The following is a 144,179-nucleotide window of genomic DNA, read 5'->3' as shown; positions in this document are numbered from 1 at the left end:
TGATGAAAATCATTTGTAAATTATTTTTGTCTGTTAAAGACTCATTAAAGTTTACCTAGTTTCACCAACAGACATCAGGCATTTATAATTATATACTGATATGAGAAGCAATGATACAATAAGTAATAAAAACAGATCACACATCTTCTACATGAAGCTTTCTTTCATCTCATCCAGAAACTGATGGTTTACGAAGACACCGAAGACACCGAAGACACACACACACACACACACACACACACACACACACACACACACACACACACACACACACACACACACACACGTGAGGTTGCATCATTATAAACACATCCTTTAAAGTTCAGCCTGCTGAGGCTTCGACACCAAACATGCAGGCATGGTGAGCACGCTGGAGGAGATAACTCCAGGTAGTGTGGGAGCTTGTTCTGTGAGAACATCTCCACCTCCATCAAGGTCACAAACACCAGAACAGCAGCGTACTGCACCGGTGTCCAGAGCTCCCACGGAAATTTAAGTCAGCACATCCTGGCTCCACAGACGTGCTAAGGGCGGTGCTAGCCTGTTTGGCGCTCTGGGCGAACACTCCCTCCGGTGCTTGGATTTACAACATTATGAATGAAATGCCCCTTTGCCCATTTGCTGGGAGTAAGGGCGCCCTCCGTTCGCGAGGTGCACCTGCTGCTTGCAGCACAGGGAGGAGAGGGCGGGGTGGCGGGGGATTCTCTGACCGGCTGGAGCAGCATCTAATAACCAACTCGCAAAATAAAAATAAATAAAATCAAACCAACAAACACGAAAACACCAGACATCATGATACAGACTTATAATCTGCACTGATGTTTTTTAGAAATTCTATAAAGTGAGCGCGAGAGCCCTCAGTGCGCCTGCGCGCTGCTGAAGTCAAAGTAAACTTTATTGTCATCTCCGCTACATACAGTCCAGTATATAGAGAGACGAGACGACGAGGCTCCAGTTACAGCAGTGCAAGTAAACAAATAATAAATATAAGAAGAGTAAGAAAGTAAATCTACACTTTAGGACTCGGAGTAAAGGATCAATAACAATTTAAAATTTACAGTTTGATGATTTAAAGTCTCACACAAGCCGTCAAAAAGACATTTCATTCATAATGTTGTAAATCCAAGCCCATCATGTATTCATGATTTGAATCCTGGGTTGTGTGAAATCCCAGAAATCAACCTTAGACAAAGTGAATCTGTGAACTAAGGTGTAGGTGTGTTAGGTTATGTTGTGCTGATCCTTGTGTTGGGGGATGGGTGTTCATACTGGAGTGAAAAATTAAAACCAATGGAAGATGGACACAAAAAGTTCAAAGCCATCAGGTGCTCAGTTTAGAAAAAATAGAAAAGAAGAGGAAGAGAAACGTGAGTGTGTTTGTGTGTTTCTCTGGTGAAATTCAGTGTGGTTCCGACAACAGTTCTATGTTCATGTACAATCCTTAATGTTTTATGTGTGTGTGTGTGTGTGTGTGGGGGGGGGGGGGGGGGTGCAGAGAGAGTGTTCGCCCGGGGCGCCAAACAGGCTAGGACCGCTACTGGGTGCCTAAGCCATTCCCAATATGCGCTGGCGTGACGTCGGCAGCATGAGGGCGGGCACCATTTTTTTCCCCCGATGCCCGTGATGCCGCCCTGTATGGACCGCCAGGACTGCCATAATGAATTAATTAAATACACCATTAAATAATTAATTAAATGTGGCAATAATTAATTAAAATTGGAATTAATTAATTAAATAAATAGTTATGATATATGTAATTAATTAATTATTGACACATTTAATTAATTATTTATGTATTTCACGTTTTAATTAATTATTGACACATTTAATTAATTAATTATTGACACATTTAATTAATTATTTATGTATTTCACGTTTTAATTAATTATTGACACATTTAATTAATTAATTATTGACACATTTAATTAATTATTTATGTATTTCACGTTTTAATTAATTATTGACACATTTAATTAATTATTTATGTATTTCACATTTTAATTAATTATTGACACATTTAATTAATTATTGACACATTTAATTAATTATTTAATGATATATTTATTTATTTCATTTTGGCAGTCTTGACGCCTGGCTCTCATCATGAAATAATTTTATCTGTCAGCCTCACCCATCAAACTCAGGGGGCGGGGTTAACGCTGATCGAGTCAAAACCATTGCTTTGGCCTGGTGGCCATTGTTTCTAGCACACAACAACCGGCATGTGGAAGCTAACAGAACTGAGCTTTGAAAAACCCTGTTTGTGTGTTACCAAATACCGTTTTAATATTTTTTTAGCCGAGAATGTAGTGGTTTAATCTTCATGTGTCTGGTCGGTTTGTCAAGATACAGCCTCTTTGCAAAAGTGCTTCGATGATTTCGGAGATGTCTGCCCAGTCTCACGGCAAAGCGTGGGATAGACCCGCTCGCCTCGCAAGCAATCCCACCGACAAAGCGCAGGCCCCGGTACACAGCTGTAGTAACCCCCGCTGACTTCTTTTACTGAGGTTATATTTATCGATGTTTTATTTCCTGATGTTCTTATGTGTCCTACGTGTTTCAGTCGCCAATTCTGAATTATAACTAACATTAAAAACATGTTTAAGGAGGAGAGAGAGCAAATAAATCTGTTTAACATCTGATCTTTGGGTTTTTGTTCAGTAATCAGCGTGACCTGTGTATAAACACATAAAAGAGATAACGTTGGTGTTTCCGTCATGTAGTAACTGCTGGCTTTAACTGTACAAAGGTTGTTCGACACTATGAAACACATACAGACTTCATGATGTTCGGCTAATATTTTTATTGTGAATATTAATCATGCTGACCTCGCTCTGTACACCACGCAGCGAGGTCAGCATATCCACGATATCCTCAGCTCCATGAGTTAACACAAAGTTTCCCAGCTGACTATCTAACTGCCAACTATTCCAGAGACGTGAAAATATACAGCATAAAGAAAAGTGTAAGAGACTCAGCAGCAGATTAGAATAACAGTTATACATTTAATAAATCACCAAATGAATCCAAGAAACGAGCAAACCTGAGTTTGTGTTCCCTCAGCTGCAGACTCGCTGCTGTTTAAATGTTTGAAAAGGAAGATTAGATATAAAAAACGTCAAACATAGACTCAGTCTGCCTTCACATTTGATATGAGGCCAGCACGTATAGTGGCCTCAGCAGGCTATTACTGAAATACACATGCTATATCATAAACTATGATATAAACAGGGAGGTCCTATTAACATGTTTAGTTTTAAAGGACACCTTCCTGCCTTTAGTCTCATTCATGAGCAGTATTAGTTTTCTTCTAACATCCAGAAGTCTGCACGATGCGTTTCATAGTTTGTAACAAGCCTTTGACAGGTAAACATAACATGACCGAAAAAGCAAAAAAAAAAAAAAAAAAAAAAAAGAGAGAGAGAGAGAGAGAGAGAGAGTGTTGACATAAGAAGAGAAAATTCTCTCAATTATGGAGACAGACAAATGGTTCATTTATGTTTGATGTGTGTTTATTCCTCCCTAAATATCGTCGGTGAAGTTCGCCATGCATGTCAGATTTTCCTGCGCATTTTTATACCTCTGCCAACAGAGAGAGAAAAAAAATCACATTCTAACAGACAGCTGGTGCTTAGAATACAGTTGAATAACTATTAAAAAACAGATGATATTTAGATGATAGTTCAGTCTAACACATGTGCCAGTGAACCATTAAACGTCTGTGAAACTATGCAGTTATGAAACGTAACTTTAACCTCAGCCAAACCGATTTGCTCAGTTGTAAATAAAACAGCGAAGTAAACGTGACCCGACAGACAGAACCTGAGTGAATGAAGTCCAGCGTTTAACCACTGAGAGCTAAAACTCAGCTGAGGTTTGAAAGCTGTGTGCCGGTGATTGGACATCAGCCGCTGATAAAGCTGTTCGCCTATAAAGTGCTCTGTAAGGAAACAAGCTCCAGCAGCTCTGCGCTCGGGGAAAATACTATATTTACTTATCTTGTGCAGAAAAATGCGCTGACATTGCTTTATATCGAGCACCGGCTGCCCAGTTAAACTGTGACTATCACCAGGTAACTAGGCGTGTTTCTTGAATTAGCAGCAGGTGTTAAACAGCTGACAGATGAGGAGGAGGATGCATGCAGGTAAACTGAGGGTCTGTTGAGCTGATCGCTGGTTTCGTGAGAAAAATGTCAGCTCGTTCTTTATGTTACAGAAGCACAGAGACACAAGACCAGGCGGAAAGAGACGATCGTTCGGTGAAAATGAGAATCTGCGAATGCAACATGTGGAACACGGAGAGTGGAATATGTAAACAAACCGGTTAACGTAACCCCCTCGGTGCACTCTGCATGCTAACTGTTAGCAGAGCTAGTGAAATCTCTGAAAACATCTGAGCACTTTTGCAAACATGTTCTATGTTGACAACCTGACCAGACATACGTCGCGACATTCGCGGCTAAAACACTGTTAAAAGTGTAGCTGGTGACAGAAAAACGGGGTATTTTAAAACTACACCACCACCATTGCTGCTTGTGATTTGATCTGCATTCTGGGATAACTGGCTGCCCCAAGTCTACACAAGCAATCGATTTTCTAGGATCGACCTGTTTTGACTTACTTTGCACGGCAACCAATCAAATGTTAGAGAAGCTGCATGGGCAGCGTTAACCCCGCCCCCTGAGTTTGATGGGTGAGGCTGACAGATAAAATTATTTCATGACGAGAGCCAGGCGCCAGGACTGCCAAAATGAAATAAATAAATATATCATTAAATAATTAATTAAATGTGTCAATAATTAATTAAATGTGTCAATAATTAATTAAAATGTGAAATACATAAATAATTAATTAAATGTGTCAATAATTAATTAATTAAATGTGTCAATAATTAATTAAAATGTGAAATACATAAATAATTAATTAAATGTGTCAATAATTAATTAATTACATGTGTCATAACTATTTATTTAATTAATTAATTCCAATTTTAATTAATTATTGACACATTTAATTAATTATTTAATGGTGTATTTAATTAATTCATTATGGCAGTCCTGGCGTTCCATAGCCCTGGGCAACATGTCGCCCGTATCAAAAACCGCTACTGCTAAGGGCAGGCAGAGAGAAGGACTCAGAACACCGAAGCCCAAGCAGGGTACCGGGCGGCACGACCCAGCCCCAAACGAGCGAGACAGCAGACCCCAAACGGCACCCACCCGATCCCCACACTCCCTGACCCTCACCAGTTTTTCAAGTATCTTTATAACTGTGATATTGTACCTACATTTTTACCAATCCGGTTCTTTTTGGCCTCTTAAAATATGGGTACAGAACTACTGTAACATTCCTCTGGGCCAAATCTGTCTTAGAGAGACATTTATAATGTCAGCGACAATTTTAACTGGAGTTTTAACTAAACAAAGTCAAAAGCTGATCGCGCCTTCAACCTGCTGACTGGCAGTGTTGCCAACTCCTCAGTAAGAAAAATCACTATTGCTGTCCTAAAAGTAATTGTAACCTACGTTGTTGGAGAGAGAAATAACATCGTGGAAAATACAAAGTGAGTAGAAAAACGTCCTAAATGCATTTAGAATTTATTTAGAACTACAAATTAAGTTTCTTTTAGCAATTATTGTTTTTTAATGTCACAATTCCAACCCTGCTCCTTTAGCCGGGCTTGGACCGGCAAAAGTGACCCGAACAGCATAACAGTAAAATAATATGTGACTCCGTTACAGTCAGTGCGGAGCAGCGGCTTCACTCGTGCGCGATTCATTTGCCGTTTGGACGCACAGGTGTGAACGTCTCCTGCCCTGACAGCAGCTGGGGAGGACTGTCCTCCACCAACCCGCGTGAGCGCTTTGGCACGGGTGGAGGTGCACCGTGCCAAAGCACCGCTGCTTGTTGAGAGTAAGAGCGATCCGCGCTTTCACGTCAAAAAGTCGACATAAGTCTCCAATAACACCAGAAAAAGTCGCCTGATTTGTCGCTAGTCGCTTTTTAGAAAAAAAAAGTCGCTAAGAGGGTCTGAAAACTGGCTAAATATAGCGACAAAGTCGCTAAGTTGGCAACACTGCTGACTGGATCTCATTCACCGGTCACCGGCACTGCCGTCCCTCCAGGAGCGACACACACCTTGCTGTCATCTGCACTAATATCCAAAATGTAATAACCTCTAACGTCACCTGTTTGCTGTGCGAAAGTTTGACAAACACAGATTTGTATTCAAAAAGGCAAACGATGATGAAAAAGGAGAATTACTCACACAGAGGGACAAACACGAGGAAGAAGAAGCGGTGCATTGGAGAGCAGCTCATTCCTCAGCAGCAGCAGCAGAATGAGAGTGTGTGAGACCTGCAGGCTATTTATAAACAAGACCCGCCCTCCAATGTGACCGCCACTGTCTCTTAACCGCGGTAAAGTGAGCCATCATTTGTGAGCCGCGGTCAAGCCAGCCGCCTCCTATCCGCCGCATAAATTTCCTTGCGCTTTTACACCAGTCTTTACGGTAGCGCCTTTTCGCTTTATATAAAAATTCATTAAAAATCACCCAGAATAGTTGAGGTCCAACTTTCAACACATACCTCCTCTAGGACACCTACTGTACCTGTGTGCCAAGTTTCATCCAGATTTACTGTAGAATTCCTCAGAAATTAAAGGAAACTTATATTCAATTCAATACAGCCAATACACTACAAATATGGAAATTTCAAAAATTCATTAAAAATCATCCAGAATAGTTGATGTCCAACTTTCAACAGATTCCTTCTCTGGGACACCTACTGTACCTGTGTGCCAAGTTTCATCCAGATTTACTGTAGAATTCCTCAGAAATTAAAGGAAACTTATATTCAATTCAATACAGCCAATACACTACAAATATGGAAATTTCAAAAATTCATTAAAAATCATCCAGAATAGTTGATGTCCAACTTTCAACAGATTCCTTCTCTGGGACACCTACTGTACCTCTGGGCCAGGTTTCATCTCAATCTGCTGCATCAATAATTGTTTAATATTGATGGATCAAAAGTGCTGCGGAGAGAGTCATGACAGTGACTATAAAGAGACAGCATATTTGCTTTTCTTCACTGACTCGCTCTGAAATCCAGATTTTAATTTTGGAATATTAGGTGTACTTGTGGTTCCTATAGAATTTTAAGGTTGAACGGTAATCAGAGTCTTCATCTCTTAGACCTCTCTTCTGTGGATGCAGCTCACATCATTCTGTACAATACGATCATTTTTAATTCTACAACTGTTTATAACCTGCATAGTTCACGTTTCTGTATAGCTGTATATCTCATATTCTGTATAGTTTTTTATACTTATATCCTGTTCATAGCCTGTACATAGCTTGTACTCACTACAGCCTGTAACTATACTTATAGTTATAGCATATTCATAACATACCTTCATACCGTGTACATTGTAACATACCATAATAGACCCATTTCTGTAATATACTTACATACCTATATTATTGCTAATATATATTCTAATATATCTATATCATGGCTAAAGCACTTCTGGATGGATGCAAACTGCATTTTCTTGCCTTGTACCTGTGACATGTGCAATGACAATAAAGTTGAATTCTATTCTATTCTAAATTAATTCAGAAGACAAACACCTGTCTCTGCTTTTGAGATTAGCATTAAAACCCTCAGTTTTGACAAATAATACAGTTATAGTGGATCAGGTGCCCCTGAATCTTCCCTTATTTGTGCTGCAATAAGCCTAGGCTCTTGCGGGCTTCCCATCATGTATGAATTTTTTCCTTCTTTGCTCGTTCTGTGTTTATACACCTCTCTGCATTTAATCATTAGTTAGTATGTATCTCTTGCACAGTGTATATGTTTTCCTGTCTCCTTTTCATCAACCTCAGCCAGTCACAGTAGATGGCTGTCTCTCCATGAGCCTGTTTCTGCCAGATGTTTCTACCTATGTTTCTACAGATGGATGGGCCCGTGGCTGGATTGGTAAAGGGCAGAGAGCTCCAGTCCGACTCAGACGCCAGCAAGGTGGAGGTGGAGTACTGGTTTGGGCTGGTATCATCAAAGATGAGCTTGTGGGGCCTTTTCGGGTTGAGGATGGAGTCAAGCTCAACTCCCAGTCCTACTGCCAGTTTCTGGAAGACACCTTCTTCAAGCAGTGGTACAGGAAGAAGTCTGCATCCTTCAAGAAAAACATGATTTCCATGCAGGACAATGCTCCATCACACGCGTCCAAGTACTCCACAGCGTGGCTGGCAAGAAAGGGTATAAAAGAAGAAAAACTAATGACATGGCCTCCTTGTTCACCTGATCTGAACCCCATTGAGAACCTGTGGTCCATCATCAAATGTGAGATTTACAAGGAGGGAAAACAGTACACCTCTCTGAACAGTGTCTGGGAGGCTGTGGTTGCTGCTGCACGCAATGTTGATGGTGAACAGATCAAAACACTGACAGAATCCATGGATGGCAGGCTTTTGAGTGTCCTTGCAAAGAAAGGTGGCTATATTGGTCGCTGATTTGTTTTTGTTTTGTTTTTGAATGTCAGAAATGTATATTTGTGAATGTGGAGATGTTATATTGGTGTCACTGGTAAAAATAAATAATTGAAATGGGTATATATTTGTTTTTTATTAAGTTGCCTAATAATTATGCACAGTAATAGTCACCTGCACACACAGATATCCCCCTAAAATAGCTAAAACTAAAAACAAACTAAAAACTACTTCCACAAACATTCAGCTTTGATATTAATGAGTTTTTTGGGTTCATTGAGAACATGATTGTTGTTCAATAATAAAATTATTCCTCAAAAATACAACTTGCCTAATAATTCTGCACTCCCTGTATAAATAGAATAGAATCGAGTACTTCAGACCGGGAGATTGGCAAAATGTATAAATAGGATGGCGATTAGGGGAATTGGAGACAGCTGTGTAACACAGCAGGGATACATTGGGAATAAGAAGACAGTGGACGTAAGACTCAACACAAGAGACAAGAGGCCACCAAACTAAAACACAGACCTAAGATACACGAGCTTGACACAGACAAAACCATGAACAGACATGAAGACAAGACTGGCTTTAACACTAGAGTGTTTTCACAAGTCTTCCATCCACTTGTGGAATGCTGAAAAATAACTACACTTAAAAGCAATATGGAACTGAAAACAAAAGAATACATAATGTAAACATATCATCAAATAATCCAGGACTCACAAACAATGATATGATGAACAGAACTATAAAGAACAAAACTGAGAAATGCTTGGTAAACTGACCTAGGACTATGTCATCATGTCATTTTTTAAATATCATAGTTAATGTGTCCTGATTTGTAGATAGTGCCATCATACAAATACCAGGAAATCTAACTGGGTGACAAGCCAGAGTTGTCTGCCCACACACCCACTGACTAGAAAAAGGGTTGAAACCTCAACTACTCAGGATGATTTTTAATGAATTTCTGACATTTCCATAATTGTATTGACTGTATCGGGCTGTTTCATTGTAATTTGTGTGCGCGCATGCGTGTGCGACTGTTCGCGCGCGTGCACGTGTGCGCGGGTATAGGCTTTCAATCGGCACATAAAGCGAAAAGGCGCTGCCGTAAAGACTGGTGTAAAAGCGCAAGGAAATTTATGCGGCGGATAGGAGGCGGCTGGCTTGACCGCGGCTCACAAATGACGGCTCACTTTACCGCGGTTCTCTCTTACATCTGTGTTACTGCTTCCCGCTGACTCTGAGGTTACTATTCAGACCCGTTCACAGAAGTACCGCTCGCTGTTGATTCAACCACGACTTCAAGACATGTGAGGACCAGAGGAAAAGTTTCCACACTTTCAGTTAACAAGTGGTTGAATCTGAATGCAGTTTAATGATAATAATGCCGGTGACACGTTTGTTCACCACATTGTGGGACTATCAGGACTATCTGTGAAGGTCAACCATACTGCACAGCACTACAGAGGAAAATAAAAGAGAAACTCTCAGCCAGCAGACAGTGCTCAGGCAGCACTGTTACAGCACTGTCATTGACATCAATGCCCAAACTCTCCCCTTTCATTTGATTCATTTGATTTATGTACTTTATGTATACTTTATTGAGCCTCGTCAGTAAATTCCCTCAGTGAAGCAGTGGGCAGCCATTGGGGGGGAGCAGTGTGTAGGGACGGTACCTTGCTCAGGGGTACCTCAGGGTAGCCGTTCAGTGCATTCGTACCCCCAACCTTCCGATCATGGGGCCACCACTCTACGCACTGAGCTATCCCTGCAGCGACAGTGTAAAAAGTCCAAAATCTAAGCACGCACTCAAAGTATCAGTCACACAGTTATTTGTTTTTTTAACTTGAATATGAAACATTATTTTATTACAGATTAACGTTGCTGCTTTAACTGCACTCTGCCTGGTGTAAAAATCCCCTGAGTGGAGGCACCGTCTCAGTGACTCATCCTCCGAGCAGCAGCAGCTCTGGGACCAGTTTGCAGATGTAATATTAGACTTGCATGTTTGCACTGTAATATAACAGCGAGCACAAAGTCCTGCTGCAGTTAATTCAAACTTCCTAGAAAATACAAATGAGACAAATCCTGATCTGATTTCCAAACATGGTTAAAAGTTTGAATAAGATAAACTAAAAAAAGCAGTAATTACTGAAATAAAATGTTAATGTAAGTAGTAAATACATCCCAGTACTGCAGTTTATGATTTCAGTGGTTTCAATAAACGGTGAAAATTTCAAAATAAAAGTGAGAAAGGAAACAAAACGCAGAAGCACGTTTCAGAAATTCTGTGGACGAAGTTAAAGGTGTCCTCAGACCGCACCATAATCATGTGACACAATGACATGCTTGGTCTGTCCAGTATCACCCAGGCGTGTACGTGAACTGAAACCAGAGCTGACTGAAGATGAAAGTTTCTTGTTTCATAATGTTGTTCGTCGACTTGAATTCCACAGTCTGTGGTTTTCTTTCGTGCCGGCACGCTCTCTGTTTGACAGATGAGTAAACAGTTTTATTTCAATATGTTCACTTTCTATCAGGAAACGATGTCTGTGCTTCCATTAGCCCAGCTCCAGGCCTCGAGGTCCAGTGTCCTGCAGGTTTTTCTCACCCTGGGTCAACAGTGCACATGCAAAGGAGAGGAATATTCTTGATGCAGAGTCACCTGATCGTATCACAGTTGAGGCCTGGGTCAACAGGCCTCTGGAGAACTTCAAGACATGCTGAGGAGGTCATTTATCCATTTAAATCAGCTGTGTTGGATCAAGGACACATCTAAACCTGCAGGACACCGGCCCTCGAGGCCTGGAGCTCCCCACACCTGCTTCAGGCTGTGTGGCTCTGACCTTGCAGTAACAGCAGCTCGTGGTCCTTTTTTAACAGAAAACATGAAGTTGCTGTCTGTCATATAGAATAGAATAGAATAGAATAGAATAGAATAGAATAGAATAGAATAGCTCTTTATAGTCACTGTTACAAGAACAATGAAAGGCAGTTTGGCATCTCTCCATGTTGGATGTTGGTTGCATTAAAATATAAATACAAATACGTTTTATAAATAAGGTGTAATGTCCATGAGTTTTGGCAGCGCACTTATCCTCCAATCAGGGTGGAGGAAGGGCATGTTTGACAGCCTGTGGGTAAAAACTTCTATTGAGTCTGTTTGTCTTCGACCTGATGGACCTGCAGGTTTTATAATGGTGTTACTGGTGTGGATTAAGGAACAGTCATGGGTGAAAAGTGAGTATAAGAGGACTGAGCTGTTCAAAACATTTGGTAATTATGGGTATTATGGACGATAGTCATTCAAGCAGCTCACTTTGGCACTGGAACGATGGTGGCTGACTTAAAGAAGGATGGTTCTACAGACTGTAGCAGTGAAAACCTCTGCTGGTTGGTCTGCACATGCTTTAAGCACTCTGCCGGCTACACCGCCAGGTCCAGCTGCTTTCCTCGCGTTGACTCTGCACAGTGTGGCTCCAACCTGATGCTGCTCCAGCTGGATGGGGGCATCGTCCCTCTTTGTAACGGCAGGATGGGTGTCCCTGTTTTCTTGGTCAAAGCAGGTAAAGAAATGGTTTAGGGTGTCAGATGATGTCTGGGAGGTTTGTGTGCGACTGTCTTTGTAGCCAGTGAGTGTGTTGATCGCCTGCCACATGTTTCTGGAGTTGTTTGTGTTAAAGTGTTCCTCGATACGCTGTTTATATTTGCACTTGGCTTCTTTTATGCCTTTAAGCAGAGATTGGTGTGCCTCTTTGCAGACTTGTTGGTCTCCTGATTTCAAGGCGCTGTCACGTGCTCTTAGTAGGTCTCTCACCTCACTGTTGAGCCATGGCTTCTGGTTTGGGATATAAAAACCAAATAGAAAACACAGCCAGCAGCCACAAACCTGACTCCAAACTCCTGGAGATTTTCTCTCCACTCACTCACCTACTGCTAAACTGAGCCACTGAGAGAATCTAGCTGCTGCTTATCAACCTGAGACGGATTAAAAGGCCAAAACACTGAGAGGTCCAAATTCACGACTGACCTGATTATCCCGTCTGCACTGTGACAGGAACTGTGGAAGTCTGCGGCGTGCATTTAAAGTGCCGTGCAGACAACCAGCTCTCACTGTGAGGTCGGCCACAATCCTCAACTCATTCAACAAGCCACTGTGGAAATATGCACAGTGGGTCACTGAGGCAGGAAACACTCGGGTATCATGGTTTCCTCGGACGAGTGATGCAACAAAAAAAAGGAAAAACTGTTTCATTACGCAGATGTTAAAGTGCACAAAGTGGTGTTTGATGTTTCTGATGAACAGCCCTTAGTCCCTCTGAGCCTGGAAGAGCTTTTTCAGGGTAAACCAGATTAATACCACCTCATGTGTTTTAACACAACCTAGACCAAACTGTAAAACTCACCATGACGCCATGACATGTGACACCAAAGGGAAAGTGAACCCTAAAGACAAACTCTGTTTCCCAAGAAAATGATCTGGTTTGTCATCACAAAGGGAAAATTCACATGTGTGCATTGCTTTAACATGTGATGGGGGGTCAACAGTCACTCACATATATCAGCTAGCTAGTTTTAGCTAGCTGATATATGTGGCCTTTCTGTTTAGTTAGCATGTGCACTGGTTGCAGGTCACCATCCAGACCACAGCTGCACCAAGCTGGGATAGCATTTATGAACAATTTTGACAGACATGCAGATTGAATATATATGAATGAAATTTGGTCCATGGGCCTTGATTTTGAGGAAGTCCAGTCTGAATCAAAACGCCTAAAGAGGAAGTACTGTCAGTGAGGACATATTTTGCTCTTTCTCTCGCAGGGAGTCCATGCTTTACATGTTTGAGCACGTTCAGCAGTGCGAGAACAGGTTGAAAGGCTGGAGCCGAGGTTCAGGTGAGGCTTCGGGTCACCTGTCAGACAGACGTGCAACTGAAACCTCAGACTACATAATCCAAATTGCAAAGAATCAGAAATACAGATGATAAACTTAGCTCATCAAAACAGGACAAACCAAACGTTAAACCACTTCAAACCTGGGCTGTTACATCTTTGTAAAGTTCATGCTACACACAGATCAGACGAGGGCTGGTTTAAGGTCTAAAGAAAGAAAAACTGCAACATTAAAACCCCAAAGTAAACATCATATATAAAGAATGCAGTCAGAAGTGCGCTCTGAAACAAACCACCCGATGCTCCCACGCCCTTTTATCACATTGTTTTTTGTTTGGAACTCAAAAGGCCGTGACCAGTCACATCCCCGTGTTTCTTAAACCACTCTGTAACTAAGTGTGTGTTTAAACACACCTGGTGACCCTCAGTGACATCAGTCCCTCCTCTTACCCCACCCACCCGTGATAGAAGGCTGCCCCTCATTTTAGAGACAAGAGAAACAAGGTACAGTCTTTCTGCAACGGTGCTGTCATGAACTTTAACCTTTAACGTGTTAACTGTGGCCTGTACACTCTAAGATGCAGTACTTGATCTTTTTTTCCTTTATGTGTTTTACAAAGCAGAGTCGCCTGGAAACTCCTCATTTCCCCCTCTGCCTGCTCAGCCCTGATCCTCTGGGAGTCTGGTGAGCAATTACCCTCCACGCAGTCACATCACACTGTGTCCATTTCTCCCTTTGTGAACTTTCTTCTTCCTCTCTGGTATGAAGTGTGTGTGTGTGTGTGTGTGTGTGTGTGTGTGTGTGTGTGTGTGTGTGTGTGTGTGTGTGTGTGTGTGTGTGTGTGTGTGTGTGAATGTGTGGGTGGATGACTGGATGTGTAAAGTGCTTTTGGGTCCTTAAGGACTAGTAAAAGTGCTGTACAAATACAGGCCATTTACCATATATATTTGGACACTCACACACATTTTTACCCGTTTACTGAAACATAGTCTGATTATAGTTATATAATGGACATGGACATAACGTGTAGACTCAGCTTTCATTTCAGGGTGTCCACACTAACTGCAGGCTTTAGGAGTGCCAGTGGTGCTGGGACACTAGTGTTTATTGATGATGTGAGACAGGACAGAAGCAGCAGGAGGAGCTCTGAGGTGTTCAGAGACAGACTGTCTGCTCACATCCAGATAATCAGTTTCATAACACGGATGGACATTGACTCAAAACATACGGCCAAAGCGACCCAGCCTCAGGGACAGGTTTGTCAAACTGAAACACAAAGCTGTCTTAAACAACAGAGGAAGAGCACAGTGGAGCAGGACTTATGTATGACTTCACTTTTTGAAGGAGGAAGCACTTTCTCTCTGCACTGACTGTTGTGTGTCTGTGAGCAGCGGCAGGATCAAGGACGATGGAGCCAGTTTGAAGTCTGACTGTAGGGTTAGGGTTTGCTCCAGTCGACTGAAATATTATACTTCATACTTTATGTATACTTTATTGAGCCTCGTCAGTAAATTCACTCAGTGAAGCAGTGGGCAGCCATTGGGGGGGAGCAGTGTGTAGGGACGGTACCTTGCTCAGGGGTACCTCAGGGTAGCCGTTCAGTGCATTCGTACCCCCAACCTTCCGATCATGGGGCCACCACTCTACGCACTGAGCTATCCCTGCAGCGACAGTGTAAAAAGTCCAAAATCTAAGCACGCACTCAAAGTATCAGTCACACAGTTATTTGTTTTTTTAACTTGAATATGAAACATTATTTTATTACAGATTAACGTTGCTGCTTTAACTGCACTCTGCCTGGTGTAAAAATCCCCTGAGTGGAGGCACCGTCTCAGTGACTCATCCTCCGAGCAGCAGCAGCTTTGGGAGCTGCTGCTGCAGCATTCACAGAGGCAGTGTAAAAAGTCACGCAGATGTTAAAGTGCACAAACCGGTATTTCCTGATTTTGATTTACACTCCTTACTTCATCTTAACCTGGAAGGTTTTTTTCAGGCTGAAGCTCAACAGGTCTTAAAATCAGGTTAAAACCACCAAGAAAATGTTCTGGTTTGTCATCATAAAGGGAAAATTCACATGTGTGCATTGCTTTAACATGTGACGGGTGGTCAACAGTCACTCACAGATATCAGCTAGCTAGTTTTAGCTAGCTGATCAGCTAGCTAGTTTTAGTGATCAGCTAGCTGATATGTGTGCTCTTGTGGTGGCCTCTCTGTTTATTTAGCATGTGCACTGGTTGCAGGTCACCATCCAGACCACAGCAACAGTATTCACAGTTTCTGTGGTTTTAAGAAAGAAACTACAAACCCACACATGTACTCAGTTAGTGGCAGGTATCACTCTGACTGAAACAGATGAACCAGTGACGATGAGCCATCAGTCAGATATTCTTTATTCCTCGCCGACTTCTAGAAACCACAAACAAATTTGAGGTTCAAATCATTATGTGATATGTCAGCATTTAGTTAAAGAGAGAGGAAAGAATCACTACCCACATAAAAAACTGCTGTGGAAAGTCGACAGGAGACATAATGAGGCCATTGTTGAGGTTCCTGCTGCAGTAATCACATTACTCCTGTGCAAATATCCTTTTATTAGACGTGATGCCAGTGTTCATTTTTCCTCTGTGTAAACACAGGCGATTAAATCTGAGATAGTAAATATTTATTTCTATCTGGCTGTAACATGATGCAACTGTTGTAGCACTGCTGTAACCTGATCTGACTGTTCACACTGCAGCCATGCAGAGCAGAGTTTAGAGGAAAGCTGGTCCCTCACAATCAAAGCAGATATGATGAGCAGAGGCAGGCAGGACTGAACTTTACTGCTTTATTGCTCGAAAATACAAAAAACTAAATGCAAGGAACACAAAAGATGGTAACTGAATATTGCCTAACCAAATGAGGAACACTGGACACAAAGGAAACCGACATAAACAAGAAACTATGAGGCAGAAATAGAGACAATGAAACTCTCAAAGATACCAAAGAAGAATGAATAACCACCAACAAACTCAAAACCGGTGAGGGGGCAGGAAGTTTATGTAATCACAGTATGACACAGTCCAGCCCTTGGCCATCAGACTGCACGTGGAAACCACTGCAGCTTTGGCACAAACTGGAAAACATACCTAAGTTAACCTGTTAGCAGTCGCTTCCTTTGTTACTGTGAAGTGAAGACTGAATAATGAAAGGAACAATATTAAATGTGCAGACATGCTGGCAGAGGTTCAGCTTTGACTGCTTTACTTATTTTGGTTAAACTGACTAAGAAAGTTTCAGCAGCTGCACACGAGAGAAACAGGCTGCTGTGATGCTGAGTGCTGCAGATGTGGGAACTTTAACCTGTGTCCAAAACAACATAAAACCCACAGAATCTAAATCCTCAGAGATAAACACGACTAACAAACGGATCTGTGTTCTGCTCTCTTGTTACTAGAGCGTGTGGTCTGTTAGCACTCTGTGGCTGTGACTTTACTGCACATCTTCCTGTGTTACTGTGACTCAGTGAAAATGTTCAGCTGTGGAACAGGATGTGGTCAGCATGCGTTACCATGGTTACCAACATTGAGAACTCTGATTTCAGACCCCTCACACCTCACATTGACATCTCTTTATACTGCACCGCTCGTGTTGGTTGGGCTATCTGGCTGAGAGCTGTTTCCCGTCATCAGCTGCTCTTTGTTATAAACCATAAATCTTACAAATCAGCGTCTCCTCCCCTCGTCTGCCAAAACCACCAGTCTTGTAAAGCACCCACCCTCCAACCACAGACAAGCCGCTGTTTCCATTGCTGAGTGTGTGTGTGTGTGTGTGTGTGTGTGTGCGCGCAGTGGGGGAGTGCGGTCTCTCACAAACAGGGAGTGCTTTAACCTTCGACCCTTCAGGCCTGTGGATTTATGACTCCTAACTGTTCTGTCAGATTCACAGTGACAAAGTGTAACGAACGAAAATCAACTTTTCTTCTGCAGAATAAATCAATAAAAAGATGACAAACACAAAGCAAACTAAGGCAGTGTTAAGGATATTAAAATAGAAACAATCAAACAGGTCTCAGCCATGTGATCACTGCTTATACAGGAAACAGTAACCAGTCATTGACCCACTTCCTGTCGGTCCTTTTGGCTTGAACAGGGGGGACTGAAGCTCGCTGTGTTTGGTTTTGTGCTGTGTCATCATGACTGAGCAGCTCCTCCCAGCTCCCAAAGAATCTGCACCAACAGGATTCTTGGATCTTTCTCTGACTGTAGACCAGGATCAGTTTATTACAAAACAGGAAAGAACTGATCCAGCAGAGCCTCGGCTCACCTGATCCAGAATTTAAAGGAGAAAAAGCCAAACTGATCAAACATGCCACACATGGCTGTTCAATATGTGGTACGACATCTGCACACAGGGCAAGAGCCGAGGCAGCAGAAGCTGGAGGGAAGTCAGCCTTTAACCACACACACACACACACACACACACACACACACACACACACACACACACACACACACACACACACACACACACACACACACACACACACACACACACAGCTGCTAACACCAGGCCCCTTAAAGAGGTGAAACTCACATTACTGGAAACACAACAAAGTGCCATCAATAAGAACCAGAAGACACAGAGGGAGCTGCAGCACTGGCTCATCATAGAACAAATACTAACCACGATTTTTAACAACAAACAAAATTAATAGTTACACATTTACAACTTTTTGCCTTAATGTCATGTGTATGAAAACAAACATAACTTCAGAAACGTTGTATAAAGCTGTGGGCGGAGTTTGAGAAATGGGTGATTAATAGAAACTGTCTTCATATTTCTCGCTCACACTGGCACATCCTGTTTAGTTTGTTTAACAAAAGCAATCTTCATAAGCTTGAAACATCTGTTTAAGTACATGCATCAAAGCTAACAAAAAGGATAATCCTCAGGCTCCACAGCAGCAGGAACAGTAAGTAATCCACCTTGAGCCACTATAAACCAGTATAATCAGCTGATTTCAGTCAGTGTGTCTTACTGTAGAGAAACCAGTGTTGGGGAGTAACGGAATCCATGTACCGCCGTTACGTATTTAAAATACAAAATATGAGTAACTGTATTCCGTTACAGTTACCGTTTAAAAAGGTGGTATTCAGAATACAGTTACTTTGTTGAAATAAATGGATTACACTGCGGTACTTCCCTGTTTCATATTGTGGCGGGTCAGGACTGTTTGGGTTTTGTTTGACAGCTACGTTCTGTTGTTCCAGGCGGCAGCGTTACGGTTGCCATGGTTACAGGGCGACGCTCTCTCTCTCTCTGCGACTGTGTGTTTCCTGGGTGAGAGAGCGCCTTTTCGTTGTTGTTGTTGTTGTGCTAAGCTAACAGGCAGAATGCTACAAGCATAGCTCTAAAGAATGTAGCATCATGGGCAGTGTAGTCCGTGCTGCAGGGAGAATGCACTGCCATACACGTTATGTGTCTGTGAGCGCGAGGAGGGAGAAAAAGGGGAGTGGAAAGGTACGAGTTGTCATCGAGGAAAAACGGGAGCTGGAAGCATGTAAATATAATAATAACCACTTCAGCCAAGAAGAGTGCCTGACGAGCCCAGTTGTAAGTAAGCTATTAAGACTCGACTGTACACCGTGTTCGTGTTTTCCTCTGAAACAATAAGTTCTGTTAGAGCAGCCTTTCAACGCCTCTCTCTGTCTCTCGCAAGAAAAGTTGACCCACACAACAAAGTAAAGCTATTTTTCGGCTACGAGCCGACAGGGACCCCGCCGTATTAGTCAGAGGTCCCTTTACTACAGTTCAGAGTCGCGGACCTTCAGTAATAGTAATAAATCACACAGCAATAGTACATTCATGTTGTTGTAAAAAGCATGATAATATATTAAGTAATCCAAAGTATTCAGAATACGTTACTGTCATTGAGTAACGTAACGGAATACGTTACAGAATACATTTTGGGGCATGTATTCTGTATTCTGTAATGGAATACATTTTAAAAGTAACCTTCCCAACACTGAGAGAAACAAACACTTTAAATATACACTTTGCTCTTTGTGCATCATCATTGTCAGCTTTCTGCAATTAAATACTCGACTACAGCTCAAAGAGGAAGAGTACAGGAGAGTAGCAGCTGAAATCAGCTGCTCTGCTACGATGATCATCAGTCCAGCTTCAGAGCCTGTTTTAAAGTGTCAGTGCTCATCTTTAAGGAACCTCGCCGTCGCTGACAGGCTCACGAGCTCGTTCCAAATCAAATATTCTTCTATTATAAGTAAACTGATAACATAAGTTAAGTTTCAGGTCTTTAACCTGTTGGACCAAGAATACATTTATGGTTCTCTCTACACCTCACTGCAGACCTTCAGCTTTAATTCAAGCAGCTTCACACCAATTTTAAATGAGCGGATTATGAATTACAGACACTGTCAGAACACAGATACAGTGTTGTGCAGTTACACTGTACGGTCCAGCTCATTCATCCACTTTCTTTACTGGTTCTCCAACCACAGCCACAGGAAGCTGTCACAGGGCGAGAGGGGCGGTGCATCTCAGAGAGGTTACCAGTCTAACCCACAGAGACAGGAAATACACTCTCACATCCACACCGACAACTACGATCCCTACTTAACCTGACACACACACGTGGAGCACCAGGGACAGGAAGAACATGGAAACTCCCTCAGAAAGACCTGAGCTGACCAGGAACCTCCTGCTCGCTAACAAACATCCAAACACTGAAACTTCATTAGGATTGTTCAGCAAACACTCAGCAGCTTTGTGTTTGAATCAGGAAGCCTGTAAAAAGGGAGCTTAGAGTTCATAAGAACAGGAGACAGAACCACAGATGACCAAAAGCAGTTGTTTTTTAAAGCGAACACGTGCAGTTTGTCTCTGAATGCAGTGTGTAGATGAATGTCTGAGGCCTGGTGTGCGTTTGTGCGGGAAAGGAAGTCTGAGGTCATGCAGGAGTCAGTCCACCGTGAAACGGGAACGAAGCTGTGACTTTAAAGATGTCTCTGCAGCTGCGTCAAACTCACGGGTTGGGAACTTGGGGAATATGGAGGCTTGCTTCAGACTGGGTTCATCTGTCAATCGTTGAATTATAAACTGGTCACATGATCCATATGGTCACATACACTGTGGTGAAGCAGTCACACTTTCTGCAAACTTTGAGCATGAGCAGTGTCAGTGTAACCTTCATCTCAGTTCACATAGCTCTGCTGTACAACAAGCTGAACCACTGCAGTTTCATATTCCTCTATGAACTATAATCCTAACAGCACGAAGGGCTGACAATGCTCAGCATAAGCAGCTCCTTCATTCAACATTTTAGCTGCATTCAGCTCCTCGCTGTTGCTCACCGGACACTTTGTAAAGAACTCAAAGGGAAATAAATGAAAATACAGCAATTTAAAAACAACTGAAATACATTTTACACACAAACATAACTTTGTCAAAGCAACATCTTCACACACTAATGCTGCCAGCACAGTCCTCTCTCTACTGTAGCCGTTAGCTTAGCGGCTAGCTGATGCTTTTCTGCTAACAAGATGTCCGACTGTCCTGACTCTCAGCTGAGCAGGATGAATTCTGTGCATGCAGATTAAGGTCACATGATCAAGGTCAACAGCAAGTGTCTCTGTAAGTCCACTGCTGATTGGCCAGGTTTTGTGATAACAGCCCGCCTAATTCATTCACATTTTTTTAAACCAGAAAACACATGAATAAATGATTTCCGTCACAAAACATCCAAAAATTCTTTCTCCCCTTTGCGGGTGGGACTACCTTTAGCTTTAAACAGCTCCGGCCGAGCGGTTTGTGCAAAGAAAAAGAAAAATCCAGCTGTGAAACATTTCATTGTTATAATGTTTGTTTATCTGTTGTAGCAGACAAAGATTCAAACACATGATGTTTACTGGATTATCTGCTGAGTTTTTTCCAGGCTGAACTAGAACTTTAGTTTAAGCTTTAACAATCCCGCCCTCTAGTGGCGCAACTGGGAAATCATGGGTAGTTCAGTTTGACTTTAAATAGGTCTAATAAGTATAACTGTATCCATATACACGAAACTACATGCTTTCAGAGTTAGGATAAAAATTATTATTATTATTTAAAAATTGGTTTCTTGTGATCCTGATGAGTTAAAGATCTCGACGTGCGTGATGTCATCCTGTGCAGTTATGCTGCACCAGATTTAACACCAACGGTAACTTTTGGTTACTGTTTGTGTTACCAAAAATCCACCTGTGGTGGCTGACAACAGATCATACTGATACGGTGTACGTCATAAAGAGAAACGTGGACTGCGGTGGTATTTGTGTCCTTAGATTCGAAGTTTCGGTGAGCAGGTCTGCACAGCTGAGAGAGGACACAGTAACTGGGATCTGATTGGCTCCAGCCTGAGGACCACACTCTATAAGCACTACACTGGAGTTGGTTTGCAGGCACACAGAAGGTCTGATGTGGTGTGCACACTTAGACCAAAGGGTTCATTTCTGATGATGAATTTAAATTTAATGAACTTAAGAGATGGAGGCTGGATGAATAAATTATTTCTATACATCCAAATAAGAACAAAAATATTTCAATTAAAGATCGAATCACAGAACCATCGAGTGACTAGAAGGATTCAGTAAATTATAATAACATCAACTCAAATCACAAACCCATCCTAGTATTTCCATTTTCTCTTAAAGTTAACAAAACACAAATGTCGTGTATCCAAAGTACAGTAAGTAAGTAAGTAAGGAAATATTGATTTCCATTGTGTTGTAATCATTAATTTAAAGGTAAGCAGAGCCTTTGTAAGTAACAAAGTTCATTGTTTTCAGTCTGGTTTTGAGGTCAAATGTGCACTAGGCCAAAGGGGCGGGGTTATATAAATTCCTGGGCGTGTCCAAAAGTTGGTGTAATTTTAACATAAACAGTTATTTTGGCTTAGCTCCCCTTGTATTGTGTTATACTCCTGCTCGGCCCCTCACAGCTCTTCTTTATGATGATGCATGCACACAGTCACTGGAGACAACTATGTTTGGAGTTTTCTTCATTTTCTTTACAGGTTTTATAAATTGCTCAAAAATAAAGGGAACACAAAAGACATCCCAGATCTGAATGAATGAAATATTCTTATTAAATATTTTGTTCTTTACATAGTTGAATGTGCTGACAACAACATCACACAAAAATTACATCGGGCCCTCAAGCCACCCTCCTGGAGTCTGACTCTGACTGTTTGAGCAGACACAAGCACATGTGTGGCCTGCTGGAGGTCGTTTTGCAGAGCTCTGGCAGTGCTCCTCCTGTTCCTCCTTGCACAAAGGTGGAGGTAGCGGTCCTGCTGTTGGGTTGTTGCCCTCCAACAGCCTCCTCCACATCTCCTGATGTACTGGCTTTACTCCTGGTAGCGCCTCCATGCCCTGGGCACCACGCTGACAGACACAGTAAACCTTCTTGCCATAGCTCACATTGATGCACCATCCTGGATGAGCTGCACTACCTGAGTCACTTGTGTGGGTTATAGACTCCGTCTCATGCTACCACGGGAGTGAAATCACTGCCAGCATTCAAAAGTGACCAAAACGTCAGTCGGAAAGCACAAGTACTGAGAAGTGGTCTGTGGTCACCACCTGCAGAACCGCTCCTTTATTGGGGATTTCTTGCTACTCGCCTGTAATTTCCACCTGTTGTCGATTCCATTTGCACAACAGCATGTGAAACTGGTTGTCAATCAGTGTTGCTTGCTAAGGGGAAAGTTCGATTTCACAGAAGTGTGACTGAATTGGAGTTACATTGTGTTGTTTAAGTGTTCCCTTTATTTTTTGGAGCAGCATGGCCTGAAACAACTGCGCCATCTAGTGTCACAAACATCACAACACAACACGTCTCATAACTGTTGGAAAACTAAATCTAATGCTTTAAAACATTAGCTGCGCAAAAGCCGGGAAACATGCATTTTCCAGTTTAACCTCTTGTTGTGTTTGGGAGAATAAACCTAGTATTAACAAAAACAGCTAAATGTGAACTAGTGCAAAAAAATGAATTCAAGATTAAATAAATTTTGTCTCACAGTCACGTTACCAGCATTGTTTGTTTCTGTGACCCTCGGTCATGTGCTCTGACAGCAGCTTTGAGGACCTCAGTGTTAAATCTATTTAAACAAATCAAAGCAATAAGTAATAAAGTACACAAGGACACAAACTCAGACTGAAATGAACTAAAACTAAAGCTCTGCTATAGAGTCCAGATCTGAGAATGAAACGCTTCACTGTCTGTATCAGGCATCCAGGTGTGTTTATGGACTTAACTGGACAACCAATCAGAACATCTGAACACGCAACCCTGAGCAAAGTAAGACTGCAGTCACAATCAGGCCTTCTGCCTCTGCATGAACTCGCTGAGTGTGTTTCTGCTGATGTGGCACTGAGAGCTGTTCCAATCCAAACCTCTGGAAACCACCTGGCAGCACGGCTGACGTTAGAAATCTCATTTGCAGCATTTGGGCTGAGTGGCTTATAAATCTGCAACCCACTCTGTATCTATGAAGGTGAACCACCTGTTGTGTGTCTGATATGAAGGCATGATCTACACATTATCAGGTACAGTGAGTTATACAAACTTTTGAAAGATTTTCAAAAATGCTTATAAAAAAGAAAAAGTTTAGACAAAACAGCATTTTGACTGAAACTGGAAGAAAACAGAGGTTAAAGTAAAACCTTAAAACAGCCGACAGCAGCAGTAAAAGTGCCGCATGTGCAGGTTCGAGGTTCCCCAAAAATCAGTCACATGCAGTGATTCACATAATACACACACACACACACACACCCTGCATTTCGTTATTCTGACAGCCCTTCAGTTCAGCCTCTGTTTGTAAATGTGTTTAGCTGAGATGACCATATTAGGAATAGCCCCTCCCTGTCACATCACACAGTCGTTAAATAGCCTTTTATTACAAACACAGCGCTGAAACAGGATGTGTCAGAAAGAGGAAAAGTGGAAGAGGTCTGCTGCATGAACACTCAGCAGTGCATTCCTGCTGTAATCTGCTGTAATCTGTGGTTATGAATAAAAAATGCAGATGTGCCCGGTTCAGCAAAAATAACACAGTCAGTAAATCTCACTGAATCCAAGTCAGACTTTCACTCCTCACTTCACAGGAACAGGAACGCAGACATAACCCAAAGCAGTCTCAAAACAACAGCCGCAGTTTAATAATGTCACAACAACAACAACAGAGAAAAACTTTCACTTTTCTTATGAGAATAAACAGCGACAGAGAGAGAGGGGGGGAGAGTGAGAGGGGGAGAGAGGGGGAGAGAGAGAGGGAGAGGGAGAGAGGGAGAGAGAGAAATTCCCTCTAAAGCTTTGCTCAGTCCCTGATTGTCTTTTCTATCAAACATTTTAACGAGTTATTCAGCTTTTCTTACCAGCTGTGATCTGGAGTCGAGCCGGAACATTTGTGAAAGAGAAAGTTGGAATCTGCTTAAAGGGAGGGGCAGCAGGAAAGGGCGTTTCACTTTCACTTTATTATAATGTCTTGGTTACAGTGGATTTATTGTCTCATTTTCTCTTCTCTGTTTTCATAAACTGGGCCGATCGTGGCTCAAGAGTTGGGAGTTCGTCTTGTAATCGGAAGGTTGCCGGTTCGAGCCCCGGCTTGGACGGTCTCGGTTGTTGTGTCCTTGGGCAAGACGCTTCACCCGTTGCCTACTGGTGGTGGTCAGAGGGCCCGGTGGCGCCAGTGTCCGGCAGCCTCGCCTCTGTCAGTGCGCCCCAGGGTGGCTGTGGCTACAATGTAGCTGCCATCACCAGTGTGTGAATGTGTGTGTGAATGTGTGTGTGAAGCGCTGTACATTTACCATAAATGAGATTAAAGGTCCACTTATGCAAGTTTACTGACACAGCGCACAAACATATTCCCTCCACCAGGTGGCGCTGTTGTACAGTACTTGCTTCACCTCATCACATTTCCGCCTCTGGCTACATCTTGTGTTCACCTTATTAAACTGTAAAGTTATTAAAAGTTGGTTTTTTAATGCGGAGCTTCTCAGAATAAGAACAGTCACATGGTGCTGCTCTAACATGCAGACAGCATTGTGCTCTTACAAAAATATTTAGATAATTATATGAGAACAATGTGCAGCTTTTTCCCCGTTAGTCCGCCTTCACACCTAGAACATCCGGGAGCCTGCACTCTTTGCTTCTTGTGTTTATTAACGTCCTACAGTGATCTTCACAGTCCGCAGCAAAAATACAAATGAAAGCTCAGTTTTCTTTGCGCTTGTGCGGTCGTGTCAAACACATGAATCCTGATGTGTTCCAGGAATCCTGGCCCCTCCTTTTGACTCGTGTCACGTGATATTCGTGCGTTAGATTTGTGTCTTTTCTTCGTAACAGCGGTAAACGTCACTGACTCTCACAAAACATGATTTTCACGGTGCTTTTGCTTTTCGTGGCAGGTAGGTCTCAATGCTCATCTTTCAGTTCTCAGTCTGCAGGTTTTGTTTCGACTTTTAAACGACTGAACGTTTATTACAGTGTTCAGATGATCAGGTTACACACTCGTTATCCCACTCACGAGTTTTTATGTATTTTTGTCTTCATAGACTTTCTCGGACTTCCCGTTCGCAGGCTTCAGATTAGTTCTCACTGCAGATGTTCGTCTGTAGTTCTGCAGTGTTTCATCCTTTGAGCATATTTCCCAGCAGCCAGCAGAGTTCTAATCCATGCTTCTGGCTCTTAGTTGATGTTACTTCCTTTTTGTAATCCCTCATTGTTTATGTCCTCAGGTCTTAGTTTGTCATCTAGTCTTTAGGTTTGTGTTATCATGCATGTGTCCCACCTCCTGGCTTGTGTAGTCATTGTTGCCTCAGTGTTTGTTTCCCTCTGTGTCTGTGTGTCAGGGTTATGTACCTGTAGTTTTCCCTCGTGTATATATTCCTCACTCCACTGTTACTTGATTTTGTATTTTGTCTTTGGATGAATCTCCAGCATTAAAACGGTTCCTGAGTTCACGTCTGGCCTCCCACAACCTGTTCAGTCATCATAAACATTAAATTATAGTGTATATAATGTGAGTGAAAGGTAAATCCTCTCACATTTGTAGATGTGGGTTACTGGGAATGACCAAAATAATTGAACTTTAATAAAAGAAATGAATATTGTAAAAGAGAATATAAACAATGATCAGTATGGTGTAATGAAGTAAAACCATAATATAAGAGTAAACAATGAGCTCAGAGTGGGTGTGGATGCTTTAACGTGTCTGAGGAGAGTTACTGTTTCATATCATCGCACTCCTGGCACACACAAAACTCATCCTAGATGAAATAAAGGAAGAATATGGCCTGGCCTGCATTTGTATAGTACTTTACTTAGTTCCAATGGACCCAAAGCGCTTTACACTACATCCAGTCATCCACACATTCACACACTGGTGATGGCAGCTACATCGTAGTCACAGCTGCCCTGGGGCAGAATAACAAATAAAAGACACTCCTGCTGGTGTCACGCAGCACAGTCACCTGGATCGTTCTTCAGCTGTGCATTGTGGGAAAGTCCCCAGGTAAACCCATGTGACTGCCACTCTCGTACTAAAACAACTGTTTTGAAGGGAGGAAGGTTCAGGGCTGAAGCAATCAGCTTCATGGGCTCATCCGGTTAGAATAAGAAAAGCAGCCATCTAATGCAGAATTATTTTCAGGGTACTCCTTTTATTCTCAAATAAATAAGGCAAAAAAGGAAGGAAACAAAGACACACATGGACTGCCAATGCTGAAAGAAAACAGAGATTTAAGTTACTCAGTACCTTAAACAATACATAAAATAAAAACCCAAACAGAACCTCACCTCAGCTGCCGCCCCATGTGGAAGTGCGGAAAGAGTGAGCCAAAAGTGAATGCAGTCCTTATATACTGTGTGACATATAATGTGTGACAGGTGAGTGCAATCAAGGACAAGCACCACACCCAATCAAAGGTGAGAGAACTAAACAAGGTGCATCTGGTGAAGTGAGTGGGTGTGCTGGGATATGCTAAAAGGTGGGTCTCTACAACAGCCGCCCCCATATTTCTAGTGAGAAATATGTTGATATGATCAGGATCAGTCTTCGTCAGGAAGCGAGGGCAGGGGGATCAGACAGGAGACAGGGCGGATATAGGTTTTATCCTGTACTAAGACCTCCACAGTTCTGATGTGGTCATCTGGGCTTTTCAGCAAGCGCGTCACTCTTCCTACAGGCCAAAGGGCACGTGGAAGGTGTGAATCCATAATCATGACGACAGAGTTCAATGTGAGATCTGGTTTTTCCTTCTGCCATTTGGGTCTTCTTTGGAGGGATGGTAGATAGTCTCTTATGAAGTGTCGCCAGAAGTGATCTGCCAATATTTGTGCATGTCGCCATCGTCGTCGGCCTAGGAGGTCAGAATCAGAATAGGATACCAGGGGGAGTGATGAATCATGTCGGCCCATAAGGAGAAGGTTTGGGGTTACGGGGTCAATGTCCGCAATGTCTGAGGATACATAGCCTAGGGGTTTTGAGTTAAGAATGCCTTCAATCTCAATTAGGACTGTTCTTAAGACCTCTTCAGTGACCATCTGGGCACCAATGGTTCTCTTCAGAGCATTCTTCACAGAACGTATCTCCCTCTCCCAGGCTCCGCCGAAATGGGGTGCATGTGGGGGATTGAATTTGAAATGGATTCTTTTAGTCATTAGGACCGGCTGCAGAGTCAGAGCAAGGTTGTTAAAAGCTGCCCGTAGTTCCTTATCTCCTCCTTTGAAGTTAGTTCCTTGATCACATATAATTTCCAGGGGTGTTCCTCGTCGAGAAATGAATCGTTGGAGGGCCATGAGGAAGGAGTCTGTATCCATACTGTTTAGGAGGTCAAGATGTATACACCGAGTGGTGAGACATTTGAATATTATTCCCCACCTTTTCTCCGATCTGCGGCCTGTCTTGACCTTGTATGGTCCAAAGCAGTCTATTCCTGTGGAGTAGAAAGGTGGTTTGAATAACCTAAGACGAGCAGCAGGCAAGTCTGACATTTTTGGAATGATGGGCTGTGCTCTCCATTTCTGACATGCGACGCAGCTATACCGATGCCTGCGTACGGCTTCCCTTCCTCTGAGAATCCAGAATTTCCGACGTAGTTCAGCAAAAAGTCTTTCTGAACCAGCATGATGCAGTTTGTCATCATAATTTTGTATGATCAGTTTGGTCACTGGATGAGCAGGATCAAGTACTATTGGGTGAATGACATTCAATTCCAAGTCTGGGCTTTGCCGTAATCGGCTTCCTACATGGATAAGTCCAGAATTCCTGCACAACACTGGTGACAAACACAATAGACGGCTGTCTGATGAGAGGGGTTTGTCTGACTGTAAACGGGCTAAATCTTCACCGAAACTGTCCAGTTGTGCCTGACGAAGGATTTCTTGTTCTGCTGTTTGATAATCAGCTGCAGAAGGAATGTTACCCTTTTGGTTGGAGAGTGAATGAGCCGTGAAATCCAATAGCTCTTGATACGTTCTGAAGCTGGGTGTGTATGTATGGGAGGGTATACTGACAATACCAAAAAAGTAGGATTTCTTTAACTCAGTCTGATCATCATCAGGATGGAGATCTGTAACTGTGGGCCAGTTATTTGGAGGTTCATGCAGAAACGAGGGACCCTCAGTCCACCTGTTTGGGCTAAGGAACTCTTTCAGGGATTTACCTCTCGTAACATCATCAGCAGGATTTGTGGCTGAATTGATGTATCTCCAGTCTTGACTGTTTGTGAGGTTTTGAATTTCTGAGACTCTGGCTCCTACGAATACCTTGAAACGGCAGGAATCTGACTGAAGCCAGTGAAGTACAGTTGTCGAGTCAGACCAAAGGGTGGTAGTCCTGACTGGTAAGGTGAGTTCTGTTTGTATGAGCTCACAGAGGCGTGCGCCTAGTAGGGCTGCGCATAGCTCCAGTCTGGGTATTGTTAAATGCCGTTTAGGAGCAACACGTGAGCGAGCTAACAAGAAACTCAGTTCTACATGGCCTTCAAGATCATCTGATCTCAAATATGCGACAGCACCACATGCTCGCTCTGAAGCGTCACAGAAGATATGAATGTCTCGAACTGTGGTAGAAACATCCATTTCCTTAGAAGTATAGCAACGTGGGATGGCAATTTGTGGGAGATAACAAAGTTCTTCTTCCCAGGACTTCCATGCCTCTAAGAGGTCGTGTGGAAGGGAAGGGTCGTCCCAATCTCTCTCTTTTCTCCATAGCTCTTGCACCAAGGTTTTGGCGCGTGTTGTGCATGGGAGTAAGTAGCCTAATGGGTCATACAGACGAGCAAGTACTGCATAGATACGACGCATTGTGGTGGGGTGTGAGGCTAGAGTTCTGTATTTATAGGCAAACAAATCAGTCTCACAATTCCACAATAATCCTAATGTGCGTTCATGTGGGCCAGATGGCTTGTCTTCAGTCAGGCAAAGTTCATTACTTGCCGTTCTTACCTCAGATGGTAGATGGCTAATCACAACAGGATTATTGCTGGCCCACTGGCGAAGGTCGAAGCCTCCTTCTGATAGGTGGTTTCTTAATTTGTCTAGGAGTGTTCGAGCTAACTCTGCTGATGGAAAACTCTGCAAGCAGTTATCAACATAGAAACACTGCATTACTGAAGACTGCACATCTTTGTCAGATTGATATTCCTTCACATGTTTCTGCAGTGCATAGATTGCACAACAAGGGCTGCAGGTCGTACCAAAGGGGAGTACCTGCCACTCATACACTGAAGGGGGAGCTGCTTTGTTCATGTCACGCCACAGGAATCGGAGGAGTGGTTTATCAGGAGGCAGAAGACGGACTTGGTGAAACATGCCTTTGATGTCGCCACTTATTGCTACTGAATGTTGCCTAAAACGCAACAAAACACCAAGAAGTGTTGGGCCTAGGATTGGTCCTGGCAATAGGTACTTATTGAGACACTGACCTTGAAATGTGAAAGAGCAGTCAAAGACTATGTGATCTTTATTGTTGTGACTTGTCATATGATGAGGGATATACCAGGTTTCTTTGCCATTGTGCATCTCCTCTGGGCTAAGTTTGACTATATAGCCTGCTTGCTCCAATTTCAAAATCTGATCCTTGTAAGACATGGCTTTGCCAGGATCTTTAGCTAACCGAGCCTCAGTGTTGCGGAGTCTAGACATGACTACATTTGGAGGGACATTCAAAGGAGGAAAGTTTGCCATCCGAAGAAGAGGAGTGGCGTAGCGATTAACACCATTGATCTCAACCCTTTTTGTGGCCTGTTCAAGGAGTTCCAGTGCCAGTTGATCTTGCTTTGATCGGATCACAGATTTCTCACTGTATTCAGGTAAAGTGTCTAGTTGCCATAGCTTCTCAACATGATAACGCAGTACATCTGCAGATGAACTGAGAGATGTGAACAAACACTGCACGTGCTCTGTACTGCTCTGGGGATGAAAATCTGTGATCGGGCCTTGAAGTGTCCATCCTAATTGGGTTTTAACTCCTGCAGGAGACCCATATGGTCCCTGTCTCAATGGAGCAGTAGGCGTGATGAGGTGAGTATGATCTGAGCCTATGAGCAGGAGTGGCGCTGCTTTATTAATAATGGGTAATGGGATACCTTGAAGATGCTTGTATCTCCATTGGAGAGATGATACAGGGTAGGTGTGGTCTGAAAGTGCTAGGTGATTTGCAGTGAAGGCATTAGTAATTGTGTAGGTTTTCTCTGGGTGTGCGATGGGTGAGATTTTGAAACTTACGGAAGAACCATGAATAGTTTCAACTTCTTGACGGACCGTTCTAAGTGATAATCTCTCTGCTTCCCCAGTTAGGTTGAGATGCTGTGCAGCTGATGTCAGAAGAATGGTACGCTGGGAGCCATCGTCAAGTACTGCATATGTTTCAAGGGTTCTTTTGCCATTTCGCAGGAGCACTTTCACGACCTTTAAAAGGACACTAGGACAATCACTAGGTCTATCAAAGTATAGCGTCCTCACTACAGGATGAGTGTCAGTTTTAGATCTCTTATTTACATCGCATAGGATCTGGAGATGTAGTCCCATACAGGTGGCACATGCTTTCTTCAGGTCACACTTTGCGGCCTGATGATTCCTAGCACAACGCCAACACCGTTTGTTTACTTTTATCCAGTTTGTTTTCTCATCCTTTGTCTTCTGAATAAACCCAGGACACTTACTAATGTGATGTTCTGGTGAGCAGCAATATGCACATGTAGCCTTAGTTGTCATGATCGGCTGTGTTGCATGTACAGAATCATCAGATGTATTTGCTTCATGTAATATTGTTGTAAGTGGAGAAGCGTACTTACGGGCAGGTCGTGTCTGGTTGAAGGATGGAACAGGACTGGCCTTCTTTGGTTGACACCTGCATTCCATTTGCAACCAGGATGAGAACAAAGGCAAGGTATACGTCATTTCTCCCTGTTCCCTGTAAACATGCCGTTTGAAGCGACTGAAATGCTCTGCAGGCAACTTCACTAACAAGCGATCGACATGGGAGCCACAGTCTAGTTCTGCACGTCCTTGTTCTCCCATAGTGCTAAGCAACCCAACTAAAGCCTGTACTCGAAGAGCAAAATTATCAAGGCTCTGACCATCACCTGCTCTGATAGGAGGCAGTTCCAGTATATTCTTTAGCTCTTTCAATGCCAGCTGTCTTGGTTGCCCATAACGCTCATCAAGGGCTTTGATGGCTTGAGTGTATGGGTCAGGAGCGTAGGAAAAGGCAAGAGCTAATCGTTTAGCTTGGTCTACTTTGAGGTGATCAAGAAGGACATGATATTTGAAGTGCTCTGTCTCATGAGGATCAAGAAGGTTTGTAAGGGCCATCCGTAACATCCTGTATTGCATTTCGTCTTCTCTACTAAGGTCTGGAAATGAAGGACCTTCAAGTTTATATACATGTGTTCTCGTGCTAGAGGAGTGACCCGAGCTAGCAGTACCAGATATCAAAGGTTTCTGTTCATATGAGGTATTGGATGTAGCTGGTTGCTGCTCTAGAGGAGGGCAACGCTTGTGGTCAGATATGCGAATGAGAGGTTGAACAGGGTCTTCAGCTAAAGGAACAGCAGGTTGAACACATGAGATCTGGTCGGGATCCTGCCGTGATAAGGCCAGGAAATCAAAGGGAGTCTCATCTTCTGTAGCAAGGACTGGTCTAGGCAAACCAGTTGAAGGGATAGCAGCATCTAGTATTGTTGAATTAGGTAAAGGAGGGCTGGCAGCTGTAACTAAGCCAGACTGACGGCTAATCTGCGGGGGATGGAAGGGTGATTGACAGGTTACTGTATCAATCACTGGGAGCTGCTCATGTTGTTGATGTGTTTGAGGACTGGCTCGTAAACTGCATGAAGAAGCTTTGATTCCATCAGATGAGACTGTGCGAATTGAAGATCTGGAGCTACGAGAATGGGAAGGAGATGATTGAACCATAAATTGCTTAATCTCCCTCATGGTCGTTAGGAGTTCCCTCATGACCTCATCTTGGGTGGTGGGTAAAGGAACAAGGGTTGTCTCTGGTGGTCTTTCTGACTCTCCGACAGGATCCTGCAGCCCATGTGTGTCTTTATCACTGTGCTGGCATTCAGTTTGGCTCTCTGTCTCACATGTAGCTCTTCTAGCTCCAGGGTACTGAACTTCATACTGTTGCAGGTAGGCAGGAGGTCTACTATCACGACTTGATCTTCTAGATGGCTGCTGTGTATCCATGATGCTAATACCTCTCCGGCTCGGAGGACCATGTTTTGAAGGGAGGAAGGTTCAGGGCTGAAGCAATCAGCTTCATGGGCTCATCCGGTTAGAATAAGAAAAGCAGCCATCTGCAGAATTATTTTCAGGGTACTCCTTTTATTCTCAAATAAATAAGGCAAAAAAGGAAGGAAACAAAGACACACATGGACTGCCAATGCTGAAAGAAAACAGAGATTTAAGTTACTCAGTACCTTAAACAATACATAAAATAAAAACCCAAACAGAACCTCACCTCAGCTGCCGCCCCGTGTGGAAGTGCGGAAAGAGTGAGCCAAAAGTGAATGCAGTCCTTATATACTGTGTGACATATAATGTGTGACAGGTGAGTGCAATCAAGGACAAGCACCACACCCAATCAAAGGTGAGAGAACTAAACAAGGTGCATCTGGTGAAGTGAGTGGGTGTGCTGGGATGTGCTAAAAGGTGGGTCTCTACAACAACAACAAAACAGCCAGTGAAGACTTTTTCTTTTAGGATGAAGCATTCACCGTGTTTATTTCCTGATTTTATATTTTGTCTAAAACACATCAGTGTGACTGACCCAGAATATCTGAAAGTACTGGTGTAACATGACTCCCAACATGGAAATGCAAGCAAAACTTTTGCATAAGATATAATCAATCATTCATGCATCACTAGCGCAACAGAACAGCACTACCGTCCTCTGTTTGACGCTGTAGTCAGTCACAAATACACAACGCTGGCAGATCAGAAGATTTACTCTTGTTTGCCCTTTGTCCTTCACACTGTCCACCAATAATTTTACAGTTGTGCCCTCTAACAGACAATGTAACACCTACTTTGCCTTTTTTTATTACTTTATTAATTTTCTTGTTTTTTCAATGTTATTCGATTTTTGTCCACGTTATACAAAATAAAAATCCTCACTTAACGCAGAGGATGGCTGTGTTTTTAGTACACCTCATCCATGGATTAGCTGAGGCTGTCAGTTTGAGCTTAGTGTATCCTCAGGCCGCTCTTTCTTTACCACAGCCTTCTGTAGTTCTAGTTCCCTTCATGCTACCTTCATCTTGACCTCTAGTTTCCTTCTCCATGGCCGTTACTGCACATTGAGGCTCTGCGTCTTTTAGCCAAACATCCCAAGGTTCACTGCTGCTGTGGTGGACATCATAGTGACCGTCACATTGTCTGCAATGCTGCATTCACATCTTCTGGTAGACTTTCATGCAGTTTGTACACACACACACACACACATATATATATATATATATATATATATATATGGTAAATGGCCTGTATTTGTAAAGCGCTTTTCTAGTCCCTAAGGACCCCAAAGCGCTTTACACAACCTGTCATCCACCCATTCACACACACATTCACACACTGGTGATGGCAGCTACAATGTAGCCACAGCCACCCTGGGGCGCACTGACAGAGGCGAGGCTGCCGGACACTGGCGCCACCGGGCCCTCTGACCACCACCAGTAGGCAACGGGTGAAGTGTCTTGCCCAAGGACACAACGACCGAGACTGTCCAAGCCGGGGCTCGAACCGGCAACCTTCCGATTACAAGGAGAACTCCCAACTCTTGAGCCACGATCGCCCCTTGTACTGCTTGTATAAAGCAGTACAAGTCAAATGTTTTTTCTTTATTTTCATGATTATTTACGTTGTAGATTCTCACTGAAGGCATCAAAAATATGAATGAACACATGGTATGATGTAAACAAAAAAGTGTGAAATAACTAAAAAACATGTTATATTTTTTAGATTTATCCAAGCGGCTCCCTTTGCTTTGATTCTTGCTTTGCACACTCTTGTTGTCAAACGGGGCTGTCAGCTGTGAACCAACCTGACTTCTGCACTACACAACTGATGGTCCCAACCTCATTACGAAGGCAAGAAGTTTCACAAATGAGCCCTGACAGGCTCACCTGTGAGGTGAAACCATTTCAGGTGACGACATCATGAAGCTCACTGAGAGAAGGCAAAGAGTTTGCAGCGCTGTCAACAAAGCAAAGCGTGGCTACTTTCAGGGATCTATAATATAAAACATTTATTTATGCTACATAATTCCATATACCTTGCTTTTTATATTTGATGTCTTCAGTTTGTATCTACAATGCAGAAAGTAGTAAAAATAAAGAAAAAAGCATTAAGTGAGAAGGTATGTCCAAGCTTTTAATTGGTGGTGTACACAGACAAACGGGTGATGGGTAACCAACTGGACCTAGTAATGGTGGGCAAGCAGAGTAGTGATGTGTCGGTCGCGAACGAAACGGCTCTTACAGCCGCATCTTTGACGCAAGCCGTGGTTTTTTTCTTCTTCCTCTCACCCTCTCTCGCACTTTTCTTTCTGCTTCACTCAGCATGTGAGCCTTGTGCTTTGCGTTGGGCAGAGGGGGGAGGGGCGGTAGTTACACTCAGTAGCACAGGAACAGAGCGGGAGGGAGAGAGAGAGAGAGAGAGCCAAAGGTATAGTAATCATCCACAACTATTTTCAGTTGCGGATGATAAAGGATTCAGAAAGTTTATTCATGCAGGTCCATATGACAGAAAATGTGCATCTTCTTTTTGTTTTCATATTTTAATTTATATTTAATTGTGTTGTGGTTTGCAGTGTTTTGTGTTGTTTCACTTTTAATTTGTTTAAAAGGAAAAAGCTGAAAATTTAAATACTTAAAAGTTGAAATGTGAATAGTTGGTTTTTGTATTATAGGATTTATTTATTACATCTTATGTGGAGTGAATAAATAAAAGTATATTTACGGTGGCCCCTACAGACAAAGCACATACAAACTCAGAAACGCGTAAAAACTCCAAGACACGTACAAAACACAGCAGAAGTGCTCCAGGATGTTGGGCGCAGTGTTGAGCTTTTGTTACCTCGTGGCTACACAAGCCAGCAAGTACCAACGACCTTATTTGGTGTGTGGTAGTAACAGGTAAATGAACTTTTTTTTTTAAAATTATTCGAATATATATGAGTGCTTGTGTATAAATACACAAGCAATACACATATATGCTTTCATGCTTTCAATTGTGTAATTTAAGTGATCTAGGCAGCTGTTTTGGAAGTTCAGTTAATGCTAGAAATGTGTTTTGGAGTTTGTACGTGTTTTGTCTCTAGGGGCCATCGCATATATTTATATATAACTTTTTTAACATTAGCAACATTTTATACCATTGTTAATAATAAATTAATTAAAGCAACAAAACAACCTGAAGAGCCAGTTTGGAGCCGAAAGAGCCGGCTCTGTAAAAAGAGCCGGACATCCCATCACTAAAGCAGAGGAAGATTGCCATAGCGATAGATGTAGATATACCAAGTAGGGCAGGGCAATATGGCCAAAAATAGTTATCAGCAGTGTTGGTCAAGTTAATTGAAATCAGTAACTAATTATTGATTACTTCCCCAAAACAGTAATCCAATTTCTTTGCTGATTACTTATTTTCAAAAGTAATTAATTACTTAGTTACTTTTTAAAAACACGATTTACAACCTGAAGAGGTGATAAAGTGATAGATCTTTCAGCCCAATTCTACTTTTTCTGCATAATCCATCATATAAAATGTAATCAAATGGAAAAGTCTCTTTTTAAAACTTGTTTTATTAGTTTTAATCTTTTAACTTTATGCATCAAGCAAAAATTTAATTATCTGCAACATTCTCTGACTGGAAGAAATTAGTTTAACATTTAAACCTATTTTCTGCACATTCCAGCACATAAAATAAAATACTTTTTGTGTTTACACTCAGTCTTTCAAATAGATGCAAGTAAAACACAGCAGAAAATAAATAAAGTCAAAGACTCAGCGGTGCTGTTGCTCTATTTTCACCTGTAAAGCAGGAGTGGGGTAGGCGGAGGGTTACCCTGGTGCAGGTGTGCCGCGGTCAGTGGAAGAATCCGTGAGTTTCTCTGTGAGTTTCCCATCACGTCGCAGCTACTCGGTGCTTGTTGGAAGTTTAGGGGTTTTTTCGCTGTAAAAAGAAGTTTTCTTCCCACGCACAGCGGACACTAATGTTTTTGTCACTTTTTATGGAATCAAACTCAAAGTAAGGTCAGTACTTCCACGCTTTAAACGCTGCACGCTCATACTCTCTCCCGCACTCGATATGTGATCCATTGTTGATCTGCACACAGCTGTTGTCACTAACGTCGCACTCGCTTACGTCACTGTCATGAGACACTCGCAAAAAAAAATCATGGTTTTAGTAACGCAGTAACGCAGCGTTCCTACGGGAACGTAACGGTAATCTAATTACTGTTTTTGCAATAGTAATCCCTTACTTTACTCGTTACTTAACGCGTTACTGCCCATCTTTGTTTATCACGATATATGTTTGAAAATTTGCAATAACGATATAACTGACGATATAATTGACGCGAGACAAAATACTTTACAACTCCACAACTTTATTAGTGCAAAACAAATGTAACAGTGCAAATTCCTCGCTGACAGTTTAACCAAAAGGCATTTCCAGTGGAAACTGGCCGACACATCCTCAGCATAACCATGTATAACATCCACAAAACTTAAAAAGAGGTCATACACACACAATACGGTAATATTATGTTGAAGCACGGTACGTATCACTCCGCGAGGCTCCGCCTACAATAGCTGTAATGCTCAATCGATCATCAAGTGGTGCGGCTTCGTAGCTTAACAAAGTGGTATTAAAACTAGTGCTGTCAGCGTTAATCTTGTTAAAATGACGTTAACGTGGATTGCCGCGCATGAGGCAGTTCTGCATGACGAGCGGGAATTATTAGAAATGTTACTTAATTATTTTCTTTCTCCTCTTTAGGCTTGGTCTGTTCTGAAGAATCACAAATAATCGTGAAGGCTGGAGAGACTGTGACTTTACATGTTAATAAAACATGGCATCAAACTCAGGATTACCTTTGGCTCTATGGGCGACGTTCCCCAGAGACAATCACCATCGTCATCAGGGGAGACGTCACTCGTATCAATGGAACCAGATTTACAGACAGGCTCAACACAGACGTGAACACGGGATCGATCACCATCTCAAACCTCACCGTCCATGACACCGGAGCATTTTCAGCTCAGTTTTTTACACCAGACGGAGTCTTGAAAGAAGCGTTTGACCTCATCGTCCACGGTAAGTAATAAATAACCGTTTCCTGTCTCTGAATGTTTCAGATTCAGTCGTTTGCTTTGAAAACTGTTTGCTTTGATTTTTGAGATTCTGTGCTGTGTTGAAATTCTCAAATAATAACAAAATGACAATTTTTTTGTGCATTTTTTGTGATTTCTCTTTAAAATCCAGATAATACAGTTATTGATGTTACTGATGTTGATGTTCTGGAGGGGAACGATGTCACTCTGGACCCTAAAATAAACATGCGACTGAGAAACCCCAAAGTCAGATGGATGCAGGGTGAAAGCTGTAGAGAGGCCATAGTTGTGTTGGAGAATAATATGACCTCTATTAAGGAAGGCTTTGAGGGTCTCCTGCTGCTGAACCCGTGCACTGCAGAGCTCACCTTCATCAGCATAAACAAAAACCTTTCTGGGAGTTACTGTGTCAGGATAGAGGACTCTGGGTATCTGATAATAAAACAGTTTTTCATCACTGTCTACGGTGAGTAAATGTTCTTTGTGCCATCACTGAGAAGCATGATAACAGTGACTCTTGTTCTTGTTGAACCAGTAAAACCTATTTTAAATGCTGTGGTCACACATGTAATTTAATCATGTGAATGTTCAGGTACAATTCAACAGCAGCACTTTCCTTCTTAGATCCTGTTTCTGTTCCACACATCACTGAAGCCCAGCCCGACATTACAGCAAAGACCAGCATTGAAACCCAGTCAGCTGTCAGTGGGATCTGCTCTGCAAGATGTTGGGTAGAGAATTCAGACAATGTCACCCTGTCATGGTACAGAGGAAGGGAGATTATAATGAATACTAGTAACCTAGATGTCTCCATCAACCTAACCCTCACTCTGGAGATCCAGATGCACAATGAATCCATCTACACCTGCAGGGCAGAAAACCCTGTCAGTAACAAGACTGCTGCCCTCAACTCCACACTGTGGTGTTCAGCTCATGACACAGGTACAGTGTGTGTGTGTGTGTGTGTGTGTGTGTAATGTACTAACATAAACAGTACATGCGGTTGTCTCTGAACACGGCGTGGTGGTTCAGTTACATGAGAAAAGGCTGAAGAAGAATCAATATGTTCCTGATATTAGGAAGAACGTTTCTGTTGGGCAGCCTTTGTTGTGTGGAGCAGAAACGTGGCTGCCTGAAACACTGGAACCTGCTCTCAGTGAAAAGGAAAGTTAATGTGCATCTTAAACTTTAAGCTTTGTTCTTGGATGAATAAAGCTCCGGTACTGTTGCAGAGCAGGCTGTCAGTACTCAGAGTGAGGACAGAGCCAGAGTACCTGTGCTGTGCTCACAGCCCTGAGATGTGCTAACCACCGTGCTACTCGTTCCAAATAAATGAGCGCATCTTTCAGAAGTTATTGAAATATTGTCACTTTCTCAAACTAATAATGTTTGATTTTCGTAAACATATTTTTTCTGCATTTACTTTTGTTGGGTGCCTTCAGTGCACTCTGCACTTACCCACTGATACAGAAGCATCCAGAGTGGGCGTGTCACAGAGGATCCTTTCAGATACTCATATCAGTTCATTTATTTGGCTCATTTTAAACCACGGGTGCATCGCAGGTGATTAAACATCCATTTGAAGCTGATTTGAATAATCAAATGTCCAAAAGTATGAAATTATTTATTGATTTTTATTATTAAAATTAATCTTCTTCACAACTTTTGCACACATGCAGGGTTCAGTGATTGATGTTTGTTGTGCCTTCATCTTGTGACTTTATGAGAAACAGGTTTGCTGTTGTTGTGTAACTGAGCGTGTGAACGACATGAAAATCATCTCAGTTTAAAACTGAACTTTATTAAACTCAAACTAGTTTTAATCATATCTGTATCATTAACACCTTAAAGAAGAGTAAAACTAATATTTGAATTTGTTTACAGGTGACACAGGATGGATTCATGTAGTGATTGTAGGGGTGGGAGCGCCTGTTGCAATGGTCCTGGTGATTGTTGCTGTTGCTCTTTGCTACAGGCAAAGAAACAGAAATTCAGGAAGTATGTGAATGTAAATCTTTGCTATTCATCATGATTATCTTTTACTTAAAAAATTTCCTGTTACACACATTTGTTCTTTATTTCTTATCTAGATAATAACTCTTGTTTTGAGATGCGAGAACAACCCACCAACAACCAAAACCTCCAGGTATCCTCCTCTGTTTCATATCATAAACTTGGTCAGTCTTTCCATTAAATGCAGTTGTTTTCACACATGAAAACAACTGCATTTAATGAAACTCAGGTTGGCATATTTTCCACAGTTGCTCTTTCTCACACAAAAATAAACTTCTTCAGACTAAACCTCAGTCCAGCAAATATTCTGGTTTAGAGAAAGAACGACACATGAAGTCCACCTGCTGTGGGTTCACGGTACAAATGCAGGACTATTCTTCGATGTGTCACAGGGACTTTGAGGGCATGTTCACCATCTACTGCCAGGTCAGCTGAGATGTAGCCTAGCAGACAGCTAGCAGCCACCTGTCAGTCAGAGAGGCCACGCCCCTGACGGGGATATTCAGCGAGCTATGTGCAGGGTGGGCTGATACTGCTGTGCCTCTTAGGGAACACAAAGGTGTTCAACTGTAAACTCTGCAAGACAACGACTAAAGCCCAACACAACATGTGACCTGCTCTAAGTCCTGTAGACGAGTCCCTGTGTTGTTTCTGCTCTCTAAGAGTCTGCTGCAGCTTCTTTTGTGTGATATGAACTTCCTCTGCTCTTTGGTTAGCACGTTTAATTTAACAAACATTCATTACTCACATGTTTTGGTGAAGGAAAAAACGTCTGCTACTTAGAACAAATCTGTGGTAAATGTCCCACAGTTACATTTAGTTTGGTGACTGCAGGGCACTGAGAAATGAGCTCAGTGTCTCACGAGCACTTTGTTTTGGTGATTGTATTCATGTGATCTGGAGGGTGAGACGTGAAATGTGTAACGGGGACTTTATGTTCTTTTTCAGGGCAGTAATGAACCTCTGCTCGTAAACAGCAGAGAAGGAAACTATCGAACGAGAAATGAGTGAGACGTCATCAAAGTAACAGCTCACAGACACCCGACGGTCCAAAATCAGTTATATTACATTGTTAATGTGGTGACTCATGCTCCAGCGTACCTTTGAGCACACTGCTAAATGATATTTTAAAACAGCCGGTGTCATTTTAACGATATGTCTAAGTGGACAAGTGTGTCCTGGTCTACAGCAGCAAACTCGTGGTATGACGGCTGCATTTGGTTTGTAGCAATATTTTTGTTTTTCAGTCTACGACCAACTGTTATGAACTATTTGTCTTACAAACAGCAAACATGAGATTTTTCTTTTTCCATGTTAACTTTGATAATGAGCCTTTTTTTAAACCACCATCACGCCTGAGGTAACACTGTGAAAGCTGTCCTGTCTGCTTCCTCTGATGTTAGTTCATTTACTTCATATGCAGACGTTCTGCTTCATTTCTGGTTTAGCAGCGCAGACTCCACACGAACACTGTCACCATCGGCCCCATGATCCACGTCAAGGTGGAGAAATAGGGAACCTTCAGTAAGCAGATTTCAGGTTGCAATCAGGACCCTATCGATTTACAGCCATTTAGATTCACACTTTGAGGTAAAACTTACAAATGCTCACTGTCATTTCATTTATTTCACACTTGGTACAACAAATCAAACAAACCAACCACACTTTCTATCAAAAAGCACTACAACCATGTAGGGCTGCTCAATTAATCGAATTTTAATCACGATTACGATGTCGGCTTTCAACGATCATTAAAAATGACTGAGCCGATTATTAGCCCCTCCCTCATGCTTTACTCTCGCGCTGATCCGTGTGGCAAATCGAGCGCACCTCTCTGCATTTCGAACACGCGTCACAACAATTAAGAGCAACCTTTTTTTGCGCCACGGACCGGTTTATGCCCGACAATATTTTCATAGACCGGCCTTTAAGGTGTCGCGGATAAATACAACAAAATAAAACTAGTACTGGTACCGAAAAAAAGAAAATTTATTCATAACACACGTGAAAAGACCCAGGAAAACCGAGTAAACGATAAAAACGATAACAAAATAACGCTGAAAACTGATAAAAACCCTGAAAACTACCCATTTCACACCCGAGCCTCAACTCTCACTGCCCGGTACCGGTCCGAGGCCCGGGGGTTGGGGACCGCTGATTAAGAGGACCCGAGGGAAGCTCGGAAAGCTAAGCAGAAGTTATTTGGAGAGGAGAGTGACTGCTGTTGGTTGAAAAGAGAGGTAAAAAAAACTTCAGTGGTGTGGAAACATTATGGGTTTGCGGAGTCAGACGTGGATCAAGTAGACACAGTGTGTAAACTTTGCTACAGTGTCGTAGCTGCACCACAGAGCAACACTGCAAAGTTCACGAAACATAGATGTTTACATTTTTCATTTATTTTTTATATTGCAAACATTTGCACTCTTATCAGTATTTGCACACTAATTTATATTATTTTTTGACAATCTTTAAAGTCATTATTCAACACATTGTTATTGTTAAATAAATATCGTCAAATAATCGAGATCTCAATTTCAGTGAAAATAATCGTGATTATCATTTTTGCCATAATCGAGCAGCCCTACAACCATGTGTGAAAAGGAGCAGGAAGAAGAAAATGTTCTCATTAAACCCCGCCCCCTATCTACAATCCAACTTATATTACAAGTGGGCACCAAAAATCAGGGAACAAACTAACATTAACATTTCTCTCCGGTCCTAACCCAAACCAAACAACAAATTTACAATCAGAATGTACCACTCCACATAGTAACAAGGAGAAAATACAATTAAAAAACAAATAAAACAAAAAATTATAATGGATCCATTTTCAATGAACTCCAATTTCATTCACATTCTTCATATTGAGTTATCGTTTTAAGCATGTAACACTTTTTAAAACAATGTAAATTTATACAATTCTTTAAATTATAATGAAGAGACTTCCACAGTCGTATACTCCTAACCGTTGGACTCATTAATCTCTGTGTAGTTCTAGCTAACTGATGCTTAAAATAAAATTTCCTTCTGCTATCTTCTCCCCCTGAACACAATAAAATACTCTTTGTAACTTAAAGGGCAAAATATTATTTTTAGCCTTAAACATAATTAATAGTGTGCGTAGTTTCACTAAATCTCCTAATTTTAATAATTTTGATTTTATAAATAATTTATTTGTATGTTCTCTATATTTAACATTATGAATCATTGGTATCACTTTATTCTGTAATAAGTTTAGAGGTTTTATAGTATTCTCATATGTATTCCCCCAGACTTCAACACAGTAACTAAAATATGAGAAAAACAATGAAAAATATAAAATGCGCATTGCTTTATAGTCTAATAAATCTCTTACATTTCCCAAAATATAAATGCTTTTAACCATCTTCTTTCTAATATACTCAATATGTGATTTCCACATCAAATTTTCATCTACTATTACACCCAAAAAACGAAATTCAGTAACTCTTTCAATCAATTCTCCATCAATGGACATAATGACTTCATCCTCCTTCAGACGATTGCCAAATATCATGAATTTCGTTTTTGACAGATTCAAAGATGATTTATTTACATCAAACCATTTTTTAAATCTCAGAAATCATAATTTCAACCAAATCTTTCAAATTCTCTCCAGAGCAATAAAAATTTGTGTCATCTGCAAATAAAATAGAATTTAACCTTTTTGATACGTCACAGATATCATTAATATATAAATTAAAAAGTTTAGGTCCCAAAATAGAACCTTGAGGAACGCCACATACAATCTTCAATCTTTCAGAGGTATTGCCGAGATAATGTACATATTGCAACCTATTTTCTAAATAACTCCTTAACCAATTCAATGCCACTCCTCTCACACCATAGTTATACAATTTAGAAATCAAAATAGAATGTTGTAACGTATCAAAAGCTTTTTTTAAATCAACAAATACCCCCACTGTATATTTATTATTATGGGTTGCAGATGAAATATCATCAATGAAAGTCAACAATGCTATTGCCATTGATCTATTTTTACGAAATCCAAATTGATTTTCATTTATTAGTTGATATTTTTCAATAAAACTATCAAGTCTTTGCGCAAAGAGTTTTTCAAGCACTTTTGAAAACTGTGACAAAAGAGACACTGGCCTATAATTGTTAAAACTATGCTTATCTCCTGATTTATATAAGGGTATCACTTTTGCCACTTTCATTCGATCAGGAAATACTCCTGATTGTAGCGAAAGATTAAAAATATAGCAAAGAGGAATACTTATACAATCTAAAGTCTTTTTAATTATAACCATGTCTATACCATCACAGTCAGTAGATTTTTTATTTTTAAAATTTTCTATAATTGCTACTATTTCTTTAATGGTAATATCAGCCAAGAATATGGAATTAACCATTCTATTATCTCCTTTCCAGGCTTCCTCATATTCTGGATCGTCATTTTTCCTAATTAAATTTGCTAAAGTAGGTCCAACATTTACAAAAAAGGAATTGAATTCGTTTACTACTTCAGTCTTGTCTTCGACAACTTGATTATTCTTAATAAAATAATTAGGCCGATCTAAGGGTGTGTTCTTGTTACCCAATACCTCCTTAAAAATATTCCAAATGCTCTTAATATTATTCTTGTTTTCCTGAAAAAGTTTATTATAGTAGTCTCTCTTAGCTTTCCTCAATATTAATACCAACTTATTTTTATAGACTTTATATTTCATTTCCGCATTCTTAGTTCTCTGTGTTATATAATCCCTATATAAATTATTTTTCTTTTTACATGCATTTGCAAGACCCTTAGTTATCCAAGGTTTCATATTCTTATTCTTTTTCTTATACTTAAATGATACCAATGGACAATGTTTATCATACAAAGCCAAGTAAGTATTTAAAAATGCTCCATATGCAACGTTGACCTCATTAACATAAACCTCCTTCCAGTCCACTTCCATGAGATCTTGTCTAAACTTGTTAATTGCCTCGTTATTTCTTAACCTTCACGAAACCAACTTCTTCCTTTCTTTTCATATTTAAATCAAAAGTAAAAAAGACTGGTAGATGATCGCTTATATCATTTATGATGAGGCCACTCATAATATTACTCTCCAAACTATTAATTAAAATATGATCAATTAGTGTTTCTGATTTATCCGTTATTCTACTTGGCTTTATAATTAAAGGATAAAACCCTTTACCAAATAATAATTCAAAAAAATCTGACGAAGCCTTATCATTTGCCTCTTTACAAAGATCAACATTGTAATCACCACACAAACATACAGTCTTATTTCCCTTAGCCTTACTCAATGAGTCTTCTACTGCCTCTGTAAATAACTCAATCTGTGACCCCGGTTTCCTATATATGCACGTTACAATTATATTACTTCTTCTTTCTATATCCAATTCCACTGTCACAGATTCCATTAAATCGTCTATAGCCACAGATATACATTCAACTTTTTTACATTTCAAATCACAATTAACAAAAAGTGCCGCCCCTCCTGCCTTCTTCTTAGTTCTAATCGTACCCTTCAATACAGAAATGACAACCCCTATTCTCATCTAACCATGTTTCAGACAGAGCAATTATTTGAAACCTGCCTCTCAAACTATACAGAAAATCTTCAATCGAAGCAAAACTGATATGATTCATATTCCAAAAGGGGTCATAAGGTTCATCTGTGATACTGCATACAGAGATCATGGGGGATCCAGCTTTGGGGAATTGGGTTAAATTTAAAACATCCTCGTGTCCATACGACACTAAAACGTTATTGCATCTCTTTATATGGAGTGAAGCTGTGGCTGAGTAATGAACTGAAGCACTGTCCCAGCTTTAACCAGGCGCTCTCACCCACTATTTACATTTGTGTGTGTTTGTAAATGTGTAATGTATATCTGCTGATCTGTTACTGGGGTTTCAAAACTAAATCCAGGCAACAAGTTGTAAGGGAAAATTTCTGAAAGCATACGACAAAAACAGGAAGAAAAGTGATGATCACTAAACAGTCGAAAAAGGGTGAGATTAAATATAAATTAAAGCCTGCACTTCTTCCTTTTTGCAGTTTTTTATTAAGATTATTTTGTGCTTGTGTTTTGTTTTGTTTGTTGTTGTATTATGTTCACGTGTTCAAATTAAAATCACATTACAATTACATACATAACAAATGGCGACTGTGCACACTTTATAATCTGATAGTTTTGCATGTGCACTTCTTTACTTTTTAACACTCGTTAGTGAATGAAGCCGTTCTCTTTGTGTATATGTTAGGGTCCCTGGGTCGGTGACCCAGTGTTTTGTGTTTTTGGTTCTTTGATTTTGTTATTTCATTATATTCTAGCTTTGCTTTACGGGTTTTTCTTAGTTAAGGTCCTCTGGGTGGGGTTTGGTTAGAGTTTTAGTGTTCTGGTTTTCTGTCTGTGTCATGTTGCTGTCTCCCCTGTCTGCTGTATCCCCACATCCAGTCAGTGTCTGTGTCTGCCCTGGTCCCACGTCTCTGTTCCCTTTGTTATAGTGCCTGCCTGTGAGTCTGTGTTTTGTTTCCTGTTTTACTTTGTCTGATGTTAATGTGTCTGGTTTTGCTTCCTTTGTCTCGTTAGGCCTGATTTGCCCCAGCTGTGTTTCCCTCCTGTTACTCATTCCCTGATTGCTCCCTCTGTGTATTTAAGCCCTGTGTTTCTCTGTGTCCGTGTCGTGATCTACCGTTTATTTTGCTGTGTGTTCTGTCAGTCCACCGGTGTTAGTTTATTTTGAGTTTTTTCCAGTTATGTTATGTTTGCGTTCAGCATTAAAGCTGTTTTGGTTTAAGTTTGTCTCTGGAGTCTGCATCTTGGGTCCTATCCCTGTCCACACACAGCCGTCACCTAACAGTATATAACGTGTACGAGCGTCTCTTTGTGTCATACTATTTTTATTCGGCTACATTTTTATTGCTTTATCTGGATGATGTTTGTATTTGTAAAGTCTTTTTGGAATATTGTTTAAAAATGTGTTATTAGTAAAGTTCTCTATAATAAAGTAAACAGTGACCGTTACTGTAAGACTGAGAGGCTGTACCAGGATAAAGAGACGTTTAGTTAGCTGATCTTTATAAACTATGTTTCTGGTGCTAATACATAAATATAAAAACTTTTCAGGGCAAACTGAGTAACTCACACATTTTCTATTCTGTACCACTGACCCTGTCTGCTGCTGCAAACACAGCTGTGTTAGCTTCTCTGGTGCTTTTGATGCCTTCATGTCTTACAAATCTTTAAATATATTTTGGAAATTATGTGTTTTTTTTAATCCTCTTTTTTAACATGTATTTTTGAATTCTGTTGTATTATGGGATCGATACGCCTTCAATAAACTTCCATTATAATCAATGATCAGTGACTAATTCTTTATAAAGTCTTTTTATGAATCAGTCTGCACCGAGGCTGCATTTAAAAACAGCTTCAGTGTAACAATGTAACAGCAAAGTGAACGCTGAAAATTCCCCCTGGAAATGTCTCAGTGACATCATGAGCATTCTGTGAAATTCATGAATATAAAATATCAGGTTTTTACAGCTTATAGAAGCCAAAGATTTCAGCCAGTTCTGCTCCAGTCACATGTGTAAAGATAACACATTCATCGTTTTAGTATAAAATGCTGTCAAAGGTCAGACATTAGTGTATTGTTATAAAAACATCATAAAACATTAAAGTGTTTGTCTGCTCGCGATATGGCAGCCTCGCCTCTGTCAGTCTGCCCCAGGGCAGCTGTGGCTACAACTGTAGCTGCCTCCACCAGTGTGTGAATGTGAGAGTGGATGAATAGTGGCATTGTAAAGCGCTTTGAGGGTCTTGAAAAGTGCTATATAAATCCACTCCATTAATATTATTATTATTATTATTATTGTTATTATTGCTCTTGCTTTAGTTTGTAACCTCTTTTTCTTTTCAAGAGAGTGTGAGAGTGCAGACGTAACTACATAAGTTCCTGACTCTGTGTGTGTGTGTGTGTGTGTGTTCATTCATTTCATTCTCAACTACAGTGACAACAGCGCCACCTTGTGCCCAACCAGCAGAGCACAGTAAAGTTCTTCTACTGCCCAGTTTTAATGTGTTTTACTCTAAATATGTCTTATGTTTCTTTCTGCTTCTGTTTCATTATATACGTGATGCAACTGTTGTACTTTGTACTACATATATTTTATTTCGTTTTTCATGTTTTATCATCATAAGTACTCAAACTAATCCGGTTCAAAGTTATTTCAGTGAGCTTAAAGAATTTAAAAAGATAAATCTAGATGTAAAACCACATTTGAATAAACTGAAGTTAAAAAGAAAGATAAAGATAAAAGTTAAAAAGAGATTAAACTTTATTATGAATTTACAGGAGACCTTTAGTCTTTGTACGTTTACACTGAGGAGTGTGTTGTAATATCTATTCTCATTCCTCGTTTTATTCCAACAATAAGAATCAAACTTTGACGTCACGTCTGTGCTCTACAGCTTTTTTAAAAATGTAAACTTTATTTTTCACACACTCGCTTACAGAGGTGCAAAAACAAGGAAGTAGGATAGATTGGGTCAGCTGTGCAGTCTCTCCCACACAGCAGAGAGTGCTGTGTGGGAGAGAGGTGTGGAGTGACAGCAGCTGAGTGCAAAGGTGAGCTTGTTATATTTGTATATGGAAACAGCTGCTTTAAGTGTATTAAAGAGAAATCAGCACACAGACTCATGCGTGTGTCTGCTGTGTCATCTTTGCTGTTTCAGCTGTTATTGGACACAACCTGCAAACATGTCTGTGATAAAAACGAGTGAACATAGTCTCTGTTTGGGGAAGTAAAAGGTTTTTCATTTCCTCTGGTTTGGTGACGGGGACACAATCTTTTTATGTTCGTGGCCTCTCAAATCAAAATCAAATCAAATCAAAATGTATTTATATAGCACAGATTAAAACAACAATGTTGACCATAGTGCTTCACAGTCAGTAAAAGCATGAAACTCTAAGTAAGGCTGTCTCTGTGCTGTGGCGAGGTTTAAAACCAGACTGAAACCTTTCATTGATACCATTTGCATCTAAAAAGGCCTGAAGTTGTGACGTGGATCTGTCACAGACTGAATCTGGCAGGAAGTCATTTCAGGTCAGCCAGGAGCTTTTTAAAGATTTACGCTTTGTTTTTAAATCAGTTTTATCACAAGAGGAAGTTTGTAATTTCCTGCGTGTGGTCAGACACAATCCGGTCACTCAGCATGTTTTCTCAGTATCTCTCAAATCTAAGTATGTTCCACATTACAGAAGTCCTCATATAACAAAGCAGCAGCTCTGTGATTGTAACAGTGTTTAAATTCCTCCTCTCGGTCCTGCTGCAATGAGCCACAGGCTGGATTATCTGCATGTATCAAAATGTATAATAAACTTATGTAGCTGGAGAACTAGCTACTATTCTCAATTTAAAGAACATTTTAAAGCCTTTTTACACAAATTTGAATTAAATATTGTAAATATTATACGAGGCCAATGTTGTGACGTGTAAAACCTCACTGAGGATGAAAGAGCCAAATTATGTGGACATTTTTGCATCTACTTTATTGTGTTTTATTAGATTATACTCGATGGTTTGGGCCCCAAGAAGACTAGCAGCCGCTATTGTGGAAGCTAATGGGCTTCCTTATATATAAGTAAATCAATCAATCAGTGGTCACTGCTGTGGTCCCTGTGAAATGCATTTGAGCGTGCATTGTGGAGGCGTGCACAGTGAGTAGCTCATAATGACAACATAAAACCAGTACTATATAAATGAAGCAGGTGTGCCTGCAGGCAGGTGTCTGCTGTGTAGATTCTGGAAGGGTTGATGGCGACCTTTGACAGGCACCCAAGTTTAGTTTCGGATGTTCGACTGGGTTTAAGTCAGGGTCTCTGAGCTCCGCAGCACTCTATCATTTCAATGATAGAGTGAAGAATTACAACCAGTGGTTAGAATGAATAATGAGTGATGATTTCATCCCTTTGCTTCTTTTCCTTTGCTCTAGCCTAAAAGTGAAGTTTACACCTTCAACACCTCCAGCTGCATCAATAAGTTTGTCCTCCATTTCTAAATGTCTGTTTGTGTCGAGAGAATCTGATGTGATTAGTTTTCATGATGCAGCACAAATAGAACAGTTTAACTTATGTAAACATGGATTCATCTGTATTCACTATGCGCGCTCAGGAAGCTTCACTTTGTTTAGTGTTGAAGCTCCTTTGGGGCCGAAGCTTCAGCCCAGTCGGAGGTCTGAGAGCTGCGGGAAAAGTTCTCTTTACAGGATCTTTGTTCTTTTGACCTTTCAGCTGTTGGTCAGTTGTGGTTCTCTGCTGTGGGACGTTATATAAACGGACGTATTGCTTCTTAAATCATGTTCAGTTGATTGAATTCACCACAAGTGGACCAACACATGTAGAAATGTCTTTAAGATGATTCAGATAAACTGTATTAGGCCTGTGAGCTAAATGTCAAGTGTCACAACAGAAGCCATGGATGGTTTTTTTATGACACTTTGACCTGATAGTTGTTGGTGTTGCTTTGGTTCCTCCTGCACCTCTGAAGCCCACGACCAGTGTTGGCAGAGTTACTTGAAAAAAGTAATTACTTAATAATTACTGATTACTTCTCCCAAAAAAATCCTGTTACTTTACTGATTACTTATTTTACTTATTTTTTTTAAAGTAATTAGTTACTTAGTTACTTCGTTTTCAAAAGCATGATACACAACCTGAATATGTAAAGCAACAGACCTTGTAGCCTAATTCTATTTCTCAGCTCTAACTCCCAGCTGAGAGAGCTTGACCTCAGCCGCAACGACCTGAAGGATTTAGGTGTGCAGCTGCTGTCTGTTGGACTTGGGAGTTTAAACTGTAGCCTGGAAACACTGAGGTACTGATGGCAGCTCGAGCTCCATGGAGTCCAAATACTCTGCAACATGTGTGGTAACGGTGAAGAGTAGCAAAGCCTTTTGCTTTAGTAAGAGCCATTTTCTCTCCAGGCTGTCATGTTGTGGGATCACAGAGGAAGGTTGTGTCTCTCTGGCCTCAGCTCTGAAGTCCAACCCCTCCCACCTGAGAGAGCTGGACCTGAGCTACAACCATCCAGGCGTGTCAGGAGTGAAACTGCTGTTGGAGCGACTGGAAGACCCAGAATGTAGACTGGAAACGCTCAAGTCGGTACACTGTGTAGTATATACAGGTTAAATATAGCTCCCTAAACTACGTTTTTTCTAATATGTGGGTGGTTATCCAGAAAATGTTGCTGTATAACTAGAACTGCTTAACCAGCTGATTGCAGACCTTCATCGACTCTCTTGGTTGTGTTCAACAGTCTGTGGACTGATTTCTGTGTCAGGGACTCGAGACTAGTTTGACCCCAACATAGCACCATATGGGGGTCCTCTTTGGTCCAGCAGCTTGTCTCAGTGCTTCTCTGATAAGTTCAAAGCTAAGGTGAACATGTTGAACAACAGTCCAATGTGACCTGACTTCAGTCGCTGTTACCTCTGCAGCTATGAAGTTAAGTGACGTTACACTCAGTTAACCTGGGCTGGGCCCGGCACTCTGTCCTTCTCCTTGGTGTCTGACGACACAAAAACTCTCATTCATACCTTCCACACCACGTTCAGCGAGCCTCTCTAGCCAGCATTCACAGTTCGTTTAGGATCCTCTTTGACCCTGTGCAGGGTGGTGAAGATGGAAACTGTGAGTATTCTCGGTGCTCTCATGGTGTCACAAGTTTGTGTGACTGGAGAAAATATTTTACTTGCCTTCTCTGGATTTTTAGACTCGTTCAAGCTTCACACCTGAGATGAGCAAAGGAAGAACAGGCATTTCATACAGGTACGACACGCAAGCCTCGATGTGCCCACTCTACACTTTAAACTTGGATACAGAGCGCAGTCAAAGAAAAGCATTAACAAAATGTGTGATCGTCAGATTGTGCTGGTCTTAAAGTGTGTTCAGACTCACTGTAGACCCTGTCAACGTGCCCTCAGTTGCAAAAGGTTCAGTCTTGCTTTCAGTGCTTATTAAATATTTTCAGAGCTTTACCTTCCCACCAGACCTGTAGTGAAAATGTATGATTTTATATTTATTTATGCTTCATGGTTTACCAATGTCTTACTAACAGTATCCTGACCCTGCCCTCAAAGAGCTGATGAACAGCTGAAACAGGAAACACTAGTTAATGTTGCTGCACAGTAGAAGTTCATCATCTCATCCATGTGGTGGCAGGTGTATCTACTCATAGTAAAGACGCAGGTTTGCTTGTTGTATGCATTAAGTGAATTGGTATAGCATTCACTCTCATGTTTGTCCTGACCACACACTTACATGCTGTTCTGGTCACACAGCTGAAAGTTCCTCCTGCGTTCTTCTGTGTTTGTTGTTTAACGCTGGCAGTTTTCAATCCCTCTTATTCCCAGGTTAATAATAACTAATTGGAAGACATTTAGTCACCGCCATGACCACACCCAACCTTGTCTGATCTCCACCCAGTCACATGGGTAGCTGCACCTCCCTGAGCTGCTTCTGTCAGCGGCCTTTCCTGTTAAAAGTTATTTCTTCTCATGATCACCAAGAGCATCATTTTATAATTTCAGTTCTGTCACTAAGATTATAGGGTTTTTACTTCGTAATTGAAAGCACATTAGAGACGAATAGCTATACAAACAGAAATTAGACTGAATTTAACAGCTACATAAATGAGCTCCATGTTGAACTGTTCTGTGTCGTTCAGGTTCCTGTTTCCCGGTCCAGGGTTGTTCCAGTGTTCTTTGACTGGTCTGGTCTTTGATGTGACTCGTGAGAGTGAGGTCACCTACAAGACTCTGATCTGGGATCCTCTGGTCCTCCAACCAGCGCACAAAGTGGCCGGAGGCCCGCTGTTCGGCATCGAGTGTCCTCGGGACTCTATACGTCAGCTGCACCTCCCACACTGTGAGCCTGAGCCGGGTAAGGACGCCACTGAAACACCTGAAGGAGAATTAAACCTGCAGAAAATGCTCTGATTTGCTTTCCATGGAAAGTTTCTGGAGGTTGTTGCAGTGAACGAAGCTGTGTGTTTTCCCAGCACTGGTCTCTGACAGCATCTCTGTGGTCCACATCACGGATGATGGTATGAGCATCATACAGCCTCTGGAGATCACTGAGACTCACGTGGTCGTGGACGTCCCTCACCTCTCCGCCTTTGGCCTCGTCTGGGATCTCGTTGAGCGGTTTTTCAATTACATGACGAAACCCATTCGTGGCCAAGTCCTGCTCTTCCTGAGAAACAGGCCACGCCCCATCCTCAGTGTGATGCTGCTCCCAGGAAACGTCCCTCTGCACGACGTATGACTTTATCATGAAATCATTAAATGGCTTCTGCATGAATAAATCCTCTGATTGTATCTGTTTGCTTTGAAGCTCTGAAACTACTCATGCACTAAGAAAATGTTGTGATGTCTCTGAAGGTGAAAGTGCAGCACGCTGCTTCAGAGTACATCGAACCGCCGTCCTTCTGTTATTTCCACAAAGGTCAAAAGTACAGTCTGAGCAGCGCCCCGCACCACTTTAAAATACAGCCTGCAGTGAGTATCAGTCGCTGAGTGTCAGCAGACACTTTGTCCACAAAGCTGTTTTAAATTGTGCGTTTCCATTTCGCTTCAGCGTGCAGAGTTTTTTGAAAATTACGGACCAAATTACCACCCGACCTTTGAGATCATCCTGACAACGAACGCAGAGGAAGTGATGCTGATGGTGCAAGATCCCGAGGAGACACGAGTGTGGGAGCACGACCTTCATCTGCCCGGTGAGCCTTAACTCAGCACAAACTGAAACCTGACAGAGATCCAACCTGCTGTCCTGGTCCGATTCACTGATCTGATTTGTAGAAATGTTGCTCTGAAATGTGCTCACTGTGCTGCTGAACATATTTTTTCAGCTTCATCCTCGGCTGACTCTCCAGGTGGAAGTCCTCTTCAGATGGGGAACAGCGCCTCAGCAGAGAAGCTGCGACTCGCTCGCACAAACTTCATCGATAAAGTGTCGGATCCGGTTCTGAACAAGCTGCTGGACGAGCTGCAGCACGTCACCGTGCTAACTGATGCTGAGGGCGAAGCGGCCAGAGCCAAACCGAGAGGCGAGAAAGCTCGAGACCTGATCGACATGGTGCGAAAGAAAGGAGCTGAAGCAAGTTCAAAAATGATCGCCGTCTTTTACGCCAACGATCCGTATCTGTGCAAAGAGCTCGGCTCAATGTGAAGCACAAATCTGTGATGATCACATGCACGTAGACATGAGGTTGGAGGCAAAAAAGATTTAGCTTCCATGTAAAAGTAGCTAAAAGTTTGTCTTCTCTGTTTCTAACACTTATTTTGGGGAGTTTGAGTCTTTATTGGACACGACGCTTGTCTTCGGCTCGCAGCATCAACACTGAGCATCATCACCTAACTGTGGCTGAGAAATAAAGTCAGCTGCTCACTGACGTCACCAAAGAACCGGCTCCGAGAACAGCACCGACTCCACATAAGGATAGAAACTGGCACTGATGCGGCTTCAGAGCATGGCCTGTGATCAAGTGTGCACTTTTTGCAATAAACTCGATTCCATCATGTTTTTACTTATTTAAATTTGTAATTATTTATATATTGTCCGTTTGATTATTTTTATTGAAGTTGAAACTAATACACAAACTTCCAATAAACAGAGCTCCTGGATGTTTTTGGCTCAATCATTTATTCCCTGTGTAGTGGCAATTCCTTTTGTTTGACCAACCAAACATCCCACAATTAAAAGTCCACAAGCCACTGCTGCACTGAGATACTATTTCGTACGCAGGCAAAAGAAGTCCACTGTCCAAACTTGAAAGTTGCGTTTTTATGGTTTATTTTATCCAGTTTGGCGATAACAAGATCCATTTTTTTTGTTACTTCCTGCTGCTTCTCCTGCTCTGGTAAAAAACCATAGGCCCACCCCAGTGCATGCTGGTCCTATACCAGTCTCTTTATTTATAGAAACAAAAATGGCCCTACAGCTCTTACTGACTAATTTAACAAAGTAACATCAAACAAACAATGAAACAAAATATTAACCTACAAATAAACTTGTAAATAAATTCCAAAATATAAGTAAACTAACAACAAACGTAAACTAATTTCAAAATAATAAACAATAAGAACAAATAGCTCCAACACCCTGCATTTAACTTGTCAGTTCCTACAAACACAGTATTATACTGTAATACAGACAGCAGACACAAGAGGGCGCTGTGCTGCCGGCAGACCTGTCAGTACACTGAGCTGGAGGGATGAAGGTTGTAGACGCTGCAGGTTATTGAGTCAGTCACTGTAGTTTGGTTCAGTTTTTGTGGATCTGCACACGTCCTACAGATGGATCTGAGCAGCGAGGCCCGCTGTGCTGCTTTATGGGTCGGTGTCACCTGTCAGAGGCAACCTGGTTAAACATTAACGGGAACAACCGGATACAGAGGAGATCATTTTTTCTGAATCCAGCCTTCCTTCCCTTCAACGGGAAGATCGCTGCGCACATAGAAATAATGCATTAGATTGAAAGGTTAGCTCAGTGGTCCACAGTGAGCAGCTGGCTCAGACAGGAAGTGCTTTTTGGATCTTTCTCTCATGTCGGATTATTCTTCTGTGCAGACAGGCATGTCTACAGTGTCGTTTGACCCTGACGCTACAATCCACACAGCTCCTGCACAAACTGTCTCCTTCAAAGTTACCTTACTGTAATTTACCTGTTAGGCTGACAGCAGTTCTTTTATATTGTTACATCTGCTGCTTGGGATCTTTTTCTAGCATGAACTTCCTTTTTCTTTTTTCTTTTTCTTTTTTACTTCCACAGGCGCATACAGAGGTACAGAAACAAGGAAGTGGACTGTATTGCATCAGCCCAATCCAAACATCCACCCAGTAGTGTGCAGTTCATAATGGCGAATTTGAGAGTTTGAAGAGTCTGTGAAAGCAAAGGTAAGCTTGTGATATTTCTATATGTAGTTTTATATGAAAAAAGCTGCTTCTAAACAGCCTTAATGTTGAACTGCTGCTAAAAAGAAGCCACACCCAGATTCATAAACTCATAAGTGCGCCTGCTATCTAACGCACCTTTGCCCTGTAGAGGTTTTATTCAACAGCCTTATTTATTCACAGGTTACAGTGACTAATGATCTGATCTCTTGTTAGACACAGTCCTCCACGATTTGTGTGTTTTTGATGAAAATTGTTCAGCTCAGTCAGCTTAGACCAAAACTTCTGGTCTCAGACATCGCACATATTTGCCCTGCATGTGACAGTGATTAGAAATCCCAGTCTGCAATTAATACAATTCAACAATTGTGGTTTTTGCCTTCCTTTGATATTGTGGTTGGTTTGGGGTTAGAGGTTGGAGTGTCTGGGGTTTTCCTGGGGGGCTCAACCCGGGGGCTGTGGTCATGACCTGGTTGGGGCTGTGGTGGATCTTGGGTGGTGTTTTCCTAGTGGCTGTGTACAGGAGGGTTGGTGGAGGGTCTGTGCTGGCAGATGTAGGTTACTGCCCTGGTGGCCTGGCTGCCCCTGGGTGGGTCCAGGGTGGGCTTGGGGTTCTGGGGGTGCTCCATCTCCCTGCTGTAGCTCTGGCTGAGCCTTGGTGGCCCAAATGGTGGTGGCAGAGGTCCAAACTGCTCAGGCACCCGCACCGGCCGCAGGGTGCAATCAGCCAAGACGCAGCCTGCCGTTGCACTCAACCCCACTCCTCGGGTGGGAGCGGCTAGCTAGCTGAACTCACCGTCTCTGGGCCAGGGGCCGGGGGTGCCGACTGTTCGGTCTGATTCCCTCTCCCGTTTGCTGTAGGGGAGTAGGTTTAACCAGATGGCTCCCCAGCATCAGTTGGGTGATGGGGGTATGTGGCAGGGCATGGTCAGTGGTGCCACTGCAGGGTTGGCAAACATACCTGCAGGGCATCCACAATGACACCTCTCCGGGTTAAAAGACTGAACTGGGTTGTTGTTATGGATTTGTGTCGCTGGCAGCTAGGGTGCAGCAACCAAAATAAAGTCAAATGTTACCAAAATCGTGGTCGCGTCATGCCTCCTTCCAGCCACAAGCAGAAATCGTTTTTTTGATAGAGAATTCTTGAGAACAGACTGCTTGAGGTATCTTTATGGTGCATAAGACAATGAAACTAAACTAGCTTTCATGTGTCTTTCACAAAGTTTGGGTGTGGTTCTTTACGCTGTTCTGTGCAGTCATCTGGGAGATTTTACATAGACTGTCATATTGCTTTTTAAACCATGTCCAGTCAGCTGAGTTTGCCACAACTGGACTAACACATTATGTAGAAATGTCTTTAAGTTCAGAGAAACTTTATAAGGCACCTTAGCTAAATTTCAACTGTCTTATGAAAGGGTAAGGCTTGTGTCATTTTTATGCATTTATAACATTGTCTGAAATAGGGCTGGGCGATATGACCCAAAATTCATATCTCGATATTTTTAGCTGGATGGCGATATACAATATATATCTCGATATTTTTTAGCTGGATGGCGATATACAATATATATCTCGATATTTTTTAGCTGGATGGCGATATACAATATATATCTCGATATTTTTTAGCTGGATGGCGATATACAATATATATCTCGATATTTTTTTAAAGCCATAAAGTAAGAACAAAAAGAGAGTTCTTAGTCAAAGCTGTTTCCCAGATGTCACACAGGCACTTTTATTAACATACAGCATAGATGTACATGAAAACTCAAAAATAAACTCAAAAATAAATTATGAGCATTTATTAAATAATAATGCTCCATAAATAAAACACTGTTGTTTTTGTGCATAACAAAAAGCTCACAATTGTGCAGTCAAAATGTAAACTAACAGATGCTGAGCATAATATCAAAGACAGATTTCACAGCTGCTCTGCTCCCAAGTTCTACTGCGTGACTGACAGCCTGGAGTTTTACGTATCACTCCACGAGGCTCCAGACTACGGCAGCCGTAATGCTCTGACTAGTGATGTGCGATACCACTGATTTTCTTTCCGATCCGATACCAAGTAATATTCAGGGTGGTATCGGCGATACTGATCCGATACCGATACTTTGTACAAAAACTTATTTTATTTATTGTATCTCAAATTATAGCATCATAATGATTACAGGACAACAGATTATTTGTTCTTATCACTTAATAATGCAGGGTTCATCATATAGAAATAAAAAAAATGAAGTTGTGCTATTTGAACAGCTTGCCTGCCTGCAGCACTAAAGGACTCCGTGACAGACGTCTGTCTCGCCCTAGCAGCACCTGACTCTCTCCTCCTCTTCAGTTCACCTCAACATACGCTCGTCATGTTCTGTGATATGATTTACTCTGAGGTGTTTGACAAGGTTAGTGATGTTGCCACAACCATACATGCCAACCCTCCCGATTTTTCCGAGAGAATACCGAATTTCAGTGCCCTCCCGAAAATCTCCCGGAGCCACCAATCTCCCAAATTTCGCCCGATTTTCTAGGACAACAAAATTGAAAAATCATATTGCAGAATTCATAGCGTGGCCCAGCCAATTCCAGTTTCCAACAATGGCAGCAGCAACTTAGTTTTAATATTACTCTTATTTCTCTTTTTGGGTCGCAAAAAAACTTTTAACATATTTTCAGGTGAGAATGTAGCTGTGTAAACTTCAAATATCTGAGCCGACACATCGTCTTCAAACCCCCCCCGGTCTGTCCCTATTCGGGTTAAACATGATATATATAAGTCACTTTGATAACTTAAAAATGTTATTGTTTGGCTTTTTCAGTGTTTTATTTGTTCGTGAGTAAATCGGTTTGGCTGAGATTAAAGTTATTAGATTTGATTAAATTAAATTTGACTTTATTAATCCTTCACACAGCTGAATAAACGTCAAACAGAAAATGGTTAAACAGAAGTGTGAGACGGTCGAGAGTTTACGTCAGTGCCCGGTTATATTTTAGATAGCAAGGAGCAGACAGCAGAGTTTCACTCCACCGAGGGAGCTCGTGACGTACTACCCGGCTTTCTTTAGACCGCGAAGGCCGGGTCCTCAGGTGGAAGCAGCCTCTGAAATTGGACACCCCCGCTGTTTCTGGGCCGGCCAATAATAACGGTGACATTTAACGTATTTTATCCGATAAATAAACCCTGTAAAATGTATTTACCCCCCAACAGCCCTTTTGAATGTCTCCCTAGTATGGCCACAACACCTCACTCTTGGAGCACTTTTTTTGCCACATGTATTGCAAACCACGTCTCAGCTGTGTGTGGAGGTAAAATACGTCCGCACATGACTTCAATTACGCTCAGCCATTGTTGTGAGTGCGCACGCCAAGGGGCTGCGAGACATTTATACAGCTGTATTTCGCACATGACTATGAAAGGCGGAAGAGGAAGTAGTTCCTTTGAATGTAGCCGATCCGAATGTTATAGTTTCTTTCCACTGTGTTCCTGTTAATGATAAACTACAAATTTACTCTAAATTACTAAAATATCGATATTTTAATGTGAGAATCGATTCTAGAACATAAATGATTGGTATCGGAGGAATCGATATTTCAGGATCGATCCGCACATCACTAGCTCCGACAATCCATCAAGCGGTGCAGCTCCGTAGCTTACCAAAGTCGTACTAAAACATTTTTTGACAGATTGCTGAGCGCTATGTACCACATAAAATCGCTTCGCGGTCATCAAGCACAACCAGAATTCATACAGAAAGGCGCGCTGTCAACTTTTGAGAAAATTAAAGGATTTTAGGCTGTACAGCCCCTGTGGGCTGCATGTCGTTAGCGCGGTTAGCTCGTTAGCGCAGTTAGCTCGCTAACACGTTGACGCTGTCCAGCCCCACGCACGGGGCGATGCGCGGTAACTCGTTAACGGAGATTTGCCGTGTCCATCCTGTCGTTGCCTGCAGGTGAAGCGATGGGGGAGGAGGGGGAGTTGTGTTCAGTGAAGGAGAGGCGAGGCCGAGTAACGTTGCATAGAGACAAAAGTGGACGAAAGACAGGCAAACTTGTGGGTCCACAAGTATAATTATGATGTAACATATACTATATCGATATAAAATCTTCCCCAGTCCCCCAAACCCCTGACAGGCCATCACCCTCCTCCCCCTCCCTTTCTCCCTCCTCCCCACACCTGAAATTCACTGAGGAGATGGAGCGGGTCAATGCTGGGCTCAGATCTACCTAGGGCTGAACGATTATGGAAAATAATCTAATTGCGATTTTTTTGCCCCAATATTGCGATTGCGATGCGATATGCGATTATTTTTTAAGGTCTTTGTCTTCTGTATTATTAAACAAAGACAAGCAATACATCATATAGTATGGCCAATACTATATTACATTAATTTTAAACTGTTCTTTCCTGGAAGACAGACCTCTGTTATGATGACATGAGGTGATGCATGAATTGATGACTGACATTTTTATTTAACTTCTTCAATCACAACAGTATATTTGAACATACACAATAGTTTATTTTTAGCTTACAAACATCTGAGCATAAAGTGCTGACAAGGAACCCTGGTGTAAACATTAAAATGAAAGTCAGTACAATGTGCAGATTGCAGAAATATACATAAACAAAATCAGTGGCTTTACCACACTCAGTTTTTCGACATCTGTGAACTACTAGACAGTCATTCAATTAAAAAATAATATTAAATAAATAAAACTAATAAATAAAAAATACACACATCTTACTGATCTCTGCAGTCAGTAACATTACACATAAAGTGCAAACATAATAGCAATTGTATAAACACACACACAAACACGCCTTTAAAGTTTAAAGGCGTGAAATTGGACGGTCTAGTTCTGATTAGCGTCACCGCTGTCTCGGTGGAGTTTAATAAACTCGGCCGTCTGCTTCTTGCTATCTAAAATATAACCAGACACTGGTGTAAATTCTCGACTGTCTCATACTTCTGTTTAATAAGTTTTCTGTTTGACGTTTAGTCAGCTGTGTGAAAACCAAGGAGGAACCCACCCGGGGGATTAATAAAGTTTTATTTTATCTAATCTAATAACTTTAATCTCAGCCAAACCGATTTACTCACGAACAAACAAAACACTGAAAAAAGCCCAACAATAACATTTTTAGGTTGTCTAAGTGACTTATATATTACGTTTAACCCGAGCAGCGAAACTCCGCGGTGATCTGAAAATGATGTGCCGGGAGTTGTGCCGTTCTCGGCCGCATCAGTAACCCTCGAGCTCCCGGCTAGCTGTCGAGCTGGTGGGTAGCAGACGCCTCTGAAAACGTCGAAGCACTTTTGCAAATATGGGATATCTTGATAAACCGAGCAGATATTTGATGTTTACACAACTACTTTCTCGCCTGAAAATATGTTAAAAGTTTATTTTGTGACCCAGAAAGATTAGTATGAGTAATTTTAAAACTTAGTAGCGGCCGCCATTGTTGGAAACTGGAGTTTGGCTGGGCCGCGCTATGAATTCTGGGATATGGTAGTAATTTGGACAGCCTTCGGCGCGTCGCTGTGACGTAATCGGTCTACAAATGCGGCCTCAGGAGGATGCAGCCCATGAATTTGGACATGTCCAGAGTATAATCGCAGCCTTTGCGGTTAGAAAATTGCACTTGATCATGTCGCGATATTATCGCAAATGCGATATATCGTTCAGCCCTAGATCTACCCCCCGGCCCAATCCCTTTTTGTCCCCCATAAACCCCCCACCAGAGCGGCCAAAGGTTCGCCATCGAGCCCCACCCTCAACAGAGCAATCGAAGTCACATTGCCCAGCCTCGCCCCCCTTAGTTCCTCCTTACCACCTTCATGCTCTGTCTCCGCAGTCTGATGTGTGATGTGTGAAGGGTCCGGGCTGCGAGGATTATGGCAGTGGTGACTTTTCCCAGGAGAAGCTGGGACCCTGTTTACTAGAAGGTTTTAAAATTTCTGTACTTTTAGGTGACAGGAGACATGTGGCCTGGTCAAAACACAGAGAGCTGCACTCTAAAAGATCTTTAAACATAGTAAACATACCTTGTGTGCCACAGACTGCTCCCAAACACGAGGGGACAAGTAATACCTCTAAAACACTTAAGTTGGCTTTATTAAACATTAGATCTCTAGCTGGGAAAACATTTTTAATTAATGATTTAATCACTGAGCACAGCCTTGATTTTATGTTTCTAACTGAAACTTGGTTGGACCAAAGTAACAGTGGAGCTGTTCTCACCGAGACGACCCCTCCTACAGTTTTATCAGTGAGGTCAGGGCGAGCAGGAGAGGAGGAGGGGTTGCTGTCTTATTTAATGAATCATTTCAATGTAAGCAGCTATCTCCTGGAAGTTTTCAGTCTTTTGAATATGTGGCTTTACAGCTGAAGGCCCCATCCAAAGTTGTGTTTCTTAATGTTTACAGGCCTCCCAAATACTGCACAGACTTTTTTAATGACCTCAGTGAACTGCTGTCTGTGATCTGTGTTGATTTTGACTGTGTAATTATTGCTGGGGATTTTAACATTCATGTGGACAACCCTCAGGACAAAGGGACTAAAGACCTGAGTAACACTCTGGGCAACTTTGGGCTGACTCAGCATGTAACAGAGGCCACACATAATAGAGGACACACTCTTGACCTACTGATCTCCAAAGGCCTGAGCATTTCAAAGGTTACTGTGTCTGATGTGGGCCTGTCTGATCATTACTGTGTTTTCTTTGAAAGTAAAATCTCAGCCCACACAAATATATCAACAACAGTGATCACAAAACGGTGTATAACTGAACACAGTAGTGCGATTTTTAACCAGGTCTTCCCATTAACACCTGACCTGCCCAGAGGGTCAGTCAATGAGCTCGTCAATAGCTTCAATGCTAACATGTTAAATGTAATGGACACTATTGCTCCCATTAAGGTGAAGGTTATCTCTGGAAGGAAAAAGTCTCCATGGAGAAACTTCACACTGGTGAAAAATGAAAAAAGAGAGTGTAGGAAAGCTGAGCGCAGATGGAGAAAAACAAACCTCCAGGTTCATTATGACATCTATAAAGAGAAACTTCACAATTATAATTTACAACTGAGGAATGCAAGGAGGTCCTACTTCTCTGACATCATCACTAAAAACAGCCATAATGCTCGGGTCTTATTTTCTACAGTTGACAGGCTAACAAACCCTCCTGTGCCAGTGGCAGCTGAACTTCATTCGACCATGGCCTGCAATGACTTTGCCAAATTCTTCACAGAAAAAATCCAAAAAATTAGACAAGCAATTGGTACATCAACAGCAGATCCAGGATATGTACTGTGTCCACCAAAAAACTGTTTAAACACCATGAAACAGTTTCAACCTATTAACAGCAAAGACCTGGAGGACATCTTAGGTCAACTGAACTCCTCCTCCTGCTGTTTAGATGTCCTGCCAACAAGTTTTTTCAAAAAGGTCTCAAAGACTTTAGAGTCAGACCTGTTACAGATCGTCAACTTTTCTTTATTATCAGGTGTGTTTCCAGAATCACTAAAAACTGCTGTAATAAAACCTATACTGAAAAAGGACAATCTTGACAAGACACAAATGAACAACTACAGGCCGATCTCAAATCTCCCGTTTTTAAGAAGGATCATTGAAAAAGCAGTTTCTCAACAGCTCAGTTACTTCTTAAAACAGAATAACTGCTACGATGCCTTCCAGTCAGGTTTTAGACAGAACCACAGCACTGAAACCGCTCTGACCAAAGTGTTTAATGACATATGTCTGAATACAGACAGTGGAAAAATGTCAGTCCTAGTTTTACTGGATCTCTGTGCAGCATTTGATACAGTTGACCACAACATATTACTCAAACGACTGGAGAACTGGGCAGGTCTTTCAGGAACTGTACTAAACTGGTTCAAAACATACGTAGAAAACAGGAAATACTTTGTATCAATAGGTAACTTCACATCTGAGCAGACAAGTATCACATGTGGAGTTCCCCAAGGTTCCATCTTGGGACCCCTTCTGTTTAACATTTACATGCTCCCACTGGCACAGATTATAAAGAACAACAAAATAAACTACCACAGCTATGCAGATGACACACAAATATATATATCACAATGTCACCAGGAGACCGAGGCCCTGTACAGGCTCTTGGTAAATGCATTGAGGAAATCAATGACTGGTTGTGCCACAATTTTCTCCAGCTAAACAAAAACAAAACTGAAGTAATAGTCTTTGGCGCCAAAGAAAAACGATTACAGGTCACCAGAGAACTTCAATCTATACATCTAAAAACCACAAACCAGGCGAGAAATTTGGGTGTAGTGATGGATGCAGACCTAAACTTAGAAAAACACATTAAGAAAATAACAAAATCAGCTTACTATCACCTCAAGAATATTTCAAGGATAAAAGATCTGATGTCTCAACAGGACCTGGAAAAACTAGTCCATGCATTCATCTTTAGTAGGCTTGATTACTGTAACAGCATCTTTACAGGTCTACCTAAAAAATCAGTCAGACAACTACAGCTCATTCAGAACTCTGCTGCTCGAGTCCTCACTAAGACCAAAAAAAGTGGACCACATCAGTCCAGCTCTGAGGTCTTTACACTGGCTGCCTGTCCGTCAGAGGATAGACTTTAAAGTTCTGATGCTGGTCTATAAAGCTCTGAATGGTTTAGGACCAAAATACATCAGTGACCTCCTGACCCAGTATGAACCTTCCAGATCCCTCAGGTCATCTGGATCCGGTCTTTTATCAGTTCCCAGAGTCAGAACCAGACACGGAGAAGCCGCATTCAGCTTTTATGCTCCTAATATCTGGAACAAACTCCCAGAAAGCCTCAGATCAGCTGAAACACTCAGTTTATTTAAATCCAGGTTGAAGACTCACCTGTTCTCAGCTGCATTTGAATAAAGCACCAAATCCACACTTTTAAGCTTAAATTTCAAAACTTATATTAACCACTGATTTTATCTACTGTTCTGATTTTATCTGTTTTGATTTTATATACTGTTTTGTTTGTTTGTTTGTTTGTTTGTTTGTTAAGTGGGTTTAGAGCTCTGGGTAGCTCCCCAGCTGGGTCTAGACTGGGTCTAGAGAGTATTTTAAATTCAGGGAATTTAAAATAGAAAGTAGCTCGTCCACAGAAGGACTGGTAGCTCCCCTTACGATAAGGGTTCAGATGCGCGAACAGGTGTGGGTTTAGAGCTCTGGGTAACTCCCCAACTGGGTCTAGACTGGGTCTAAAGGGTATTTTAAATTCAGGGAATTTAAAATAGAAAGTAGCTCGTCCACAGAAGGACTGGTAGCTCCCCTTACGATAAGGGTTCAGATCGCGCGAACAGGTGTGAATGAATGTGTTTGTTTAGTTAGTTTGTTTGTTTGCTTGTTTTAATCAATTTTAAATCATGCTTTTTATTTGTTTTTGTTTCTAATGTCTCTGTAAAGCACTTTGAATCACCTTGTTGTTGAATTGTGCTATACAAATAAATTTGCCTTGCCTTGCCTAAAAGATATTGTCACATCTCATATCTCGTATAAAAATTTATCGATATTTTTAAGAAACTTGATATATCGCCCAGCCCTAGTCTGAAATCATTTTCTTCACTTGTAGTGCGAAAGTGTTGAGTGTGGATGTAAAAATGGAAAATCAATTTAGACAAAAAGATTAACAAAAGCAAATGCTTATGAATATCACTGCACTGTCATACTACAAGAAAAGGGACATTTTATTTATTTTCTTGCTTTCAGGTTTTTAATCCCTTCAGAAGGATTCCACCTATAAGGAGAACAAGTGACAGGAGAACTAGGTTCAGTGTGGAGGAGACAGAGCTGCAAACATGGAGCAGGATAAAGTCGTGGAGAGTGTTAAACAAAAGCTTAAAGACCATCTCCAGGAAAAGTTTACCTGGATAAATGAGGGCACATCAGATAGTCGGTCTCGACTTGACAGCATCTACACAAAACTCTACGTCACTCAGCAGGCTCAGGATTCTGGTTCCATATCACATGAGATTCTAGATCACTTTAATGTCCCAGATCAGCAGTCATCAATTTCACAGGTGTTTTATCAACAGATCGAGTTCTTAAATATCTTTAAACCGGGAAGAATTCATGTTCAGCAACAACCAGCAAAAGAAAAGACAATCCAAAGAGTGATGACGAAAGGCATCGCTGGCATTGGAAAGACATTTGCTGTCCAAAACTTTGCTCTAAGCTGGGCAGAAGGAAAATCTAACCAGCACATTGATTTCATCTTTGTGCTCCCCTTTAGAGAGCTGAACATGCTCAGAGATGCCGACTACAGTCTGCTGCAGCTTCTCCTTCACTTCTACCCTGAAATAAAACCCCTAGAAGCTACACAGCAGCTTGTTCACAAGCAAGTGCTGTTCATCTTTGATGGTTTGGATGAAAGCAGATTTCCACTGGACTTTGATGGAGCTGTGAGAATAAGTGAAATAGATCAAAGATCAACAGTCAATGTGCTGCTGACCAACCTCATCCAAGGCAACCTGCTGCCTCGCGCTCTGCTCTGGGTAACATCCAGACCTGCAGCTGCCAGTCAGATACCTTCTAAATACATTGACCAGATGACAGAAGTCCAAGGTTTCACTGAGCAACAAAAAGAGTCATACTTTAGGAAGAGATTCAGCACTGCTAATCAGGCAGAAGAAATCCTGTCTCGTCTTAGAGGAATGATCAGCTTCTATTTCATGGGCCATATCCCAGTGTTTTGCTGGATCATCGCTGAGGTGTTTAGGAAAGGATGGAGTGATGAGAGGAGCCGCGGCATCACAACGATGACAGAGCTGTACATTTATTACTTACTAATTCAAACACAAAGAACGAGACAGAAATATGCAGGGAAAAGCTCCAAGAAGAGGTCCAAACAGAAGAAGTCTCAAGCCCAGAACTCTGCCATGCTTTTAAACTTGTCCAAGTTGGCATTTGAACAGCTGCAGAAAGGAAACATCATATTCTATGAAGAGGACCTCACAGAAAGTGGCATCGATGTTGGTGAAGCATCAGTGTTTTGTGGATTTTGCTCAGAGATTCTTAAGGAAGAACGAGGCCTGTACAAGAAGAAGATGTTCAGCTTTGTGCATTTAAGCTTTCAGGAGTTTCTTGCAGCTCTCTACATGCACCACTGCATCCTGACGGACAACTTCAGTACTTTGAAGTCTTTCCTGGATGTCGACCCAACAGATCTGAGCTTTCTGGATTTGCAGAAAAAGGTTGTGGATAAAGCCTTGCAAAGTGAGAAAGGTCAGTTAGATCTGTTTCTGTGTTTCTTCCTTGGATTTTCTCTGGAGTCCAATCAAACAGTGCTGCAGGGTTTACTGCCACAGGTAAAGAGCAGCTCGGACACCACCGAAGAGATGAAGGGATACCTGAAGAATTTCCATGTCAAAGACATCCCACGAGAGAAGTACATGAACCTTTTCCTCTGCAAGTTTGAGCTGAAGGAAGAGAGATTTCAGGATGACATCAGAATGTATCTGGATTCAGGAGCGATACTCTCGACCATCGACTGTGCAGTACTGTCGACCATGATGCAGATATCAGGGGAAGTGCTCGAGGAACTTGATCTGACAAAGTCTTATACACCATTTATTGGGACTGAGAAACTTATCCAGCAAATGAAGAACTGCAAGAAGGCTGTGTAAGTAGTTTGAGATTGAAACAAGAGTTTCAATTCAGTAATTTGCTGAGGCTGTTTTTGAGGCTTTACTAACATTGCTTAGGATATGGATGGTAAATAGTAAATGGCATGTATTTATATAGCGCTTTATTAGTCCCTAAGGACCCCAAAGCGCTTTACATATCCAGTCATCCACCCATTCACACACACATTCACACACTGGTGATGGCAGCTACATTGTAACCACAGCCACCCTGGGGCGCACTGACAGAGGCGAGGCTGCCGATCACTCACGCCACCGGGCCCTCTGACCACCACCAGTAGGCAACGGGTGAAGTGTCTTGCCCAAGGACACAACGACCGAGACTGTTGGAGCCGGGGCTCGAACCGGCAACCTTCTGATTACAAGGCAAACTGCCAACTCTTGAGCCATGATCGCCCCTTAGATGGAGGATAGATGGTGAATACTTGTAAAGGTAAGGAATAAAAACATAATCTCATTTAAAGTCTGCCATTTTAATATAGTGGAAATGACATATACAGTGCATATCGAAATTATTCACTGCACCTAATTTGTTCCAGATTTTCAATCCTGGAGCCAGTCTCCTGGAGTGAGGCTGGACTCTGTCTCAGTCTGGAGTTGGCCCTGGTGAGAGGTGGTGAGCTGGGGTGGGTATCTTGGTATCCCCTTGGCTTGCTGCGTGTATGTTGGGGTTTCTCCCAGTGGACGAGAGGGCTTGTTCCCTGCACCTCCAGGTCAGTGAATGGGTCCTGACCGTCGTCTGCGCTTATGTGCCGAGTGGCGATTCAGAGTACCCAGCCTTCTTGGAGTCCCCTGAGTGGGGTACTCCACCTGGGGACTCTGTTGTCTTACTTGGAGACTTCAATGCTCACGTAGGCAATGACAGCGAGACCTGGAGGGGCTTGATTGGGAAGAACAGCCTCCCAGATCTGAACCTGAGTAAGCTTTGTTATTGGACTTCTGTGCAAACCACAGTTTGGCCATAACGAAAACCACGTTCGAACATAAGAGTGTCCATAAGTGCATGTGGCATCAGGACGCTCTAGAGTGTGGTGTGCCGAAGAGATTCTGTCAAACTCAGTGGCAGGGCCCCTTGAGTTGATGAGGTTCACCCTCAGTTCCTGAAGCCTCTGGAGGTTGGTAAACTGTCTTTGTTGACATGCATCTACAATGTTGCGTGGAAATCAGGGGTGCTACCTCTGGTGTGGCAGACCAGAGTGCTGGTTCCCATCTTTAAGAAAGGGGACCAGAGGGTGTGTTCCAACTATAGGTGGATCACACTCCTCAGCCTCCCCAAGAAAGTCTATGCCAGGGTGCTGGAAAGGAGAGTACAGGAGAGTTCCCCGTATAAGCTGGAGGAGGTGGTTGGTTAGAGGGTGGTCTCGGTTTTGTGTTTAGGCTGCTGCACCCACACCCCAGCCCTGGACAAGCAGAAGAAGATGGGTGGATGGATGGATTTTTATCACATTACAGCCTTATTCCAAAATGGTCTAAATTTATTTTACATCTCAAAATGGTACACATAATATCCCATAATGGCATAAAAGTGAGCAAAGATTGCTTGAGGTTCTGCAAGTTTATTAAAAATCCAAATTAAAAGTATAAGATGTACATAAGTATTCACAGCTTTTGGCAACTTCTTGAGTATGGTGCTTCAGGCTTGGCAAACCTATTTTTGGGCAGTTTCTCCAATTCTTCTTTGCAGAACATTTTAAGCTCCATCAGGGAACATCGCTCCATAGCCATTTTCAGATCTTTTGAGAAATGTTCAATCGGGTTCAAGTGTGAAGAAAGCACAAAGCAAAGATTAAAGCCAGCATAAAGAGACTTTACAGTGGTCACCATGGGTTTTCCTTCGGTCTCTACTGTAAACGCCTTGGTGGTGTACTGCAGAAATGGTTGTCCTTCTGGTAGTTTCTTCTCTCTCCATAGAGCAATGCCGGAGCTCTGTTAGAGTGACCATCGGGTTCTTGGTCACCTCCCTGATTAAGACCCTTCTACTCCAATCGCTCAGATTGGCTGGGCAGCCAACCTAGTGGTTTCAGATGTTTTCCATTCACAGATGTCCCCATAAGCAGATGTCACGTGCTTATGGGGTCATTCAATGGTGCAGATATTTTTCTTTACCCTTCCCTAAATCTTGGGCTTGATAAACTCCTGTCTCAGAAGTCTGCAGACAATTTCTTGAGCTTCATGGTTTAGTGTGTGCTCTGACATGCACTGTCAACTATGGGACCATATAAATAAGTCCTGATGAGATACTTGCGTCCTTTAAACTAAAACAGTGGTACTGGTTGCTACATACATGTTATGAACTAACATACCATAATTATAACAACCGCAGTGTCCTCTGCTGTTTAGTTTCTCATTACCCACAAAAATACCAAAACTCACTGATGTGCTGTTTCCACTTTTCTTCTGATTCTACAGACTCAAGAGTGAGCATATAAGCAGTGATCGATTAAGTGTGGTACTCTCCATTCTTGAGTCAGCAGACTCTTTCTTAAAAGAGTTACATCTGGTGTGCTTTTCCAACTTCAGTGATGATATTCCTTATGATCTTTTGGCTGTAGTGGAAAGTCCGGACTGTAAGCTGGAGACACTGAGGTTAGTTTAAAAAACTGTTTCTGCAAGTTATACTTCTTTTAGTTAAATAATTTAAATAAATTTAACTGTCCTAGCTATAGTTTTTCCAGCTACTGAATTACTGGCATATATTAGCATTTAAGGTTTATAACTAATATATGTTTTGCACAGGTTATCTGGGTTTTCGCTAGACTTTAGGAATTGTCACATTCTGACCTCAATCCTTCAATCAAAACAATCACCTCTGAAGGTCCTGGACTTGACTAACTGCCTGTACCGTCATCCAAACGATTACAGTGGATATGATACAAGAGGGTTGAAGATGAATGAAAACTATGAAGATTTCACTGATGAATTAACTCTGTTGACTATGATTCCTTCTGCTTTGATCGGTCCAGTCTGCAAACTGGAGCAGTTCAGGTAAAGGCAATTAGTGATGGGACCATCTGCACATTTTGCTCTCTTGCATATATGATGTTCAGATGATTTTGTTCTCTCTGCAGCATGCCTGGTTGTTACCTGAAAAATAAGTGCTGTCAGGTGTTTGCTTCAGTTCTCAGCTCCGACTCCCAGATGAGGCAGCTTGACCTCAGTTGCAATGACTTACAGGATTCAGGTGTGCAACTGCTCTCTGCTGGACTTGGGAGTTCAAGATGTAGGCTGGAAACACTGAGGTACTGATACACCCTCTGGTCTCATAATGTAGTTCACATAGTCACAGTTAAAAGAAAGCATACCCTGTTTCAATTCTACGGAGCCCCGCAGGGGACATGGGAGAAAAAAAAATTAAGACTGACTTTTGCGAGATCTCGCAAAACTTTTGCGACATTCTTCAGCCTTCGACCTCCCGTTAGCTCAAAGCTAACGGGAGGTCGAGACCTACTACAGCCGCGAGGAACACCGCTTTCCCGGCACATTGTGCGTCGACCTCCCGGTCGGCTTCGAGCCGGCGTCCGAAGAATGCGGCTAAAACTTTTGCGAGATCCCGAGTTTTGTTTTGCGAGATCTCGCAAAAGTTTTATATGAAAAAAATAAATAAATAAATAAATAAAAATCATCAGGTTCCTACTAGGTTTCATGTCCTGTAAATAGAAGCTCAGATGAACAACACATAACAGGTTACACTGTGTCATTTTTTTATTTAATGAGCACTGAGCCAAAATGCAGAAACAGTAGGTGAAACGCAGAGTAAACTCTTTGATTCAATAGCTACCTCTTTCAGCATAATAACTTCAAGTATTTTTCTGTGGCTTTTATCAGCCTCTCACATCACTGTGAGGAGATTGTCACCCACTACTTTGTTACAATATTGCTCCAGGTCATTGGGGTTTGCTGCAACTTGTTCATGCATTGCTCTCTGAAGGTCATGCCACAGCATTAAAACCACCAATTAAATCAGCATTTAGTTCGCATTTAGATCCTGAAAGTTTTCCAGTTTTGAATAATCTTTTTCCATCCATCCATCCATCCATCTTCATCCGCTTTATCCGAGGCCGGGTCGCGGGGGCAGCAGCCTAAGCAAAGAGGCCCAGACCTCCCTCTCCCCAGCCACCTCCTCCAGCTTATCCGGGGGAACACCAAGGCGTTCCCAGGCCAGCCGAGAGATATAATCTCTCCAGCGTGTCCTGGGTCTGCCCCGGGGCCTCCTCCCGGTGGGACATGCCTGGAACACCTCACCCAGGAGGCGCCCAGGGGGCATCCTTGTCAGATGCCCGAACCACCTCAGCTGGCTCCTTTCGATGTGGAGCAGCAGCTGCTCTACTCTGAGCCCCTCCCGGATGGCCGAACTTCTCACCCTATCTCTAAGGGAGAGGCCAGCCACCCTTCGGAGGAAGCTAATTTCTGCCGCTTGTATCCGCGATCTCGTTCTTTCGGTCACTACCCACAGCTCGTGGCCATAGGTGAGGGTAGGGACGTAGATCGACCGGTAAATTGAGAGCTTCGCTTTTACACTCAGCTCCCTCTTCACCACGACGGACCGGTGCAGCGTCCGCATTACTGCAGCTGCAGCCCCAATCCGTCTGTCGATCTCCGGCTCCCTTCTCCCATCACTCGCGAACAAGACCCCGAGATACTTGAACTCCTCCACTTGGGGCAGGAACTCATCCCCGACCCGGAGTGGGCACTCCACCCTTTTCCGGCTGAGAACCATGGCCTCAGATTTGGAGGTGCTGATCCTCATTCCCGCTGCTTCACACTCGGCTGCGAACCGTTCCAGTGCGAGCTGGAGGCCCTCACCCGATGAAGCCAACAGAACCACATCATCCGCAAAAATCAGAGATGAGATTCTGAGGCCACCAAAGCGAAAGCCCTCCGCACATTTGTTAAAAGCAATAATCTTTTTCACTTTCTTAATTTTCCCTTTAACACTTCCCAGACTGATGAGCAGCAAAAAATTCTTCTCTAAGCTCATTGCTGATGTCTTTCCTTCTTGGCATTGCATGAACACACACCTGGATGTTCCAGACCAGCAAACTGACCAAACCTCTGCTCTTATAGAGATGTTTACACTTAGTGATGATCAGTTAATTAAGTTGATTAGCAGCACCTGGCTGACCCTCTTAATTCCTTAAAGCAGTAAGGCTGTGCTTTTCACACAGTTCGTCTGTATTTTGGTGTTGTTACTGTTAAATAGTATGATAAGTTGCATTTTTACCAAATTGTAAGAATCAGATAATTTTTTTTATTATATATCGATGTTTAAACCATAGATACAGTATGAAAGAGGGTGTACTTTATTTTTATCATTACTGTATTTTGCATGTGCAAACCAAGTTAAAAGTTGCTTTAGCTTCAGTAATGCTTTCTCTCCAGGCTGTCATGTTGTGGGATCACAGAGGAAGGTTGTGTCTCTCTGGCCTCAGCTCTGAAGTCCAACCCCTCCCACCTGAGAGAGCTGGACCTGAGCTACAACCATCCAGGCGTGTCAGGAGTGAAACTGCTGTTGGAGCGACTGGAAGACCCAGAATGTAGACTGGAAACGCTCAAGTCGGTACACTGTGTAGATTCCACACTAACTGATTTTATACCTTTTCTACACAGGATTTTAATCTTGACCATCAAAAACAAAATAATGAACTACAGAGCTAGAACTGCTTAAACCTTCTCAACATGAACTAAATAGGAACTCTATGTATTAAATTGTAGTAACCGGTACTTTTGAAACGGTGCAGGTGCTCAAACCGGTGCTTAAAGAATAGAGAACACAAACTTTGTCCAAAAACCTCTCATGTTTAACTGTTTTCCACTTTTTCTTTGGTCATTTTAGCCTTTTTGGCTTGTAAATTTAAATTGGGCCTAGCTTACAATATAAAGCGTTGTGATTTGGCGTTGCGTTAATAAAACTGAATGGAATTAAATTGGCAGTGTCTGAATTGGTTTTGTAGTGTAAATGTAAAGACACTCTCGGCTTTCTTGGTTGTCTGTAATGGTGCCATTGCCTTTAACAGGACTCATTTCTACAGAGTCAAGATGACTTTTTGTCAAAAATGCCTACGATGTTGCTCTAACACCACTCAAATGTCGACCTTCTTAAAATCCAACAAAAGTGGTATCAAACCTTTGTTTAAAGATATTAATGAAAATGTAAAAGTCAAGAGGTCAACCAGTCCCCCCACATTACCAAAATCAAACAAAGTTGATGTCAAACGTTTGTGCTGCAAACATTTTAAAGATATGAATAAATGTTTCTAGAGGTCATCCGAGGTCACCCTGCCCTTTTCTGTACTGTGAAAAATTTGTGAAACATAAAATAGTATTAGATATTTTTAAACTAGGTTATAATATAGCAGTTAGAACAAACTGTGCATGCTGTCGGAGAAAAAACTTTGTTTGCTGGTAACAAAATACAAACTATCAGAAGAATGTGGGCGTGTTTCCTGTTAGAAAAGGTAAATACTTGGAACTGTCTGAGCATCTCAAGTCTAATTCAATAACTGAGAAATAATAGCCATTTCCATCATCTAATTCACAAAATAAAAAAGGACTTTCTTTCATGAATTGTTGCCATCATTCCTTTGTGCAGAGCACAGTGTGAGGACATGCGCTGGTTTTCAGATGCTATGGTTACATCCTTTCTCAGGTCATCATATGCACGGGGTCCTTTTACAGAATGCCATATAATGCCCAAGTGTTTCTGGTGTTGGGCCCTCCTGAAATGCAGTGACTGCTTTCAGCATGAATTTCTCTCTTTGGACTAGCATAATGAATGGGAATTCACTAAGTGAAAACTGTTTTGGATTGGGAAAACTGTACTCCAGAGTTTCTGTAGAGCATTTCCCAAGGTCTGTGTTACTCCAGACAAGTTCTCTGAAGGAGTCCCTGTGCAGAGTAGCTTTCCTGAGGAATCTATTTCAAATGCTGTTGGACATAGATCAGGACTTTGGATTGGTCTTAGGCATGACCATTGATCAACAACACCGCTGCCTAAGAGAAAACCTATAGTGATCCCGTATGCGTATGAGAATTTGCATAATTATGATGAAGGAACTGAGCTCCCAGCCCATTGTTCCTTCAGTGGGCTGGTTTCATTATGCAAATGTCCTGTTTATACCATTGAAACCTGCAGTCAGCTGAGACTGAAGAAGTGACCTGATGATGACGAAACGTTTCTCCCACTGAAACGTCCAGATGAACAGAATCAACCTTTGGAGATCTGAACATCTTACCATTGCCACTGGCCGTCACAGTGGGCATACAGTGAAAAAGAGCATGTTGGATTTACTTAATTCAATAGTGGACTTTGCTTGCACACAATTGTTTTGGCAGAAATGTAAATCAACACAACTTATTCATATTCAATAAACTTTTGCATTTTGTGTTGATGAAGCACGATTGAAACATGTTTAGATGAAGTAAGTTGAGCTCTTGGAATAATTTAATCATTCACAATCTTGTCATTTTGTGGTACACCACATGCAGCCTCCATAAATAAGGAGCAACAACCATTTAATTTCACAAACTGCCTCCTGTCACTTAAATAACTCAGGACCCATATTTAAAACTACCCCTCTGACAACATAACATCGCTGTTTTCTTATTAATATATCACAAACGTTTGACACCACTTTTGTTGGATTTGAAGGGGAGGGGGCAACTTCACTCACATAACTGCAGCCTATTTAAGGTCCCAAACTACTTTCTACAGCTATCAAGGTCAGCTAGTTAATTAAACTGATGGGGCTAAGTCTCTGGTTAACTCAGCACATCATTGGTAAATTACTTTATCAGTTAATGTTGCAAAATTAACTAAAGCCAGATTCACTGTTTTGAGCGATGAGTACATTTTGATTTGACACTATATAAATACATTTGAATTGAAGTGAATCTTTCTCCACACAGACCAAAGCCACAGGGTGGAGCATGTCTCTGAGTGCTGCTTCACCTTTGTTGTTTCATATCAGGTGCTCGTTACTTGTCCTCTGACCATTTTTTTTACGCATCATCTCTGATAAGGTTGTTTTCTCTCCATCTGTGAACTAATTTTATCAACTCAAGGCAATAATTTCCTGTCACGGTGCCTTGACAAAACATGTTTATCATATTAGATTATTTCATGTTTATTTACTAATAATAACAGCCTGACCTCTTCTGCCTCAGTGTGGACCACAATGAAGAGCACTGGGTCGACCCACAGCTTCTGAACAAGTGTAAGTGTCACTGAGTTTCTCTGTAAGATCGACTGAGCTGAAGCTTAACTCACTGCATCTCTTTCACAGATGCCTGTGATCTCACATTCGACCCCAACACTGTGAATGAAAACCTCGTCCTGTCTGAATGTGACAGGAAAGTAAGCAGCACTGAGGAAAAGCAGTCGTATCCTGATCATCCAGAGAGATTTGACCAAACCAGTCAGGTGCTGTGTCGAGAGGCTCTGACTGGGCGCTGCTACTGGGAGGTGGACTGGGAAGCGTTGGTGAATATTGGTGTTGCATATAAGAGCCTGCCGAGGAAGGGACACTGGGACACAGAAATTGACCGTAGTGACAGAAGCTGGTGTTTCACCATCACCTGTTCAAACGGTTACTCCTTCCGACACGGGTTGAGGGAAACTTTTATACCGGTCCCACACATCGACATCCAAGCATTCCTGACCAGACGCAGGAGACTGGGACTGTTTCTGGACTGGCCAGCTGGCACTCTGTCCTTTTATTCAGTTTCTGGTGACAAAAAAACTCTCATTCATACCTTCCACACCACGTTCACCGAGCCTCTCTACCCAGCATTCAGTGTTCATAGTGGAACTTTGACCCTGTGCAGGGTGGTGAAGCTGCAAATGGAAACTGTGAGTATTCTCGGTGCTCTCATGGTGTCACAAGTTTGTGTAACTACAAAAAATATTTAATTTGCCCTCTCTGGATTTTTAGGCTCGATCAAGCTTCACACCTGAGATGAGAAAAGAAAGCGCAGGCGTTTCATACAGGTACGACACGCAAGCCTCGATGTGCCCACTGTGAGATTATGTCCTCTGCAAACACAGACGTGCTCAGAGTGCTTTACATATGCAAAGAAGAATGTGGGGAAAATTAAAAATGCTTTTAACAAATGTTTGATTGGTTGAGTCTGAATGTCAGATTGTGTCTGACAGTAGATGGTGGCCACCAATTGATGGAGTATTGGGAGCCAATTAATATACTGCTGTTTACAAGGTTGAATGTCAGTTTGAGTCTTTGTTTTATGTGTTATATTTTTGCAACTTCCCAACACACACATTTGTTAACTTTAACATGGCCTTGGTTGGTTATACCTTAACTGGTTAAAATACCAAAGTCATGGTCAATAGAGGCAGTGGCTGACCATCAACTCCTACACACGAGTAAGTAAAGTTTTAATTAAAAGAGACTGATGTGATCATCTAACTGTCATCTGATGGAAACGTTGAAGAAGGCCATAGATGCTTCTTCCTCTTTTAGGATTCTCTCACTAGTATAATAACATAAAGCCTTGGGTTTTACTTTGCAGTATGAATTCTATTGTGATGACAGTCTTGCACCATATAAATTAAATTAGACTGAATTTAACAGCTACATAAATGAGCTCCATGTTGAACCGTTCTGTGTCGTTCAGGTTCCTGTTTCCCGGTCCAGGGTTGTTCCAGTGTTCTTTGACTGGTCTGGTCTTTGATGTGACTCGTGAGAGTGAGGTCACCTACAAGACTCTGATCTGGGATCCTCTGGTCCTCCAACCAGCGCACAAAGTGGCCGGAGGCCCGCTGTTCGGCATCGAGTGTCCTCGGGACTCTATACGTCAGCTGCACCTCCCACACTGTGAACCTGAGCCGGGTAAGGACGCCACTGAAACACCTGAAGGAGAATTAAACCTGCAGAAAATGCTCTGATTTGCTTTCCATGGAAAGTTTCTGGAGGCTGTTGCAGTGAACGAAGCTGTGTGTTTTCCCAGCACTGGTCTCTGACAGCATCTCTGTGGTCCACATCACGGATGATGGTATGAGCATCATACAGCCTCTGGAGATCACTGAGACTCACGTGGTCGTGGACGTCCCTCACCTCTCCGCCTTTGGCCTCGTCTGGGATCTCGTTGAGCGGTTTTTCAATTACATGACGAAACCCGTTCGTGGCCAAGTCCTGCTCTTCCTGAGAAACAGGCCACGCCCCATCCTCAGTGTGATGCTGCTCCCAGGAAACGTCCCTCTGCACGACGTATGACTTTATCATGAAATCATTAAATGGCTTCTGCATGAATAAATCCTCTGATTGTATCTGTTTGCTTTGAAGCTCTGAAACTACTCATGCACTAAGAAAATGTTGTGATGTCTCTGAAGGTGAAAGCGCAGCACGCTGCTTCAGAGTACATCGAAGCGCCGTCCTTCTGTTATTTCCACAAAGGTCAAAAGTACAGTCTGAGCAGCGCCCCGCACCACTTTAAAATACAGCCTGCAGTGAGTATCAGTCGCTGAGTGTCAGCAGACACTTTGTCCACAAAGCTGTTTTAAATTGTGCGTTTCCATTTCGCTTCAGCGTGCAGAGTTTTTTGAAAATTACGGACCAAATTACCACCCGACCTTTGAGATCATCCTGACAACGAACGCAGAGGAAGTGATGCTGATGGTGCAAGATCCCGAGGAGACACGAGTGTGGGAGCACGACCTTCATCTGCCCGGTGAGCCTTAACTCAGCACAAACTGAAACCTGACAGAGATCCAACCTGCACATAAAAGAGAAACGAACTTAATTCTCTCAAATCTCCGTCCTCGTTTCACTGTTAAATAAATGTAAAATAATAATAAGTTTATTAAGTTTACACCGCTGTGCGTCTGCCTGATTCAGTCTGCGCTCTGAATTTCATCCACAGTCAGTTTAGTTCGAAGCACATCTAACAGCAGCACACATTAACCAAAGTGCTGCACAGCTAAATGCAATAAAAGCCTCGAGGCTGAACAAATTACTTTGATGATGACGAAAAAAGTCTTCGTCCAGATGAACAGAATCAACTTCCTGGGATTTTTAAAAAAAAGATTACTTGGAGTTGAAACACCCCATCTCATTAATACTATAAACCAGTGTGTCACACAAAGCCAGGATTATCCCACAGGAAGGAAACAGCCTGGTACATACACACAACATTCAGGTGCAGCCAAAGGAAATCCTGCTTCTACTAAAGGCACGTAACAATGCCTTCAGATCAGGTGACGCTCAGGCCTGCAGTACGTCCAGGGCAGACCTGAAGAGGGGCACCAAGAAGGCCGAGCACAGCTACAAGCTGGAGGAACACTTTGTCAACTAGGACCCACGATGCCTGTGGCTGGGCATTCACACCATGAATGTTTCCTCCTTCAATGAGCTTCTACGCTCATTTTGACAAGGACGACAAGGAAAAGTCTGCCAGAACCCTGCCCTCTGATGACATCTCTAGCACGTTGCTTGCCCAGGCAGTAGTACCAGCGTTTCAAGACCACCTTCATCGTGCCAGTGCTGAAACGCTCATCACCAGCATGCCTGAACGACTTCAGGTGGGAGAGGACAGACACCCATGTCCCCATCTACATAAATGGCACAGCTGTTGAACGAGTCTCCGGCTTCAAGTTCTTGGGGACCCACATCTCTGAGAATCTGACCTGGTCAACTGACACCTCCAGCCTGGTCAAGAAGGCCCATCAGTGCCTCTTTTTCTTGAGGACACTGACGAAGAACCACCTGTCTTATGACATACTGGGTAACTTTTACTGGTGTGCGATGGAGAGCATCCTGACCAACTGTGTCCCAGTCTGGGAACTGTTACCGAACGCTAGGCACTGCAGTGAAAACCGCCCAACGCATCACAGGGACTCCACTTCCTGCCGTTGAGGATGTCCACAAGAAGAGATGTCTACGCATCAATTCTCAGGGACTCCTCTCCTCCTGCCAATAAACTCTTCCAGCTCCTTCCCTCCAGAAGGCGCTACAGGAGCCTTCAGACTAAAACCAGCAGGTTTAGGAACAGCTCCTCCCCACAGCTGTCACCGAACTGAACTCACCCCCCCGCTGAACATTTCCATCCACACTCACCTAACTCCTACACTCCTCCTCCCCCCATCCCTCCCAGTGACCATGATCATGACTGTCATTCATTCTCAACGTTCACCACATGCTCACATTGGTTACTGCTGTAGTTTAGGACACTGACATAGTCTCTGTTATAGTGCGTCCACTGTTCAGAGAGCTACGCTTCCTCGGCTGTAGATATATTCATAGCGCTGTTTACCACACATCATGCATCTGTATCGATGTAGCACATCTGTACATTTGGTCTGTATAGCAATATAAACATCTGTATATTTACTTACTATTTGTACATAATCTGTGCATAACTGTTCCCACCTTTTATCCAACGCTAATCTGTATGTAATCTGCTCCTATTGCACTTCTGATTAGATGCAAACTGTATTTCTTACCCTGTATTCAAACACGTGTAATGACAATAAAGTTGAATCCTAATCCTACAAAGTCTCATTAGATCACCAGATAAATGTGCTGCTGTAAACAATCCCTGAAGAAAAGTGTCTCCTCTGTAAAAACTGTATTTTTAAAGGACAGAAATCACTCGACCGTTGTGTCCATTAAAGAAAACCAGCTTTGGGACGTTTGCTGTCCTGCTCAGAATCACTGATCTGATTTGTAGAAATGTTGCACTGAAATGTGCTCACTGTGTTTCTGACTCTAAACGTATTTTTTCAGCTTCATCCTCGGCTGACTCTCCAGGTGGAAGTCCTCTTCAGATGGGGAACAGCGCCTCAGCAGAGAAGCTGCGACTCGCTCGCACAAACTTCATCGATAAAGTGTCGAATCCGGTTCTGAACAAGCTGCTGGACGAGCTGCAGCACGAAACCGTGCTAACTGATGCTGAGGGCGAAGCGGCCAGAGCCAAACCGAGAGACGAGAAAGCTCGAGACCTGATCGACATGGTGCGAAAGAAAGGAGCTGAAGCAAGTTCAAAAATGATCGCCGTCTTTTATGCCAACGATCCGTATCTGTGCAAAGAGCTCGGCTTACTGTGAAGCACAAATCTGTGACACGAACAAAGAGACTCGTTGAACTAAAATTTCCTTTCTTTCTTCTTAAAGTCACGATTATGTTTCCACTGATCACACTTCTTAGAAAGCAGATGAGCTTAGACGTGAGGGGAGACGTCCAGTAAATATCCATAAAAGAAAAATTTACAGTTTTTTCTGCAAAGAATGTCTGAAATGTATTTTAGAAATGTTAGTGTTTGTCAGACAGGAGGACAGAGAAAGTAGAAAGAGTGAGACACAGCTGCACTGGTGAATGATGCGAGCTGGACTCAGATCAGTGAAGCCAGCAGAGCCTGTGGTCGTGAACCATGTTTATGTGGAAATACAACACAAAGGTTAATAAAATGCAGCGAATGCCTGCAGTGTTGAGTGTAACGTGTTATTACTTGTGTTATAAAGGTTCAGTTCTTTGTGCAGCAGCTGGATGAAAAGAAAAAACCATCAGCTGAGTTTTTGGGACTTTCGGTCTGAATGAACAGGACGATGCAGGAAGTGTGTTTTTCATCGTGTTTATCATTGAAGTATTAAGACTCGTAACACTATATATGCAAATGTTTCTGTACCTGTGAGCTGTGCTCTGTAAACTGACGCAATACCAGGATCCAGACCTTTCATATGAACACTTAAACACACGAGTTCCAATAAAAATGCTTTGTGTTTGTTTGCTTTCTGTGGTTTAAGCGTTTATTTCCTGCACGTTGATGTTCGACGCTGGGGTGTTCTGTTCTCGATGTCATGGCAAAAACTTCAGCTTTATGAAGCAGAAGAAGCCACATGTGACAGGTGAGTTTCCTTTCCTCACCTCCTCTCCCCTCATCTTAGACCCTCCCTCTTAAGATGCAAACAGAGGAGGCGAGGAAGAGACAGGAGGAGAGAGGAGTCAAGGCAGCAGGTAGGAGACAGAGGAGTCGTTGCTCTGAAACCATCGTTCTAATGAACAAACACTTAAAACATGATATGTAACGGTAATCAGTTACATGTAACTGTAATCAGTTACAGTTACTGAGGAAGAACATGCAGTTAAATCTGAATGTTTGCTTTTTCGTCTCCTTTAAATTTGAACTGGTTTCCAAACCATGAGCAGCTCAGGTGGAGCTCAGCAGTCAGGTCAGCTGGTCTGAAGTCAGTTGCTTTCCACTGCAGCTGTGCGCTCACTCAGGACAGCCTGAACATCTGGCTCAGCCATCCTTCCTCCTGCCCATGTTTTTGGTGTTAATATGACTTTTATTTTTATTTGTTCTCTCATCAGCTTCAAAACATAATGTAGCTCAAATCACTAGAAGATTAGCTAATGAAAACCTTCTGATCCACTAGTTTGTGGGATGTTTATTCATATTCTGGTCAAACATGGCTTCAGTGGTTTTTTCTACGGTCCAGATGTGGATCCAGGTGACAGGAAATGCTTTTAATTTGAAGCACTGATGATGATGAACACCTCACACGACTCGTACCTTTGCAGGCTCAGCATCCATCAGCCACACCCACTAACAGCAGCTTCCCTCTACATCACTGCTCTTTGAAAACTACTGGAATTGGTGACCTGGAAAATTAGGCCCTGGCGATCTGTTACCCTCAGAAGGCCGGAGTAACCTGTAAGAGCCGTTTATACTCATGTAGATTCATACTCAGGTTTTTACCTTTTTTGTTTCACAAAGCGTTAAAAAGGGAAAATCCCCAACTTAGACGTCACAGGATATTTTATTAAAGCAGCTTAGCAACAGTACAACAGAAACTCTTCTTTGATTAATAATAAAGAGGATTTATTTTTAGCAAAAGCACATGTAGATAAACTCTGGTATAGTACTCTTCATCATTTCAAACATAAAAGGCTGGAGGTTGACCTTTAACCTCTCAGGTGTGGTCAAAGGAGCTTGCAAAGAAAGGCGTCTGGACTTCTTTAAGTTACTTGAAGATCAGTTTGATGTAGTCTCTCTCTTCACTTGCATACCCACCACGGAGGCCGTGGAGACTGTCAGAAAACGACTACAAGAAGACAGCTCCTTGGAGGACAGGACCAACTTCAACCCCGATCAGATCTGCACACTGTTAGACCTCTGCCTCACCACTACATACTTCAAATACAACGAAGGCTTTTACAGACAAAAACATGGCTGTGCCATGGGCTCCTCCGTGTCACCTATTGTAGCCAACCTTTACATGGAGGAAGTGGAAAGGAAGGCTCTTGGCTCTTTCAAAGGAAGAGTACCCAGCCACTGGTACAGATATGTGGACGACACCTGGGTCAAAATCAAGACACAAGAAGTGGAATCCTTCACTGCGCACATTAACGCTGTGGATAAAAACATCAAGTTCACCAGGGAAGACACAAAGGACAACTGTTTGCCTTTCCTGGACTGCGCCGTGCACATTGAAGAGAACGGCAACCTCAACATCGAAGTTTACCGGAAGCCCACACACACGGACCAGTACCTCCTGTTCAACTCCCATCACCCTCTGGAACACAAACTTGGAGTAATCAGGACCCTACACCACCGGGCACAACATGTTCCCTCTAAGCCTGAAGGGAAAAAGCAGGAACACACACATGTAAAGGAAGCACTCAAAACGTGCGGCTATCCTAAATGGGCGTTCTTAAAGTCAGCAAAGAGGCACAGAAAAGAAGACCAGACACCAGCGAGGGAGGATAAGAAGGACAGACGCAACAACATTGTCATCCCCTATGTAGCCGGTGTATCAGAGAAACTCAGGAGAGTTTTCTCCAAGCATGACATCCCAGTGTATTTCAGACCCAGCAACACGCTCAGACAGAAACTGGTTCACCCGAAAGACAAAACGCCAAAACACAAACTTAACAATGTGGTGTATGCTGTACAGTGCAGCGAGGAATGCTCAGACCTCTACATTGGAGAGACCAAACAGCCACTTCACAAGCGCATGGCACAACATAGAAGAGCCACCTCCACAGGACAAGACTCAGCAGTCCATCTGCATCTAAAGGTCAAAGGTCACTCTTTTGAGGATGCCAACGTTCACATTTTGGACAGAGAGGACAGATGGTTTGTGTGACGGCCAGTGGGCTGGCCTTGTGTTTTGCTTTTGCTTTTACCTGTTTCTTGCAGGTAGGTGGAGCTGACCCAATTATTGATGCAGCACACCTGAGAGGGCCAGTCCCAGTGTATATAAAGACACCTTGACTGAACCAGGGTGGCTGGCTTTTGGCTCCTTCTGACGTGTTATGTTTATTTGGAAGTTTCAGTTATGGCTGTTATGTCCTTTAAATTGTCTTTAAGTTGCTTTACCTTATTTTCATTAAATATATCTTACAGTCTTTAAAAGCCTGTGTGTGGTCTCCCATTTGTTTGTCACTTCCTATGAGCCGGGTTGTGACATATACATGTGTATAAAGAGGAGTGAAAGAAGCATCTATGTCCACTGTGAGCGACCATCTTTGAACAGAGGCGGGGGTTTACGACACCAACTCTCTGCCATCTATAATCAGTTTTGAGATCCTTCCCAGACGCCTTAACGCCCACTCACATCCTGGACCATCTGACCTCAGGAATTCGCATGATAAGGTGGGGCCAGGTTTCACAATGAACACACCTGAAACTCTGGCTGATTGGGACCCACACCCAGTTTCCCACCTTGGCTCAGGCGATTAGAGGATCATCAGGGGGTCCTTTTGTCCCTCTGTGGGGGGTCTCTCCCACTAGGTTTATATCTGGGACTCTCCACCATTTGACCTTAGAACTGAAGAAGCTTCTCGGATGAGAGGTGAAACGTCTTCAAGTAACTTAAAGAAGTCCAGACGCTTTTCTTTGCAAGCTCCTTAGACTACGATGACCTGGATGACTGAGAACCTTCAGACATAAAAGGACAATGCAGTTTAAAAATGAAAAGTTTTATATCACAAATTATGAATTATCTGTTTGCCCAGCTGGTAACATCTGGTGGACAAAGGTTGTTTCTCCGTCTCTTCTTTATTTTATTTTTTCACTTTTTAGTTCATTTGCTGTTATAATGCTGATACAGATACTGTCTGCAGCTTTATCAGCAAACCGTTAATACCAGCAAACATATCAGCCTCATATTTCAGGCTCTACTATTATTTTTATAAAGTTTCTTATATCTGAAACCAGGAAAGAAACCTTGATCATGAAAACACAGGAGAATCTGATGGATTCATGATGTTGCTGTTTAACAGTCTGAGAATGAGTCAAGAATAAAAAGTGTGTGAGTGAGTTGCTGTGGGTGTGATCGGATCACGAGTGACACACTAATGAGGAATGCACAGAAACAACAACTCTGAATTATTTATGAACAGCTGAGCACAGACGGGGAGAGGCCGAGTTTATTCTGTAAGGCTGCAGATATCAGGCTGTAAATGTCCTTATTTCTACTGGATATTCTAACATGCTGCTCTGCAGACTTTACCTGTCCTGTCAGATCATGTTTCACCTGGAAAACTGAGAACAGGAAGTGTGGAGTTTGTTTTCAGCTACTTTATTAAATCCAAACTCCTCTCAGCCGCCGTCAGTGTTACAGGTCATGAGCTGATGGCAGGAGGCACAGTCGATGGGATATGATCACCGACGAGGACAGGATGTGATGCACAGGCTCTCCCGGTTCATGGGGAATGTTTTGAACAATTTTCTTTGTTCTAATGTTTTTCACCCTTTCAGCACACATGCAGACGTGATGTCTGGCTTCAGATGTGAGAGTCAGTTAATGACTATGTGAAGGTCGGGCTGTAACTGTTCATGTGTTACTATTTATGACTCTAATAGCTGATCTGTCTCAGTGACGTATGTTTGTTTTTTGGAATCACGTATAAAAAAGTGTAAAACTGAGTGTGAGTGAAAACAAGAAGGTCAGAGAACATTTCCTCCAGATTAATGTCACAGTTTACAAACCAAAGATATGAGAGGCAGCGACGTTTGTGCAGGTTAAACACTGTGAAATGTGTGTTTACAGGGAGCACACGTGACAGCGCTACAAATATACAGCAAGGCAATCAGAGAAGATGGAGACAAGTAACCACCAAAATAACAGTTATAATAGAACTGAAAGAAAACAGGAAGGTGAGAATGTAAACAGTAAACAAAGTAATAATCAGCCTTTGAATATTCAATAAGAAACAGGAGAGAAACACTTTGTGCGACAGCTTCATAGAGAGAGAACATGGAAACACAGCGAGGCGGCCAGAATAAGCACCAGACCTCCACCTCCCCGGCTCTTTCTTTGTCTCTTGCAGGGTTATTAACTTTCAAGAATGTACAACACCATAAACAATTCCCTCTGCAACCCACCCACAGACCCACAGACCCTCATTATGGTGTGGAGGGGGCTTCACAGACCTGCACACTCACATTCCAACTGTTATAAATCACATCTGTTTGTCACGCAGCTGAAAAGAAACTGACATCACAAACACTTGTAATGCTTTTATTTAACCGAACCTCCGCGCAGAGGGAGATCCTGCAATTGTAACCAGCAGATCTGAGGGGCAACCCCTCCCTCAGTCCTACACAGATACACATTCAGCCTCACCCTTCGGGGGAGGGCCCGCCTGAGCTTTAAAACATGCAGACATACAGACCGTGGGGGTTCCCTTATATGGCAACAACAGCAACTGTTGTGTGTGGTGTGCGTAGCGGTTTTTGATAAGGGCAACATGGGCGGTTGCCCAGGGCGACATCGTGCTGGGGGCGGAGTCATGGCATCTGCAAAAACATTTAAACCCACCAAACAGGCTAGGACCGCCCCTGTGTGGGCACCCTATCATCTAAACAAACGTGAGCACGTTTTATTCTAGTCACTGTTTTCTTGTACTGGGATTCAAACCCACAGCCTTTTGAATCATGTTCCTGTGCATCTCTTATTAAAATGTGCTGACATAAAATCTGTTAAACAGTCTTTTCTTTGCTTTTATTCATTTTCTGATGTAAAAAAATGTCACCAAAATGAGACGCTTCTGCCCCCTGGTGGTGCTGTGTGGTCATTGCATTGATGTGCTCTCTCTTTACATTTACTTCATAATAAACTGATTTAGTGAATTTAATGTAAAAATGTATTTAAAAAGATAAAACATCACAGAGCTTCATTGACTGAGATCACTAAGATGAGTGGGCATGTTCATTAACATTGACAGCAGCTGTGCTCCAAACGTCACTAAGCAGCTCTGCAGTGTGTGAACCGTTAGCTCTTTGCTATGGTCAGTTTATCCACGTGGAGCTGAGGATGTGTGTGGATGTTTCCTGTTTGTGGTTTGGAAGTCAAAGAGTAGGAAGAGAAACACTCACAAAGCTTCTGTTATTTATTTCATGTATTTGCAGCAACAGTCGGGAAGATGAGAATAAATGACATTAAATCTAATTTGTGAACAGCTTGTCAGTGACCACAAGGGGGCGCCCTGTGAGCTGACGGAGGCAGTGATGAGCTCTGTGAGCTGCTGGAGTTTGAACTGTGGACAAAAGTGTGAAGTTAAAGGTGTGAATTAAAAGCAGAGAAATAAATCAGAGCTCAGTGAAGCTTTCAGTCCTCAGAGCAGCAGTAAGGCTCGTCCTGGAGATCTACATGCACTCACATCACAAATAAACCTTTGAAGGAATATTGATCAGAATCAAATGTGATTCAGTCTCTGCTGCTTTCTTCCAAGCCCAGCTGCTCCTCCTCACACACAGACCTTCCAAAGTTTCCTTGCCTCACTTCCTCTCCCCTTGTCCTAGACCCTCCTTCTGAGGATGCAAAGAGAGGAGGCGAGGAAGAGACGCGAGGAGAGAGGAGTCAAGGCAGCAGGTAGGTGACAGAGAGGGAAGTCTTTGCTTTGTTGCATCATTTGAATGATTTGACAGGTAAACATGACGTACAGCTGCGTCCTCTGTCCATTGTCTGGATACAGTCTTTTATGATCAGTGTCAGAGGAGCAGGTCAGAGGTCATGATGACGTAGATGGAAACTCTTCTGTGGCACATTCACACTGTAAAAATGCACTTTATTCATAATCAATCCAAATCATCAGCACCAAAGGAAAACTTCTTTCCAGAGTCCAGCTTTCCTCGGACGTTCCAGCCAGTCACACCTCTCGTGTGACGAGCACCAGTTTATAAGTCACTGCTGTCAGACTGGAGCCATCACTGGTTCCCGATACAGCCGCTAAAATCCCACCCTGGAGAAGGAGAAACACAGGAATAAGCAACGCAGTGAAACATGGAGACGGCTGCTTCTGCTGGTGGAGAGCAGCCAGAGGGAGAATGTGATCTGTGTGGAAGTTCATGTTCCAGCAGAAGAACTCTGACTCCAACACACTCCTGACTTTAGTGTTTCATGTGTTTGTTGTGTGTCTGCATGTAGTCAGCTTCCACTGAGCTGCATGGACTCTGAGCTGACGGTGTGAGCAGGTACCCACCTGTCTGCTGTCAGCTGTGCCAGTGTAAAGGAGCACTTCATCCACAGGAGCTGTGAAAACACAAAGTTCATGGAAGCTTCAGGTTAGACATGTGACACCTACTCTGTCCACGTCTGCATGATACTCTGCAGCGTCAGGAGTAACTAGTTACTGCTGTAATCAGTTACAGTTGGTGAATGTTGGAGCTGAGTAAATGTAGAAAACAGCTGTGTGTGTCTCTTGTTGCAGCTTGTTTAAAGACAGCCGGCTCATCACAGCTGGATCAGCTGGAACATGTGACAGGAAATGACCTCCAAGCAGCAGACAGGTGACTCTCACCTGCAGCACTTTCACACTTTCAGCTTCAAAGGATTTTTGACTCAGTTGTTGCGTCTGTCAGAACCAGGTGGACCTGAGTCGGTCCAGTGAAAATACTCGGATTACTTCTTACATTTGTAGTAACTAATAATCTGTCATGTGTCTGCTCACAGCTGTTTCTGTGCTGGAGGACCGCTTTGGTTTGGTGGTTTGGTCATGGGGGGGTTGTTGCTGCACTTCCTCCATAAACATGTTTTACACTTTGATCTTCACGTCTCAGAACAAGATTACAAATATGAAAAGAAATATTCAAGAACACAAACCTCTGCCTGCAGCTTGTAGGAGTTTAAACTTGTCTTGGACAGGATGCTTCCTCTTCATGATGATGATGATGATGATGATGAGGGTAGCACTCAGGACACAGAAGATTATAATGAGGATGTTATCTGTCAAACAGGAAATCAGACGTCAGCAAACACAGTGAACAACATGTTTAAAATCACAGTTAGAAATAATCTCACAGTTTCTTGGTTTATTCGAGCTGTTGTTGTCGTTGTCGTCTGTGTCTCCACAGGTGGTTCTCACACGGACAGGAAGAGTTTTCTCCTCTGCAGGGTTTGCAGCCACACATCTGTAAGAGGAGCTGAAGTCCTGTTTGTGCACAGTGAGAGGCAGAGAGAGCGCAGAGCTGCTCTGGTTCAGCATCTGCTCGTCTTTGAACCACAGCAGTGTGGTCTCTCTGTCCACCCGACACAGTAAGGAGCAGCTCTCAGAGCTCACACTCACTTTCTTCACTGCAGGAGTCGGTACAGAGTCTGGGGATTAAAGTTGATGGAGAACAAAAATAAACATCAGAAAAAAATTTTAACTTTCAGCTTTTTGTTAGTGAACATCATCAGGACAGCAGAGCTCTGGTTATTGCTGCTTTAATGCAGTCAGTGAACATTAATTTGAAACTGCTCATCTCAAACACAGCAGAGACAGCAGACTGCCAAACCTCCATTATATCCATTTGAATCTCATTATAAAGGTTTATGAGGGATTTCTCAGGTTTCCTGTCAAACTAGCATCACTATCAGCAGAAGGTGCTGAAGAGGACACAGAAGAAACCAACGCTCTGATTCAAATCCTCATGAAAGGAAGAAAAAAGCCCATTAACAACAACAAAAAGCTCTAAACAGGTTAAACTCCTGAGGCTCCTGCTGTGCACCACAGCTCATCCATGATGCTTTGTCCACATTCGTCTAGTTTCACTTTGATTCTGATGTGAAAAGATGATAAAAATCCAAATTTCATGTGAAGAAGACACAGGACAGGGAATTTATTGAACTGGAGGAGCCATCAGAGCATCACCAAAGAAGTAGTAATTATTTATAATGTTATTATAAATCAGGATTTAAAATCCAGGCTATAAATGTTTAATTCAACCTTCACGTCTCTGCACAGATATGAAGTCGTGCATTTTTCTCAGGAAGTGACTGAACTGCAAACAAACATGCAGCTACAGCTCAGCATGTTTGTTTGAGCTCATCTCAAAGTGATGGAGCTGTAAAGGTGACTTTGATGTTTCTGACAAATCACTTTCATGAAGAAGTCTCAGCTGTACGATGAAGCTGAACGACACCATCACTGATATGAAACTTCAGGAGCTGCTGAGGACAAACAGCCTGAGTCAGACTTAAGGAGGTTGATAGTTTTCACAGGTTTATGAAACAGGATGTTGGGAGTTTGTGAGGATCTAAAGATGCCAGCGTGGTTTCCTTCAGCTCAGGCAGGTCATTGAGCAGCAGCATCTTCAGCTTCAGTGCTGAGCTCCATCAGTCTGATCCATTTATTTGGACATGTTTAAGGTTTCCTGTTCCACAGACTCACAGCAGGAAACACAAAGACATGATTCTGTGTGTGGGTTCCCGTAACTACATGACTGTCGTTGGTTTCCTACGACACAGACAGCAGCTTTGTAGTCAGACACAAACATTACAGCACAATGTGTTGCTTCATGATGGAAACCACAGCTCGTGTTTTGTAATGTGTTCCTCTCACAGCAGCAGCCACAGGAAGTCGCCATCAATAACAAACCCGTCAAAATAAAAGTGTCTGTTCTGCTTGTTAGGCAGTGTAACACTGTAGGCCACACAAGACTGACAGGTGGCAGCTGGGCTGTTCACATATACATGTTTCACAGTAAGAAGTAACTGTTAATGCTTCATAAAGAAGTTCAATACCTTAGAAACTCACAGGGTGCTGTGCTGAGCTGTGATTGGGCGATAGTTAGGCACTAGTGGGAACATGGCCAATGAGGCTTTGTGTTACTTCTCTGTGGATTCACGTGACCATGAAATGGGAAACATGTTCAAGTAAACAGGAAGTTTTGTGTTTTGGTTTAAAAAAGCTGTTAAATAAAAACGTGTTAATTTCAGTTGTTCTGCAGGATTTTCTAAGAACAGTGTTTAAAGTTTCTGCTTTGTCCTGTTCTTTCATTCACTTTGTACACATCAGTAATGTTGGTGAAAACACTGAAGTCAAAGCTGATTATTCCTTTCACACCAGACATTTGTGGGATTATAAGAACAAAAAGCTGTTTTTATTCTGAAGTGATGATATGACCAAACTAATGAGGAACATACAGACTGAGGTCACATATGGAGCTGGGATGTTGCACAAAAATATACCAGAGTAAATGTGAGACTTACCGTACACTGTGAGCTCATATGATGATTTCCTGTTTCCTTTTCCTGTTTTAGAGTCAATGACATAACTCCCTGAGTCGTCCCTCTGCAACTCTGTGAGTGTAAAGAGTCCAGAGTTTCTGTCCCACTGAAGTCTGTTCTTGTAAATGTCCTCTGATATGTCAAATTCCCCCTTAATCACATGAGCAATAATCGTTCTTCCATATAACAGAAATCCTCTCTCCGGCACAGAGTCAGGTAGAGTGATGTTTCCTCCCACAGTGCCCGTCAGGTTCTTCTTCACTTCCTCAGAAGCAGAAAATCTCATCACTGTAAAATATGAAGAGATCCAACAGTCAGTGAGAACTTTAATGAAAGTGATCAGAGATCTTACAAAGAGCCACAGAAAGTAAGTGAAGATTAACTCCAGGCAACATGAAGCACGAGGAGGGTGAAGCTGATACATGTGAGCTGCATCAGTGACAGGAGGAACTCAGCCTCACACATTTTACACCAATCACAACAACTTCTTACTTTTTGATCTGGTTGTGACAAACTAAACATTTACAGCTGCAAAAAGGTCGTTGGTGTCGAATAATGTTCAAATGTCATGAAGCCATATTTTATTCACAATAGAAGATAGAAAACATTTCACATGTTTAAACTGAGAGAGCTCATTTTTAATCTGATGGCAGCAACACGTCTGTAAACGCTGGACGGGGTCATGCTTCCTCTGCAGACGTGCAGACTGATCAACTTGTTTGTTTCTGAGAAACTCGGCCTCTCGAAGACTCTTTGTACCCGATCATGTCACTGACCTGAGATCTGCTGCCATCAAACACAAAGTGATCTCATGAAACAGTGAAATATCTCAGTTTAATACAACAGAGATTCAACATGATTTTATTCAACAAACCTCAGAGTTTCTTCAACATTTAGTCCAAGTTTCAAATTAAAGCACGAAGAAAGAAAAAACTGTTTGAAAGGATCGACGGCCAAACATGTGCAGTAAGTTTGATATCTGAGGTTTACAATAGTGAAACAAAACAATGGACAAATCTTAAGCAGAAAGAAAAAATAGACTTGAAGAAAACAGAAGTTATCTAACGTCAAATGAAACTAACATCTGTGAACAACCAGCTCGAGGACGTTCACAGTAAAAAACGATGATGACTGTGAGCTGTGGTCACGTCTGTGGAGCCGACGGTTTGGAGAAGAGAGAGTGTGGACCCAACAGCAGACGATGGAGGCAGGTGGTGAACAACAAGCGAGACTTTAACTGCTGAACTAAACTACAAACAACAGCAAAGGAAGGATTTGGGGTTGATCGATTGATTGATTGATTGATTGATTGATTGATTGATTGATTGATTGATTGATTGATTGATTGATTGATTGATTGATTGAATCTTTATTTTGAACATATTGAAAAAGTATAACAACATAGAATTAAAAGATACAAACAAACAAAGCAAAACAAAAGGAAAATGAGCAACCACAACTACAAATAACTTTCATGTTCAAAAAGGAGCAGGAAGAAGCATAAGCTTATTTAATCCCACCCCCTTTTCCACTATCTAGTAATCAACAGAATACAGAAATCCTCCTTACAATTACATTATATGCCATGTGTTTTTTTTATTATTCATTTTTTTATATATATATACATATATGTTATACATATGTAAATACACATACGCACATATACACATTTTCACTAACCCCAGTTACACCTCAAAGGATACACAACCTACAGATATATACACCCAAAATACACGTGCACCCACACACAGATGAAAATATTGGACAAGGACACCCTGTCAAATCTCTACCTCCTCCCTGTACCCTGCAAAAACCATATCCTTAGACTGCTGTTTAAACTGCGCCATGCTTGGACTTTGCTTCATATCTTTACTTAGTCTGTTCCACAGCTTCACTCCACACACAGAGATGCAAAAACCTTTTAATGTTGTACGGATACGAGGATGTTTTAAATTTAATTCCCCCCTCAAATTGTATCCCCGTTCTCTTTTAGAAAACAGTTTTAGAATATTGTCAGGAAGCAGGTTATTTATTGCTTTATACATAATTTATGCAGTGAGAAAATGAACCAGATCTGTGAATTTTAGAATTTTTGATTTTAAGAATAGTGGATTTGTATGATCTCTGTAACCAGTTTCATGGATTATCCTTATGGCCCTTTTTTGTAATATAAAGATTGATGATAGCAGACGTTTGTAAGTATTGCCCCAAACCTCTGCACAGTAATTCAAATACGGTGCAATCAGGGAACAATAGAGAATGTGTTTGACTTTACTCAAGATTGAAACACTTCTTCCAATTTTGTTATCTATATGATTTATATGTGACTTCCAGTAATATTTTTTCCTATAATCAGACCAAGAAACTTATATTCAAGTACTCTTTCAATTTCCACACCATCTATATGAATCTGCACTTGCATTTCTAAGGGAATTCCTAAATAAGACTATTTTAGTTTTACTTAGATTTAGCGATAGTTTGTTCCTGTTAAACTATTTTTCAATTTTGCACATTTCTGAAGTAATTGTATCCAGCAGCTCCTTTAGATTCCCACTAGAACAAAAAATATTTGTGTCATCTGCAAATAATAAAGGGGTTACTGTCCTGCCCAAGGATATTTGGCATACAGACTAGGGGAGCCAGGAATCGAACCACCAACCTTCCAATCAGTAGAGGACCTGCTCTACCGCCTGAGCTACAGCCACCCTGTAAAGTCTCAAACACGTACCCTAAAGCAGACGACTCGTAAGCTGGAGAGGAAATGGCGTGTCACAAATCTAGAGGATCATCATTTAGCCTGGAGAAATAGTTTGCTGCTTTATAAGAAAGCCCTCCGCAAAGCCAGAACATCTTACTACTCATCACTGATTGAAGAAAATAAGAACAACCCCAGGTTTCTCTTCAGCTCTGTAGCCAGGCTGACAAACAGTCAGAGCTCTTTTGAGCCAACAATCCCTTTAACGTTAACTAGTAATGACTTCATGAACTTCTTCACAAATAACATTTTTATCATTAGAGAAAAAATGACCAATAATCATCCCACAGATGTAATATTATCTACAGCTACTCTTAGTACCATTGATGTTGAGTTAGACTCTTTTTCTCACGGTCTGTTGGAGGCAGAGCGAGTAGAGAAAGAGTGGAGCACCCAAATCTAGACGCTGATGAGGAGACAGAATAAACTTAACACAAGTCTTTATTTGTGGCTGAAGCTTGAACTTACAAAAATAAAGCAACAGTCTGAGATCAACTAAGAAAACGATGAACACTGATTATGAAACATGAAGGGTCACTATGAAGTCTAAAACTGGACAAACATAGAAACCATGGAAACAATGAGGAATAATGGCTGCCTTTAAGCTCAACTGAAGTTAAACAAGAATAACACATGAACTATAATCACAAATCTAAGATTAGACGAACACAAAAATAAACTCAGAGTCAGAGTCCCAGCCTGTGACACCAACGGTCTTTCTGAGGTAACTTCAATAATTTCTTCCTCCAAACCATCAACGTGTCTTTTAGACCCCATTCCTACAAAACTGCTCAAAGAAGTCCTGCCATTAATTAATGCTTCGATCTTAAATATGATCAACCTATCTCTAATAATCGGCTATGTACCACAGGCCTTCAAGCTGGCTGTAGTTACACCTTTACTCAAAAAGCATCTCTAGACCCAGCAGTCTGAGCTAATTACAGGCCGATCTCCAACCTTCCTTCATATCATGATAATGTGATGTCTGTGAGATCATTATGATCACACTGTTCTTCAAACTTTGTCATGAAGCTGATTTCTTGTTATGAAGCCTGGAAGGATCCAAAGACAAACTTCATCCTCCACATCTGGCAGACCAAACATCTGCTGACAGATGCAGTGAAGCTGCTTCTGTTGGTCTGTCAGCTGTTTGTTCAACAAACACGTTTCTGACTGAACAGTTTGTTCACAGGTAAAAGCTGCATCGCTCTAAGAATGAGCCAAACACCTGTTTTTGTCACTGATACACAGAAGAATGGTTTTAGGACCCTGAACAACAACGAAGAAGCTCGAACTTACCTAAAAACATGAGAATAAAGCTCATCTGAGGCATCGTGACTTCCTGTTACTGTGGAGGGTTTTTACATGAAGAAGCCAAAATAGCCTCTCTCTCTCTCTGTTTATCTCTCTCGCTCGCACTGCATGCTGGGAGTTTGGTGGGTGTGAGTTTTTCATTAAATGCTTTTTCAGTTTTCTCACTGTGTTTGTTGTGTGATCGTTTCAGAGCTGTCTGTGATTGTTACTTTGTTGTGTTTTTGGGGGACGCCGTCTTTGAAGCATGGAGTCAGGGTGGAGCTGCAGCCGAGCACCACCCTCGAGCAGGTGCCGTTGGCTGTAGGAGAGCAGGTGGATGAATAGAGCAGTTGTTATTCTCTGAAAGAGCAGGGGTTTGTCAGCCAGCTTAGAGAGCGGATGTCTCGTTGGTATCTAGATATAGTAGATATGTAGCTGCTTCATCTTATGCACACACTTACTGTTTTAGTGCCACCACCTGGTCGTCTGGAAGAGGTGCAGCAGCTTCTGGTGAAGTTTGTCTGGTCTGGTCAGCATTGGCCTGTATCTTCCTGTGTCAGAGGGGGAACAAGGACTAATGGACGTTTTGTCTTTAGCCTACAGACTGCACAGAGGCTGCTGTACGACTGTGGTTACTGCTGGCTGACTTCTGCTCGTTGCTTCTCAGGAGAGCGGGCCAGCCTTGATTGGATGGTACCATATCACCCTATTAGAGCGCTCCGCTCTCGCTCTGCAGGCCTACTTGTTGTTCCTAGAGTATTTAAAAGTAGAATGGGAGGCAGAGCCTTCAGTTTTCAGGCCCCTCTTCTGTGGAACCAGCTTCCAGTTTGGATTCAGGAGACAGACACCATCTCTACTTTCAAGATTAGGCTTCAAACTTTCCTTTTTGCTAAAGCATATAGTTAGTGCTGGACCAGGTGACCTTCGACCTTCCTTTGGTTATGTTGCCTTCTTTTCACTCCCCGTGTGTTGCATGTCATTAACTTTGCCTCGTCTCTGCTCTCCTTCTCTTCCCCCCATCAGGTGTCAGCAGGTGGCCCCGCCCCTCCCCGAGCCTGCTTCTGTTGGAGGTCTCTGTCCACAACACAGCTACGAACAACACAAGCACAGTGCAAAACCTCCCACACCATCTATTTTTACTCGTGTACAAGTACATGTAAGTACTGCAGGGAGAGTCTGATGCAGTCACAGTTACGTTGAACTCGTCCGGTCCTGATGCTGCCGTCACAGATCATCACATTTCTCTCCCACAAACATGCAGCACTGCTGTGGATACTGCAATGAATACTGCAATGAATACTGCATTAATACTGCAATGAATACTGCAATGAATACTGCATTAATACTGCAATGAATACTGCATTAATACTGCAATGAATACTGCAATGAATACTGCATTAATACTGCAATTAATACTGCATTAATACTGCAATTAATACTGCAATGAATACTGCATTAATACTGCAATGAATACTGCAATGAATACTGCATTAATACTGCATTAATACTGCAATGAATACTGCATTAATACTGCAATGAATACTGCATTAATACTGCAATCAATACTGCAATCAATACTGCATTAATATTGCATTAATACTGCAATGAATACTGCATTAATACTGCATTAATACTGCATTAATACTGCAATGAATACTACTGTAACTACTAGTAGATTGTCCGTCTTGCTGCTGCAGCATGATGACCTGTTTCCTGCTGAGGAAACCACGAGTGCTTCCTGTTCTGTGACAGCTCCACAGTGGGGTTCAGAGGAACGCTGCACACTGTCCACAGTCTCAGGTCAGTGGGGTCGACCACAGTCTGACATGTGACAGCAGAGACGTCGTGAGCTCTCAGCTCTCATTTCTACAGAAACGACCACAGAAGCTTCTCACAGCTCTGTGTGTCTGAGCTGTGAGAGGCTTCAAACACCACCTGAGACTTTTACTGATCACTGTCACACTAACAGGGTAACATGCTGGCAGCACTCAGAGACACATTCATGGAGGAATAACTGCAAACTCCTTCAGAACGAAAGCTGCTGTACTTGGAGGTGTTTGTGATATAAATGTCTGCAGATGCTGCTCAGCTCCTGTTCCTGTGTCAGCTCACAGAACATCGTTAGCATCATATTTACACTCGTGTCGAGCACGCAAGGGCCTGAAGAATGAGCCCACAGCTCCACTAACAGACAGAGAGCAGGAGGAAAACTGTAAATGTGCAAACAGAAACGGGACCAAACCGTAAAGAACAAAAATATGAGGAACTCTGTGAGGGGCGGAGTCAGTGGGCAGGTGGCGCTGTGCTAGCTCTGAGACCTGCACGTTATCTGGATTCACGTCGGAGATAAACGCTCACACGAAGCTGGTTATGAACTCGTTAAACTAACTCTGGGTTTGACCTGCGAGGTCACACGACAGGAGAGCAGCAAAACAAACGTTTGAGTTTAATTTCAGGTCCTGACTGCAGGCCAGGACGACCCTCACAGTGAAACCATCACTGAGATTTATTCTCATGGTTTAAACTTCATCACTTTGTTTTCACACCTTTGTCCACAGTTCAAACATGTGAAGCTGAAGCCTGAGCACAGAGAGCTCATCACCGGGCTCACAGGCGCCCCCTGTGTTCACTGCAAAGTCCTGCAGAGGACGTCAACAAAAACTCATCATTACATTAATATTTAAACACTTTTAAATTCTTCAGCATTTTTAAACTAAAGCTGAGACTGTGTCATCTTTCTGAACTCAAATAAAGAAAACTTTATACGACCATATAATTATTCCTTGAGTATTATACTTTACTCTGATTACTCTCTGACTCGTGACGTTGGTACAGACCCAGCCTGCAGAAGCCTCAAGAAGATTGAGCTCAGTTCAGTTTGATGTGCACAGCACGAGTTCACCACAGCAGCCACAGAACTGTTTCATATATGAAGTTATAGATGCTCCAACACTCACTTTCACTTTGCTAAGAATCAACAACTGAAGCCAAACTGTGACCTCAGGGAGGTTCAAATGACACGTTCAGTCCTCCTTTAGTGACCTCTGACCTCCACTCTGAGAAAAATGACCTGTCGCATCTAAAAGTTATTTTTAATTATTATTATTTTTATCTTTAGCACATGAACATTTGATTTTACACTGAAACACAGAAAGACTGCAGTTTGCTGCCTCTGTGCTCCTCTGTGAGGCCTCAGGTACAACAGACTCTGATGCTTTGATTAATTATGCTGAACAAACCTCTAAATATAAAAAACTAAAATAAATCTCATCATTTAATGTTAATGAACTCTTTAATATTCATAAGAAACAGTCAAACCCTCAGTCGATGATGTGTTTGAGGAAATGTTAAATGGTTGAAAGCAGGTTTGATGTAAATGATCATGTTTCACAGCTGCTGACATGGTTGCATAATCATAACCAGCTTCATCATGTTCTGCAGCTTCCAGACGTGTTGAAATGTGTCTGCTGGAGGCTGTGAGTCAGGCCTGTGCTTCACTTACAGACCACATTTAATCCAGCTGTGACACACCTGCTCATTTCTTCACATCACCTCCAAACAGACCTCACAGAGTCATCACACAACTGCTAAGTCGGGAAGAGCATCATAAGTTTTAAATAGTAAAAATGTAATAATAAAGTAAATTAAGACCAAATTTGTGAACACTTTCTGCACCAGCTGGCCTTCTCTCACTGAACACAAGGGGGCGCACTGTGAGTTCATAGAGCAGGGTTGGAGGGCCGGTGTCCTGCAGGTTTAGATGTGTCCTTGATCCAACACAGCTTATTCAAATGTCCTCCTCAACATGTCGTGAAGTTCTCCAGAGGCCTGGTGATGAGCTAATCATGTGACTCAGGTGTGTTGACCCAGGGTGAGATCTGCAGGACACCGGCCCTCGAGGCCTGGAGGTCCCACTGCGTCACAGAGGCAGTGATGAGGAGTTTGAACTGTGGACAAAAGTGTGAAATTAAAGGTGTGAGTTAAAACCACAGAAATAACCCATATGGAAAAGAAATAGTAAAAACATGATGATTTACTCATCAAAGTGGCCACTTTCTCATTACTTTCATATGTTGTTTTATTAAGAATCCAAAACATACAAGTTTCATTATATAATTTTCAAGGGATCTTATATCTGTTTTCACTCTTATATGCTTTTCATACAAGTTTCACACAAGACAGATGCAAACTTTATAAGATTTATACATATCTTTTCCATATGGGTCAGTTTGGTGATGATGATGATGATGATGATCTTTCAACTCATGTACTGATTCAGTCTTACTCACTTCTTTTTTATATATCCCAGCCTCTAGAATCTCCCTTCACCCGTCTGACTCACCTGTCTGCATTTCATCCTGCTCTAACAGCTGCTGTCAGTTTATAAGATAAACGTCTATCAGTCCCACGAGTGGGAAAGCTGCTTGGTCTCGGCACAAAGTGAACAGTACAAAGTTAAGAGCAGCAAAAATGAAGAAAAACAATAAAATACTTTGTTCAAATTGCACAGGTGATCTGAACAGGACCGGACAACCCTTCAGCCTGCTGGACCCACCCACATCTTGGCTCTGATCCTCCTCAGTTCCCTCCTAACCTGGATGGTTGAGAGAGACGGGCCGTGTGCTGGATGTGTTGTCATGTCAGGTGCTGCAGGCAGGATGAAGGACCCAAATGTAGGACTCAGAAACAGGAAGTTAAACTTAAAGTGCAGCTTTTATTGTTGGAGAAACTCTGCATGAATACAAGGAAACAAAACAAGAAACTCTAAACCAGGGGTGTCCAACTCCAGGGGAAGCTAAACAATGAGCAGAGAACTGGAAAACGATCATAACGCAGCAGTGATGACAGCACAACGCTGACAGAGAGAAACACAGGACTTAAACACACAGACAGCATAACGAGAGGATGGGGAACAGGTGGTAATTAGAGCTAACGACACAAGGGGAAGCAAAACCAGCCGCACCACACACAGGACACAGACTGTCAAAGTAAAACAGGAAACACACGACAGAGGCACCGATTGATACTGAACAAAGGGAACAGAGACAGGAGTAACAAACTGCGACATGAGACACGACCGGCTGTGGACAAGAAAATAAACATGAAGACAGAACTAAACCTCAGAGCTAAAAATCACAGACTGAAGAACCGAAGAACCAGAACACAAAACAGATCAGATCAATAATAATAATGATGCAAAATCCAAACACTGGGTCACCGACGACTGTATGCTGTGGTTGGGGAGCAGTGACCATGTGGAGGAGGTGTGATGTGGGGGTGGGTGTGTCTGCGGTCGATGCTGGAGACTCATCCTGGATGAATCACACCTGTTAAAGAAGCGAGTCCCATCCCCCACAGGCAGGGAGTTTTGATCTTTGTGGCCTGAGATGGTTCCACGCCCTCTCCAGGTGCTTTTCCATCTCCATGTAAAAGAGGAGGAGCTACAGCTTCCAGTCCAATGAGCTTCCAAATGTCCGGCCCTTTGTCTGTGACACTCTGAGACTGTATATAAAAGATGGCATGCAGTCTTTGTGTCTTGTTGTTGGCTTCATGTTTCAGCTCTGGGCAGCAGCTGTGTTCAGTAATCAGACTTCAACCTTTCAGCCAAAGCAGGCGGGACACATTTGGTTTATGCAAACTTTATGCAAATGAGAGAGCAGCAGCCTGCTGTGAAACCCCCACAGCTCTGTGAGATCAGGGGCCTGTTCTTCGTACCGCGCTAAGTGAGTTAGCTGGATGAGATTGTTGACGATTTCGCGTGATCTTGGATCGTTCGGTTCCCCGAAGCCCATCCGGGACTTGCTGTCATAGCAACAGAGCCGTAAGCGTAAACCTGCTGGGGAGCAGGTTTACTTTATGTAAACAGGATTAGATCGCGGCCACGCAGGTATGCCCGCGTCATTCATACGAAAGCAACAGCGATATTCCACCACTGTTTCACCATAAATAAATAACATCAATGTAACTAAAGATAATGCAGCACTTGATCCATTTATTGATGTCACACAGATACATACAGGTCATTCCCTAAAAAAGGGAAATGTACTATTAACATTCTATTACATGTATGTGATTATTACAGATGTAATTCATATTTCAGAGTAATTGCAAATTACTTCGTGTAATCAAGATGAGAGACCACGGCTATAAAAGCGAAGGTGGATTTGGGAAGCCTGTCGCAGCCATGTCCTGTCCGTTTACGCGACCAACCCATTGCGGAAGGTGCAAGATTGATAAGGAGAGTCCTCAGAATTCAGCGTATATTGCGGGACAGACAGGATCCTTTAGCTCAGCGCGACAGTGTGCTCATAGAGAGATATCGATTTTCCCGTGAGGATATTATTTACTTAACCAACTTGTTGACGAGGGGGTGCAGGACCACCACCTGTCTTTTTTTGCTCTGCCCTTTTCTTGGTTGCTGTTATAAACAAACAAACAGAGTATTCCAGGGTCTCTTTCCAAGAGACTAAAAGCAATATAAGTGATAAATATTACCATTCTGTAGAATATTCTTATATTTCACTTTTACTTGTTCCCATGTTCTAGTGGGTCCTGTTGTGGCTCTAATGTGAAAGGGGATATAATATAACATATTATAATATAATATAATGTAATATAATATTGGATAATATGGTGTGATATGATAAATCTACCCTACCGCCTACTGGTGTTGGCCAGAGGGGCCGATGGCGCAATATGGCAGCCTCGCTTCTGTCAGTCTGCCCCAGGGCAGCTGTGGCTACAACCGTAGCTGCCTCCACCAGTGTGTGAATGTGAGAGTGAATGAATAGTGGCATTGTAAAGCGCTTTGGGTGCCTTGAAAAGCGCTATATCAATCCACTCCATTATTATTGTTATTATTAAATTACTTACGAGTTTAATTTGTCAGCAACTTCCTGCCAGCCCTCTCTCCTTGCTTTTGCAGCCTTTGCAGTGTTCCCTTGCGTTTTAATTAAACTCTGAAACTCCTGAAATCCCTCACTCAAGAGTTCTTGCTCTGCTGCCGAAAAATACCGAGCGCGCTCCTTCGACATTTTCGCCGACCAATCAGAGGGTTGCCGATCAATGTTTCTACTATCGATGCGTAGCCCCTGTTGGGCCACCCAGTGATCTCACATTACTTCATCCAGCTATACTAATCGTCAACAACAGGTGTGTTCGGGGAACCGGAATAGCGAGCTCAGAGTTAGCGCGATGATTTGGTCTTGGATGTTTCATTTGATCTTGGATGTAGTAAGCGACGTACGAAGCACAGGGCCCAGGCTGCTCTGACAACAAGCTTAATGTTGTCACGACAACACAGACTCATCCACATGCATCAGGTGGAGTCGTCACTCTCTGTGGGAGTCTTTGTTCTTTTTATGGTTTGACTTCATCACCACGAACAACAGCAGCTGGTGCCGCTCAGTCTGATGCAGTCAGAGCTAAAGTCATGTTATTATCTTGACTTCAGGTCGTTTATCTTCTTTGTGAAACATGAAAACAGACAAAGTGTGCAAACAAGAGCCCCGAGATAACGAGGACAGGAACCGAGTGCAGGGTTGGATGTGAACACGCTAACAGTGGATCCTTCTTCCTCTTTGACACAGTTCACATGAAGGTGTCAGGATGAAAGCACCTGTCTGCCTTTGTCTGTGTAGGGGGCGTGGCTTCACCTTGTTAACCATCTGTCGCGCGTGTGTTTTATGCTTCCCCCTCTGCAGTATTTCACTAACGACGTGTGTAAATACGCTTTATCGTGTTCTCAGGTCACCTTCAGCTGAGGAGTTTATTCAGCTCTGACCAGTTTTAACTTCAGGCCCTGTTTCACAAACCCAGCTCCGCCCTCACCAGTTACCTCTGTTCTCCATCACTACATCCACACCATCTTCTACCTGCAGCTGCCCTTTGACAGCTTCAGTGTTTAAACTCAAAAATCCTCCAAACATTTATCTGAAACCTTCACACGTGGAGGTGGAAACGATGAATGAATGAACAGGTTTCGTGTTTTGGTCTTTTCGTCTGCTCGCTGTGACCCTGCAGACACATCGGGCTTAAATACAAAAAGTATTGTTCTCAGTGAACTCTGATGAGATCAGGTGACGTGAGACAGCTGCAATGAGACGACGGCATTTGGGAACTTTTTGTAAGCATTGGTGTAACCTGAGGATGAATGAGAGCATTTTTTCAGCAGACACTAAACGTCTACTGAGATACAAAAATATACCAAACTTCCTCCAAACCTGTAAGTTACACTGACTCCTATACGATTATAACTTAAATGTTTGAATGTGTTTCTCAGCCAGTGAATGTAATCTGATTCTCACAAAGAGAGAGAGAGCTGGAAGCTTTTCATCCTGAAACATGCACAAAAGTATGAAATGTATGAAACTGTCCCTGCTGCTGTTTGTCAGGAGACTGGGAGGAACCAGAGTCTCAGTTTCTTCCTTTTCTTGTTTAAAACATCAGGACACGCTGATCTTTCTTCCATGTCCTGTTTTTTCCACAGCGAGCTTCTGCAAAACAAATCTCCCCAAAAACTCTCCTATAAACACCAAGTTTAAATATTTGTCTCTGTTTGTTTCACTGCTTCTGTGCAGATTAACAGAAAAATGAGACGATGAATTCAGAGGGAAGAGAAGCAGAGTTCCTCTGTGTGTCAGTGAAATGTGAAGAAATGTGAAGAAAGGTTGGTGGTTCGATATGCCAAATATCCTTGGGCAAGATACTAGCCCCAAATCACTCTCGGATGCACAGTGTGTGTGTTTGTGTCTTAGAAAGCACAAATGTGCTTGGGTGAATGCACAAGTGTATAAAGCGCTTTGAGTGCTACAAGAACCAGTCCGTTTAAAATGATATCATGTTGTTTGTTTTGCGTTCCTTTGTTTTTTGTGCGTCACATGTTCGATGTTTTGGTCCAAACAATAAAAGCTGATGAAGAGTGTGCTCACTGATCTTCACAGGAGGATGTAAGGACCCATCAGTTCCTCTTCTTTTATTGACTGTTTCAGCCGTTATGAAGAGCAGCTGCTGCTTTTCCAATGAATTTGCATAATTTATAGTTTCACTGTCACGTCCAAGTCAAACACCAGCTGAAGTCTGCACAGAGGAACAACAGACACTTTAAAAACCTGCATTAATCACTGAACTTAAGGTCAGTGCACTAAGATGAGGAGCATGAACTGTTTCATAATCTCAGGTCTGCTCGCTCTCAGTCTGAAACACTACAGAGGAAACTGAGCCAGACGCCTCACAGAGGGTTTCTCACTGTCACAGGTCTTCATGTGGTCGGAAGAAGCAAGTTTCTGTGTTAGAATCTGAAGTAGATTTAAAGCTTTTTGGAAAGGCCGAAACATTTCTGTAGATCTCTGATCTGCATCCTGTTTCAATAACTGATTTCTAACAAACAGATCATGTTTCTGTTCTCAGAAAACTGGAGGACGTGTGCTCAGATAGAAAGTTGTACAGGTGGGTCTGAGTGGGAGTTTAGCCCTGACCGCTGCACGCTTCTCTAATAAGCACAGTCCATATTTATAACACTGTGTGGGCTGATGCATCAAACTGCTCTGTGCTGGAGGAGCAATGATGCTCCTGCCTCAAACATCGTCTTTAATTCAACAACTTTCCAAAAAGACTGGAGGTGTGTTTTTTCCACAGCCGTGAACCTGTGTGGTCTGCACGTGTGTGAACTGTTCCATCTAGTGTGAGAAGCGTCCCACAGGTGGAAAGGTTGAAAGCCAGAGACTGCGTGACAAACGCTGTGCGCTGTGGTCGTGGCTGCAGAAATGAAAGCAGAGCTGATGATGTCTTCAGTAGCTCTGCAGAGCTGTGGCACACCAGACCGGACCGAGTAGCCACACAGCAGCTTCTGTTAGAGGCACATTCGTTCCACATTTGACAGAAGAGGAAACATGATGTGGTTTAGCTCTGCAGGCATGCTGCTGCAGCTTCTGCTGCAGGTACTCTGCCAGTGCCACTGTTGCATGTACAGCTAATTCATTGTTCCCAGATAACGAGCAGCCACATCCTGTCACATCCTGTTTGCTGCTCTCTTCCATCGTCAGCAGCTACTTTGTCCCAGAGAAAAATGATCAGCCAGGCCAAAGACGAGGGCCACGCTTTTTACATAAGCCACTGCTTTTGTATCTGTGAGGTCAACATGTGTTTGTGTTTCAGACGGACGAGTCGTCCAGCAACGCATTTACTGAAGTCTGTGTGCAGGCTGCAGGCAGGCTGCAGGACCATGCAGGCCTCAGAGGATGTCGACTGGTTTTACTGGTTATTGCTGGTATTTGTGTGTATTTGTGTGTATTTGTGTGTATTTTATCAACTATTTCAAAATGAATTCTTCTTTGTTTCTTTTGTAATTTGGATGGTTTGATTTCAGCTGAGTGACCCTGAGCAGTGTGTGTGTGTGTGTGTGTGTGTGTGTGTGTGTGTGTGTGTGTGTGTGTGTGTGTGTTAATGTGAATTCTATATTTAAACAGGAACATTTGTTGAATTAATTGAAACAGTTTTTAAACTGTGTGGCGAGAATAAGGCGTATCATTCAGAGCCATCTTTATTTACATCTCACCACAACACACCCAAACCCCTGAGTCCCCGTGTTTTTAACTAGGCGGGCGTGATTAAGGATGCTGTGCAGGTGCGTCCGCCCTCCCTGCACGGCACCGCAGACCACGCCCCACCACAAACTGCATTTGTTCAGAATAAATGACTTCAAATATATTTTGTGCTTCGTCACGCTGACGTCACGCTGACATGGTGACACGACTCGGACATGTTTATAATCACAGGCATCATGAACAATATTTATTTATCATTTGAAATAAACAGAGCTCTGTGGACGCTTTTATTTGGATCATTTGTATCGATGAGACCACAGCGAGTGCTTGTAGTCGAGCACTGAGGCCTGATGAAGCTTTCAGTCAGCACGGAGGCGTTTATTAATCTTACTGAGGCTGAACATCAGCAGCAAAGCTGTTTGTCACGTGCAGGAAACCAGTCAGGATGTCCTTGTTTGTTCTTTAAACCAGTTTCTCAGGCTGGTTCTATTGGAGCAGCAGCTGCCATCTTTGTTTACAGCTGCTGTTAAAAATGGCACGTTTGCTTCCACAGTGTAAAAACAGAAGAGGAAATTTGCTCTTTTTTCTCTTCCCTCTGACCTTTCCTCAATCCTGTTTTGTGCTTCCTCGTGTCCTCTGTCCTGCCTCTGACCCACAAACTGATCTTACAAATGTCTCAGTTCCTGATCGGTGACAGAATCTGTTCACTTCCAAAGACTGACGTGAGTTTCTGAAGCATCAGCACAGCAGTAAACGAGCTGGATCACTTAGGAAAGTAAGGAAGTAAGGAACAAAGGAAAGGTGCTTCCTTTGTTATCTCCTTTAGGAGAGGAAATAAAATCTTTTTTATAAAGTGGCTCCTTGTTTCCATCATCCAGTTTGCATCAGCTCTGCTCACAGTTAAAGCACTGCTGTGTTTCCATCTTTACGATTATCAATAATCCGACAAACAGAAATCCAGAATGAAAGCAGTGAATCGCAGGAGCCTGAGAAATACGACCTTTAATGTGAAACAGATCAGGAGTCCAACAGGAAACTGAACAATGACCGGCGAGAACACACACACACACTGTGCAAAGTGAAGCAGGGGAACAAACGCGGTCAGAGATCAGCTGTGATGTAAATGTAGGAAAATACAAAAGTGAAATATATTAAAATATGAAATAAAGAGCAAATTAAATTATGAGGTCATTGTTCATGTGTTTCTATTCTGTCTGAAGTCATGGTTCAAACTCACAGAGTGCAGCAGACTCTCAGCACAGTAACATCCACCATCACAGCGCCACTGAGATCCTCTGGTTCTTTTACAAAGTTCCCCGTGATGACTCGTGTTTTCTTCACCTCGCGGCGTTTTCCCATTATAGCGTGTATAGGAGGAGGAGTCTGCCAGCTGTAGCTTGTTTGCGGACTCGGTGCGTTTTGCACTAAGCCAGTGCTTCTATGGGTCAGGCTTCGTTCCAGTCTGAATTAAAATGAATTAATTACGATATTTTTTCCTCTTGTTTTCAAAAAGTGTTTCTTTGACGGACAGCTTGTGAGGAGACACAGCAGCAGGGATATTTGGTCATGACCGTCTCCGTTTAACTCTGCGATGGAGTCAAGTATGAGACTTATTGTTCTTCTGATTGGTGAGTTTACAGCAGCTGCATTTCACTGTGACAGAGATGAGACGGGCTGTGATGCTCGCAGAGACTAACTGTAGTTTGGTTATTTACTTCCAGTGTGCAGCACTTTGCGTTTAAAGTGTTTTATCATTTTCAGTTCAGTGTTATTTATATAGAAATCCTCTTCTACATGAAGACGATGATCTACAGATTAACACGTACACGGGCTGCGTCCGTGAAACAGGTCAAAGTAGAAAAACAGTAGAAACGAGCGGCCTCGTCACTAAGAGGTTTCTATTAAAGCAGCTTCACAGAGCGACTCTCGATGAGCTGCAAGTGTTTAAACTGCAGGTTTATTTTTTATTAACCAACAAAACACAGATTTAAAAGTGCAACGTGCTGTTTCTCACATACAGATTTATGTATTTAGTTCTTCCATTTCTATTCATTTCATGACACATTTAACATCTTTAAGAGGAAAAGTTCTCATTGTCCTCCTGTAGTCTTTACTCTCTCACAGTAAGCTCTGATACTTGGACTGATCATCGGTGCACTTATATCCAGGTCATATTCATACACTCGTGTGGGACTGTGTGCACTTGTTGGTATTTTAAATATCTGTCAGCTGCAGGATTATTGAAGGATATTTGGCTGTTAATGAACAGCAGAGGACCAAGAACAGAACCCTGAGGAACACCACTTTATAATCAGTGAAACTTTATTTTTACAGCAGCTTTCATGCAGTTTGGTGCAGCAAAGAACAAAAAACATAAACTAATATTAAAACATGTAATAGTTCTTTGGTCCTGTGCTTACGTGACTTATCTCCCGCTGCTCCGGCTTCCTGCCACAGTCCATAAACACACAGCAGTGAGATTAACTGGTGATCGTGCAGATTAAAGCGCTGCAGAGGTCTCAGTAAGAATAGAAAATATATGACTGTGAGAAGGTTACAAACACACATTCATCACATTTAGAAGGAAAAAAAACTTGATTAATAAGTGAGACAACAGGCCTGAGTTTAACAATATTTCTTAAATGGAAAAAACAAGAGCGGATCACAGACTCGATGTGAGCATCAAAAGTCAGAGATTGATCAAAAATCAATCCAAGATCGTGACTTTAACTCTGAGAAAGATCACAGATGTTGCCTAATTTGGTGCTTGATGCTCTCTGGAGAGTTAAACACTCTGCGTTCAGCTGCAGAAACGTTTGTGCCATCCAGCTGTAATTCCCTTAAGACCGTCCCAGTTTACCCAGTTCACGTCTGCACACAGATGATAGGAAATGATTTTCAAACTACTAATAATAAGGCTTAATGGCAGGATATATAATGAGAATAACAAGGAGCTTAAACCTGATGTTGGAGCTATTTGTTCTTTATTTTTATTATTTTTATTATTTTGAAATTTGTTTGAGTTTGTTGTTGGTTTACTTATATTTTTGGATTATTTAAAAGTTTATTTGTGTTAAAATTTGCTTCATGTTTTTGGTTTGTTGTTTATCTTGTTCGGTCAGTCAGGAAGAACTGCAGGACCATTTTCTATAAATAAAGGGACTGGTTTAGGACCAGCATGCACTGGGTCTTTGTTTAATGCTCGCCAAACTGGATAAATGAACCATAAACTTTCAAGTTTTGGACGTTGGACTTCTTTGCCTTTGTACAAACTTACGGATGTTTGGTTGGATCACGTCGATGATCAACAGCATCAAACTGCCTGACAGTCCAGGTTTAAAATGTTTTAATAAAATCTTTGAGGACCTGTAACCGCGACACTCTGTCTTTAATTGAGCCGTTTGTAATATTTTATATTCGGAGTTTCAGTTCAGACGTTTCTTTTCAAAAGTTCATAGTTTAAGTGCTGAGGACGGCTGATGATCAGAAGCATTAATTATACACTTTTACTGGACACAGATAATTATATCGAAGATCTTTGGTGTTTAAAATTTGCTGTTCAGGTTCAAAACTGTGTTTTTTGGTTTTGTTCCGTCTTACATGTGAGTAGAATAAAAAAGCAGAGAGTAAATAATCAAATTACTTTTGTTGGTTTATTGGTGTGTTTACACCAATAAACCAAACGCCACATTAGCTGAACTATGGAGATGCAGAAGTAACCTGATGATCTGATGTTGTCACTCATAATATTTTACAGTAAACATGTTGGAACATTTATGTGGACAGAAAAGGTGAAGCAGTGAAGGTCATCAGTCACAGCAAAGATGCAGGAACCAGTTTTCATGAGCTGAAGTTTGAAAGAACCGATTCAAAAACATGCACAGCGTCGTTCGTCATAAAGCTTCAGATGATTCGACTGGAGTCCGAATCAAAGCTAAAATAAAAAGAACCTCTAGTTTAGTTCAGTTTGGACTTTGTTTATTCAAATTCTTAATAAAGCGTCCGGAATAAGAACGATTCAAACAGAAAAATAAAAGTTAAACAAACATTAAAATGTGACTAAAAATATACTGAACTTACTTCTAAAAAAAATGTTTTGCTAAGACACTGGCGGGAAAAGCGGCCCCTCCTTATGAAGACTGGTTAAACTGGCATCTTAAAAAAAAGTGACTTATGGTCTATTACAGCGGTCCCCAACCCCTGGGTCAGGGACCCGTACCGGGCCGGGAGAGTTGAGGCTCGGGTGTGAAATTTACGGTTTTCAGGGCTTTTATCGTTAACTCTGTTTCCCCGGGTCTTTCCCGTGTTGTAGTTGTGTCTTATTTTGAAAGAAATGATTACCTGTTACCATAGTGACCAGAGACCATTAAGGGGCAGAGAGGAGGATGTTACTCTCAGTGTTGTTGGCCCATTTCAGGAGGACGCTGCTAATAAAGTTACACAATTACACAGTGAATTCATGTTTATTATTATATTTACAGAACACCAGTTTCTGTCTCGGTCGGATCATTTTAATTTGTCGTATTTATCCGCGACCTCTTAAAGGCCGGTCCGTGAAAATATTGTCGGACATTAAATCCTTCCTCTCACCAGCTGGCTTTCAGCAGCTTGGTGGTTGTGGCGTCTGGTGTGTGAAAGTAGAGTGTGAGTGTTATTTTTCTTTTTTTGTTTATATCTAAAGTTTAAAAATAGAAATGTTGAAACTCTATATATACACACACACACACACACACACAGAGATAAATCTAAGTAAAATAATACTAACTAGACTGTAAAGAGAACCAAACTCTGGGCCTAACAGGAAACTACCAACATTTCTTTGGCCTGCTGGTCACTGACAGCTGATTGTGTTATCACCAAGCAACAGCCAGACTAATACTCAGTGTTATTACAGGACACAGCTTCCTCTGTTTGCCATTGAAATTGAGGAAGGTTATAAATGTTCTAACTCTGAGTCCTGAACAGGATGTAGCAGACATGAATATTACATTAGAAGCCATTAAGCATCGATCCAGAGCTGCATCCAGTTCAGAGTCTCCTCCTGGTTCTGACTCAGTAAACATGAAACACTGTAAGAAAGACGACGGTACAAATAACGCGTCTTTCTTCAACAGAAGCACCTCGTAGTCTTTACACCATGTTTGCTTGTGTTTGTATTTCCAGCAGATAAAACCTTTAATATCTTGAATCAGCAGGAACATGTAAATATGCACGATGTGCCTACAAGCTCCAGTATCTCATCCACACTGTGTAACTTTAATGCACAGCTCACAGTTATCACAGTTTTTTAGTGTGAAAACTTCCTCGAGCTGGTTGTGCTGACAGATTTGACCTGTATAGTTTTATTTGATATTGGCTGCTTTTGCATGTGCATGACATCTTTGTGGGTTTGAATGGGTGGGTGACTGAACGTGTAAAGAGCTTTGGGATCCTTAGGGACTAAGTAAAGCGCTATACAGGCCATTTACCATTTATTACCTAAACCATGAAAAAACCTAAACATGAGCCTGGAAAAACTGATAGTTGAAAACGTGAAATAAGCTCCAGGAAACAGGAAGCAGACAGATGACCTGACACCAAACGAAGGAAGACAGAGCACTTAAATAGACGGAGTGGAAATAAGGGAGATGGAAACACAGCTGACTAAGGCTGCGTCCACACGTACACGGGTATTTTTGAAAACGGAGATTTTCTGTTTTTGTTTGTTTTTTTTGTTTTTTTTAATCCCGTCCAGACGTAAAGCCTGGGTGGGAAATGGTAGAAGCAGAAAGCAGTCCTGTGTGGAGGGACAGTAACTGTGTGAGTATATGTAAGCTTTTAAACACTGCAGAGAGTAAAATTAACCCTCTGGGGTCCAGGGTGTAATTGGCTGTTTGACTACTTTTACCTCTACATTTCACCTTTAAAATAGGTTTTTCTTGCCTTGTTTGGTATCATTATTTTCAGCACAATCTCAAATACAGTGGGGCAAAAAAGTATTTAGTCAGCCACCGATTGTGCAAGTTCCCCCACTTAAAATGATGACAGAGGTCAGTAATTTGCACCAGAGGTACACTTCAACTGTGAGAGACAGAATGTGAAAAAAAAATCCATGAATCCACATGGTAGGATTTGTAAAGAATTTATTTGTAAATCAGGGTGGAAAATAAGTATTTGGTCACCTCAAACATGGAAAATCTCTGGCTCTCACAGACCTGTAACGTCTTCTGTAAGAAGCTTTTCTGTCCCCCACTCGTTACCTGTATGAATGGCACCTGTTTGAACTCATCATCTGTATAAAAGACACCTGTCCACAGCCTCAAACAGTCAGACTCCAAACTCCGCCATGGCCAAGACCAAAGAGCTTTCGAAGGACACCAGGAAAAGTATTGTAGACCTGCACCAGACTGGGAAGAGTGAATCTACAATAGGCAAGCAGCTTGGTGTGAAAAAATTGGGAGAATGTCATGTGGTCAGATGAAACCAAAGTAGAACTTTTTGGTATAAACTCAACTCGTCGTGTTTGGAGGAAGAAGAATACTGAGTTGCATCCCAAGAACACCATACCTACTGTGAAGCATGGGGGTGGAAACATCATGCTATGGGGCTGTTTTTCTGCCAAGGGGACAGGATGACTGATCCGTGTTAAGGACAGAATGAATGGGGCCATGTATCGTGAGATTTTGAGCCAAAACCTCCTTCCATCAGTGAGAACTTTGAAGATGAAACGAGGCTGGGTCTTCCAACATGACAATGATCCAAAACACACCGCCCGGGCAACAAAGGAGTGGCTCCGTAAGAAGCATTTGAAAGTCCTGGAGTGGCCTAGCCAGTCTCCAGACCTCAACCCCATAGAAAATCTGTGGCGGGAGTTGAAAGTCCGTGTTGCTCGGCGACAGCCCCAAAACATCACTGCTCTCGAGAAGATCTGCATGGAGGAATGGGCCAAAATACCAGCTACTGTGTGTGCAAACCTGGTAAAGACCTATAGTAAACGTTTGACCTCTGTTATTGCCAACAAAGGTTATGTTACAAAGTATTGAGTTGTATTTTTGTTATTGACCAAATACTTATTTTCCACCCTGATTTACCAATAAATTCTTTACAAATCCTACCATGTGGATTCATGGATTTTTTTTTCACATTCTGTCTCTCACAGTTAAAAGTGTACCTCTGGTGCAAATTACTGACCTCTGTCATCAGTTTAGGTGGGGGAACTTGCACAATCGGTGGCTGACTAAATACTTTTTTGCCCCATTGTATCTGAAATTCCAGTTATTTTTTTTTCATTTTGGTATACTATATTAGCACAGAAGATCTAAATTCAGACAAAAAAATTCTAAGTCAGAGTAGAAAAAAGTTATTTTTTACTGTAAAACCCACAAACATGTTTAACGAATCATTTTCACAACTTGAAATGCAAATAGAAATTGTACATTTATAAAAAATTATGCACAAGTTTTGCAAACAACAAAGTTATATGGTACTATTTACGTTTTTTATATAACCATTTAAATCTATTTACAGAACAATCAGCTGTGCTGCATCAAATAAGAAGGCACACAAATTATTTGTGCCGGTCCAAAAAAATAGTTTGTGTTCAGTATAAGACGGAGGAGAACAGCACAGGCCTAAACCTGCAGGTCTGACAGCAGGAGGTGCATCCGTCCAGTTTTCCATGTGGGAACAGCGTTTACACTGGAATCTGCCTTTGACGGCTTTGTTTGGAGAAAGTGTGAAATTGAGCAGTCTAACTGACACACAATACAAGACAAGAACTACACAACACACTAACTACAGCCTCCAAACACGCTGAACGTCACTAATGTCTCACATATGAAAACTCTCTCTCTTTCTTTTGCTCGCCTGCTTTCCATCGCAGGTGTCACTCCTAAAATCTTCCCCATCTCACCCAAACAACCAAGTGTCACATGGTCCTTATCATTTTTTGATTGGCTGACATGGTAAACTCTAACACCAATAGGGAAGTGGTGCTTTTTTCTTTTTCTTGTTTCACTCACAGAGGGAGAGTGTTTGCTAGCGCTGTCTGTAGAAAACGCCGTTCTTCCCGCTGTAAACGCCGCTGTTTTGTTCAGAATAAAAACATTGCGTGTATTTTTTATCATTACTCTGGTTTTACGTGGCCCATCGACACAATTCAAAAACTGGTATGTAGTGTGAAGTCCGCACTTTCGACCCAAGTTGAAATGGAGACTCTGACTCGCTGCAGCTGTGTCATCTTAAATTGGTCATGTGATTTTGACGCGCCAGCGCATCCGGAGACCCCAGAGGGTTAACAGTAACAGTATTTTGTGTAAGTCCGCCAGCGTAGAAATTAATTTCACCAAAACAATAACGTGACGCACAGTGTGACGTCAAAATAGGCGCACACCTTTGACGCTGCGTTTTCTCCGTTTTTTGAAAATCTCCACCTTTTGTAAGCGTTTTTGAAAATCTCCGTTTTCAGTGACTGAAAATGCCGTTTACGTGTGGACGAAAGGTGCAAACACATAGAAAAATCTGCGTTTTCAAAAATACCCGTGTACGTGTGCACGTAGCCAAAGGCTGGATATCGTCTAGAATCAATTCGATTCCATTTGAATCGAGGAAATTCTGCCTCAGACAGTCAGAAATATTATAATTCTGATCATTTATGAGTACATGTCCATATTTTTATGTTTAATATACAGTGGTCCCTCGTTTATCGAGGGAGTTGCGTTCTAAAAATAACCCACAATGGGTGAAATCCGCAAAGTAGCAAACTTTATTTTTTATTTTTAAATTATTATAGATGGTTTAAGGCTCTAAAACCACTCACTACACACTTTGTGCACTTTTCTCAGACAGACATGAACATTTTCACTTTTCTTCTCTTGTTTAAACACTCAAAGTTCAAACCTTGGTAGGAAAATAAGTTCAGTGTTGTAGAATGAAGCCAAAGGAACCTGCAGGTGCCGACGTTTCATGACATTGTGTTTGTTGGGGAGAAAACTTACAAACATACAGTACAGGAGACGCAGCACGAGATAGATTGACGATGGTCTACAGCCAATCAACACGCAGAACACAATGACTGTAAAAAAAAAAAAAAAAGCATGCAGAATTGCACCAAACAAAATGTGCGAAACAGCGAGGCCGCAAAATGTGAACCACGTAACAGCGAGGAAGCGCTGTATTTATCTATAAAACGAAGGCTGACACTTCATCAGAGGTGTGACATCACAGCAGAGGCCTTTGTGTCAAAGTAACTCAGGATAAAACAGAAAAACATGAAGGAGATTTTCCTGTTCTGGCCTTTTATAGCAGATAACCTTAAAATATTCTGCAGTAGAACAAAAACTGAAGACCATGAACATCTGAAGATTACAGATGGTAAATGGACTGATTCTTATACAGTGCTTTCTACTCTCCTCAAAGCACTCTATGCAACATGCCTCATTCACCCATTCACACCCACTCATGCAACCACTTCTAAACACAAGTGCAAACTAAACTACATTCACACACAGTAACTCCGATGAAGGCATTGGAGGACAACTTGGGGTTCATATCTTGGGTCAGGCTTGGTTCCAATCTGAATTAAAATTAATCAATTATGATAATTAGCAGAAATTAAGCTTTCTTGTTGGAAGTCATTTAAATACAATAACGTTTTTATAAAACAGTGGCCGACAGTGCTGTACACATGTCACGATCCTGGGTCTTATGACCCAGCGTTTTGGAGTTTTAGTTTATGATTAAGCCCTTTAGGTTTTCTAAGTTCATTTTTTATCATGCCTAGGTTGTTATAGTTCTTTGTTATTAGATTCCCCTTGTGTCCTCCAACCCCTGTTAAGTCTCCCTTGCCATCCATCCATCCATCCATCCATCTTCATCCGCTTTATCCGGGGCCGGGTCACGGGGGCAGCAGCCTAAGCAAAGAGGCCCAGACCTCCCTCTCCCCAGCCACCTCCTCCAGCTTATCCGGGGGAATACCAAGGCGTTCCCAGGCCAGCCGAGAGATATAATCTCTCCAGCGTGTCCTGGGTCTGCCCCGGGGCCTCCTCCCGGTGGGGCATGCCCGGAACACCTCACCCAGGAGGCGCCCAGGGGGCATCCTTGTCAGATGCCCGAACCACCTCAGCTGGCTCCTTTCGATGTGGAGCAGCAGCGGCTCTACTCTGAGCCCCTCCTGGATGGCTGAACTTCTCACCCTATCTCTAAGGGAGAGGCCAGCCACCCTTCTCGTTCTTTCGGTCACTACCCACAGCTGGTGACCATAGGTGAGGGTAGGGAGGTAGATCGACCGGTAAATTGAGAGCTTCGCTTTTACACTCAGCTCCCTCTTCACCACGATGGACCGGTGCAGCGTCCGCATTACTGCAGCTGCAGCCCCAATCCGTCTGTCGATCTCCGGCTCCCTTCTCCCATCACTCGCGAACAAGACCCCGAGATACTTGAACTCCTCCACTTGGGGCAGGAACTCATCCCCGACCCGGAGTGGGCACTCCACCCTTTTCCGGCTGAGAACCATGGCCTCAGATTTGGAGGTGCTGATCCTCATTCCTGCTGCTTCACACTCGGCTCCCTTGCCCTTCATGTGTTTCATGTCTGCGTCTTATGTTGTCAAGTTCAGGTTGTCAAGTCTGCATCTTATGTTTCCTGTTTTATTTTGAAGAGGTCTTGTGTTTCTATGTTCACTGTATTTAGTTTTACTCTTTCCCTGCGAGTTCATTATGTTCATGTGGGTTGTGCTGTTCCCTAGGTTTCAGTTATGTTATCATAGGCTTAGTTCTTGTAATGTGGCTTCCCTGTGTTCCATGTTGTGTCTACTGTGCCTTTCTGTACCATGTTTCAGGTCCCTATGTTCTGTCTCCCCAGTTGCTGTGAAGTTTGCATGTCTAGAGTTCAGTCAGTGTGTTTCCTGTTTTACTTTGAAGGTCCATGTCTCATGTCAGTGTTTCTAGTTTTGCTTCCCTTGTCTCGTCCAGCCTGATTACTCCCAGCTGTGCTCTTCTACTGTCTCTCATTCCCTCGTTATCCCTCAGTGTATTTAAGCCCTGTGTGTCGTAGTCTCCCTTGTGGCTGCGTTTCCCTGCGTGTCAGTTTATCCATGTCCCAGTTTGGTTTAGTTTTTCCATGCCATTCTGCAATAAAGCAGCTTTTTGAGTTTAATTTTGTTGTCGTGAGTTTTGCGTTTGGGTCCTTCTCCTGCCTGCACACAGCCGAAACATGACAACACAACAGTAGACTGGTGCATAACAAGCAGCAAATAATGCAGAAAAAAGATTCTTAGATGGAAAACTGTTCTTGAAATACACTGAGAGAGAGCTGTGCATGAAGTGTGATGGGGTTTGTTTTTTTTTCGTGGTGGAAGCAAAACTGCAGAAGTACGGAGCCCCGCAAGGGACATGGGAGAAAAAAAATTAAGACAAACTTTTGTGAGATTCCTCCCATACCAGTAATTTATGTTCTAGAATCGATTCTCATATTCAAATATCAATATTTTATTAATTTTGGGTAATTTTTTAGTTTATTATTTACAGGAACAAAGTGGAAAGAAACGATACCATTCGGATTGTCTACATTCGAACGAACTACTTCCTCTTCTGCCTTTCATAGTCATGTGCGAAATACGGCTGTATAACTGTGTGGCAGCCCCGGCGTGCGCACTCTCAACAATGGCTGAGCGTAAATGGAGTTATGTGCAGACATACATGTGGCACGACAGTGAGGTGTTGTGGCAACACCACTGACCTCGTCAGACACCTCCGAGTAAATCATATCACAGAATATGACGAGCTTATGTTGAGGTGAACTGAAGAGGAGGAGAAGGACAGGTGCTGCCAGGGCGAGACAGACGTCTGTCACAGAGTCCTTTTGTGCTGCAGGCAGGCAAGATGTTCAAATAGGCACAACTTCAGAGTTTTTTCTTTATTTCTATATAATAATTGTGCATCATTGAGTGATAAGAATAAGTAACCTGACGTCTTGTAATCATTATGAAGCTATAATTTGAGATACAATAAAAGATACAGTAAAAAAATGTTTTTGTACAAAGTATTGGATCAGTATCGTTGATATCAGCCCGAATTTTACTTGGTATCAGATCGGAAAGGAAATCAGTGGTATCGCACGTCACTAGCAAATATGCAACATCTTTATAAACCGAGCAGATATTTGAAGTTTACACAGCTACAGAAGAGTTTATTTTGTCACCCAGAAAGATTAATAAGAGTCATTTTAAAACTTAGTAGCGGCCGCCATTTTTAAAAACTGGAGTTTGGCTGGGCCACGCTATGAATTCTGGGATCTAGTGGGCCACGAAGGACACACCCGACCCATCCTTCAAACTCGGGGAAAAGGAGGACGCATTTGTCGGCTGCATTCGGAGGAGTCTACAAATTTGGACAGCCTTCAGCGCGTTGCTGTGACGTAATCGGTCTACAAATGCGTCCTCAGGAGGATGCAGCCCATGAATTTGGACATGCCCTCAGGCTACGTCCACACATACATGGGCGTTTTCAATCACAGGAAACTGAGACTTTAAAAACCTGCCAGGGTGGAGATTTTTGAAAACTCAGTTTTTGCGTTTACGTGTGGACGAGGAAAACGGAGAAAACACGGCGTCGAAGGTGTGCGCATATTTTGACGTCACACTGTGCGCCACGTTATTGTTTCGGTGAAATTAATTTCTACAATAGCGGACTTACACAAAATACTGTTACTGTTAATTTTACTCTCTGCAGTGTTTAAATGCTCACATATACACACAGTTCCTGTCCCTCCACACAGGACTCAGTTTTGCTTCTCTGCGCCATCTTTGTTCACTCTTTCCCACCCAGGCTTCTAGAACTCTGATTGGCCAACATTTCTACACGGTTAAGAATATATCACCACGTGTTGCTTTGGCATGTTCCTAGCAGCGTTTTCCTTTATTTTTGGCGTTTACATGTGGATGGGATTTATTTATTTATTTATTTTTTAATTTTTTTTTAATCGGAAACAGAAAATCTCCGTTTTCAAAAATACCCGTGTACGTCTGGACGTAGCCTTCGAGAGGCCGAGTTTCTCAGAAACAAACAAGTTGATCAGTCTGCACGTCTGCAGAGGAAGCATGACCCCGTCCAGCGTTTACAGACGTGTTGCTGCCATCAGATTAAAAATGAGCTCTCTCAGTTTAAACATGTGAAATGTTTTCTATCTTCTATTGTGAATAAAATATGGCTTCATGACATTTGAACATTATTCGACACCAACGACCTTTTTGCAGCTGTAAATGTTTAGTTTGTCACAACCAGATCAAAAAGTAAGAAGTTGTTGTGATTGGTGTAAAATGTGTGAGGCTGAGTTCCTCCTGTCACTGATGCAGCTCACATGTATCAGCTTCACCCTCCTCGTGCTTCATGTTGCCTGGAGTTAATCTTCACTTACTTTCTGTGGCTCTTTGTAAGATCTCTGATCACGTTCATTAAAGTTCTCACTGACTGTTGGATCTCTTCATATTTTACAGTGATGAGATTTTCTGCTTCTGAGGAAGTGAAGAAGAACCTGACGGGCACTGTGGGAGGAAACATCACTCTACCTGACTCTGTGCAGGAGGAAGAGTTAGGATTTCTGTTATATGGAAGAAAGATTATTGCTCATGTGATTAAGGGGGGATTTGAAATACACGAGGACATTTACAAGAACAGACTTCAGTGGGACAGAAACTCTGGACTCTTTACACTCACAGAGTTGCAGAGGAACGACTCAGGGAGTTATGTCATTCACTCTAAAACAGGAAAAGGAAACAGGAAATCATCATATGAGCTCACAGTGTACGGTAAGTCTCACATTTACTCTGGTATGTTTTTGTGCAACTCCATATGTGACCTCAGTCTGTATGTTCCTCATTAGTTTGGTCATATCATCACTTCAGAATAAAAACAGCTTTTTGTTCTTATAATCCCACAAATGTCTGGTGTGAAAGGAATAATCAGCTTTGACTTCAGTGTTTTCACCAACATTACTGATGTGTACAAAGTTATGGCAGAGTTTACACTGGACCTAATGTTTGTTTTATTTATGTTTTGTTGTTGTTAATGAGAACGAGACTTTAACAAACATAGCCGTCTTTGAATTGTCTTCTGCAGCTAGCAGTATATTATAGTAATTATTATTATAGTAAGTTATTATATGAAGCGCCTTGAGGCAACTTTTGTTGTGATTTGGCGCTATATAAATAAAATTGAATAAAATTGAATTGAATAGCAGCCGCCCCTCCCTGAGCCTGGTTCTGCTTCAGGTTTGAAGTTTTTTCTTCCCACTGTTGCCAAAGGCTTTCTCAAACAGGCTCGTTTGACTGTTGAGGTTTTCTCTGTATTACTGTCTGTACCTTACAAAATAAAGCACCTTGGTCTCTGTTCAGATACACGTGTGCTTCAAATGTGACAAATTCAAACAATTAGTCTGAAGTTCAATGATGACATCATTATGATGATGTAATAATGAGCCCAACTGATGGGTCCTAATAGGAAAGTGCAGAAGGACCTCTCAGTAATGAATGAGTACCTTTCAGTGTATTGCTGTTTTGTTTCCTCCACCTTCATTCCTCCACCTTAACAAGGTGCAATAATAATTAATGTGCAATAATAACAGTGTGCAATACACATACACTTATTCTTCTTTTTTTACTAAGTTAATATACTGTGTTGTGTTGTTTGTTACGTTGTGATGTGTCATATCGTGTCGTGTTGTGTTATATGTAGTGCCGACGTAGGACAGTTTTTCCAATTTCATTGTACTACTGTACTATGTATGACTGTGCAATGACAATAAAGAGTTATCTTATCTTATCTTCATCCTCCTGCTGCTCATTTCTAATGGTCTCCATATCAGCAGCATCTTTGTACCAGAGCCTGACCTCAGCCTGCAGCTGATTTTACAGTAAAAGAATACTTTCTAATGTGATTTGTTGTCTTGACTGATTTTTGTTCTCCATCAACCTTCGTCCCCAGACTCTGTACCGACTCCTGCAGTGAAGAAAGTGAGTGGAAAGAGATGTGTGGCTGCAAACCCTGCAGAGGAGAAAACTCTTCCTGTCCATGTGAGAACCACCTGTGGAGACACAGACGACAACGACACCAACAGCTCGACTGAACCAAGAAACTGTGAGATTATTTCTAACTGTGATTTTAAACATGTTGTTCACTGTGTTTGCTGACATCTGATTTCCTGTTTGACAGATAACATCCTCATTATAATCTTCTGTGTCCTGTCGGTTGTGATGATCATACTTGCTGCTTTTATCATCAAGTCAAAGTATCTTCAGACAAGGTAAGCATTTGTGTCTTTTTCTTTTTTATTATAGGTAATTATCTTTTTACATTTGTTTTTAGATCTCAGAGTACTATTCTCTGTTTCTTTATGTCAAACTACACCTGTACACATGTTCAGCACAAATAGTTTCATCTGTTCAGCTGGTCATACCTCCTTCATATTGTTCATAAAGGTTATTGGCAGACAAGTGAACAGTAAAGTGTTACAAGCACATCAAACGCATTGACTGTTCAGTATAATCCAGTAAGTTCTTCCTCTGGAATCAATAGTTCCAGACAGATCAGACACTTCTGGTTTTCCAAAGAAGAAACAGTAATAATAATAATAATAATAATAATACATTTTATTTAAATAGCGCCTTTCAAAGCACCCAAGGACACTGTACAACAGATAAAAACTGGAAATATACACAATGATAAAAATAGAAGATAAAAGTTAAAACATACAGAAATTTAAGAATAGGCAATTTTAAACAGATGAGTTTTGAGGGTGGACTTAAAAAGAGAGAATGAACTAATATTTCTGAGGTCCGGGGGTAGGGAATTCCAAAGTCGAGGGGCAGAGCAGCTAAAGGCCCTCCCTCCCATTGTGATCAGACGAGCAGAGGGAACAGAGAGAGAAAGAGAAGATGAAGATCTGAGGCAGCGGGATGGGAGCTTCATCTGTAATAAGTCAGAGAGGTACGGTGGAGAGAGAGAGTGAATAGCCTTGAATGTATACAGAATTATTTTAAAATGGATGCGAAATTTGACCGGGAGCCAGTGAAGTTGCTTCAGGATTGGGGAGATGTGGTGGGTAGAAGAAGTCCTAGTAATAATACGGGCAGCAGAGTTCTGGACACGTTGGAGCTTGTTGATAGATTTTTGTGTGAGGCCAAATAATAATGAGTTGCAGTAGTCAATTCTAGAGATAACAAGATTATGGATGAGAATGGCAGTGGCGTGAGGTGTGAGGAAGGGGCGGAGGCGATTAATGTTACGGAGTTGAAAATATGCTGCACGTGTAATATTATTGATATGTGAGTTAAAGGATAATGTGCTATCGAGAATGACACCCAAGCTTTTCACAGAGGGAGAGATAGGGACCAGCGAGTTATTGATGGTGAGAGAGAAATTGTTAATTCTGGATAGCAGTCGTTTAGTGCCAACCAGAAGAAGTTCCGATTTATTGCTGTTGAGTTTAAGAAAGTTGGAGGAGAACCAAGAATTAAGTTCAGCTAGACAGAGGATGAGGGAGGGTGGAGGAAGAGTAGAGTCAGGTTTGGTAGAGAGATAGAGCTGGGTGTCATCGGCGTAGCAGTGGAACTGAATATTATATTTACGAAAAATATGTCCGAGTGGAAGAAGGTAGATGATGAAAAGAAGGGGCCTGAGGACAGATCCCTGGGGCACCCCAGTGGATAAAGGAGAAAGCTGAGAAGTGAAGGATTTTAATTGAATGAACTGAGTGCGGTCAGATAGGTATGATTTAAACCAGGCTAGTGGAGTGTGAGAGAGACCAATAGAAGCTAATCTGCTAAGGAGAATGGGATGAGAGATGGTGTCAAAAGCTGCACTCAGATCAAGAAGGATAAGGATGGAGAGGAGACCAGAATCAGCTGTCGTAAGAAGATTGTTTGTTATTTTTATAAGAGCAGTTTCAGTGCTATGTAGAGGACGAAAGCCAGACTGGAACTGTTCGTAAAGGTTATTATCAGTTAGGTGAAGATGGACTTGTGAAGCAACTATTCTTTCAAGGATTTTTGAGAGAAATGGTAGATTGGAGATAGGACGAAAATTATTAAAGTTGTTGGGATCTAGACCAGTTTTTTTCAGAATTGGGGTAATAGCAGCAACTTTGAAGGAAGCAGGAACAGTTCCAGTGGTGAGTGAAGAGTGAATAATAGCAGATATGAGGGGAAGGAGAGGGGGTAGACAGGCTTTGACGAGGACAGTGGGGATAGGATCGAGCTGGCAGGTAGAAGGCTTTGATTTATGGATGAGATCAGCAATATCAGCTAAGGATGGAAGTTGAAAAAAAGAGAGGAAGTGAGAAGGGGGAGAAGTTAGGACAGAGAAGCTACATTGAGCATTAGGGTCCAGGTCTAAGTGTATTTTATGAATTTTATCAATAAAGAATAGCATTAGAGCATCACAGAAGTTAGATGAATAGATCTCAGAGTAACAGTCTCATCTATTACTTTACTCCAACTACTCTGTTTCTTACTTCTTGTATTTTTCACTTTCAGGAAGAAAAAAAGTACGAGAACTATTAACAACAATCTGAATACAGTATCAGCTGGAGGCACATGATGCTCAGACTCTGGTGATGATGTTTGGGTGAACAACAAATCAGGTCATCAGCCAGTTTCTACGTCTGTTAAAGTCGTGTTATTAAGTCTGGAGCTGATATTTTTTTACCTGACAAATTATTATGGATCCTTTAAAGGAGAAAACATAATACTGATATCATTCAAGCATAATTTCTGGAAGAGTTTAATGTTTCGACAGCAGCTATTGTGGTGCTAAGATATTATGGTGACTTTTTATACACTACTGTTAGCTCTGCAGCATCGATTCATGGTGGATGTGGAAACATGTGGATGCCAAATGTTTGTTTCTAAAGGAAATGACAAAAATCAGTCTGCAGATGACAGTTAATAAAAATCATTCTTTATAACTCGTAGTTACGATCAAATTTTAATACATTTTTAAATACATATTATTGCTGCTGAGGAAACACATACAAGCATAGGTGTTCATGTCTGCTGCTGCTTTTTTTGTCTGTGTTTCGAGTACATGCTGGACCAGCTGCTGCCAAAAGGGCTGATGGAGAGAATCTTTATCATCCCACATGATCAATCACTGCATTCAGTTTAGATTTAAGCTCCTCCTTTAGCATAATTTTCACCTTTGAACTACTTTATTTTGTAATATTCTTTTAATTTTATTGAGCCCAGTGTTTTCATATTTTGCTTCCTATAAAACTTAAATTCTTCTTGTTTCTGGTTCTTCTTTATTTTAATCTTGACTTTAATGTTTGCCCATGTTCAAATCTTTCTGCACTTTGAAACTCAGATATGTGTTTGGGATGAATTGTAGCAATCTTGTTGAAACTGTCTGAAAGCTCAGTGGTTCATCGATATGTTTACTTTCACAATGTAATGATTTTACTTTTATTTGAAGTTTAAATTGACACTGACAGCAAAGGTACCCGAGGAGCATCAAATAAAGGTGTTTGAGGTCTTTGCTTGATAATACCTGACACTGTAAAGCAGAGGCCACTGTTGTTGTGATTCAGAGTTATATAAATCAAACTGATATGATCGGTATCTTCCTGTGACTTCTCTTAATGAAAAGCTTCTGCTTCACAGTAAACAGGAAGTGTTTCCCACCCCTACAGCTACCAGGCTGGTGCGTTACAGTCAGGTTAGCAGAGTCAGCTTTGAGTTTGAGGTTTCAGTGTCATAGAAGTAGCTTTCCTTATCTGACTGGTAACTTGTGTTGAACATCTAAGCTTTTATTCTTAAATGGAGCTCCTTAGCCAGAGTCCAGATCATAGCTGCTAGTCGATGAGAGACACCCTGAATGGTGTGAGATTATTATATTATCTTATGCCACGTTATGCCACTAATTAAAGATTGTGAAATCATGGTGTTGTGGTTCTTTTTTTGTTTTGTTTTGTTTTGTTTGTTTTTCCATATCTTGTGTATCTGCAAATATACACATTCTGTATTTTTCATATGAAACAAACGATACTATGGTGGGGCTTGCTAATTTCTTGTTTTTGATTTATGTATGTTTTGTTTTGTTTTGCTTTACTTTACTTTTGTTTCATATGTTGTTTAATTTAAGACTAAAAAAAATTAAATGAATGAGAGGTAAAACTTGAGGGGGTAGGGACAAATAAGTAAATACTTCTGCCTACTCCTTTTCAAACAAATAATGGAATGATATTTTGTAATGACTGTGAAGGCACATGTTTGAAATGTTTGAAATAAAAAAATGAACTGAACTAGTTTTAGTTTGCATTATTCTCCTGACTTAGAAGAGGTGATAACTATTACACTTATTAAACTGATTTGTATTACATTAGACTGCTGATTTATTGTGAATGAATGATATTGCTTTATGATGCAGTATACTGCTGATGTATAAGAAATTGTCATGGTTTGCCGGGGCAAGCCGTGTGGAGTTGTAGAAAGGACCAAAAAGGCGGCAGCTCTGGTGCAGGCGAGTGTTTATTTACAGGGGTGGGTAAGTACAAACAGCAATGGTGGCAAAACATGAAACCGGAAACCTAAACTGGGTAAACTAACAAGACAAACCAGAAGCGAGGATGCAGGGAGGTCCGAGGAAATACATGCAGGGAGACCGAGGGGAAACAACACAGGCGAACCAGCAACTACTATGACAGAAAACACAACTTGCTACACTCTATTTCATACATAAGACACTTCGCTCACAAAATGAAATCTCAGGGTGCCATTTGGAAAACACATGTATCCAAAATACAAAACACATCGGGTAATTGCAACCACTCAAATACACACCTGAAGGCACTTACTTGCAAAACCGAACACCAATTAGCCAACTACAAAAAGCCCTCAGCGTAGCCATTCCAAGAACTTTGCAAGCATGGATGGAGGGAGAGCAAGAGGATATTTTCCCCGGTGCCTGGCGGGAGAGGACATTGCTTGCGATGTTGATGAGGTCCTGTGGCCAGACCCCAACAGACGGCGCGATCCATGAGCCCACTTATGCACAATTGTCATGGTTTTTTGTGTTCACAGTATAGTGTTTTTTCTATTGCAGTACTATTGTGTTGTTGTTGTTTTATTTGCTTTACCTGTATTCATGGTACTGCAATGTACAGTATTGAGTAGGTCTATTTGCGTTTATGGTTGTTTGGAAATGTGTCTCCTGTAAATGTGCCTTCTGAATAAACAATGGGAATCAAGGACTGCAGTGTTTTATATAAAGAAGACTAGTGTGTTCCCCCTGATCTGTGAGTGTTTGCATATGGTGCAGGTATGTGTCATTTTGTCAACAGAGTTACATTTTGACAAAGGAATGTCAGGTTTTTTACAGCAGAGTTTAGGTTTTGGGAGTAGAGTTTCAATTTGGCACAGATGTGAATGGTATATTTCCCAGTGTTGTGTCATGTGTACTTGTGTGTACAGTTTTGGCACAGCGAGCGGGGTTTTGCAAAATGTGTTCAAGCAGTGGGCAAAAACTGTAATCAGAGATCCGTCCATCTGTCAATCAGACCCTCTTTTCTGCTGACTCAGTTAAAGAAGCTTACACCTCACCTCTGGTATCTGTTGGTCTCTCAGCTATAGTAACTGCACTCGTGCACAATCCAGGGATTCAGCAGCTTTTGTCCTGCGTCCAGTTTGTTTGAAATCCTGGTGGAAACGGTGGCTTCTGATGTTCATGCTCACCTCTCTGCCAATAACCTTCATGAACAATAACATGTGGTTTCCACCTCCTCACAGCAACAGCCTCGGTAAATGTCCACACCCAGTTCATTCTCTGAACTCACACCCAAGGATCTGACCTGGAGTCTGTTCTGTTTATTATTTATCTACTTCTTATTGGTCAAATCTTCCCCTTAATATCAGTTCAGCATCATTATCATTATTATCATTATTAATTAATTAATATTTGCTGGTTTTATACGTTTTAAGCTTTGGTTTCTGTCCTGTGGAGCTAAACGTGATCACTGATGTTCAACAACATTTATTAGTTTATAAAGTCCTAATCCATAACACACCCGTCCCTGTGTGATGTCACTGTTACTTTAGTAGTGTGTGACAGCTAATGTTTTTTCTTCTGCCCACATATTCTGTGATATTCTGCAAACGTGTAATTAACATGTAACTAAAGGCACATTAATGTCATCTTTAACAATGAAGTTATTTATATTTGCATGCCAATAAAGACTGAACTTATCAGACTGTTATGGTGAAGTTGGTATTACTGATAACGCTGCTACAGACACTGAGTGCTGCTGGAAACTAAAAGAACATTTTTGTGGTGGACTCTTAACCTCAGAGGTCAGTAAAACAGGAAGTGAGCTTGTTTACCAGACACCAAATGACTTGTAAATTAGGTTCGAGCATTTTGACGCTGGTTAGGTAGCAGTGCACATGGTTCTGGTCGCCCTCTACATCCTGCTGGAGGGGGGACAGCAACTTTCCCCTTAAAGTCTTCAAACAGCTGATATCCAGGGGAGGAATCACTGGGTGAAGCGTGAGTTGCTGTGGGTGTGATCGGATCACGAGTGACACACTAATGAGGAAAACAGCTGAGCACAGACAGGGAGAGGCCGAGTTTATTCTGTAAGGCTGCAGATATCAGGCTGTAAATGTCCTTATTTCTACTGGATATTCTAACATGCTGCTCTGCAGACTTTACCTGTCCTGTCAGATCATGTTTCACCTGGAAAACTGAGAACAGGAAGTGTGGAGTTTGTTTTCAGCTACTTTATTAAATCCAAACTCCTCTCAGCCGCCATCAGTGTTACAGGTCATGAGCTGATGGCAGGAGGCACAGTCGATGGGATATGATCACCGACGAGGACAGGATGTGATGCACAGGCTCTCCCGGTTCATGGGGAATGTTTTGAACAATTTTCTTTGTTCTAATGTTTTTCACCATTTCAGCACACATGCAGACGTGATGTCTGGCTTCAGATGTGAGAGTCAGTTAATGACTATGTGAAGGTCGGGCTGTAACTGTTCATGTGTTACTATTTATGACTCTAATAGCTGATCTGTCTCAGTGACGTATGTTTGGTTTTTGGAATCACGTATAAAAAAGTGTAAAACTGAGTCTGAGTGAAAACATGAAGGTCAGAGAACATTTCCTCCAGATTAATGTCACAGTTTACAAACCAAAGATATGAGAGGCAGCGACGTTTGTGCAGGTTAAACACTGTGAAATGTGTGTTTACAGGGAGCACACGTGACAGCGCTACAAATATACAGCAAGGCAATCAGAGAAGATGGAGACAAGTAACCACCAAAATAACAGTTATAATAGAACTGAAAGAAAACAGTAAACAAAGTAATAATCAGCCTTTGAATATTCAATAAGAAACAGGAGAGAAACACTTAGTGCGACAGCTTCATAGAGAGAGAACATGGAAACACAGCGAGGCGGCCAGAATAAGCACCAGGCCTCCACCTCCCCGGCTCTTTCTTTGTCTCTTGCAGGGTTATTAACTTTCAAGAATGTACTACACCATACACAATTCCCTCTGCAACCCACCCACAGACCCTCATTATGGTGTGGAGGGGGCTTCACAGACCTGCACACTCACATTCCAACTGTTATGAATCACATTTGGGGTGGCTGTAGCTCAGGTGGCAGAGCAGGTCAGCCACTAATCAGAAGGTCGGTGGTTCGATCCCAGGCTGCCTCCTGGCTGCATGCCAAATATCCTTGGGCAAGATACTAACCCCGTGTTTGCCTACTGGTGGTGGTCAGAGGGCCCGGTGGCGCCAGTGTCCGGCAGCCTCGCCTCTGTCAGTGCGCCCCTGTGGCTACAATGTAGCTTGCTATTGCCAGTGTGTGTGTGAATGACTGAATGTAGTGTAAAGTGCTTTGGGGTCCTTAAGGTGCTATACAAATGCAGGCCATTTACATCTGTTTGTCACGCAGCTGAAAAGAAACTGACTTACAAACACTTGTAATGCTTTTATTTAACCGAACCTCTGCGCAGAGGGAGATCCTGCAATTGTAACCAGCCGATCTGAGGGGCAGCCCCTCCCTCAGTCCTACACAGATACACATTCAGCCTCACCCTTCGGGGGAGGGCCCGCCTGAGCTTTAAAACATGCTATAAAACCGTGGGGGTTCCCTTATATGGCAACAACAGCAACTCATGGCCAGAGTGGTGTGTGTAGCGGTTTTTGATAAGGGCAACATGGGCGGATGCCCAGGGCGACATCGTGCTGGGGGCGGAGTCACGGCATCTGCAAAAACATTTAAACCCGCCAAACAGGCTAGGACCGCCCCTGTGTGGGGGTGTCTGTATGGTACCAGTCTGTGCTGATACTTGAGTGTGTGTGTGTGTGTGTGTGTGTATGTGTGTGTGTGTGTGTGTGTGTGTGTGTGTGTGTGTGTGTGTGTGTGTGTGTGTGTGTGTGTGTTGCATAAGCATGTGCAGTGTGGATGCTGGGCACATGATTAGTAATGAAAAAAAACATTCATGTAACCAACATCTTACTGAAACATTGTATCCTCATGACTTGCATCTACTTTTACTCTATTCTGTGCACATCTGTCCACCCCCAGCTGTGGCTTCCTCTTTCCTTCTATGACAGGCAGACCCCCCCTGACAATAAATTCCTCTCTCTCCACAATTACACACACCCAGGCAAACAGCTAAACCAACCTAAAACACAAACACACACCCAGATTCTTTCCTTTCCTCTGGTCTACAGCTGCACCCTACCATCTAAACAAACGTGAGCACGTTTTATTCTAGTCATTGTTTTCTTGTACTGGGATTCAAACCCACAGCCTTTTGAATCATGTTCCTGTGCATCTCTTACTAAAACGTGCTCACATAAAATCTGTTAAACAGTCTTTTCTTTGCTTTTATTCATTGTTTTGGTGTAAAACTTGTCACCAGTGAGACGCTTCTGCCCCCTGGTGGTGCTGTGTGGTCATTGCATTGATGTGCTCTCTCTTTACATTTACTTCATAATAAACTGTTGTTATGATTTAGTGAATTTAATTTAAAAATGTATTTAAAAAATAAAACATCACAGAGCTTCATTGACTGAGATCAGTAAGACGAGTGGGCATGTTCATTAAAAACAGAAGCCAGATGTTAATAACTCACTGTCTGTGGGGTCTTTCTTGGTTGAGGCGCTTTGTTATGTCCCATCTGCCTCCTTCCTGTCAGCCTCTTTGTTCCTTCCACATGTGCCCTTTAGCAACGACACACCTGGAACATGGAAACACAGCGAGGCGGCCAGAATAAGCACCAGACCTCCACCTCCCCGGCTCTTTCTTTGTCTCTTGCAGGGTTATCAAGAATGTACCACACCATACACAATTCCCTCTGCAACCCACCCACAGACCCACAGACCCTCATTATGGTGTGGAGGGGGCTTCACAGACCTGCACACTCACATTCCAACTGTTATAAATCACATCTGTTTGTCACGCAGCTGAAAAGAAACTGACATCACAAACACTTGTAATGCTTTTATTTAACCGAACCTCCGCGCAGAGGGAGATCCTGCAACTGCAACCAGCAGATCTGAGGGGCAGCCCCTCCCTCAGTCCTACACAGATACACATTCAGCCTCACCCTTCGGGGGAGGGCCCGCCTGAGCTTTAAAACATGCAGACATACAGACCGTGGGGGTTCCCTTATATGGCAACAACAGCAACTGTTGTGTGTGGTGAGTGGTGTGCGTAGCGGTTTTTGATAAGGGCAACATGGGCGGTTGCCCAGGGCGACATCGTGCTGGGGGCGGAGTCATGGCATCTGCAAAAACATTTAAACCCACCAAACAGGCTAGGACCGCCCCTGTGTGGGCACCCTATCATCTAAACAAACGTGAGCACATTTTGTTCTAGTCACTGTTTTCTTGTACTGGGATTCAAACCCACAGCCTTTTGAATCATGTTCCTGTGCATCTCTTACTAAAATGTGCTCACATAAAATCTGTTAAACAGTCTTTTCTTTGCTTTTATTCATTTTCTGATGTAAAAAAATGTCACCAAAATGAGACGCTTCTGCCCCCTGGTGGTGCTGTGTGGTCATTGCATTGATGTGCTCTCTCTTTACATTTACTTCATAATAAACTGTTGTTATGATTTAGTGAATTTAATGTAAAAATATTTAAAAAATAAAACATCACAGAGCTTCATTGACTGAGATCACTAAGATGAGTGGGCATGTTCATTAACATTGACAGCAGCTGTGCTCCAAACGTCACACGCTACTAACTGCAGGAAATAAGCAGCTCTGCAGTGTGTGAACCGTTAGCTCTTTGCTATGGTCATTTTATCCACGTGGAGCTGAGGATGTGTGTGGATGTTTCCTGTTTGTGGTTTGGAAGTCAAAGAGTAGGAAGAGAAACACTCACAAAGCTTCTGTTATTTATTTCATGTATTTGCAGCAACAGTCGGGAAGATGAGAATAAATGACATTAAATCTAATTTGTGAACAGCTTGTCAGTGACCACAAGGGGGCGCCCTGTGAGCTGACGGAGGCAGTGATGAGCTCTGTGAGCTGCTGGAGTTTGAACTGTGGACAAAAGTGTGAAGTTAAAGGTGTGAATTAAAAGCAGAGAAATAAATCAGAGCTCAGTGAAGCTTTCAGTCCTCAGAGCAGCAGTAAGGCTCGTCCTGGAGATCTACATGCACTCACATCACAAATAAACCTTTGAAGGAATATTGATCAGAATCAAATGTGATTCAGTCTCTGCTGCTTTCTTCCAAGCCCAGCTGCTCCTCCTCACACACAGACCTTCCAAAGTTTCCTTCCCTCACCTCCTCTCCCCTTGTCCTAGACCCTCCCTCTGAGGATGCAAAGAGAGGAGGCGAGGAAGAGACGCGAGGAGAGAGGAGTCAAGGCAGCAGGTAGGTGACAGAGAGGGAAGTCTTTGCTTTGTTGCATCATTTGAATGATTTGACAGGTAAACATGACGTACAGCTGCGTCCTCTGTCCATTGTCTGGATACAGTCTTTTATGATCAGTGTCAGAGGAGCAGGTCAGAGGTCATGATGACGTAGATGGAAACTCTTCTGTGGCACATTCACACTGTAAAAATACACTTTATTCATAATCAATCCAAATCATCAGCACCAAAGGAAAACTTCTTTCCAGAGTCCAGCTTTCCTCGGACGTTCCAGCCAGTCACACCTCTCGTGTGACGAGCACCAGTTTATAAGACACTGCTGTCAGACTGGAGCCATCACTGGTTCCCGATACCGCCGCTAAAATCCCACCCTGGAGAAGGAGAAACACAGGAATAAGCAACGCAGTGAAACATGGAGACGGCTGCTTCTGCTGGTGGAGAGCAGCCAGAGGGAGAATGTGATCTGTGTGGAAGTTCATGTTCCAGCAGAAGAACTCTGACTCCAACACACTCCTGACTTTAGTGTTTCATGTGTTTGTTGTGTGTCTGCATGTAGTCAGCTTCCACTGAGCTGCATGGACTCTGAGCTGACGGTGTGAGCAGGTACCCACCTGTCTGCTGTCACCTGTGCCAGTGTAAAGGAGCACTTCATCCACAGGAGCTGTGAAAACACAAAGTTCATGGAAGCGTCAGGTTAGACATGTGACACCTACTCTGTCCACGTCTGCATGATACTCTGCAGCGTCAGGAGTAACTAGTTACTGCTGTAATCAGTTACAGTTGGTGAATGTTGGAGCTGAGTAAATGTAGAAAACAGCTGTGTGTGTCTCTTGTTGCAGCTTGTTTAAAGACAGCCGGCTCATCACAGCTGGATCAGCTGGAACATGTGACAGGAAATGACCTCCAAGCAGCAGACAGGTGACTCTCACCTGCAGCACTTTCACACTTTCAGCTTCAAAGGATTTTTGACTCAGTTGTTGCGTCTGTCAGAACCAGGTGGACCTGAGTCGGTCCAGTGAAAGTACTCGGATTACTTCTTACATTTGTAGTAACTAATAATCTGTCATGCGTCTGCTCACAGCTGTTTCTGTGCTGGAGGACCGCTTTGGTTTGGTGGTTTGGTCATGGGGGGGTTGTTGCTGCACTTCCTCCATAAACATGTTTTACACTTTGATCTTCACGTCTCAGAACAAGATTACAAATATGAAAAGAAATATTCAAGAACACAAACCTCTGCCTGCAGCTTGTAGGAGTTTAAACTTGTCTTGGACAGGATGCTTCCTCTTCATGATGATGATGATGATGATGATGAGGGTAGCACTCAGGACACAGAAGATTATAATGAGGATGTTATCTGTCAAACAGGAAATCAGATGTCAGCAAACACAGTGAACAACATGTTTAAAATCACAGTTAGAAATAATCTCACAGTTTCTTGGTTTATTCGAGCTGTTGGTGTCGTTGTCGTCTGTGTCTCCACAGGTGGTTCTCACACGGACAGGAAGAGTTTTCTCCTCTGCAGGGTTTGCAGCCACACATCTGTAAGAGGAGTTGAAGTCCTGTTTGTGCACAGTGAGAGGCAGAGAGAGCGCAGAGCTGCTCTGGTTCAGCATCTGCTCGTCTTTGAACCACAGCAGTGTGGTCTCTCTGTCCACCCGACACAGTAAGGAGCAGCTCTCAGAGCTCACACTCACTTTCTTCACTGCAGGAGTCGGTACAGAGTCTGGGGATGAAAGTTGATGGAGAACAAAAATAAACATCAGAAAAATGTTTTTAACTTTCAGCTTTTTGTTAGTGAACATCATCAGGACAGCAGAGCTCTGGTTATTGCTGCTTTAATGCAGTCAGTGAACATTAATATGAAACTGCTCATCTCAAACACAGCAGAGACAGCAGACTGCCAAACCTCCATTATATCCATTTGAATCTCATCATAAAGGTTTATGAGGGATTTCTCAGGTTTCCTGTCAAACTAGCATCACTATCAGCAGAAGGTGCTGAAGAGGACACAGAAGAAACCAACGCTCTGATTCAAATCCTCATGAAAGGAAGAAAACAGCCCGTTAACAACAACAAAAAGCTCTAAACAGGTTAAACTCCTGAGGCTCCTGCTGTGCACCACAGCTCATCCATGATGCTTTGTCCACATTCGTCTAGTTTCACTTTGATTCTGATGTGAAAAGATGATAAAAATCCAAATTTCATGTGAAGAAGACACAGGACAGGGAATCTATTGAACTGGAGGAACCATCAGAGCATCACCAAAGAAGTAGTAATTATTTATAATGTTATTATAAATCAGGATTTAAAATCCAGGCTATAAATGTTTAATTCAACCTTCACGTCTCTGCACAGATATGAAGTCGTGCATTTTTCTCAGGAAGTGACTGAACTGCAAACAAACATGCAGCTACAGCTCAGCATGTTTGTTTGAGCTCATCTCAAAGTGATGGAGCTGTAAAGGTGACTTTGATGTTTCTGACAAATCACTTTCATGAAGAAGTCTCAGCTGTACGATGAAGCTGAACGACACCATCACTGATATGAAACTTCAGGAGCTGCTGAGGACAAACAGCCTGAGTCAGACTTAAGGAGGTTGATAGTTTTCACAGGTTTATGAAACAGGATGTTGGGAGTTTGTGAGGATCTAAAGATGCCAGCGTGGTTTCCTTCAGCTCAGGCAGGTCATTGAGCAGCAGCATCTTCAGCTTCAGTGCTGAGCTCCATCAGTCTGATCCATTTATTTGGACATGTTTAAGGTTTCCTGTTCCACAGACTCACAGCAGGAAACACAAAGACATGATTCTGTGTGTGGGTTCCCGTAACTACATGACTGTCGTTGGTTTCCTACGACACAGACAGCAGCTTTGTAGTCAGACACAAACATTACAGCACAATGTGTTGCTTCATGAGTGGAAACCACAGCTTGTGTTTTGTAATGTGTTCCTCTCACAGCAGCAGCCACAGGAAGTCGCCATCAACAACAAACCCGTCAAAATAAAAGTGTCTGTTCTGCTTGTTACGCAGTGTAACACTGTAGGCCACACAAGACTGACAGGTGGCAGCTGGGCTGTTCACATATACATGTTTCACTGTAAGAAGTAACTGTTAATGCTTCATAAAGAAGTTCAATACCTTAGAAACTCACAGGGTGCTGTGCTGAGCTGTGATTGGGCGATAGTTAGGCACTAGTGGGAACATGGCCAATGAGGCTTTGTGTTACTTCTCTGTGGATTCACGTGACCATGAAATGGGAAACATGTTCAAGTAAACAGGAAGTTTTGTGTTTTGGTTTAAAAAAGCTGTTAAATAAAAACGTGTTAATTTCAGTTGTTCTGCAGGATTTTCTAAGAACAGTGTTTAAAGTTTCTGCTTTGTCCTGTTCTTTCATTCACTTTGTACACATCAGTAATGTTGGTGAAAACACTGAAGTCAAAGCTGATTATTCCTTTCACACCAGACATTTGTGGGATTATAAGAACAAAAAGCTGTTTTTATTCTGAAGTGATGATATGACCAAACTAATGAGGAACATACAGACTGAGGTCACATATGGAGCTGGGATGTTGCACAAAAACATACCAGAGTAAATGTGAGACTTACCGTACACTGTGAGCTTATATGATGATGTGAAAACTTTTCCTGTTTTAGAGTCGACAGTATAAATCCCTGAGTCGTTCCTCTGCAGCTCTGTGAGTGTAAAGAGTCCAGAGTTTCTGTCCCACTGAAGTCTGTTCTTGTAGACTTTAATTTCTCCATTATTCACCAGAGCAATATTCTTTCTTTCATATAACAGAAATCCTTCCTGCACAGAGTCAGGTAGAGTGATGTTTCCTCCCACAGTGCCCGTCAGGTTCTTCTTCACTTCCTCAGAAGCAGAAAATCTCATCACTGTAAAATATGAAGAGATCCAACAGTCAGTGAGAACTTTAATGAAAGTGATCAGAGATCTTACAAAGAGCCACAGAAAGTAAGTGAGGATTAACTCCAGGCAACATGAAGCACGAGGAGGGTGAAGCTGATACATGTGAGCTGCATCAGTGACAGGAGGAACTCAGCCTCACACATTTTACACCAATCACAACAACTTCTTACTTTTTGATCTGGTTGTGACAAACTAAACATTTACAGCTGCAAAAAGGTCGTTGGTGTCGAATAATGTTCAAATGTCATGAAGCCATATTTTATTCACAATAGAAGATAGAAAACATTTCACATGTTTAAACTGAGAGAGCTCATTTTTAATCTGATGGCAGCAACACGTCTGTAAACGCTGGACGGGGTCATGCTTCCTCTGCAGACGTGCAGACTGATCAACTTGTTTGTTTCTGAGAAACTCGGCCTCTCGAAGACTCTTTGTACCCGATCATGTCACTGACCTGAGATCTGCTGCCATCAAACACAAAGTGATCTCATGAAACAGTGAAATATCTCAGTTTAATACAACAGAGATTCAACATGATTTTATTCAACAAACCTCAGAGTTTCTTCAACATTTAGTCCAAGTTTCAAATTAAAGCACGAAGAAAGAAAAAACTGTTTGAAAGGATCGACGGCCAAACATGTGCAGTAAGTTTGATATCTGAGGTTTACAATAGTGAAACAAAACAATGGACAAATCGTAAGTAGAAAGAAAAAATAGACTTGAAGAAAACAGAAGTTATCTAACGTCAAATCAAACTAACATCTGTGAACAACCAGCTCGAGGACGTTCACAGTAAAAAACGATGATGACTGTGAGCTGTGGTCACGTCTGTGGAGCCGACGGTTTGGAGAAGAGAGAGTGTGGACCCAACAGCAGACGATGGAGGCAGGTGGTGAACAACAAGCGAGACTTTAACTGCTGAACTAAACTACAAACAGCAGCAAAGGAAGGATTTGGGGTTGATCGATTGATTGAATCTTTATTTTGAACATATTGAAAAAGTACAACAACATAGAATTAAAAGAGACAAACAAACAAAGCAAAACAAAAGGAAAATGAGCAACCGCAACTACAAATAACGTTCATGTTCAAAAAGGAGCAGGAAGAAGCATAAGCTTATTTAATCCCACCCCCTTTTCCACTATCTAGTAATCAACAGAATACAGAAATCCTCCTTACAATTACATTATATGTTACATGTATTTAAAAAAAATAAATAATTATATGTATATCTATCTTTCTATCTATCCATATATACATGTATACACATACACACATATACTCATTTTCAAAAACCCCAGTTACACCTCAAAGGATACACAACCTACAGATATATACACCCAAAATACACGTGCACCCACACACACATGAAAATATTGGACAAGAACAGCCTATCAAATTTCTACCTCGTCCTTGTACCCTGCAAAAACCATATCCTTAAACTGCTGTTTAAACTGCGCCATGCTTGGACTTTGCTTCATATCTTTACTTAGTCTGTTCCACAGCTTCACTCCACACACAGAGATGCAAAAACCTTTTAATGTTGTACAGATACGAGGATGTTTTAAATGTAATTCCCCCCTCAAATTGTATCCCCGTTCTCTTTTAGAAAACATTTTTAGAATATTGTCAGGAAGCAGGTTATTTATTGCTTTATACATAATTTATGCAGTGAGAAAATGAACCAGATCTGTGAATTTTAGAATTTTTGATTTTAAGAATAGTGGATTTGTATGATCTCTGTAACCAGTTTCATGGATTATCCTTATGGCCCTTTTTTGTAATATAAAGATTGATGATAGCAGACGTTTGTAAGTATTGCCCCAAACCTCTGCACAGTAATTCAAATACGGTGCAATCAGGGAACAATAGAGAATGTGTTTGACTTTACTCAAGATTGAAACACTTCTTCCAATTTTGTTATCTATATGATTTATATGTGACTTCCAGTAATATTTTTTTCCTATAATCAGACCAAGAAACTTATGTTCAAGTACTCTTTCAATGTCCACACCATCTATATGAATTCGCACTTGCATTTCTAAGGGAATTCCTAAATAAGACTATTTTAGTTTTACTTAGATTTAGCGATAGTTTGTTCCTGTTAAACCATTTTTTTAATTTTGCACATTTCTGAAGTAATTGTATCCAGCAGCTCCTTTAGATTCCCACTAGAACAAAAAATATTTGTGTCATCTGCAAATAATAAAGGGGTTACTGTCCTGCCCAAGGATATTTGGCATACAGACTAGGGGAGCCAGGAATCGAACCACCAACCTTCCAATCAGTAGAGGACCTGCTCTACCGCCTGAGCTAGAGCCACCCTGTAAAGTCTCAAACACGTAACCTAAAGCAGACGACTCGTAATCTGGAGAGGAAATGGCGTGTCACAAATCTAGAGGATCATCATTTAGCCTGGAGAAATAGTTTGCTGCTTTATAAGAAAGCCCTCCACAAAGCCAGAACATCTTACTATTCATCACTGATTGAAGAAAATAAGAACAACCCCAGGTTTCTCTTCAGCTCTGTAGCCAGGCTGACAAACAGTCAGAGCTCTTTTGAGCCAACCATCCCTTTAACGTTAACTAGTAATGACTTCATGAACTTCTTCACAAATAACATTTTTATCATTAGAGAAAAAATGACCAATAATCATCCCACAGATGTAATATTATCTACAGCTACTCTTAGTACCATTGATGTTAAGTTAGAGTCTTTTTCTCACGGTCTGTTGGAGGCAGAGCGAGTAGAGAAAGAGTGGAGCACCCAAATCTAGACGCTGATGAGAAGACAGAATAAACTTAACAAAAGTCTTTATTTGTGGCTGAAGCTTGAACTTACAAAAATAAAGCAACAGTCTGAGATCAACTAAGAAAACGATGAACACTGATTATGAAACATGAAGGGTCACTATGAAGTCTAAAACTGGACAAACATAGAAACCATGGAAACAATGAGGAATAATGGCTGCCTTTAAGCTCAACTGAAGTTAAACAAGAATAACACATGAACTATAATCACAAATCTAAGATTAGACGAACACAAAAATAAACTCAGAGTCAGAGTCCCAGCCTGTGACACCAGCGGTCTTTCTGAGTTAACTTCAATAATTACTTCCTCCAAACCATCAACGTGTCTTTTAGACCCCATTCCTACAAAACTGCTCAAAGAAGTCCTGCCATTAATTAATTCTTCGATCTTAAATATGATCAACCTATCTCTAATGATCAGCTATGTACCACAGGCCTTCAAGCTGGCTGTAGTTACACCTTTACTCAAAAAGCATCTCTAGACCCAGCAGTCTTAGCTAATTACAGGCCGATCTCCAACCTTCCTTCATATCATGATAATGTGATGTCTGTGAGATCATTATGATCACACTGTTCTTCAAACTTTGTCATGAAGCTGATTTCTTGTTATGAAGCCTGGAAGGATCCAAAGACAAACTTCATCCTCCACATCTGGCAGACCAAACATCTGCTGACAGATGCAGTGAAGCTGCTTCTGTTGGTCTGTCAGCTGTTTGTTCAACAAACACGTTTCTGACTGAGCAGTTTGTTCACAGGTAAAAGCTGCATCGCTCTAAGAATGAGCCAAACACCTGTTTTTGTCACTGATACACAGAAGAATGATTTTAGGAGCCTGAACAACAACGAAGAAGAAGAACTTACCTAAAAACACGAGAATAAAGCTCATCTGAGGCATCGTGACTTCCTGTTACTGTGGAGGGATTTTACACGAAGAAGCCAAAATAGCCTCTCTCTCTCTCTGTTTATCTCTCTCGCTTGCACTGCATGCTGGGAGTTTGGTGGGTGTGAGTTTTTCATTAAATGCTTTTTCAGTTTTCTCACTGTGTTTGTTGTGTGATCGTTTCAGAGCTGTCTGTGATTGTTAGTTTGTTGTGTTTTTGGGGGACGCCGTCTTTGAAGCATGGAGTCAGGGTGGAGCTGCAGCCGAGCACCACCCTCGAGCAGGTGCCGTTGGCTGTAGGAGAGCAGGTGGATGAATAGAGCGGTTGTTATTCTCTGAAAGAGCAGGGGTTTGTCAGCCAGCTTAGAGAGCGGATGTCTCGTTGGTATCTAGATATAGTAGATATGTAGCTGCTTCATCTTATGCACACACTTACTGTTTTAGTGCCACCACCTGGTCGTCTGGAAGAGGTGCAGCAGCTTCTGGTGAAGTTTGTCTGGTCTGGTCAGCATTGGCCTGTATCTTCCTGTGTCAGAGGGGGAACAAGGACTAATGGACGTTTTGTCTTTAGCCTACAGACTGCACAGAGGCTGCTGTACGACTGTGGTTACTGCTGGCTGACTTCTGCTCGTTGCTTCTCAGGAGAGCGGGCCAGCCTTGATTGGATGGTACCATATCACCCTATTAGAGCGCTCCGCTCTCGCTCTGCAGGCCTACTTGTTGTTCCTAGAGTATTTAAAAGTAGAATGGGAGGCAGAGCCTTCAGTTTTCAGGCCCCTCTTCTGTGGAACCAGCTTCCAGTTTGGATTCAGGAGACAGACACTATCTCTACTTTCAAGATTAGGCTTCAAACTTTCCTTTTTGCTAAAGCATATAGTTAGGGCTGGACCAGGTGACCTTCGACCTTCCTTTGGTTATGTTGCCTTCTTTTCACTCCCCGTGTGTTGCATGTCATTAACGTTGCCTCGTCTCTGCTCTCCTTCTCTTCCCCCCATCAGGTGTCAGCAGGTGGCCCCGCCCCTCCCCGAGCCTGCTTCTGTTGGAGGTCTCTGTCCACAACACAGCTACGAACAACACAAGCACAGTGCAAAACCTCCCACACCATCTATTTTTACTCGTGTACAAGTACATGTAAGTACTGCAGGGAGAGTCTGATGCAGTCACAGTTACGTTGAACTCGTCCGGTCCTGATGCTGCCGTCACAGATCATCACATTTCTCTCCCACAAACATGCAGCACTGCTGTGGATACTGCAATGAATACTGCAATGAATACTGCATTAATACTGCAATGAATACTGCATTAATACTGCAATTAATACTGCAATGAATACTGCATTAATACTGCAATGAATACTGCATTAATACTGCAATGAATACTGCAATGAATACTGCATTAATACTGCAATTAATACTGCAATGAATACTGCATTAATACTGCAATGAATACTGCATTAATACTGCAATTAATACTGCAATGAATACTGCATTAATACTGCAATGAATACTGCATTAATACTGCAATGAATACTGCAATGAATACTGCATTAATACTGCAATGAATACTGCATTAATACTGCAATGAATACTGCATTAATACTGCAATGAATACTGCATTAATACTGCAATGAATACTGCATTAATACTGCATTAATACTGCAATGAATACTGCAATGAATACTGCAATGAATACTGCATTAATACTGCAATGAATACTGCATTAATACTGCAATGAATACTGCATTAATACTGCATTAATACTGCAATGAATACTGCATTAATACTGCAATGAATACTGCAATGAATACTGCATTAATACTGCAATGAATACTGCATTAATACTGCATTAATACTGCAATGAATACTGCAATGAATACTGCATTAATACTGCAATGAATACTGCATTAATACTGCATTAATACTGCAATGAATACTGCATTAATACTGCAATGAATACTGCATTAATACTGCAATGAATACTGCAATGAATACTGCATTAATACTGCAATGAATACTGCATTAATACTGCAATGAATACTGCATTAATACTGCAATGAATACTGCAATGAATACTGCATTAATACTGCATTAATACTGCAATGAATACTGCAATGAATACTGCAATGAATACTGCATTAATACTGCAATGAATACTGCATTAATACTGCATTAATACTGCAATGAATACTGCATTAATACTGCAATGAATACTGCATTAATACTGCATTAATACTGCAATGAATACTGCAATGAATACTGCAATGAATACTGCATTAATACTGCAATGAATACTGCATTAATACTGCATTAATACTGCAATGAATACTGCATTAATACTGCAATGAATACTGCATTAATACTGCAATGAATACTGCATTAATACTGCAATGAATACTACTGTAACTACTAGTAGATTGTCCGTCTTGCTGCTGCAGCATGATGACCTGTTTCCTGCTGAGGAAACCACGAGTGCTTCCTGTTCTGTGACAGCTCCACAGTGGGGTTCAGAGGAACGCTGCACACCGTCCACAGTCTCAGGTCAGTGGGGTCGACCACAGTCTGACATGTGACAGCAGAGACGTCGTGAGCTCTCAGCTCTCATTTCTACAGAAACGACCACAGAAGCTTCTCACAGCTCTGTGTGTCTGAGCTGTGAGAGGCTTCGAACACCACCTGAGACTTTTACTGATCACTGTCACGCTAACAGGGTAACATGCTGGCAGCACTCAGAGACACATTCATGGAGGAATAACTGCAAACTCCTTCAGAATGAAAGCTGCTGTACTTGGAGGTGTTTGTGATATAAATGTCTGCAGATGCTGCTCAGCTCCTGTTCCTGTGTCAGCTCACAGAACATCGTTAGCATCATATTTACACTCGTGTCGAGCACGCAAGGGCCTGAAGAATGAGCCCACAGCTCCACTAACAGACAGAGAGCAGGAGGAAAACTGTAAGTGTGCAAACAGAAACGGGACCAAACCGTAAAGAACAAAAATATGAGGAACTCTGTGAGGGGCGGAGTCAGTGGGCAGGTGGCGCTGTGCTAGCTCTGAGACCTGCACGTTATCTGGAGTCACGTAGGAGATAAACGGTCACACGAAGCTGGTTATGAACTCGTTAAACTAACTCTGGGTTTGACCTGCGAGGTCACACGACAGGAGAGCAGCAAAACAAACGTTTGAGTTTAATTTCAGGTCCTGACTGCAGGCCAGGACGACCCTCGCAGTGAAACCATCACTGAGATTTATTCTCATGGTTTAAACTTCATCACTTTGTTTTCACACCTTTGTCCACAGTTCAAACATGTGAAGCTGAAGCCTGAGCACAGAGAGCTCATCACTGGGCTCACAGGCGCCCCCTGTGTTCACTGCAAAGTCCTGCAGAGGACGTCAACAAAAACTCATTACATTAATATTTAAACACTTTTAAATTCTTCAGCATTTTTAAATTAAAGCTGAGACTGTGTCATCTTTCTGAACTCAAATAAAGAAAACTTTATACGACCATATAATTATTCCTTGAGTATTATACTTTACTCTGATTACTCTCTGACTCGTGACGTTGGTACAGACCCAGCCTGCAGAAGCCTCAAGAAGATTGAGCTCAGTTCAGTTTGATGTGCACAGCACGAGTTCACCACAGCAGCCACAGAACTGTTTCATATATGAAGTTATAGATGCTCCAACACTCACTTTCACTTTGCTAAGAATCAACTGAAGCCAAACTGTGACCTCAGGGAGGTTCAAATGACACGTTCAGTCCTCCTTTAGTGACCTCTGACCTCCACTCTGAGAAAAATGACCTGTCGCATCTAAAAGTTATTTTTAATTATTATTATTTTTATCTTTAGCACATGAACATTTGATTTTACACTGAAACACAGAAAGACTGCAGTTTGCTGCCTCTGTGCTCCTCTGTGAGGCCTCAGGTACAACAGACTCTGATGCTTTGATTAATTATGCTGAACAAACCTCTAAATATAAAAAACTAAAATAAATCTCATCATTTAACGATAATAAACTCTTTAATATTCATAAGAAACAGTCAAACCTTCAGTCGATGATGTGTTTGAGGAAATGTTAAATGGTTGAAAGCAGGTTTGATGTAAATGATCACGTTTCACAGCTGCTGACATGGTTGCATAATCATAACCAGCTTCATCGTGTTCTGTGGCTTCTGTGTCTGTTGGAGGCTGTGAGTCAGGCCTGTGCTTCACTTACAGACCACATTTAATCCAGCTGTGACACACCTGCTCATTTCTTCACATCACCTCCAAACAGACCTCACAGAGTCATCACACAACTGCTAAGTTGGGAAGAGCATCATAAGTTTTAAATAGTAAAAATGTAATAATAAAGTAAATTAAGACCAAGTTTGTGAACACTTTCTGCATCAGCTGGCCTTCTCTCACTGAACACAAGGGGGCGCACTGTGAGTTCATAGAGCAGGGTCGGAGGGCCGGTGTCCTGCAGGTTTAGATGTGTCCTTGATCCAACACAGCTTATTCAAATGTCCTCCTCAACATGTCGTGAAGTTCTCCAGAGGCCTGGTGATGAGCTAATCATGTGACTCAGGTGTGTTGACCCAGGGTGAGATCTGCAGGACACTGGCCCTCGAGGCCTGGAGTTGGACACCGGCCCTCGAGGCCTGGAGGTCCCACCGCGTCATAGAGGCAGCGATGAGGAGTTTGAACTGTGGACAAAAGTGTGAAATTAAAGGTGTGAGTTAAAACCAC

At 42.1% G+C, this 144,179-nt stretch overlaps 5 protein-coding genes and 1 long non-coding RNA gene across 8 annotated transcripts in view; 2 read left to right on the top strand and 4 right to left on the bottom strand.

The window, feature by feature from the left end:
- The window catches only part of LOC308396174 (uncharacterized protein), a 9,397-nt gene extending 3,007 nt beyond the window's left edge, over positions 1-6,390 (bottom strand). For both annotated transcript variants that reach the window (XM_080881305.1, XM_080881306.1), the window contains exon 1: positions 6,268-6,390. In XM_080881305.1, coding sequence (XP_080737431.1) covers positions 6,268-6,319 — 52 coding nt within the window. In that variant the 5' untranslated portion in view covers positions 6,320-6,390. The remainder of the gene's footprint in view (positions 1-6,267) is intronic.
- A 59,602-nt stretch (positions 6,391-65,992) lies between these two features.
- Positions 65,993-81,651, top strand: LOC308396147 (NACHT, LRR and PYD domains-containing protein 12-like). 2 transcript variants are annotated; one of them, XM_080881250.1, is made up of 13 exons: positions 65,993-67,900; positions 70,332-70,508; positions 70,659-70,907; positions 70,991-71,161; positions 73,302-73,475; positions 76,086-76,135; positions 76,205-76,770; positions 76,853-76,908; positions 77,553-77,767; positions 77,886-78,145; positions 78,268-78,384; positions 78,464-78,605; positions 80,660-81,651. In XM_080881250.1, the coding sequence occupies exons 1-13, from the start codon at positions 66,078-66,080 to the stop codon at positions 80,977-80,979; spliced, it is 4,320 nt and encodes a 1,439-aa protein (XP_080737376.1). In that variant the 5' UTR covers positions 65,993-66,077; the 3' UTR covers positions 80,980-81,651. The 2 variants fall into 2 exon arrangements, with proteins under 2 accessions (XP_080737376.1, XP_080737375.1); XM_080881249.1 differs by having other exon boundaries at positions 73,302-73,479; positions 76,066-76,135.
- A 6,379-nt stretch (positions 81,652-88,030) lies between these two features.
- On the bottom strand, positions 88,031-95,459 carry LOC308395965 (CD48 antigen-like; the record flags this gene model as incomplete). Its single annotated transcript, XM_080881027.1, has 6 exons — positions 88,031-88,123; positions 88,364-88,413; positions 88,984-89,106; positions 89,182-89,475; positions 91,354-91,659; positions 95,426-95,459. 6 exons carry the CDS (start codon positions 95,457-95,459, stop codon positions 88,031-88,033), a joined length of 900 nt encoding a protein of 299 aa, XP_080737153.1.
- Positions 95,460-101,604: 6,145 nt separating this feature from the next.
- On the bottom strand, positions 101,605-102,554 carry LOC308396181. The gene is made up of 3 exons (XR_013971523.1): positions 102,078-102,554; positions 101,949-101,982; positions 101,605-101,837 (listed from the first exon to the last, which is right to left on the bottom strand). It is a non-coding gene; the product is annotated as an uncharacterized lncRNA (long non-coding RNA).
- A 5,000-nt stretch (positions 102,555-107,554) lies between these two features.
- On the top strand, positions 107,555-121,433 carry LOC308395964 (uncharacterized protein; the record flags this gene model as incomplete). The annotated part of the gene is made up of 5 exons (XM_080881026.1): positions 107,555-107,591; positions 119,435-119,746; positions 120,921-121,073; positions 121,149-121,239; positions 121,415-121,433. 5 exons carry the CDS (start codon positions 107,555-107,557, stop codon positions 121,431-121,433), a joined length of 612 nt encoding a protein of 203 aa, XP_080737152.1.
- A 10,675-nt stretch (positions 121,434-132,108) lies between these two features.
- Positions 132,109-135,719, bottom strand: LOC308395963 (CD48 antigen-like; the record flags this gene model as incomplete). The annotated part of the gene is made up of 5 exons (XM_080881025.1): positions 132,109-132,201; positions 132,442-132,491; positions 133,062-133,184; positions 133,260-133,553; positions 135,434-135,719. The coding sequence occupies 5 exons, from the start codon at positions 135,717-135,719 to the stop codon at positions 132,109-132,111; spliced, it is 846 nt and encodes a 281-aa protein (XP_080737151.1).
- Between the last annotated feature and the right edge of the window lie 8,460 nt (positions 135,720-144,179).

The sequence above is a fragment of the Rhamphochromis sp. 'chilingali' genome (genome assembly GCF_963969265.1).
Source record: "Rhamphochromis sp. 'chilingali' genome assembly, chromosome: 4".
NCBI lineage: Eukaryota > Metazoa > Chordata > Actinopteri > Cichliformes > Cichlidae > Rhamphochromis > Rhamphochromis sp. 'chilingali'.
This window is presented reverse-complemented; position numbering and strand designations above follow the sequence as displayed.

Coding starts and splice junctions, on each gene's coding strand:
- LOC308396147 (XM_080881249.1), top strand. CDS start 66,078: ATGGAGCAGGATAAAGTCGTGGAGAGTGTTAAACAAAAGCTTAAAGAC. Junction 70,908..70,990: donor TGCAAACTGGAGCAGTTCAG/GTAAAGGCAATT, acceptor TTCTCTCTGCAG/CATGCCTGGTTGTTACCTGA. Junction 71,162..73,301: donor TGTAGGCTGGAAACACTGAG/GTACTGATACAC, acceptor CTTTCTCTCCAG/GCTGTCATGTTGTGGGATCA.